This window comes from Cannabis sativa, chromosome 6 (genome assembly GCF_029168945.1).
Source record: "Cannabis sativa cultivar Pink pepper isolate KNU-18-1 chromosome 6, ASM2916894v1, whole genome shotgun sequence".
Lineage (NCBI taxonomy): Eukaryota > Viridiplantae > Streptophyta > Magnoliopsida > Rosales > Cannabaceae > Cannabis > Cannabis sativa.
Window position 1 is genome coordinate 73,220,029 of NC_083606.1, and position 114,812 is coordinate 73,334,840.

The 114,812-nt window shown below is 31.8% G+C and overlaps 6 protein-coding genes and 1 long non-coding RNA gene across 18 annotated transcripts; 4 read left to right on the forward strand and 3 right to left on the reverse strand.

Moving 5' to 3' along the window:
* Positions 1 to 6,960: 6,960 nt before the first annotated feature.
* LOC115725282 (uncharacterized) lies at positions 6,961 to 13,438 on the forward strand. 4 transcript variants are annotated; one of them, XM_030654738.2, is made up of 10 exons: positions 6,961 to 7,128; positions 8,041 to 8,542; positions 8,768 to 8,927; positions 9,010 to 9,071; positions 9,592 to 9,686; positions 10,209 to 10,322; positions 10,532 to 10,597; positions 10,688 to 10,785; positions 11,355 to 11,773; positions 11,890 to 13,438. In XM_030654738.2, exons 2-10 carry the CDS (start codon positions 8,131 to 8,133, stop codon positions 13,146 to 13,148), a joined length of 2,685 nt encoding a protein of 894 aa, XP_030510598.2. In that variant the 5' UTR covers positions 6,961 to 7,128; positions 8,041 to 8,130; the 3' UTR covers positions 13,149 to 13,438. The 4 variants fall into 4 exon arrangements, with proteins under 4 accessions (XP_030510598.2, XP_030510599.2, XP_060973620.1 ...); XM_030654739.2 differs by having other exon boundaries at positions 6,980 to 7,128; positions 8,025 to 8,542; XM_061117637.1 differs by having other exon boundaries at positions 6,988 to 7,128; positions 8,001 to 8,542.
* A 25,484-nt stretch (positions 13,439 to 38,922) lies between these two features.
* On the forward strand, positions 38,923 to 40,870 carry LOC133039010 (uncharacterized). The gene is made up of 2 exons (XR_009688559.1): positions 38,923 to 39,283; positions 40,207 to 40,870. It is a non-coding gene; the product is annotated as an uncharacterized LOC133039010 (long non-coding RNA).
* A 5,679-nt stretch (positions 40,871 to 46,549) lies between these two features.
* On the reverse strand, positions 46,550 to 48,515 carry LOC115695553 (uncharacterized). The gene is made up of 2 exons (XM_061118335.1): positions 47,540 to 48,515; positions 46,550 to 47,399 (listed from the first exon to the last, which is right to left on the reverse strand). Exons 1-2 carry the CDS (start codon positions 48,303 to 48,305, stop codon positions 46,897 to 46,899), a joined length of 1,269 nt encoding a protein of 422 aa, XP_060974318.1. The 5' UTR covers positions 48,306 to 48,515; the 3' UTR covers positions 46,550 to 46,896.
* Positions 48,516 to 53,679: 5,164 nt separating this feature from the next.
* On the forward strand, positions 53,680 to 65,750 carry LOC115725279 (mediator of RNA polymerase II transcription subunit 13). The gene is made up of 23 exons (XM_030654733.2): positions 53,680 to 53,927; positions 54,107 to 54,172; positions 54,574 to 54,647; positions 54,736 to 54,875; positions 54,992 to 55,078; positions 55,253 to 55,340; positions 55,426 to 55,506; positions 55,701 to 55,778; positions 55,864 to 55,943; positions 56,117 to 56,195; positions 56,292 to 56,621; positions 57,306 to 57,365; positions 57,570 to 57,813; positions 58,722 to 58,991; positions 59,510 to 60,880; positions 61,017 to 61,269; positions 61,383 to 61,515; positions 61,732 to 61,819; positions 61,913 to 61,991; positions 62,380 to 62,675; positions 63,037 to 64,099; positions 64,220 to 64,597; positions 64,816 to 65,750. Exons 2-23 carry the CDS (start codon positions 54,149 to 54,151, stop codon positions 65,433 to 65,435), a joined length of 5,916 nt encoding a protein of 1,971 aa, XP_030510593.2. The 5' UTR covers positions 53,680 to 53,927; positions 54,107 to 54,148; the 3' UTR covers positions 65,436 to 65,750.
* A 2,846-nt stretch (positions 65,751 to 68,596) lies between these two features.
* LOC115725281 (phosphatidate phosphatase PAH2) lies at positions 68,597 to 75,533 on the forward strand. 3 transcript variants are annotated; one of them, XM_030654735.2, is made up of 13 exons: positions 68,597 to 68,752; positions 69,451 to 70,600; positions 70,844 to 71,492; positions 72,087 to 72,490; positions 72,586 to 72,659; positions 72,740 to 72,824; positions 72,953 to 73,039; positions 73,127 to 73,199; positions 73,318 to 73,361; positions 73,613 to 73,741; positions 73,823 to 73,921; positions 74,007 to 74,134; positions 75,186 to 75,533. In XM_030654735.2, the coding sequence occupies exons 2-12, from the start codon at positions 69,461 to 69,463 to the stop codon at positions 74,061 to 74,063; spliced, it is 2,841 nt and encodes a 946-aa protein (XP_030510595.2). In that variant the 5' UTR covers positions 68,597 to 68,752; positions 69,451 to 69,460; the 3' UTR covers positions 74,064 to 74,134; positions 75,186 to 75,533. The 3 variants fall into 3 exon arrangements, with proteins under 3 accessions (XP_030510595.2, XP_030510596.2, XP_030510597.2); XM_030654736.2 differs by having other exon boundaries at positions 72,171 to 72,490; XM_030654737.2 differs by lacking the exons at positions 72,953 to 73,039; positions 73,127 to 73,199; positions 73,318 to 73,361; ... (2 more) ...; positions 74,007 to 74,134; positions 75,186 to 75,533 and having other exon boundaries at positions 72,745 to 72,824.
* A 24,429-nt stretch (positions 75,534 to 99,962) lies between these two features.
* Positions 99,963 to 108,209, reverse strand: LOC115724755 (flowering time control protein FCA). Of its 7 annotated transcripts, none has more exons than XM_030654092.2 (19): positions 108,004 to 108,209; positions 107,818 to 107,850; positions 107,169 to 107,532; positions 106,992 to 107,062; positions 106,735 to 106,813; positions 103,939 to 104,021; positions 103,809 to 103,860; positions 103,589 to 103,656; positions 103,285 to 103,351; positions 102,855 to 102,934; positions 102,701 to 102,765; positions 102,381 to 102,437; positions 102,149 to 102,299; positions 101,276 to 101,800; positions 100,925 to 101,110; positions 100,632 to 100,835; positions 100,497 to 100,535; positions 100,331 to 100,400; positions 99,963 to 100,249 (listed from the first exon to the last, which is right to left on the reverse strand). In XM_030654092.2, exons 3-19 carry the CDS (start codon positions 107,413 to 107,415, stop codon positions 100,236 to 100,238), a joined length of 2,058 nt encoding a protein of 685 aa, XP_030509952.2. In that variant the 5' UTR covers positions 107,416 to 107,532; positions 107,818 to 107,850; positions 108,004 to 108,209; the 3' UTR covers positions 99,963 to 100,235. The 7 variants fall into 7 exon arrangements, with proteins under 7 accessions (XP_030509952.2, XP_030509954.2, XP_030509950.2 ...); XM_030654094.2 differs by having other exon boundaries at positions 100,352 to 100,400; positions 107,169 to 107,670; positions 108,004 to 108,124; XM_030654090.2 differs by having other exon boundaries at positions 107,169 to 107,670; positions 108,004 to 108,124.
* Positions 108,210 to 109,561: 1,352 nt separating this feature from the next.
* On the reverse strand, positions 109,562 to 112,549 carry LOC115725533 (GPN-loop GTPase QQT2). The gene is made up of 7 exons (XM_030655093.2): positions 112,130 to 112,549; positions 111,776 to 111,892; positions 111,498 to 111,639; positions 110,834 to 111,060; positions 110,443 to 110,733; positions 110,153 to 110,358; positions 109,562 to 110,058 (listed from the first exon to the last, which is right to left on the reverse strand). Exons 2-7 carry the CDS (start codon positions 111,878 to 111,880, stop codon positions 109,782 to 109,784), a joined length of 1,248 nt encoding a protein of 415 aa, XP_030510953.2. The 5' UTR covers positions 111,881 to 111,892; positions 112,130 to 112,549; the 3' UTR covers positions 109,562 to 109,781.
* Positions 112,550 to 114,812: the final 2,263 nt, after the last annotated feature.

The following is a 114,812-nucleotide window of genomic DNA, read 5'->3' on the forward strand; positions in this document are numbered from 1 at the left end:
CCCCTTGAACTTTCATCCATTTTAGAATTTTTTTACTAAAATTAGACAAAAGTCCTTAAATTTAACAATCTCAATAGTTCGGGGGGAATTTTTAACGGCCAAAAAAGTTCAGGGGGCACGATTTAGTACATGTCAAAGTTCGGGGGAGGGAGAAATTACTAATTAGCCTTATCTAAAGTAGCTTTATTTTTTTGTAGAATTTACATGGAGTATGGGTTTTTTAAACCTTTTATGATAAATATGGCATAATTAACTATGGACACTTTATATGGCTTTTTTAAAGTTTGGCCATAATTTATGGGATTTTAAAGCCCATACGGCTGGAATTTATTTGTCAAAAGCCCATAGTGTGTGTATTGTAGTTTATTTAGGTTATTTTAGTAATTTTAGGTGTTTAGATTTTTTTTGGTTTAGTTTTTTTTCAACTGGTTCTTTTTAGAGGGTTTGCATGTAATCATCATGATTTGATGGTTGCTTCTACATTTTAGTTTATTTTTGCAGTTTCCAATTCAGACATATTTTCCCTAAACAACCTATACTATTATCTCTCTCCCTCCCTCTTTTTTTTTTTTTTTCATTTCACCATTTCTTCATTTTCCTCTTTTTCTTTTCCTCTTTCATTTTCGTCCTCTGTTTTTTTTTTTTTGCTCTCGATTTTTGGAGGACATTGCCGCCATTGTTCTTCAAGTAAGAGCTACGGGTAAGAGCTTCCATTGTTTGTGTGTTCTTCAAGGTAAGCATGAGTTTTTTATTTTTTTTTTCTCTCTAATTTTAGGGTTTTTTGTTCCTTTTCATTTTGTGGGTTTGTTGAAGTTGCATTTGTTCTTAATCGTTCTTACATTCTTATATTTTCGTTTTTATTTTTTTATTTTGCATTTTCTTGTTGAGTTATGCTTAATCCGAAGAGAGAGTGGGAAAAAAGAGAATAGAAGAGAGTAGTTCCTTGAGAGAACATTAGGAGGATTAAGAAAGAAACAAGGAGAATCATTGGAAAACAATCTCAACCCATTTTCTGTTTTAAGATTATTAGTGTGTTGTTGTTTTTCTTTTTTAAAAAAATGTTTAATCCGAAGTGATTATTGTGTTGTTGTATTTATTCATATTGGATTAGTTAAGTATTTTGTGTTTTGGGTTTTGTTTTATGCTTTAGAATTTTGTTGTTTAGTTTTTTTTTTTTAATTTTTGTTAATATTCGGTGTTGTTGTTGTGTTTATTTTTTTTTTTAAATTTGGTTGGTTTTTGGATATGATTTTTGTTAGTTTTAGTGATAAATTTTCTTTCATTTTTTAGAAACTGGTTTTCGGGTATGATTTTTTTTGATGATTTAGTAATTTCGGGTTTTAGAGTCAATGTGCTGTAATAAATTGTGGGTTTATTGTGTAATCTGAAAAGCCATGTAATTTCTGTTGAAAATATTGTATCAATTATAAACTTGTAGGGATTTTATTTTGCATGAAGAAATTATTGTTGTGTTTGAGCAGTTATAATCTTTGTTTTATTTATAGGAACTGGTTTTTGGTGTGTATGGGTGGTTTTTAGGTTTGAGGTTTCAAAATAATTCTCATATGAAAAACCAGTTTCTAGATCATGATTACAGTTTTAAAAATAGGTTAGAAATGATGCAGGTGTTGTTTCGGATCCTCGGATTCCTAATTTTGAAACATTTCAAAAACAAGTTTCTGGAGTTTGATTTATGTTATAGATATGTGTTATTTGTGCATTCTGTGATAATTTGGGTGTGTGGGTGGTTTTAAGGTTGATGTTGCAAAATGCTTGGATCTTTGAATGGGTTTCCTTTGGGCTGGATTATTAGTTTTATTGTTTAGTTAATTACTGTTGAGGAAATTGTCGTTATGTTTTTTTGTTTTTTTTTTTTTTGTTGTTGTTTTGTTTCGATTTTGTGTGAAACTAGTTTTCGTGTTAATTATCAGGATTAATTTGTTGTTTGTGTCTAATGTTTATTTTGTGTTTTGTTTTTTTATCAGATGGAGAGTGAATCAGTCTCAAAAGTCTCATCTATTGTTGAAAAGATTGAGTAGGCTACGAAGGCTAAAGGCCGACCAAAAAAATATTCACGTAAAGCTAAAGTATATTTTATGTTTGTATTGAAACCGGTTTTTAGTACTTATGTTTGTTTTTTTTTTTTGGTTAAGTTGAAACTGGTTTTATTTATTTATTTTTATTAGGATCCTTTTGTAGAAGAAGAGAAACCTGTTGAAGTTGAAACCGGTTTTTAGTATATATATATATATATTTTTTTTGGTTATTATGAAACTGGTTTTTATTTATTTTTATTTATTTTTATTATGAAACTGGTTTTATTTATTTATTTATTTATTTTTATGTTTGTTTGTTTTATTTTTATTATGTTTGTTTTTTATTTTTTTTTTGGTTGTAACCGGTTTTTATTTTTATTTTTATTTTTATTTATTTTTATTAGGATCCTGTTGAAGTTGAAACTGGTTTTTATTTTTATTTTTATGTTTGTTTTTTTTGGTTTTATTTTTATGGGTGGTTATCATGTTTTTGTTTATTTATTTTTTGGGATGAAGCTGATTTTTTGTTGTTTTGTTTAAGGTAGATAATGTTGTGGAAGATATTCCCTTGAAAGCTCCAACAAGAAGATCTCCTCGGAAACTTTAAGTATGTATTAAATTTTGCTGAATTCGGTTTAACATTTATTTTATGTTTCATTGTTGGTTTGTATTTTTATTGTGTTTAAATTTTCCAAGTATTTTTTCCTTGAAAATTGATTTTTATCCTTTATATGTTTGTTATTAGATTTGAGTATGTTATATAAAACTGGTTTTTTTTTTAATTTGTTCTGTTTTGTTTATGTTTATTTTTTCAGGTTGATAATCAACAACTCCTGTACCTTAAAATGTTAAAAAAAGAAAGAAAGTTCAGGGCTTTTATGGGGAGAAAGACTGACCCAGACTTCAAGTAACTAGTTACTGCAATTCGTCTTTGTACTATTGTATATACTATACATGTGGGATCTTGAACAGCTCAGTTGCATGTGAGTGGAGCCATGTTCAATTACTTACTGACCCACATAAAAAGTTTGCCAATAGCAGGCTCAGTATTCATATGGCTCTCTTATCTATTGAGCATTGTTCACCTGCTTTCCTAGTGTCACTACATGATTGGAACTTTGTGTTCAAACTTTGAATTTTTCTCTTTCATTGCCAATAGCAGGTCAGTTTTGTTTGAATCATATAAATAATTTGTGCATGGAGAAGAGAGGAATTGAATCGAAGAAGATGGAGAAGAGAATCGCAGGCCAGTCGATTTGTAGTAGAGAGAGAGAGAATCGCAGGAGAGAGAAAAGAGAATCGCAGTAGAGAGAGAGAATCAGTGTAGAGAGAGGATTTTGTTTATATATGGTTAAAAATAATAAATTTCATTCATTTAAAATTAGTTTCTGTTTTTAAGTTATTTTATGGTTTTTTTTTTAGAAAAAACAATATTTGTAGTTTGCTTGGTTAGTTAATGCCATATTTTGTGGCATTTAGTTTTCTTGCCATATTTATCATAAGATAGCTTATTTTTCCCATATTTTTGAAAATATCCCTATTAGAATATACATCTTGTGAGGGTAACATTAATTTTTATATATGGACTAATAATATTCAACTTTTCACTATCTAGAAAGTAGAAACAAATGGTAGTGTACTTAATAATTTGTGATTTGTGTTGTGAGGAAATTTGGGTATAATATTAATTATTCAACTAAAAGTTACTGTTAAAATTATATTATGTACTGATCAGTTACATATATTTTTAAAAATATATTTAATTTTTAAAAGAACATATATAATAGGTTACTAACAATCGTGTATTGAGTTACCTAGTAGTTACCATAACTTAATTTGACTCATTATTGTTACTAATGATTTATTCACTCAAATAATTGTTGTAATGGTTGATGGAGAAAGTGATATGACAGTTTATAGCTTTGTAACCTTTAAAAATATATCCTTTAGAGAAATAAGAATTAGGGGCCAACCAATAAATAACTTTATTTGCATATGGTTCAACAAAATATAAAAAAATATTACTAAGATTATTCAAAAAACTTGTAGTCATAAACTAACAAATCAAATTCTGAAGGCATGTGCAAATTATTCTCATTAGCTTGGATACAAACTAGGTTATCCATTATTAGTGAAACTAAATTATAATATGAAAATAAAATAATTCAAAAAATATATAAAAAAATATGTTTAGGCTGTTTTTAATCGTAAATGATGATTTAATGGTGAAAATAAACACCGGTGTTCATCAAATTATTCAAACCGCACAAACTGCTCGCACCGCACTACAGTGCAAAAAATATACAGTTCGAAATTCTTTACCGTGCAGTTACGGTTTGAATTTTTCCTAAACTGCGTCGTGCGATACAGTTTGTGATTTTGAATTGTTAATATGCGGTTTAAACCGCACCGCACTGCACATTATAAAAATATGAATTTTTATATTTATTTAGGTCCAATATGTGAATGTCCAGCCAAAGCCCACTAATTATGGTATTGTTGAAACTTAATTATTTTTTCATATTTATTTTTAAACTTTATGGTATTTTTGACAAGTGTTGCTCGAACTTTGTTGCATTTGTGATAGTTTGATTATTTAGTGATAGTTCAAATTGCAACCGCAACAATCGCACCAGACCGCACCATTTTTTTGCAGTTTTTTAGTTTTGCGGTGCGGGTGCGGTTTGAGAAATTAGAAAACCGCACGTGTAGGTTGGTTTAAAAAATTGTCAAAATCCACACCACCCGCACCGCGAACACCCCTATCGACAGGACCCGCTCCAGGTAAGTTATAGCTTAAATTCGCAACTCCCTTGGGGTGAAATTTAGAGTCGATAGCTTTAGAATTGCGATTAAAGTGTGAGACATGACTTGATAGGGCATTGAAATAGCTTCCAAATACAAGTTGAATCACGTCAATTAGATTAATATTGAGTGATGATGGTCGTTTTACTGAAGGTTTCTCTAGGCCCAACGCCCAAGTTGACATCCCAGCGCCCACATCTAGTGCCCAGGTTGAGCGTGTTGTTTCTGCAGAAGATTGGGTGGCTGTCTTAAAGGAAGACACTGATCCTCTAGAGAAAAGTATGGTCGGTCTCTGAGAAGTGGCTGAGAGTGCCAAAGCCTGAGAGAGTAGCTTGTAAAAAACCCGGCTGTTGCTCGGAAGAAAGCTTCAAAGGTTGAAAATTCTTCTTGTCTAGCACTTGATAAGAAAACTTTAGCTGCTGCTCATGCTTGAGGATCAAGTTAAACATCTGAGAGAGCAAGGGATTAAACGAGAGGACAAGGTTGTTGCTGATGTCACTTTTTATGATGGCTTATGTTTTGATGTTATCTACCGTGCTTGGTCATCTAATGGAGGAGCACAGTCGTTCAACTGGTCAACATTCCCTGACACAGAAGTCCCATTCTTTATAAAGTGCTGTGAGCAGCATTTTAATGAAGATGCTCTTTAGAGAATAGACTTTAATATGAATGGAGATGAGCTAGTAGTCAAAGAAGCTACAAGGGTCTCAAGTTATAATAAATCAAATTATCTAAGAGGCGATGGCAAGCGTGATTAGTGGAAACTATCCAATAGTAGCTGTCAGTGTTGAGGCTTCTCTAGCATGGCATGAGTATTAAGGAAATAGGTCGAGGGGAGTCACATTAGTACGCCCTACTCCTTCTATAATGGCATCAACAAGGGTTGTTCCTCCTCCAGAATTAGGAACAGCGATAGTGCCAACGTTGAAGGCACCATTGTTGTTGTATGTGTTTGTCTGATCTATATCCATTTCGATTCCCCTTCAAAATCTTAGAAATAAAAATGTTTCCCACAGACGACGCCAAATGTTGTCGGAGAAATTTAGACAACACCAAATAATACAAGTATTCAAAGAAAGTAAGAACACCCACTAGTAGTTATGCGAGTACTCACTTAAAATAGCGAGTACTCAAAGTATAAGCTACAAAATAGACAAAAAAAGAAAGCAGAAATATAGAAAACACAAGAGAATTATAGTAGTTCAATCGGTTTGCTTAGTCCACTTTAGGTAATATTTTCCAACTTAATTTATTTGATTTAGATCACCCCTTTATATAAAAAATAAGTATCCTTTAGGATTACATAACTGGTCAGTTTAGACCATTTTTTACAATAAATGATAGAATTAAAATCAAAAGAAACATTTAAAGAATAAGTGAAGAATAATTTTGTCCGCTCTTGACTTAATTACAGCAATGTATATGCGACTTTACCTTTAGGCCTATAGTGTTGTACTGGCATGATTTACCTTTAGGCCTATTTTGTTGAATGCATGCATTCTCCTTTGATCACATTAGTCATTCGGACCAAACCTACATAAAAAAATGATCTTTACTTATCGCAAGAGAGATATACTTGGTCATTACATATAATCGGTATATGCGCGACCAGTATTAGCTTCTCGCGATCCTGCTTATCTTTTGACTATGTTGGGCACAATATGCAACTAGACCCTCTCCCGATCGCATCTTCTCTCAAGTTCACATCATGTGAAATAAACCGACCATTCTCTCTGACCGCATTAGTTGTCGTGTCCACACTTCTTCTTTCTACGGGTAGCAACACTTTCTGCAGTTAAATACGAGAGTAGAGACAAGCACACACTTGCAGCAAATCATCTTTTCCTACGAAGACTGACTCCATGTAGCAACTTTACACAAGATTATGCTCGTATTTTTAGGCAAAAAATTAACACTATAACACTAGAATAATAAATTATCCAAACCAAATGAACAATTATTTTACAAAAAAAAAAATCCTAACAATAATCAATATATAATGAAAAAAAAAACTTTATTTCACAATAATAATAAAAAACATTTTTACATATAACCATAGTAAAAATATTTTAAATGTTTTTCATAAATACCATTTAAAATGTCTTCTTTTAAATATACAATAATTTAGGGCTATTTTCTTAGAAAAGGAGAAAAAAGTCACAATAAACTTCATTTGTTTTTCAACTCTCAAACCAATTCAGTCGCCGTCGCCGTCGCCACCGTCAGTGTCGACGTCGCTTTTTTTCTCATCAGAAAGTTTCGAGTGGTGGAAGGAAGGAGTGTTCTGGTAATGATAATCTCAAAACCATATTAATTTTTTCTATTCTCTGTATCGATACCACAAATGCCCAATCACCGATTTCAATTCAAGGTTTTGTTTCTTATATTTCTAAATTCTTAAATTTGAGAAGTAATTTATGAGAAAGATGTAGAATTGAGAGAATTTGTTTTATTTTTAGATCAATTTAGTGATGAATTAGGGGCTGGTGTATATGAAATTGTCAATGGAATTAGTAATGTGTAGAGATTAAATTGATTTGCTAATCATGTTATTTTGATTAGTAATATTTCTTTAGACTTATCAAATTGAGCTTCGTAATGTGGGACGAAGCTATTTGAAGATAGAACTCCATTGTTGAAACAGAGGGATAATCATCTAGTGTATTCTGAGGGATAATCAAATTGAGCTATTTGAAGATAGAACTCCACAAAATTTTGACTGCTTAATGCTTCAATTTATTTTTTAGTGTATTCTGAGTTTTGTGCTCTCTTCAATATGAATCATAAGTTCGACCTTAGAGGGTAACTCAAATGAGACATGTAGTTTGCTGCCATAAGGTCCGAAATTCGAATCCACAATGGTAATCTAGTTAGTATTTAACGGTAATGTCTAACTAACTCTTCAGTTTCGCAAAAAGTAAATAAATATAAAGAAGTTTTGCCACAAAGAAAATAAAAGAGTAAGAGTGAAGTGTATAAAATCAAAATATAAGGGGCGCCAATAAGCTCCAAAAAAATGTATATATGTATATGAATCATAAGTTTGTTTCTCATCTTTCTCACTAGCTGTCCCAATCATAGTTCTGATCTCTCACTCATAGTCTTTCTTAATTTCATTATTGCTATATCAATAATATGCTTGGAAACAATATTGGGCAGCAAATTTGTTAATACATTTTGAAGTTTGTGGTGATTTCAGGGTTTTTATTCTGTGACACTCCAAATTCCATTGAAGAAGCCTATTGAGTTTGGGGGTGTAAGAGCGGGACACCCAGATACAGATACGACCATGTCATATCGCTCTGCACAATCTCAGTCAGCTGGGAACAAGGGTTTCAGCAAAACTGAGAAGATCTTCGTGGCTAAAAATCAAGACCAAGAACAAAATCAAAATCGAAATCCAATATCAAAGAAACCAAGCCCAAGTTCGACATTGTCTAATTCTCTTAGGCAATCACTTTCACAGCCATCTAATGCTACAGCTTCGGGGAGTAAGGTTCAAATTGGTAACAATGGAGGCGCGAAATTGAGTGGAGATGGAAAGTTTGTTAATTACTTGCCCCAGGATGAGGCTGTGGCAGCTGGGTTTGGTGCTGATGAAGGTGGACTGGATCCAGTTGAGTCTCAAAGAGTTGTGGATCTTTTGAATCGAGAGCTTTCTCGTTTGCTTAAGTTGAATCCTAAAGAATTTTGGAGGGAAGGTAAATTCCACAGCTTTAAATTGTACAATAATTTGTACTTTAGGCTATGATATGGAAAGGGTAATTATCACCACTAAATAATATGAAAATGTTCTGTCACATTGTCAATTTTAGTTATTTAAGTAATTAGTAACTATCAGTAAGTTGTGTTACTATAAACTATCTGATGTTGAATGATAGGGAGGCGACTTAAATATGACTCGTTCTTGTTCTCCTTGTTTTCAGTGGCTCTGGACACTTCTTTGCGTGATTTCTTGGATAGCTTTTTACAGTTTAGGAGTAGATGGTATGATTTCCCTCATCATGGAGTCAAGGGAACTGTTGCAGGGGTCATTGTTGGAGAGTATGATCTAAGCCGCCGTGTATTTATGGTCTTCTATCGCATGTAAATTTCTCCTCCATGATGTGATTTTTCATTTTTATTTCATTAGTTTTTTCTTTAATCATGGGAATTCTTTCTTTTGCAGATCATCCAATAGGGATCCAGGGGCTCGTGCTGCTGACAGCCTCAGTGTAAAAGACCATGGAGGTGGGCTCTATTTCGCCCTGTAATTTGTTTTCAGTCTTTTATTTGAAATAATAGTTTATGTCGGGAGGTTGGTCCTATATCTTCTTTTCTCACAATTTCAATATAGCTACTTATGGATGGGATTTTTGAGGGTTAACGGATGTTGCATTTGATCATTCTATGCACATAGAAGGGGGCATAAGCAAAATTAATATGAAAGAGTTGAGGGCCAATTTTTATGCACCAGGATTTTTGGAGCTTGTTACCTTGATGTGTATAGTAAAAGAATTAAATTTATATCAACCGATATTCCAACCTAAATGTATTGCAGATTATTTTTAATGAAATAGTTACATTATATTAAGTAATAATTTTACTTTAAATTACTTCTTTTAACCACTGCTACTTTGAATTACTCTTATTTATTTAGAACAATATCCATGATGAATAATAAGTAGGAGATATGGTAGATGTTATTTTCTTTTCAGATAGTTTGAAATTCTAGTTTTCTTACACATTTGTTCACTAACTTTGTTTGTAGTTCTTTTGCAGGAAAAGAAGTTGCTTGACTTGCCTATGTTGTTAGATATATGTGCTCTATATGGTCATGAAAATGAAGAGTTGACCAGGGTTTTGGTAAGTAAATGTCATAGATGGCTGCGTGCTTTTGTCTTAGTAGTTTCATAATCTGATCCATTTCCCTCCCTTTTATTATTATTATTTTTGGCTGGAAGAGTTGTAGATTGGCTGTGTTGAGGGGTTGAGAGTAGGATTAGAAATGACCTGCCTAAAATTGTGTGACACAGAATTCTGATGAAAGCCAACATAAAGAGAATTTTTATTTTTATTTTTCTTTTTTGAAATGTTTGATCTTTCTTTTTATGTAGTTAAGTAGCAGTCATACTTGCACCTTTGGCTAATTGGTAATTTAACTGCACTATTGAATAGATAGTTATGTTTATAAGATTTGTTCAAGAATGCAACAGAGTATCTACACACTTAAGTAATTTGCACATTCATATATTACAATTTTTTTTCTTACCCATCAAACCAATACATCACTTGCTTTTGTGTGGTACTCGCTGTTTTGGCTAATTGATCATTTATGTTTTAAACTAATATTCTTACTCTTTCTTGTACTAACTCCTTCCTGCGTAGGTGAGGAATGCTTTAAATGCCCAACCTATAATTCATGAAAATTTGGCTTCAGTAGTGTCACAGTTTCTGAGCATTACTCACACAATGCATCAACGTTGCAGCACATCCCTGGAGGTATTTAAGTGATGTTTAAGTTTCTATAACAAGTACTATAATTGAGAGTTAGATTTATATTCTTGTTTTGATAGAACATGCTCAGTTGGTTTGATTGTTTTTTATATGGTACATAGCTTTATATACATATCAAATCCCCTCTTCTTCTCTTTAGTACCTATTCACTCTTTTTCATTTGAAGGAATATAATAATATGACACAATGTACAGGTTTTGTTCTCTTCGGGCAGTCATGGAGACCTTGGATCTAGTCGTCTTCATGTTGATATGCAGGAGGTGAGTTGCTTTCCGTACCTGGCTTAGTTTAATTTATGTCTGTTTAGATGCAGTGCTTTCAGTCTCTTAATTTTTATAAATATTAAATAGGTAATGGATTTCATCAATGATGCGATTGTATCAATGGACGCATTTGTTGGTGCATACAAACCTGCGGCTTTGTTCTTTTCAAACCCTGTTGAAATTAGGTATGCAATGAAGTAAATTATGCATTATCCATCTGTGTTACTGCTGCTATTTCTGGATGGAGTGTCACACGATGAGCGAGTGAAATTTATTATGAAGAAAAAGATGTATCTGTGTGTGTGTACAACTTGTAACATTTTGATATGAACTGAACTAACCAATGAATAGATCTAATAGGACAGTAGCAAAACAGAGAATTAGCAAGGACTAAATGTAGACAATATGTGAAACTTAAGTATGTTATGGCAGCAAGAGAATTGTAGAGACAGTTTCCCTAGGCATTCGAGAGGCCTTGGACTCTCCATGATGCAGAGAAATAACCTCTTAATTCTTGCATAAACGCTCTCCCTCCCTATACTCGCCTATTTATACTTTTCTATTCCCACTCTAAAACTATCCTCCACCACAATGACTTAACTACCCTTTTATTTAATCCCGTGGTCTAAACATTTTGAGCTATTAGTTTTCATTGTTTCGCTTGTGAGGACTAATGTTGTGCTGTTTTGCTCTCTTTGTCTTTTCTTTACAAGTTTTTGATTTATATTCTTTATTTGATTCTGTTATGTTGCAGTGATGGGAATGAAGAGCTACTGTGCACTCTTGCAAAGTTGCACGATTCCTTCCTTCCTTCTCTACAGCGTGGTTTCCATGTGCTTTTAACATCCAAAGAAGATCAAATGATGTCTAGTATTAACGTGGGCTTGAAACTGTTAGCAACGAGAATAATCAAGTTTGGATGGAAGTTATTGGACATCTGCTATTTGAGTGATGAGGTGTTCGAAGATAATCTTCCCGTACAAGCTGCAACAAAAATGTTCCCAGCCAATATTGAAGATCCTGTTATAAGGGCTGATATATTAATTCAAACGTTTAGAGAAATCGCTACAGTGTCAGTATCTAGTCCAGAGAACCAGAGCAGAGAAACATTTCTTCAACATATTGAAAAGAACTTCAATATAATGAGTAAATTGGAGAATCTACAAGAAACTGGTTAGTTTTTTTCTTCTTTTCTTAATGGTGAAAAATGCATGGCTTTTGTTATATATACTGCTTTCAAACAATTTGTGATTCGGTTTTCAACAATTACGCTTACTAATGTTTTGCAGGATGGATATTCGTTGATAATGAGCAACTCGAGTACTTGTCGGGGATATTCATGTCCTCTAAGAAGGCCACTGTGAAGGAACTCCCTACTATGCAAAACCCTGTTACAAGCACCAAAGTACAGATGGATGAGGATGCTGCAATTATGGAGTCTAAAATAAGTCAAATAAAAGATTTATTCCCCGATTATGGTAAGGGATTCTTGGCTGCCTGTCTTGAAGCTTACAACCAGAATCCTGAAGAGGTGATTCAGAGGGTTCTCGAGGGAACTCTTCATGAAGATCTTCGAAACATGGATACTTCATTGGAGACGATGCCTATACCCAAGGCGGCTGCTACAGTCGTTGGCAAGAACGATAAAGGGAAAGGAAAATTGGTTGAATCTGTACCAGTATCCTCTCCCAACTCAAATTTAATTCCTGGGGAAAGGGTGCAACAGAGGGAATCTTCTTCGGTTTCATCTTCATCTACTCATGGAAGGTTTGTTAGGAAGTCTAATGCTAATGTGCTTGATTCTAGTACTCTTGATGATAAAAACCAGATGGATTCATCGAGAACGGCTGCTCTTATTTCGCAATATGAATACGATGATGAGTACGATGACTCTTTCGATGACCTTGGCCTGAGCGTGGGAGATTCAGGGTTGGATGAAAATCAGAGTTTGAGTGACAAAATTAACTCCAACATGGGGAAAACTTGGCAGAAAGAGACTACTGAAGGTGGCTCTTCCCAGAATAATAATACTAATTCGAAATGGGGCTCGAAAAAGAAACCGCAGTATTATGTGAAGGACGGTAAGAATTACAGTTACAAAGTTGAAGGTTCGGTTGCAGTTGCAAACGCTGGCGAAGCATCGTTACTTACTCAGGCTCAGCAAGAACTTATCCATGGCCTCGGCCGTGGTGGCAACCTTCCACTTGGTGCTGTGAAGAAGTTGATAGAGGCCTCTAATGACCAAGATAAGCAGGAGCAACACAAACAACAACAACAACAACAACAAGATGTTACCGAGACTGAAGGAAACCGATTTGGGAATAATACTAGAGGATGGGGAAGGGGAAGGAGGGGAGGTGGCCGAGCCAACGGGGAGGAACAAGATAAGAGGTTTGGGGTTTCAGAAGGTGAAGAAGTGAGAGATAATGCCGGGAATTTCAGGGGAAGAGGAAGGCGAGGAGGAGGCGGTGGCGGCGGTGGAAGGAACAACCATTACCGAAAGGATCGTGCCAATGCAAAACACTTTTCTGGACTAAGTGGTTATTAGGGAGAGTAACCTTCAAGTTTCAACCATTTTGACCTTCACTCAGGTTTCTTTCACTTTCACAATCAGTTGTAAATTGAAACTTATTTTTTATGGTTTAAACTTTGGTAAGTTTTATAGTTGAAAAGCTTTGATAAAGTATGACCACAACTGCTTAAGAAGATGAGAACAACAGTAATTATTTTTGGTCAGTTCTCCAAACAAAATGGAAGTGTTTGTTTTAAAAGTGTCATGTGTAAAACAGAACTCTATTACATTGATGATGATACATGATAACTCTAATTTTACACCAACGTAATCTAACACTTCCCATAATTGCATACACCAATAAAAGGTAATTTTGTTTTTGAGAGACCTATAAAAAATATTGGGTAGTTTTACAGTGCACTATTTCGACATCCAAAAAAAAAATTTTAGTCTAAATTTTTTCATATTCATTTACGTTATAGTTATTTAAGATATTTTATAAAACTTTGAGAAATTCAGAATAATATACAATATAGAAATTAGTGTTCAAATAATCTATTTCACACGCGTATAAAATAAAATAGTCATGCTTGCAACAAGTAGTAATCTAGCTTTAAGTGTGACTCTAATTAAATTATGCACATGAGAAACTAAGAAAACATTTTGCTCAAAGATACAAGTATTAGGATTCCACCAAATAAAATAAACTGCTGCCACACAAGTAGCCGCAACAGGCCTATGAAGCAGATTGTGATCATGATTAGCATTCAACCACAAAAGCCAATTCAGGTAAGACTCAGGTCAAATAGCATTGCCAAGGCAAGAATGGATAGCACGCATGAAATGCTTGGAAAAGAACAATCAAAGAAAAGATGATTATGACAGTCAACACCAACTTCACAATCTGGACAACTAATAAAAATCATAGTAAAACCACTTGCCAAAGGTGATCTCTGGTTAATAAGTTATTATATGGGAGGCTTGCCAGCGAATAAATCTATATTTTGGTACGGGTAATCTACACCAAATCATTTTATAATTAACTTTGGCATAAGGGGTAAGAAAAGAGTTATAAAGCTTACTAACCCGAAATATTTCCTCTTTTCTAGCATCCAGAATTATTATTATTATTATTATTATTATTATTATTATTATTATTATTATTATTATTATTATTATATTAAACTGAAGGATAAAGCGGTTTTAATTATTTCAAATACTTTTATTTATTATCTCTTTGATGTTTGATTTTTTTTTTTAAATTATAACTTTCACATAAATAAGTAATAAAATTGATCATTGCTCGCTTTCAAAAATTATCAATTCATCGATAATTTAATTGGAATTTTTTTTTTTGAGTTCTATATATTCAAAGATTCTATTTTAAATTAGCAGTTCTTAGTGTTGTAAATATGTGTTAGACTCTTTGAACGAGCACGACTAGGTACACAAAAATATGGCACGACACGATACGATGCTACAAATTGGCACGACACGACACGTAAGTACAAATAGACTATATCCCGAAAAGCATAGCACGACATATTAAAAAATCTTATAATTTATTAATAATAATAATAATAATAGTAAAATATAAATTTATCAATTATAATTAAGTTAAAATAATAATAAAACTTAAATATAATACTTAGTATTATAATTCTATAATTAAAACTATTAAAACATGAAAAATTAAAATTATACATTAATTTATTTATAGTACGTGATATAAAAATTTGAGTATTTATAAGTAAATATTTAAATTTGAGTATTGTTCAAAAGTTATATAGCTACAACTAAAGCTTTGAAATATACATATAATTTAGTAATTGTAAAAAAATATATAAAAAAAAATAATAAAGCACGAATTTAAGCCCAGATATGAAAATAGGTTGGCCTGTTTAAGAAATACGAGCTGACACAAGAAAACCACGGCACGAGTCCGAGCACAGTACAAAAATATTGGGCCTATGGATCGTCCGGAGCCTACCCTTTAAAAATATTAGCACGACACGGTACGACCCATATTTTTTTGTGGCACAGCATAACACAATCTGTATTTTTTATAAAGCACGAATAAGTACAGACCAGGCCAGCATGACACGCACAAACTTAAAGCACTAACAATTCTATATATTCTATTTTAATTAAAATCAATTTTTTAAAAAATAGTATTTGTTAAAAGTTAAATGATGTGGCTGGACGACCAATAAAAATAAAGCTGAACTTTCAAGCAGAAATTTAACCACATTCTATTCAGATTTTAGAAAATTCAAAACATGAAAATTTAGAGCTCTTTTTCAGTTTTTAAACGCATCTTTAATCAACTCATTTGAAATTCGTATGCAAAAATTATGTGTATTTTATTGAGAGAGGTCGGAGCAAAAAAATGGCAAGCACTGCAGCGCCCAAAACTAACGTCACGATGCTAATTGCGCCTCCAAAGCGCCACGACGTGAACTTATGGTATCTACACATTATTTATCCATGACAATTTAATACCCTTTTGATACCCATAACATAATTGATCACTTAATTTTGTATCACACTTTATAATAACATATACATTATACATATGTACCCACAATAGGATTTTAATCTAACAATCTCCCACTTGGGCAACATATGTTACCTTATAAATGTATAACCTTATGAGCTCAAAATTTGCTATAATGTAAAGGTATTCACAACAATCTCGTCCATCAACTATACCCATATAGGATCAAAGCGATTTTCATCATATCAATCATGACTAAACCCATCAATGGTCACATATACAAATATAGTCAAATGACATAGATCAATCATGGATGTGTAGCATGAAAATTACATGCAATGTAAACCGAACATGCATATTTCCAACTGGTCCTCCTTAAACCATAGTGAGGTCAGACTTAAACATAATAAAATAAAACAGAGTGAATAAACTGAAAACTTTATACTTGATCAGAAAATAACCAAATATATAAATGTCTTAAACAAACATAAAGCAAAGAAAATATAAACTCTCACTAAATCATGATATCCTCAAGCAATACTACACCCATATGGGCAGTGTGCCCATGAAAGACCTTGGGTGGTAATCCTTTTGTGAGCGGATTCGCTATCATGGAGTTTTTCCCAATGTGCTCTATGGATATCTGTCCACTCTGCACTCTTTCTTTCACAACTAGAAACTTTATGTCAATATGCTTTGACTTGGATGAGCTCCTATTGTTATTGGAATACAACACTGCTGATTTATTGTCACAAAATATCTTAAGTGGTCTTTTTACATTCTCTAAAATACGCAGCCTAGTGACAAAGTTTCTTACCCATATTCCCGGATTTGATGCCTCATAACATGCTACAAATTCTGCTGCCATAATTTTTTATAATTAGGGAGTAGCCACAGCATCTTTAATTATATAAAATTATATATTAATTAAAATTCACCTTAATGGACAAAACTTGTAATTAATTATTTGGATATAATAATTTTACCCCACAGGGATTTTATTATATTTTTATAATTAATTAGGATAATATATTAAGTTAAATTCTCTTAATTTACCCCACAGGGAGTTATGAGGATTTGATTTAATAGTGTTATCACAAATTTTAATTAAAGATAGATTTCATTCCTCCATTAATCTAAATTAAATATTTCATTAAATCTATCATAAAGTTCATATAATTTTATTAGATTTAAAATTTAGCCCACAGGCAATTTTAGATTTAATAAAATTTACATCTTCATCATGTTTCTACATTGGTAAAACATGAATTCATTAAAGCCTCAATTCTTTTAACATCTAAATTTTTGTAATCCTATTCTTGCAGCTATTTCATCCACCTCTAAATACGCTGAAATCACTAGTGAAATCCCTGAGCTTAGGAGTGACAACTTCAAAATCTGGAAGGAACGAGTTCTTCTCCACCTAGCTTGCACTGACATGGATTATGCAATAAGGAAAGATGAACCAGCTGCTATCACTGATACTAGCACTGCTGTTGAGATTGCACTACGTGAAAAGTGGGAGCAATCTAATCGTCTTTGCATCATGTTCATTATGTCCAGAATTCCTATGGGAATGCGTGGATCGGTGGAGCCACCTGAGAAGGTGAAAGACTTTATCAAAGTTATGGATGAGCAGTTTGACACTTCAGATAAATCTTTGTTCATCAACCTCATCCAAGAGTTCTCGTCCACAAAACTCACCGGTGTTAAAGGAGTTCGAGAACACATTTCTAAAATGAGGGACATCACTGCTCATTTGAAGAAACTCGACGTTATCATTCCTGATACCTTCCTGGTTCATTACATCCTTCACAATCTTCCTCCACAGTATGGGCCTTTCAAAATTTCCTACAACACACATAAAGAAAAATGGACTATCAATGAATTGATGACCATGTGTGTTCAAGAGGAAGCTAGGCTCCTACAGGAGCAAGGAGAAAGTGTTCACCTGACCACTCAACCTAAGAAACGCAAGCCATTCAAGAAGAACAAAGGGAAAAAGCCCATGGCTCCCAAGGCTGCCATAAAGAAAGATTCCATCAAATGTTTCTTTTGTAAACAAAAGGGACATGCGAAAAAGGAGTGCAGCCAGTTCAAGAAATGGATGGATGACAAAGGTAATCCAATTTCCTTAGTATGTTATGAATCTAATATGGCTAATGTTAATCTTAACACATGGTGGATTGATTCCGGTTCAACAATTCACATAACAAATTCCTTGCAGGATATTCAAAATCTAAGGAAGCCAGTGGCAAGTGAGCAAAGCATCTTATCTGGAAACAAGATGGGCTCACATGTGGAAGCTATTGGAACATGCAATTTAGTTTTAAGTAATGGTTTTATTTTAAAGTTAGAAAAGACCTTTTATGTACCAAGTTTCTCTAGAAACTTGATTTCAGTTTCAAGACTTATACCCTTTGGTTTTTCCTTTACATTTTCGTACAAATATTTCAATTTATATTATAAATGCGAATGTGTTGGAAATGGTATTTTGTCTGATGGTCTTTACTGCCTTAATTTACAAAATAATACCACTAATAATGTTATGCATGTTCACGCTGGCACTAAAAGATGTGTTATGAAAGAGGATTCCTGTACATTGTGGCACCGGAGATTGGGACATATCTCCATTGATAGAATTAAAAGGTTGGTAAAAGATGGGGTACTCAATACCTTAGATTTTACTGACTTTGATACTTGTGTGGATTGCATTAAGGGAAAGCAAACCTCCAAGTCTGTCAAAAATGGTGTCCATAGGAGTTCTGAGATATTAGAAATCATACATACTGATATATGTAGTCCAGATATGGAGTCACATGGTCAGAAATACTTCATCTCATTCATAGATGATTACTCACGCTACATGTATATCTACTTACTTCATAATAAAAGTGAAGCATTAGATGTCTTTAAGATATTTAAAACTGAAGTAGAGAAACAATGCAACAAGCAAATTAAGATAGTGAGATCAGATAGAGGAGGTGAGTATTATGGTAGATACACAGAAGATGGACAAGCACCTGGTGCATTTGCGAAGTTTCTTGAAGAAAATGGGATTGTTGCCCATTACACCTTGCCCGGTACACCCGAGCAAAATGGTGTTGCAGAAAGAAGAGACCAAACATTAATGGACATGGTGCGGAGTATGCTTAGTAGCAACTCTAACCTTCCTAAATCCTTGTGGACTGAAGCATTAAAGACATCCGTGTACATATTAAACCGAGTTCCAACAAAGGCAGTCTCAAAAACTCCTTTTGAATTATGGAAAGGTTGGAAACCAAGTTTAAATCATGTACGCATTTGGGGATGTCCATCTGAAGTCAGAATATATAATCCACAAGAGAAGAAATTGGACCCAAGGACCATAAGCGGATTCTTTATAGGGTACGCTGAAAAGTCTAAAGGTTACAAGTTTTATTGTCCATCTCATAGCACAAGAATTGTGGAATCAAGGAATGCAAAATTTCTTGAGAATGCCTTGATCAGTGGGAGTGATCAATCAAAGGACTTAGGTCCTGAGAAAGATCCTTCAGAACCTTCCACTTCAAAAGCAAGATTGATAATGGTTAACACTCCTGTAGTTCAAACGAATGTTGAACAACCATTACCAATCACTGAAGATCCACAAGTTGGTAATGATAATCCAGTAGATCAAGATGTTCAAGAGTTGCCTGCAACTGTTGAACAACCTGTTGAACCTGCTGAACCAGCTGCTGCTCCCCAAGAGCCTGTTGGTGAAGCCTTAAGAAGATCTACTAGACCTATCAAACTAAAGATTTACAAAGACTATGTTGTGTATTTATTAGAATCTGATATTGGAATTGGAAATGATCCAGAAACGTTTTTACAAGCTATGAACAGTAGAGAATCAAAATTGTGGTACAATGCTATGGATGATGAAATGAATTCTATGAGGTGCAACAGAGTCTGGGAACTTGTAAAGTTGCCTAATGGGGCGAGAGCCATTGGCTGTAAATGGGTCTACAAAACTAAGAAAGACTCATTAGGCAACACTGAGAGGTACAAAGCGAGACTTGTTGCTAAAGGATTCACTCAAAAGGAAGGAATTGACTATACGGAGACTTTTTCTCCTGTATCAAAGAAAGATTCCCTTAGAGTCATCTTGGCATTAGTTGCTCATTTTGACTTAGAGCTGGAGCAGATGGATGTAAAAACTGCCTTTCTGAATGGTGATCTAGAGGAGGACGTATACATGAAACAACCAGAAGGATTCTCCTCTAGTGAAGGTCGGGATTTGGTATGCAAGCTTAAGAAGTCCATCTATGGATTAAAACAAGCATCCCGTTAATGGTATTTAAAATTTCATGATGTCATCTCTTCCTTTGGATTTGAAGAGAATGTCATGGATCAATGCATATACCTGAAGGAAAGTGGGAGTAAAATCTGTTTTCTTGTTTTATATGTGGACGATATTCTTCTTGCATCCAATGATAAAGGGTTGCTACGTGAAGTGAAACAATTTCTTTCAAAGAACTTTGAGATGAAAGACATGGGTGAAGCATCCTGTGTCATAGGCATTAAGATTCATAGAGATAGATACCGAGGTATCTTAGGTTTATCTCAAGAAGCCTACATCAACAGAGTTTTAGAAAGATTTCATATGAAAGATTGTTCACCGAGCGTTGCTCCAATTGTGAAGGGTGATAAATTAAATTTGAGCCAGTGCCCAAAGAATGATTTTGAAAGAGAACAAATGAAGAACATTCCTTATGCTTCTGCTGTCGGAAGCCTAATGTATGCTCAGGTGTGCACAAGACCCGACATTGCTTATTCTGTCGGAATGTTAGGAAGATTTCAGAGTAACCCGGGGATAGACCACTGGAAAGCTGCAAAGAAAGTAATGAGGTATCTTCAGGGTACTAAGGATTACAAACTGATGTTCAAACGAACTGACAATTTAGAAGTAGTTGGCTACTCAGACTCAGATTTATTTGGTTGCCTTTGATTCACGTAAATCTACATCTGGTTACGTGTTTATGTTTGCTGGTGGAGTTGTGTCCTGGAGGAGTAACAAACAAACTTTGACTGCTACTTCTACTATGGAGGCTGAGTTCGTTTCTTGTTTTGAGGCTACATCACATGGTGTATGGCTAAAGAGTTTCATTTCAGGCCTTAGAGTGGTTGATTCCATTGCAAGGCCGCTAAAGATGTTCTGTGACAATTCAGCTGCTGTTTTCATGGCTAAGAACAACAAAAGTGGAAGTCGAAGCAAGCACATTGACATTAAGTACTTAGCTATTAGAGAACGTGTTAAGGAAAATAAAGTGGTCATTCAACACATTAGCACTGAATTGATGATTGTCGATCCTATGACAAAAGGCTTGCCACCTCATAAATTCAAAGATCATGTAGAGAACATAGGACTTGGTTCCCTTATGTAATTTGTACAAATAAAGTTATTATCAATGAAACTCTTATTTTTATTTTTCTCATATTTATGCGCATCTTAATTTTACATTTGAGAAAAATTTCAGAGGACCTGAATAAACATAAGGTTTAAGGTTTATTCACTTAAGTACATTGCCACATAAAGTACATTGTTATATAATAAATGTATTGTAATACATGGAAGATAATACTCGATTCATAATGAGAACATGTCGCTATGATTCGTATGTTTATTATATAATGAGGAACGTTGGGTTTGAATATTTTAGTTTAAATGCTGACCAAGTGGGAGAATATTAGAATATTTTATATATGGAAGTTATTTTCTAATTAAGGAAATGATTTTTTATTTAAGGAAATAAATAAATAATTGATTTTCTGATAAATGAATATTTTATATTCATTGAATCTGGACAAAATCAATTATGTAATATTCTATATATAGTCAGATTTCTATATTCATTACCTGATTTGATTTCCTCAATTAATTGTCTTAATATTCTGACAATTAATGTGGCGTAGATACTGATGGAGTATCTCACCTATAAATATAGGGTCTCGGTCCCCGAGCTCCTCACTCAATCTGAATTCATTCAGCAAATTCCATCTAAAGAGAGTTGAGAGAGCGAGGAAGCCCGAACTCCAATACCAAAGCTATCGCAGGGATTGAAGCTCAAAGATCAATGGCTGGAGGTGCATCGATCCTTTCATTGCATATATTATTGATATGATTACAGTTTATTTTCCGCATTTCATATCATTTGTATATGCTATATTACATACACTACATTATAGTCTAACAGAGGACTCTACTAAACCAAATCTCCAAATAAGTTTTGTAGTCATGTTTCAGTACACGTTTCATAAGATATAGTTTCAATGTTTAATAGTTTTGTAGTCATGATAGAAGGCATCATAAGATGAGTGCTAAATTAAATTTTGATAATTTATAGATATATGTAGAGAGTATGTGTATGTGTGTGATATCAGGCGTTGCATACAACAGTTGTGAATTTTGGTGGTTTAATTTATTCCTAAGAAATTTTCATTCCCGATTGGTAATCTAGACAACCAAGATGGTGAGCTAGATAACCAAGATCGAAGAAAATCATTTTAGTACTGAAAGTGTAATTAAGATTTTATTATAATATAAATATTTTTCTATTCTTTTAAATTTTCTTAATATTATAAAGATTTTCTTAAAGTTGTAAGTTATTTGCCTTCAAATTTCTTTGTGTATCAAGTACAATAATATTATAAAGTATGATCAGATCAACTTTGAGATGGGAAAAAAAGAAAAAGAAAGAAGTTTAATTTAAAAGGTTAATGTGTTACAATCAAAATTCTTCAAATATTATACAACCCAATCACATGCATGTCACTTGAATTGCTTCAACTATCATATAATTTGTAGTTCTGTAATAGTCCATTAGATTTGGAACAAGTATTCTGAAATTAATAGAGGACACAACTAACAACAAATTTTTAAGATCTACAAATATGAGAAATTGAAACATGAGGACTCCACTAAACCACATCTCCAAATAAGAGGATCTGTGTAATAATCCAAAATCTCAATCCAGTCAAAGGAATGGAATCATTTGAAATACCCATTACTCCATTTGAAAAATACAAAAAAGATGAAAAGAAAATTGGGGATAAAGCTTCGTGAAATTGAGAGAGAGAGAGAGAGACCAATGCGATTTCCTTAGCCCGTTAAGTGTTTGGTGAAAGGAAAAATAGGGTAGAAAATGGACTGTGAAATGCTTCTAGGGTTTAGCGGGAAGTCTCCCTTTTGAAATTACTAAAAAACACCAATGCAAATTTTTAATTTGCTTCCGTTAAAATTAACGGCAAAAGCAACAAAGGGCTAACGTTGTTGTGTCTTGCACCATTAACATACAAAGGTTTTATTTTAATTACTGACATAAGATAAAACTACTGAAATGTCCAAAACCAAAAATAAATTGTAAACCAAAAAAATATAAATTCTAATATTCTTATGTCTCATTCTTCCCCCAGCAACTTTTTACACCTGTAACACTAATTCTGGTTCTGTTTTTACTTTTCCAAATGCTACTATAACTGTGAACACTAAGCATGGTACACCCATCATACCACCTCATCATGTAACCCAATTGCCAACCATACAGGTTTCCCAACCTCAACCTATACCACCAATACATGTTTTCCCATCTCAACATGTATCTACATTTGAACTACAACCTCAACCTGCATTTGTACTACCATCCCAACCTCCTCCAACCAACACACAACCACAGCCCCACTCACATATTGCAACAAACATTTCCTCAGCATCTCACAGTTCCCCCACACCAACCATACTCATAGATGCTTCCCCAAACACAAAAACTACCCTATCACCCATCCCACATACATCTCCATCACCCACAAACATACAAATAACAACCCATGCCATGATAACCAGATCACAAAGTGGCATAAAGAAACCAAAAGCCTACACTGCTACCAAACATCCTATGCATGAATCCTTATTACATTCTAAACCAAAATCAGTCAAAGCAGCTCTTAAAGACCCCAAGTGGCATGCTTCAATGGAAACAAAAAATAAGGCACTCAAAAAGGCAAAAACCTAGACATTATTTCCAAGAACAGATGACATGCAAATTATTAGCAATAAATGGATCATTAGAGTGAAATTGAATGTAGATGGGACATTAGTCAAGTGCAAATCAAGATTAGTTGCCAAAGGATACTTGCAAGTTCTAGGAATTAAATGTGAAGAAACTTTTTCTCCAGTAGTCAAAACTATTATAGTCATAACAGTTCTCTCTTTAGCTGTGTCTAACAATTGGAGAGTGACACAACTTGATGTGAACAATGCATTTCTAAATGGAACTTTAAATGAGGTGGTATCCATGCAACAAACACAAGGTTTTGAAGATGTTGAGTACCCAGATCATGTGTGCTTATTACACAAAGCCATATATGGAATAAAACAGGCTCCTTGAGCCTGAAATGAGAAGTTAAAATAGAGACTCATTCAGTGGGATTTCCAAGCATCTAGAGCTGATACGTCTATTTTCGTTCATGGTTCAAGAGCTAACCGATTTGTGCCACTTATTTATGTTGATGACAAATTACTCCCTGGTCCAAATCAAAGTCTCATTTCCAAGCTGGTAACAAATTTGAATCAGTCTTTTTCATTAAAAGATCTCGGGGAAGTTCACTACTTTCTAGGTGTTGAGATTGTAAGAAATGAGTCTGGTATGTATCTTCTCATTCAAAGTACATAACCGATTTATTAGTCAAACTCAATATGGAGGGAGTTAATGTTGGGTTTTATGCCCTAAATAAAACTCCATTTCAATGTAATCTATTTTATTCAACATTAATAAAGAAACAGAAGTATTTTTCATTCATTTGTGTATGTTTTGGTTCACTTTATCAATTGCTTGTCTATTTGATTTATAAATTCATCTTAAACCCTTTTCACATACTTGATCCTGTTTATTGTGTTGTCATCACATTGGAAAGTAAACATGACTATGTGAATAAAGTTTCCTAGATTTATCAGACACAGGGTTTTACTGATATGATAATCTACAACAAGGGTTTACTTGCATTTGGAGAAATGCTATGTTCTTTCCAGAACATTGGTTAAAGTAAAGCTCAGGTTGGATGCATGGAGTATGCATCGGAAGGGACCGATATTGAACTTTGACTTAGATTTAATTAAACTTACCGTAAAATCTATTCAAGTCAATATCGCCAAGTTGATCCTAGATCAAATGTTCTTAATCCTGTTATGATTAGGCTCAATCTTGAAAGGCTATTCGTGTTCTTTGATTTGTTAGTTAAGCCTACTTTTAGGTCAGGGTGATACGTACATTTTGGGAACACGGTAGTGCAATTGAGTGGGATAAACATGGAATCTATAGCTTCTATCTGGCGAATAGTAAGCAAAGGATGATCTCCTTCGAGCTTGACCAAACGAACATAAATGGTGGAGTACTCATTTCACATAAGCTGAAATATCATTTATACGGGGTCAAGTGTTTTAAGGATAAAATACATAGTAGGGTGTTACGGTAATCTAATCCATTTACAGTGTAGATCATTCATATAGAGGATCATTGATCACATTAGGATTATAACAATGGATAACTAATGATGTGTCTATATGGTGGAACATATAGAGCATTCTATATACTGAGAGTGCAACTATAAGTTCTATGTGTGGATTCAACGAAGAATTAATAAGTTAGTGAATTTTAGTGCTAAATTCTTGATCTACTTATTAGAAGCTCGGTTATATCGACCCATGGTCCCCGCACTAGTTGAGATAATATTGTTTGTAAGACTCATGTAATTGGTTTTGATTAATCAATTATAATTCACATATTAGACTATGTCTATTTGTGAAATTTTCACTAAGTAAGGGCGAAATTGTAAAGAAAGAGTTATTAGGGGCATATTTGTTAATTATGATACTTTGTATGGTTCAATTAATAAATATGATAAATGACAATATTATTTAATAGTTATTAATAGTTATTAAATAGTTAGAATTGCCATTTAAATGGTTGAATTAAGAAATTGGTATTTTTGAGAAAATCAGATACAAAAGTGTTAAAATTGCAAAATTGCAAAAAGCAAGGCCCAAATCCATCAAGCCATGGCCGGCCACTTTTATAGGCATTTTAAACTGATATTTTCATTATTTTAATGCCAAATAATTCAAACCTAACCCTAGTGGAATGCTATAAATAGATAGTGAAGGCTTCAGGAAAATTACACTTCTGAATCAGAAAAACTGAGCCTTTCTCTCTCTACCTTGGCCGCCACCCTCTCTCTCTCTTCTTCCTTAGAATTTCGAAATTACCTTAGTGATTAGAATAGTGCCCACACACAGCAAGCAATACCTCAATCATAGTGTGGAAGATCGTGAAGAAAGATCATCAGCAAAGGAGTTTCAGCATCAAGGATTCAGAGAAAGAGATCCAGGTTCAGATCTTGATAATACTCTGCGACAGAAAGGATACAAGGGTTAGAGATCTGAACGGAATGAGTCATTTAATTCCGCTACACCCAATGTAAGGTTTCTTAAACTTTATACGTGTTTATTTCATCGTTTTAGAAAGTTCATATTTAGGATGTTAATAAACATACTTGTGAGTAGATCTAAGATCCTGGTAAAATAAATTCCAACAGTTAAACCTTGTCCTAGTCCCAGTAGTTCCACCACCAAACTCAGTCTAATAGAGGGTGATCCTGTTGAAGATCCAACACTGTATAGAAGCACCATATAGGAGCTCTACAATGTCTAAGCTTAACTAGAGTACTTGATGTTGCATTCATAGTGAATAAGCTCAGTCAGTTTCTCAAAGCTCCTCCACCCTTCATTAAGAAGCATGCAAGATACTACTCATATATTTGAAAGGGACTGTTGCTTAAACCAGTACAAGGTGTTTCTATTGAATGCTACTCTGATGCAGACTAAGCAAGCTGCATTGATGACAAAAGAAGCACAAGAGGTTATGTAATGTTTTTATTAAGTGGCAATTTAATTTCCTGATTTACTAAGAAACAGCAAGTAGTGGTAAGGTCAGGCACAGAAAGTGAGTTTAGAGCATTAGCAAATGTTGCAGCATAGGTAAAATGGATTGGTTCTCTCTTAAATGAGCTCCATTTGCCACAATTTCATCCTCCAATCATTTGGATTGACAATCAAAGTGCTACAGCCCTTGCTGCAAATCTAGTCTTTCATACCAAATCAAAACATATTGAGCTTGATCTTCATTTTGTAGATCAAATCCTAGAAAAATAGCTCCAAGTCCGATATTGTAACGCCCTGTCCAACAGGGACGCCACGTGTGTGCACTTTATTTAAAATACCAATAATTATATAAGATGTAATTATACTAAAAGTGTGGGTAATTAAAATTTTGATAGTTAAAACTCAACCTTTAAATTGTTTAACAAAAGATAAGTAACATGATTTATGGGGTCCCCCTGTTTTCAAAATATTTACAAACTGATTTCAAAGTATTTTACAACATAAACTTTATTTTTTTTTTCCAAAATACAATCAAAATAGAGCATCCTGTAAACTGGGCTGCCTGTGGCTGGTATGTACATTGCTGCTGTGACCATAACTCATGGTTGTTCGACTTTAGCTTTTCCTTTACCTGCACCATAAAGCACCAGTGAGTCACAGAGACTCAGCAAGAAAGTGATCAAAACAATAATTGAAAGAAATTGATTATCCACTTAATCTCATGCCATTATGTTTACTCACTATTCGATAATAACAAGCATTTTCTTAAACATCATACATTCCTGGTACTTAATAAAGTACCACTTTTACCACTCGTTACATACGAGCTGAATATGTCACTATCGTTGCCCGATAACGCAAACGATAAGTAAGAAACCTAACCGCGGTTTCAAGAGTAATTACTCATAACGGTAATAACCGTTTCCAACCCTAGGTAATAACCTAGGCTTAATAAGCTTTAATCAATATCATGATAATAATCAAGATCACCTCCATTCATTCATTGATTTTTAACCACATATGGTGCTTACCACTTTTCTTACCTTAATTCAGAAGTCAAGAATATGGCCGACCTGGGTGGAAAAACAAGCTAGGCAATCCCGGTCCTATGTCACGACAATTGAGAAACACAAATAAATACCTTAACATAATATTCCGGATTAAAACCCTAATTCTAAACCGATTAGACTTAGCCTTCACCATCAATATAATAATTCAAATAACTCAAAATTATTCAAAGGCAGGTACTAGGTTCAACCCCGAGCTAAACACGGATCAGAGAAAAAAACCCGAGAATTGTTCCCCTGCTGTAACCGGTCGACCGGTTCTGATACAGCAGAACCAACCGGCCGAATAGGCTGTCGCTGCATTCGTAACAATTCTGGTTTTTCTCCTCCAGCTCGAACCAAAACCAAATCATACCTAATTTGCACTTCCAGAACAGTTCAACATACTAAATACAATGCATTCAACATATCATTTAATCACAATTCATCATGTTACTCAAAATCAACATCTCACTTGTCAATTTTCATTAAAAACATCACTTTCCACACCTATTTGTTGCACAGCCCTTAATCTCCCTCAATCTTCATTCACACAAGTTCCAAATCACCCTAAGAACCTACCCTAACTTCAGCTTATACCCCAGCTCTGAATTAAATGAAAACCCTCACCAAAACCTAATCTAAACTCATGGAAACCAACCAAGAAAAGAGTAGAAACCTTACCTCCACTTAGCTAGCTCCTAGGGTTAGGATTAGCTCAAGAATTTGAAGAAAAAGAAGTGAGTTTTTCCCTGGTTCCAGCTGCTACAGTGATCGGCAGAAGGAGAAGAAGAGAAAAGCTTGGAGTTGTTGTTTTTTTTTGAAAAAAAATGATTCCTTGCCTTGGAAGGCAACTTCTTTAAATAAGGGTTTCCTTTTTTTTTTTTTTTTGTTTTCCTTTGCAGCCACAAAATAAATAAGTAAAGAAAAGAGATTGCCAAAAATAAAATGACTAAACTATCCCTCAAAATAACCTAAACTTAAATTATAACCTAGGGGCATTTTGGTAATTTTACTAATTCCCCAATCCGACATTCTAATAAAATTCTAACTTAATCCGGGATATTCTCCAAAATAATTCTTTCATTTAATGTCGTGACATTGCTAACCACATAGCTAAAATTCCACAATTGCCGGGCCCAAAATAACGTATTTCATTAAATAATTTCTCAAAAATTCATCTAAGTAAGATCATAATCCTACTTCATTTTCCAAGTAATTACATATTTAATAAAATATGTCCATTTAAATATTATTTATTTTCTGGGATATTACAACTATCCCTCACTTATAGGAATTTCGTCCTCGAAATTTACCTGAAAAGCTCGGGATACAACTCCCGCATCTGCGACTCTAATTCCCAAGTCGCTTCTTCAACTTTGCTATTCCGCCACAACACTTTGACTAGTGGAATAGTCTTGTTTCGCAACACCTTTTCTTTCCTGTCTAAGATCTGTACTGGTTGTTCTTCATACGACAGGTCGGTTTGAAGCTCAATATCTTCATAACTTAAGATATGAGTTGTATCAGATACATATTTCCGAAGCATCGAGACATGAAACACATTATGAACCCCAGATAAGGCAGGAGGTAGAGCCAACCGATAAGCTACCTGACCTACTTTCTCAAGAATCTCAAATGGACCAATAAATCTGGGACTCAACTTTCCCTTCTTCCCGAACCTTCGAATTCCCTTCATTGGGGACACCCGAAGAAAAACAAAATCCCCAACTTGGAATTCAACATCTCTACGCTTTGGATCCGCGTAGCTTTTCTGTCTACTTTGGGAAGCAAGCATACGAGCTCGAATCTTCTCAATAGCCTCGCTCGTTCTTTGGACAGCTTCAGGTCCAAGATACCTACGTTCACCAGCCTCATCCCAGTGAATAGGTGATCGACATTTCCTTCCATAAAGCATCTCATACGGAGCCATGCCAATGGTACTCTGATAACTATTGTTATAAGAAAACTCAATCAGAGGTAGGTACTTGTTCCAAGAACCTTCAAAGTCCATTATACATGCCCTCAACATATCCTCAAGTATCTGGATAGTTCTTTCAGATTGTCCATCGGTTTGAGGATGAAAAGCTGTACTGAATTTCAACTTAGTACCCATTGCTTGCTGTAAACTTTCCCAGAATTTGGATGTAAATTTTGGATCTCGATCTGAAACTATCGACTTTGGGGCACCATGAAGTCGAACTATCTCTTTAATATACAAATCAGCATATTGATCCACTGTATACGTTGTCCTCACCGGGAGAAAGTGAGCAGACTTCGTATATCGATCCACTATCACCCAAATAGAATCATAATACCCTACTGTTCTGGGTAATCCCACCACAAAATCCATGGTGATGTCTTCCCATTTCCATTCAGGAATCTTTAGAGGTTGAAGCAAACCTGCCGGCCTTTGGTGTTCTGCTTTAATTTGTTGACAGGTTAAGCATTTTGACACATATTCAACAATATCCCTCTTCATACCCGGCCACCAATATAAAGCTTTCACATCATGATACATCTTGGTTGTTCCCGGGTGTAAGGAGTACGGTGTAGTATGAGATTCATCAAGAATCTCTTGTCTGATTTCTTTGTCAACCGGTACACAGATTCTGTTTTTGTATCGCAACAACCCATCAGATAAGCATGAAAAGTCTCTTGCCAATCCAGCCTCTAACTTCTCCTTATGTCCCTGTAGCTCAAGGTCACCTTGTTGGGCTACTCTAATTCTTTCCAATAGATTAGATTGTATGGTGATATTAGCAAGTTTTCCAATTATAAATTCAATTCCCGCTCTCGTCATATCCTCAGCCAACTTGGCTGAGATTTCCTTTAGTTCACAAACTTGCCCTGGTCCTTTCCGACTTAGAGCATCCGCTACCACATTTGCTTTACCAGGGTGGTAGAGAATCTCGCAGTCATAATCTTTGACCAGTTCTAACCATCGTCGTTGCCTCATATTTAAATCCTTCTGAGTGAAAAAGTACTTGAGGCTTTTGTGATCTGTATAAATTTCACACTTCTCACCGTACAGATAGTGACGCCAAACTTTTAGTGCAAAGACAACCGCTGCTAATTCAATATCATGGGTAGGATATCGTTGCTCATACTCCTTCAATTGCCTGGATGCATAAGCAATCACTTTCCCTGATTGCATAAGAACACAACCTAACCCTTGTTTGGATGCATCACAATAAATCACGAACTTTTCGTCACCTTTTGGTAAGGTTAGCACAGGAGCGGTAATCAACCTTTGTTTCAATTCCTGGAAACTACCTTCACACTTGTCGGTCAAACAAACTTACAATTCTTTCGGGTCAACTCAGTTAAAGGCGTAGAAATCTTTGCAAAGCCCTCAACAAATCTCCGGTAATACCCTGCTAACCCCAGAAACTTCTAACTTCAGTTGCTGACTTAGGTCGAGGCCAGTCACGCACTGCTTCAACCTTTACTGGATCCACTAAAATACCATCTTTACTCACCACATGCCCCAAGAAACTCACCTGAGGTAACCAAAATTCACATTTCTTAAATTTGGCATACAACTTATGCTCCCTGAGACGTTGTAATACCATTCGAAGATGTCTTTCGTGAGTCTCTTCCGAGTCTGAATAAATTAGAATATCATCGATAAAGACAATAACGAAATCATCCAGAAAATCTCTGAACACTCGGTTCATCAAGTCCATAAATGCTGCCGGGGCATTTGTCAATCCGAAGGACATTACCAAGAATTCATAATGACCATACCGGGTCCGAAAAGCTGTCTTGGGAATATCCTCCTCTCGAATCCTCAGTTGGTGATAACCAGATCGAAGATCAATCTTAGAAAAGACAGTTTTACCCTGCAACTGATCAAATAAATCATCTATTCTTGGCAGAGGGTACTTGTTCTTCACTGTTAATTTGTTTAACTCCCGATAATCTATACACATTCGTAATGTTCCATCTTTCTTTTTCACAAACAAAACTGGTGCACCCCAAGGTGAAGTGCTAGGTCTAGTGAATTTTAAATCCATCATCCCCTGTAATTGAACTTTTAGCTCTTTCAGCTCTGCAGGTGCCATCCTATAGGGAGCTTTCGATACAGGCTCAGCTCCTGGTATTAAATCAATCTCAAAATCAATTTCACGTTTTGGTGGCAACCCTGGTAACTCTTCTGGGAACACATCCAGAAATTCTCGAACCACTGGGACATGCTCCGGTCCCGCTAGTGGTTCCCTGGAAATATCCACAACACTTGCTAAGAAACCAATGCACCCCTCACACAACAAATCCCTTGCCTTAAGGGCTGAAATTAAGGGAATCCGAGATCCTTGCATCTTACCCACAAATACAAAAGGGTCCTCGCCCTCAGGCTGAAAAGTTACCATCTTTCTTTTACAATCAATGGTGGCGTTGTATTTAGCAAGCCAATCCATCCCCAAAATAACATCAAAATCCTCCAGATTTAATTCTATCAGATCAACTGATAACTCTCTTCCTTCCACAAACACTGGAAGGGATCGAACCCACCTGCTGGAGATAACCAACTCCCCAGTAGGCAACAAGGTTCCAAAACCTCTAGAAAGCACATCACTAGGTTTATTCAGCTGCTCAATTATTCTACTTGAAATATAAGAATGCGTCGCACCAGAATCAATTAATACAGTCAATAAAGTACCAGCAACAGAAAGCTGACCTGTCACAGTAGAAGGACCAGCATCAGCCTCAGCTTGAGTCAGGGCAAATACTCGAGCAGGAGCGGGTGTATCATCCTTCTTTTGCTCTAACCGTAGCAATTGTGGGCAATTTCTCTTCATATGACCCACCATTCCACAGTGGAAACAGGCCCTAGCCTGACACTCGCCCAGGTGATGCCTTTTACACCTCGGACATTCAGGAAAAGTCCGCCAGTTTTCATTCCCACTACGACGGAAACCTTGGTTACCCTGGAATCTTTTGTTTGGGCCTGCTGCTGATGTTTCACTAGGTCTTTTCCTGCGGTCACCAAGATCAGTACCCCTACCCGAACCAGCACCTGCTGTTTGTTTCCACGAATCTCTTCTGGCAATATTTTTCTTTCGTATCTGAGCCTCTGCACCCTCAGAAACTAAAGCCAACTCAACTATCTGAGCATAAGTTCGGGCAACCCCCGGTTGTTTAGAAGCAACAATCACATCCCGGGCGATGTGTTCATCTAGCCCCCGAATAAACTTTGCTTTTCTAGCAGCTTCAGTAGCCACCTCATCTGAGGCAAACTTTGCCAGTCGATCAAACTTAGTAGCATACTCTGTCACAGTCATACTACCCTGAGTTAACCGTATAAACTCTTCTGCCTTTGCTGCCTTAATAGACTCATTATAATACTTCTCAAAAAATAAGGCCCGAAAAGTTTCCCAGGTCATATTATTCAGATCATGGCCCTGAGATACAATCTCCCACCAAATACGGGCATCATCTCGTAGCATATAGGTAGCACACCTGACTCGGTCATTATCTTCAACTCGCATAAAATCAAAAATGGATGTTATCATACTCATCCATTGCTCTGCTTTGAGTGGATCAGCACCACCCTCAAACACTGGCGGGTTCTGCTTCCTGAACCGTTCATATAATGGTTCCAAACGATTTCCTGCATCCGGTGGCACTACTAGAGGTGCCGGAGGATCAGGATTCAGATTTAGAGCAGGCTGAGCTCGCTGCTCTCTCAATTCTCTGATTTGTTCACCCTGCTGCCGAATAGTTTCTTGCATAGCAGCATATAACTGTTCCCAATTAGGTGGTGGTAAAGGGTTCTCTCCCTCACCGGCAGCCCTGAGCCCAGCTAGCTCGCGGGCACCCCTACCAGTCCGCCTTGGGTGCATAACTATACACCTGCGATCACATTCCAAGTAATAACAATACTGATAAGTATTTCCATATATTATAATCCTTCCCACAACATTCTGATATCGACATAATTCAGATAATCAGGTAATCAGAAAATTAACAAGCTGTCTGTTAACTTAAAACTTACTAAACCATGAGTCGATCAGGTCCTTGCAGCCAATGTACATATCAAACCAGTCTTCAGGATCTAAAAACCTTGGCGCTCTGATACCATGTTGTAACGCCCTGTCCAACAGGGACGCCACGTGTGTGCACTTTATTTAAAATACCAATAATTATATAAGATGTAATTATACTAAAAGTGTGGGTAATTAAAATTTTGATAGTTAAAACTCAACCTTTAAATTGTTTAACAAAAGATAAGTAACATGATTTATGGGGTCCCCCTGTTTTCAAAATATTTACAAACTGATTTCAAAGTATTTTACAACATAAACTTTATTTTTTTTCCAAAATACAATCAAAATAGAGCATCCTGTAAACTGGGCTGCCTGTGGCTGGTATGTACATTGCTGCTGTGACCATAACTCATGGTTGTTCGACTTTAGCTTTTCCTTTACCTGCACCATAAAGCACCAGTGAGTCACAGAGACTCAGCAAGAAAGTGATCAAAACAATAATTGAAAGAAATTGATTATCCACTTAATCTCATGCCATTATGTTTACTCACTATTCGATAATAACAAGCATTTTCTTAAACATCATACATTCCTGGTACTTAATAAAGTACCACTTTTACCACTCGTTACATACGAGCTGAATATGTCACTATCGTTGCCCGATAACGCAAACGATAAGTAAGAAACCTAACCGCGGTTTCAAGAGTAATTACTCATAACGGTAATAACCGTTTCCAACCCTAGGTAATAACCTAGGCTTAATAAGCTTTAATCAATATCATGATAATAATCAAGATCACCTCCATTCATTCATTGATTTTTAACCACATATGGTGCTTACCACTTTTCTTACCTTAATTCAGAAGTCAAGAATATGGCCGACCTGGGTGGAAAAACAAGCTAGGCAATCCCGGTCCTATGTCACGACAATTGAGAAACACAAATAAATACCTTAACATAATATTCCGGATTAAAACCCTAATTCTAAACCGATTAGACTTAGCCTTCACCATCAATATAATAATTCAAATAACTCAAAATTATTCAAAGGCAGGTACTAGGTTCAACCCCGAGCTAAACACGGATCAGAGAAAAAAACCCGAGAATTGTTCCCTGCCGTAAGGTCGGCCAGGTTCGATACAACAGAACCAACCGATCGACCGATTCTTTGCCAGACCAGAACAATTCTGGTTTTTCTCCTCCAGCTCGAACCAAAACCAAATCATACCTAATTTGCACTTCCAGAACAGTTCAACATACTAAATACAATGCATTCAACATATCATTTAATCACAATTCATCATGTTACTCAAAATCAACATCTCACTTGTCAATTTTCATTAAAAACATCACTTTCCACACCTATTTGTTGCACAGCCCTTAATCTCCCTCAATCTTCATTCACACAAGTTCCAAATCACCCTAAGAACCTACCCTAACTTCAGCTTATACCCCAGCTCTGAATTAAATGAAAACCCTCACCAAAACCTAATCTAAACTCATGGAAACCAACCAAGAAAAGAGTAGAAACCTTACCTCCACTTAGCTAGCTCCTAGGGTTAGGATTAGCTCAAGAATTTGAAGAAAAAGAAGTGAGTTTTTCCCTGGTTCCATTTGCTACGGTGATCGGCGAAGGAGAAGAAGAGAAAAGCTTGGAGTTGTTGTTTTTTTTTGAAAAAATGATTCCTTGCCTTGGAAGGCAACTTCTTTAAATAAGGGTTTCCTTTTTTTTTTTTTTTTCCTTTGCAGCCACAAAATAAATAAGTAAAGAAAAGAGATTGCCAAAAATAAAATGACTAAACTATCCCTCAAAATAACCTAAACTTAAATTATAACCTAGGGGCATTTTAGTAATTTTACTAATTTCCCAATCCGACATTCTAATAAAATTCTAACTTAATCCGGGATATTCTCCAAAATAATTCTTTCATTTAATGTCGTGACATTGCTAACCACATAGCTAAAATTCCACAATTGCCGGGCCCAAAATAACGTATTTCATTAAATAATTTCTCAAAAATTCATCTAAGTAAGATCATAATCCTACTTCATTTTCCAAGTAATTACATATTTAATAAAATATGTCCATTTAAATATTATTTATTTTCTGGGATATTACAGATATGTTCCAACCTTTGATCAAGTAGAAAATGTTCTTACAAAATCCTTGTTCACTGACAGATTTCTTCATCTCAAGTCCGAACTTTAAATGACCACAACCTCTTTTTGTTTGAGGGGAGATGTTAACACTACAATTAGTTAGGAGTTAGTTACAAGTTAGTTGGTTTTAACTGTACATTGCCTTTTCAATTTATTTCACTGTTGCTTGTAAATGGTTTTTTGTGTTTATAAATGAAGCTCTTAACTAAAGTGAGAAGGTGCAACTGCATTATTACTTTCATTTTTTTTTCTCTTTGTTTGTGTTTTTGGTGCTCTACACTATTACTGTTGTTCATACAAGCTTATAGTGTGCACTAAACTATGTAGTATACACAAGTTGAAACAAAGGACAATAATATCATATCATATATAAAATGCACATATATATGTGCAAGGAGCCATGCACATGCATTATTTAATTATAATATTCAAGTTCATCACTAAGGGGCTGTTTGGTATGCGGTAATGAGAGAAGTGGGAATGAGAATCTGAAAGTTTCTTATGTTTGGTTAGGTTTTTAATATTTTAATGTTGGCTAAGTGAAAGTGGTGGGCTTTAGTTGACTGGCAAGGAAAACCCAATAAAAATGTGGTTTTCACTTTCCAATGCTATTGACAAACACAAACTTTTGCATTTTAAAATTATTTTTATATATATATGAATACTAATGTATATAAAAATATTTAATATATGAAGTATTTTCCTTATTTTTTTAAGCTAATTAGGATTTTTGCCCCTTGAACATTGACATGTACCAAATCATGCCCCCTGAACTTTTAAGATCGTTAAAAATGCCCCATGAACTATTGAAATTGTTGGATTTAAGAACTTTTGTCAAATTTCATTCAGTTTTACTATTTCAAAGATTGTTTATGTATTAAATTATGCTCCCAAACTTTGATATCTACCAAATCATGTCCCTTGAACTTTGACATGTACTAAATTATGCCCTCTGACTATCATCAATGTTAGACTTTTTTTACTAAAATTGGAAAAAAGTCCTTAAATCCAATAATCTCAATAGTTCATGGGGCATTTTTAACGACCTTAAAAGTTCAGGGGGCATGATTTGGTATATATCAAAGTTCAAGGGGCAAAAATCCTAATTAGCATTTTTTATATATATATATATTATCAATTTGTATATAAATTTACTCTTTATAATTATTTGTTATTGTTAATTTTTTTATAAAATTATATGAAAAATAATAAATAAAAATTATTTTGAACACTTAGAAAGAAAAAAAAAATATTGAATTATTATATAGTATTTTCTAAAAAAAAATAATTATTATGGTAAGAAAAAAAAAACTGTCACACCTCATTCCAATGTCAACCAAACACGGTAATGTTGCTTTCCTAGCTCACTTCATCACTCTCCAAACAATGTTAAACCTATTCTTATGAAATGAAACCTGCATACCAAACTGCCCCTAAATTATTACTATCTAATAAAAATAAATAAAAACATAAGTAAATTAATATACATGCGTAGGTCGACATAACATCAAGACTCGTAATTTTATTAATTACCTTGAAATTAAGAATTAATATAAGATTATTATTTCCAACAATATTTCATTATTGTGATTGTGTATACATATTCATTTTTTTGGTAAGAATTTCTTATATATATATAGAAGTTATGTTTCCAAATTAAAATGATGTAAAATGAAAAATAAATAAATGCTAGCTGTATCTTATAATATTAATTTGGTTGTGATCAGGCCGGCCCTGAGCATAGGCGGGCTAGGTCTGTGCCTAGGACCCACCTACCCCAAGGGCCAAAAAAAATATTTACCTTTTAAAATTATACCATTTTTTTTACTGATTTTGAAAAATACCATATTTTTTTCTAAATAAGGGCCCAAAATAATTTTTTTTTCTATGGCCCGCTAAAAGTCAAGACCGGCCCTGGTTGTGATTAGAGGAAATTACACGCTATACCCTTTTTATATTGTCCTCTTTCATTTTTACCCTCTTTTTTAAAGTTTATCATTTTTACCTCTTTTTTTAAACATTGTACTAATTTTGCCCCTGTCACTTCAAGATACTCTCCATGTGACTCTCTTATATTAGGGTATTTTGGGTACAATACATATAAAAAGAGGTATATTTCAAATAAATATAAAATTAGAGCATTAATTGATTAATAAAACTGGCATTTTTCAACTTACCCCTTGTGATTATTATACTTTTGGTAATTAACTATATATAACAAATATTCAATAGTAATAATCAATTAATTAAAGCAATAATTAATAAATAATTAAGCCTACATAATAATAATAATAATATTATATTATTATTATTATTATGATTTATTATATCAATTAATTGTCATATCAGTGTATGGTGGCGCACCCTAGCTATTGGTGTGCTAGTGCACATGTGAAAATTTGAATAATGATAAAAAAACTAGGTAGCCATGTGGAAATAATGCGACAAAACAAGTGGCAGAGATTGTTTTTTCAAAACAGAAAATAAAAAATAAGAGAAAATTATAAATTTTGTGGGCTTTTATACTTTTTGTGTAAAAATATAGATTTTTCTTTTTTTAAAAAAAAATTATTTCATGGGAAAATTGAAGAATAGTTAAAAAATATAAGAAAATCAAATAAGGGTAACCATGTACCTTTATGATAACTTGATGAGTAATTAATTACATTAGGGGCTCGTTTGGAACGCCGTATTAGATCGTATTGTATTGTATTGTATTTTATGCAATATTTTTATGTAAAAACTATATATGGTATTAACTTTTATGGACACCTAAATATATAATATTTTAGTATAAATTAAAGTTTAACATAGTATTATATAAAAATATGATACATAATCCAATTCAATATAATACAATACAATACGACCTAATACGGCGTTCCAAACGAACCCTAAAAGAATAATTAGGTACCTTATATACTATTTTTTTTATATTTTTTTTAATTTTTTTTTCTAAAAAAATTCCTTAAAATAATTTTTTTGCAAAAAAAATCATATTTTCACAAATTTATATTTTAAAACCATAAAATAAAATTATCAAAAAAAAAAATAATGAGATAATTAATGAAGATAGTGTGGATTATTTTTGTCTTTTAGGGAGTAAAAAAAACGTTTATTTATTTATCTATTTATTTATTTTTTGTGAGTGCAGCAAAAGAGATATTTTTTGAAAAAAATAAATACTTCTCATTTATTAACAATAAACATCCTCACCTACTTGGTGTGTAAATACTAAATACAACACTCAATTATATTAAATCCAAACAGTGTTTTCTTTCTTATTTTTATAAAAAATAATAAAATGTAAATTTACTTAATTAACCTCTAAACCATCTATATAAGCACCAAAGATTGGGAGAAAGAAAATAAAAAAAGTTAAATTGAGAAATATAATTTCTAGCTATATATTAATATTATGGAGAAAAAGAATATTAATGTTAATTTTGTGAAGTGTTTGGCTATGGCCATGATAGCATTGTGCCTTGTTCTTTCTTTTCTTCCATCCACTTTTGCAATTGAAGGTATCTTACTTTTTTTAATATTTCTCAATTTTTTATTTTGATGATTTTTTATTTTTTATTTTTTACATTTGGTATTTCCTATGATTATTTTTTATATTTTACAAAAAAATTACTAGTAGTAATTATACAGATTAGCAATAATTATGTACAATAATTAATTATTTTATAAAATTATAGTATAATTATTCTCAACTTTATACGAATTATAACAAAGAGTATAATTTAGAGTCTAATTAATCTATGAAAACAATAGAAAATTTTCGTACAAGAAAACTCGTAAAAAAAACTTTAGGTTCATAAAAATTTAAACTTTTTATTATTTTTGAGTATTTATAAGATAATTATCCCTATAAATTAAGTAATCTATTCTAAATTATATCAATTTCAATTACATATAAACTCGTTAATTTAGGTGCCGTTTGGTAACACATTTGTTTTTTAATTTTTTAATCACAAAATGAAAGTAAAATTTTTGTTTTTAAAAAATTTATTTTTGAAAAACAAAAATGCGTTCTGTAACCACTTTTGTTTTTCAATTTTAAAAACAGAAAACAAAAATGTGTTCTGTAAAATTTATTTTTATTTTTATTTTTTGATTTTATTTAAGTCGGGTCTATGTCCGGGGTCGGATTCGGGTTCAAGTCAAAAGTCGGGTTCAGCGCCAGGGCCGTGGAGAGGGGATTTGGGTCCGGGTCTGGTCGTAATCTAAAAGATTGATTAAGAAAAAAAAAAACTGTTTAAAAAAATATTGAAAGTGATTTTTTTTTTTAAAAAAAATTGATTTCTAATTATAAAATTGAAAAGTAAAAACAGTTTTATAGAACATGTTTTTGAAAAATATTTTTCACTTTTTTACTTTTAAAAACAGAAAACTAATTAAAAAAGTGTTAACATATAAACTCATTGGTTTTACATTTTTATAGGTTCTCGAAAAGTACTTTCTTCGAACGACGGCAACGATAGGGTTCCTCTATTGAGCATATTATCGATGGAAGGAAACAGTATTTGTGGTACATGCAATAATAGGGTGTGTCCTCGTGGATGTACTTGTTACGCAGCAGATTGGCCTATTGGATTTTATTGTGCTGGAAATTGTTGTTAAGGAGTACTAACTTGTTTTGTTTGGCAATGTAATATAGTAATTAGTAACATTATTTAGTATGTTACTTTGGAAAACAAATTAAAATGTTGTCAAACAATAATCATAAATGTAATATGTTATGTTAAGTGTGTGTTATTATATATTTATGAATAAGCAATATGCAATGCATGCATGCATGCCTATCATTGTGGTTGTAGTGTGTTTGGTTGTATGAATAAATGTATAAGAAGGAAATGATGACTACCTTTTGTAACCTTATAATACTTGTCATTATCAACAATTTAATAGAAGAATGTTGATAGATTAAGAAAAAACAATAATGAATAGTTACTACAAAGAAAAGTTTATCTTTAGTTGACGACTTTTTAATTATAATATAATTTTTTTGTGATTAAATGTAACTTTAGTCACAATAAAAAGTTACTTGTGACTAAAACATAGTATTTAGATACAATTGTCACTAATCTAGTTTTAGTCACAATAAATATTGTGACTAATAACACATTTAGTCGCAACAAATTATAATTTTTGTGAATAATACCTATATATAGGAATTATTATTTATAATTAGTGATAACTTTTTCACTTTTAGTCACAAGTTTTGTTGTGACTAAAAGTGATATTTTTTGTAGTGAGAAATCATGTTTTGCACGGGTATAGTGTAATTTTTTATTGAATAAATAGGATTTATCCTCCCTAAACTATGATTCTTGTAGAGTTCGTAAAAATTCATCCTGAACTATAAAAATTATTAGAAATACCCCATGTAGTTGCATTCTTATTGACAGTGACGAAGCCAGAAATTTAGCTGAGTGAGGGCTTGAATAAATATTAAGTCAAAACTAATAAAAATAATTGATAAATGTATCATTTCAAATTTTCATCTTCAACAAAATAAAATAAAATATTGTCAATAGTATTATTTTATTTTTTAATAAAGTGTTATTTTTTTATGAGGAAATTGCACTCTATACCCTTTTTATATTGTCCTCTTTTATTTTTACCTTCTTTTTTAAAATCTATCATTTTTACCTCTTTTGTTAAACATTGTACCAATTTTGCCCCTGTCACTTCAAGATACTCTCCATGTGATTCTATTATGTAAGGGTATTTTGGGTACAATACATATAAAAAGAGGTATGTTTCAAAAAAATATAAAATTAGAGGTAAATTTGATTAATTGATGAATAAAAGAGGCATTTTTCAACTTACCCATTTTTTTATTATTTGTATTGGACTACTTTTAAAATGGGCTTGATTAGAATGATGGTGGGCTCATGAATTATGATTAAGATATTGAGTGAGGGCTTTTGTGAATTGGACTTTAATAAATTGAGTGAAGTGAATTAATATATGTATATATCTACATGTGAAAAGTTTAATGTATATATTTAAGTGAGGGCTTAAGCCTACATATGGACTAAAGTCCATCTGTCCTTGCTTATTGATATAACACTATCACGTTAATCTAGTTTAGTTTAATTAAGAGTTCAGTCAAAAAATAAATATATAAATAACAGTCTAATAATAAATTATGAGCGTATGTATAATGTACATTCTTAAAACTACTATTTATATATTTAATGCTAATAAACAAAATTTTAGGTAGCTCAAATTGTACTGGTAACTCATACTCATATAAGCAAATTGTTTTGAAATATGAGCAACATATAACTAAAGGGGAATATTTAATTTGCAACAATTTGTATAATTCGAAAAGAATTTTCGCAATAAAAAAATTTAAAAACAAAACTTAACAAGAATCATAATTAAAGGGCAAAATCTTATTTATTGTTTTTTATTTTTATTTTTTAAAAAAAATAGTAATTATTTAATTTGTAACTTCAAAGTAGAAATAGTAGTTATTTGCATGGATTTGAAAGTGATGAATAGCATTATATAGTAAATATTTATCCTTGTGAGATTAGAGATGTGATCATAATTAATATGGTTGTTGGAATTAATGTATATACAGTTAGAAGAGTTGATGATGAGAGTCAATATTTGTAAAGTGAATTAATTTGCTAGGTGAGTGAGTTGTTGGGCTGATCACTATACAATTAAAGGCCTTCTGAATTTGAGAGTGATAGTAAGGGTAGAGTTGAATACATCAAATTAGCATTATTGTTATTGGACACTACTATTTAGGGTGACATTTTTTTTTTTGAAAGAAAGTATGTTATTAACTCAAATCAAATCAGCTGTTACAGGAGCACTAATCAAGCATCTGCCCACATATGACTCCCATTAAAACTAGTAACAGACTTAGCTAGTGCGTGGGCTACACCATTCGCATCACGCGAAATGGCACAACAAGAACCACCACCAACAGCAGCTAAAAGAGAAATAATCTCCTCAACAATTGGTTTAAACATAAGAATATTATCAGGAAAATTAATCCAAGAGCACACCACAGAGGAGTCCGTCTCCACACGCGTCAAAGAGAACCCCAAACGAGCCACCCGCATCAGCCCCTCACGTAAAGCCAGGAGTTCCGCCATTGCCACCTGAAAGTCCCCAATTGTACCCCCTGCCCATGCTGCCCACACAACCCCTTCACCATCCCGGACCACCCCCCCGAACCCCGCAAAGCCTCGGCCCGGAGTGACAGCCGCATTTAGGGTGATATTTTATAATAAAATTATTACATTAAATTATATGAACTTGATATTTAATTGCACTAATAATAATTATATGAGACCTGATTGTTATTTCGAGAATTATTGTTATGGTTTAGAGCATGATTGCGATTCTGATTCTTAAATTTTTTTCTAATGGGTTTTAGAATTGCATTGAATTTCTTAGTATTGTTGTTTGACACAACAAACATTTTTTCTTTTTGGTCTTATTTACGAGCCTTCTTCTCAATACGAAGGCGAGTGATTAAACTTTTCAAAGATAATTCTTTTGTTTTGTGCTTGAGAATATTTTTAAATTTTTTCGAACTAAGAAGTAATTTGTCAATAATAACAGCAATTTGAAATTGTTCATCTAAAGACATACTTTCAGAAATTATTTTGTGAGTAATTTTTTGAAGTTCATGAGACTGAGCCTCCACTGACTTATCGTCAGTCATCTAGAATTTGAAGTAACGGGTGACAGCGTACTTCTTAGTTCCACCCTACTCAGTGTCGTATTTCTTTTGAAGATCGTCCCTGATTTCCTTAGCATTTTTGTCAAAATTATAATAGTCATACAAATCATCAGATAAACTATTGAGAATATAATTTTTGCACTATTAATCATTCTCGACCCAGCTTGCTTCTGCTTTTCATCATCCTTAGAAGTATCACAAACAACAGATTTATCAGTCGTCAGAATATAAGTAACATTTTTTATAGTGAGGAAAAATAACATTTTTTGTTTCCATCTTTTAAAATAGTTTCCCTAGAAACGAAAAGGTTTGTTTATATCAACAACACCAGAATTCTCATCGGTAGCCATGGTAAAAACACAACGTTTTAAAATGATTGAAAATAGTTGCTGCAGAAAATAAAAAAAAAAGAATAAATTTATCGAATTAAAATCTGGGCTGAGTCGTGGACTAGGTCGCTCTCTTTAAGACATTTGTGGTATTGCCCAGAACTGTACAAGCAAACTATCAGCCTTGTCGTCCCCAAGCTAAAATAGCCTAGTCGAACACACTGTATCGGAGCTCTATTGCATGATAGAGAACCGTCAAAATACCACTCTTAAAAACTGTACTACTGCTCAGAATATATATGTAATATAATCATATGTATATGTCTTATATGTTTTTTAGTGAGAAAAAGAAATGTGTTTCTCCTGTTAGTTTTGATGCATTATATAGACAATGCACAAAAGGTAGTAACGAGAAAAAAGACGTTATTGAAGGGAACGTTAGAACGTGGGATAGTGTGGAATCGTGGAAACAATGCTAAAAATCAAGAAGTTTGTGTTTACCAATTAATTAAACACATTTAAAAACTGTTTTAATTAATTAAATAAATAAATAATAATTTAATAAATAAATTTTCTCCAAAAAATAAAGTGACACCACACTCGCCCGCCGCCAGCTCAGCTTGGTTCGGCACGATCGGTCAGATGGACGACGACAACGGCGCACACGCGTGTGGTGGTCCTCTATGTGAGTCCTCACCCATGCGCACAAAATTAGGTAATCCTTAGAGACTCCATTAACTCACTTCACTTTTTATTTTTATAAAATTTTATAAAGCTCCAACAATATATTAAATATATCTACTTTTATATAAAATGTGGTTATGTAACATAATTTTTAATTTAACAGTATTTTTTGGTTTTCTATGTTAACTTTAACATAATATACTATTACTTAACATAATATTAATTCTTTATTAATTTTATAATATTATTATATATATTTAAAAATAAAAATTATAGAAATATTTTATATTGTAGATATTTTTTACTTTGTTGGTTTAACCATGAATTAAAATAAGAGATAATTCTGCACAATCAGACACACAACGATTCACCGTGAAATCTCACCTGGATTTTATTGTACATATAAAATACGTATATATATATATAATTACATCCAAAGGCACACAGCCGCAATAACTAATTTTTTTTTTTAAGTATTAAAATCCCAAACTCCATTTCAAAAATTAAAAAGAAAAAATACATTACCCAATTAAAATTAAGAGATTAAGGGATTTTTTCAGTTTTAACCGAAAAAAGTAACAATATTACAAAATTACTTTCAGCTGGTCAAATAAACAAATATACAACCCAAATAAAAAAATTTACACAAATACCACTTACACACACTTTCAACCCAGGATTCATGGTTCCAACGCAACCGTAACAAAAAAATCAACTAGAAAGAGAACCACCATTAATTTTGACGACTTCACCTGAGAAGACGACCAAAATCAATCAAAATAGGAGTTATTTCGAATTCATGAAAAAAAAAAGTATTAAAAAACTACTACGAAACTAAAATTCAATCGGAAATCCAGTTTAATTTGCATAAATTAAACTAATGTCCTGACTTTAATTTTCAGATTCATGAAATGTAAATCTCAAAAAGTTGAACTAAAGTTTTCAAACAATCCAACTCAAGTATAATCCAAAAAAAAAAAAATTACATAAATGCTATAGTAAAATATTTATCCCTGTGTATTTTCATTATTTTCCTAATTTCTAATGATGAATTTGTTCATATTAAATCATGAAGAGACATGTAAATAGAATTACGTACGTGGAAACACTGTTTTGATTTTTAATGTTTCATAATAGTTACATAAATATTTTGCTAACAGTTATTTCATCTGATTGAAACTTTCATCTGATACAACCTTCAGCCGACCACCCAGTAACCTTCGTCTGATTGAAACCTTCGTTTGATGCAACCATCGCGCAACCACCCAACAACCACTCTGCAACCATCGTTTAATTGTGTAAGTGATAGTGTAAGAGATATTTTGGTAATTAAAATTACATAAAAGGTATAAATGTTGTCCACGCCTTATGGAGGTATTTTTGTAAATAAAGTGTGAATTTGTATTTTCCATGTAATAATTTAAAAATTAAACATACATGTATTATACTTAACATTACCTAATCAAAAAGAAAACTAATTATATGTGCATTGCACGTAATATCAATCGAGTATATATATAAATGATACTAAGCGGTATATAAATACAATTTATATATAAATGATATTGTTATCTGCGTTTTTACAAGATATGACATGTGGCATGAAATAGAGAAAACCACATTAATCCTCCCATAATTGAAATCCTCTAAAACTGCTCTATCGTTGAAAGGTCTCCCCAAATTAAGAATCATCCACGATGACGGGGCATGTGGAAGTCCACTCACGCCTGCTAAGATTACCCTTGATCTTCTTCGAAAAGAAACTAAGGGTAAAAAGTTAGAATTTCTTGTAAAATACTGTAAATTCATCAATACCGCCCTTAGAGACTAATAGACTGACTCGTGGACTAAGATTTATTAACACCTGAACCATGTGACAAATCTTCCTTCTAATTTTTGTAAATTATTATTTTTTGAGCTCTTAAATATTTAGTTTTCGAAAATCTTAGTAAACAGATATTATATAAAAATAATAATAATTAATTTTTTAAAAGATATATGTAATATTCATTTTTATTATATTTTTTCATATACATATTATATATAAAAAAAAATTGTATGATTAATGTTTAATTATTTTAATTGAAAATCAATTTAGTGTAACATTATCTTAAGTTAATTACAAATGTAATTTTTTTCTTAAAAAAAACAATAGTAAAACAATGTGAGCATAAAAAAATAAATTAAAAATATAAGAAATCAATTATTAAAAGATTAATGTACTTAAAATATACAATAAGTATTACAATGAAGTTTTTCTTAAAAAAAAAGCATTATGGGCTTGTTCATTAACTAAAATTAAAGTTTAAAATAAGTGATAGTAGAAATATTTTTTAAAAATAGAAGGAAAATCAGATTGTATAATTCCACCATTCTCAAGACTCAATATCAAATATTAATACTTCTAATGCTCAAACTTTAGCTTCTTTAATCTTCTCATCTTAGCTTCTCTCTCTCTTCTTTCTTCTTCCTCTATCAAAAGTTGCTCTTTTTTGTCTTTTCTTCTCCCCATTCTCTCACTTCTTTTCTCTTCTCTTTGAATATCGTCAAAGTTGGCCACCATGTTGCTATCATCATCATCACGACCAACGAATTTGTTAGGATTATACCTAAACATTTGTCTGATCATCATACTAATGGCTTGGTAATCCTCACCCTCATCACCCTCATCGTCAGAGTATTGCTTCATTGGCTTTTTCTTGGGGCAGTTGTCATTATATGATGTAAGGTGGGATGAACTTTGTTTTTGTGGCTTGTTGATCTGAGGTCTTGACAACAATTTAGCCTTAGCAACAACCTCTAACTGTTGCTGCCTAGAAATAGAGGGTTGCAACTTTGAAGAAAGGGATTTTTGCATACTTGGCATGGATGAGTTCTTGGGACAAGAAATTGAACTCTTAGTCCGTTCTTTGGGCCCAGGCGGCTAGGCCTAGTTCCATTCTTTACTCTTGGTGGCCGAGCCCGATTCTATTGTTCGTCGATACTAGGCCGGCCAAGCCCAGTTCCATTACTACTAATACTAGGTCGGCCAAGCCCAATTCTATTACTGGTACTAGGCCGACCAGACTCAATTCTATTATTGCTACTAGGTCGGCTAGGCCCAGTTCCATTACTCCTGATACTAGGTCGGCCAAGCTCAGTTCTATTACTGGTACTAGGCCGACCAGACTCAATTCTATTATTGCTACTAGGTCGGCTAGGCCCAGTTCCATTATTGCTACTAGGCCGACTAGGCCCAGTTCCGTTTTTGATACTAGGCCGACTAGGCCCAGTTCCATTATTGCTACTATGCTGTCTTGTAGAATCCATTGGTGGCCAAGTGAGCCTACTACTTGGTGAAGGTAATCTACTAGAGTGTCCACTCATAGGAGTTGATGATGTCTTTTTTGCATGACTAACATTATTTCCCAATGCTTGTTTAGTTTTCATTGACATTTGATCATCATCATCATCATCATTCATTAAAAAGGAATAGTCTCTTGAATCTTTTAGTTTCTGAACTTTAGTTTTAACATCATCATCATCATCAGTCACAACTTTGGGAGATGATAATAATGAAGTTATTGACTTACTCATCTCCTGAATTACTCTTGAAGCAATAATATTATTATTAACTGGTTTAGATGATGGTGATGGGCCAAAAAATGATCCATAATTATCATATTGAAGCTTTTTCCTAGAATTATTAATGTTATTGGGAGGAACAGTAGTTGATTTGTTCATCCTTTTCTTTCTGATTTCTTCTTTCAAACGTTCTCTGTACCCATGAAATAACTCCAACCTCTCTTCTTCCTTATATTTATTATCTTCCATTTTTGGATAAACGAAACAATCTCAGATCTCTCTGCAAAACGAATGACGACGAAAATGATCGAGACATATATATAGGAGGGAAAGCGAAGGTCCCAGAAGAAGTATGTACACGTTATTATACGATAACCTAATTCTACTATGACTATAACTACAACTAAATACTACTGTGTATAGATATTTATAGGAAATCATAAATATATCTTTTCTCCGTTATTGTTTATTTTACCTAAAATATATATATAGGACCAGGGCCGGCCCAAGCATTTTGGGGCCTTGTGCAAAATTTTAAAATTGGGCCTTTTTTAGAAAAAAAAAAAAAAAAAACCGTGTACATTAAAACTACAATTTTATTACTAGTTTTTTTTAAGATTTATTCATAAATTTTTAATTATAAATTTTTTATTTATGTGTATATAATAGAAAAAAAAAAAATAAGCCTTTTCTTAAAAAAAAAAAAAATAAATAAAAAATAAAAAATTGGGCCTTAAAAAGATGGGGGCCTTGTGCAATGGCCCAAGCTGCCCAATGCTTGGGCCGGCCCTGTATAGGACCATCGGCCATCGGACGGGACCAATTTTTTTTTTTTTTTTTTTTGCGACTTTCGGGGTGCAATTTTGGGCGGTCTGAGAGAGTGGGGCTAGGTCGGGGTGTTGGTGCGGGTGGTCGGAGGTGGCGGTGAGGGTCGGAGGTCGGAGAATGGAGGTGGTGGTGAGGGTGGCGGCAAGGATGTGAGATAGAGAGAGAGAGATGATGCAGAGAGAGAGAAGGGGGTATTTTTGGGGTTTTAAAAAAAAATGTATAATTTTTTTAGGGTTTAAGTTTTAGGTTTAATAATAAATTTTTTTTTTATTTTTTAAGTATATAAAATCAAAATTCCCTTTTGTTATCATATATTTTATAATATATATTATTTAAATTGATTGAAATCACACCCCAACCACAAAAATTAAAAAAAAAAAGAATTTTATAAAAAAATAAATAAAATGGAAACGTCACATAAGCCACCAGCCTACTAACTATATATATTTTTGTAGAAATTACATGAATTTTTTTTATTTTTTTTACATTTAAATAAGTTTTTTATGCTGTATTTTTGTAAAAAAATAAAAAATTTATATTTGTAAAACAATAATAAGTTTTGCCGAAAAAGTTACTAACGCCAGAAAAGTCGTCAGACTAGTCACTGAAAAAGTTATTATTGCCAGAATAGTCACCGAAAAAATTATTATCGCCAGAAAAGTCACCAAAAAAATCATCATCACTAGAAAAATCATTGTTGTCGAAAAAGTCATTAAAAAATTCAGATTTAAATAAAAGGGTAAATAGCGGCATAAATACTCAAAGTTTTATGTTTGTAAGCGGCATAAACCCGGCTAATGTTTATTTTTAGCGGCATGAGTACCCAATGTTTGTAAAACTGTAATTTTTCTCTAATTTTGTCAGTACAGACTCTGCAATTGTCTTAAACAGGGCACATATAAGGCTTAAATTCTTGATCATTGGGTCAAGATAGAAATATGTAGTATCAGTTACTTCTAAATGTTCTTTTAATAAATTCAAAACAGAGTTTGTACTGACGAAACTGGAAAATTACAATTTTACAAACATTGGGTATTTATACCGCTAAAAATAAACATTAGGTTTATGCCGCTATTTACCTTAAATAAAAAATAAGATCGATTCTACAACATAATGAATAAAAATAAATAATGTAAAATAACTTAAACCAGTTATAATTGAAATATAATCGATTATGTAACATAATTAACGAATAAAACTAAATAACACAAAATATTTTAAATTAATTTTAATTAAAATAGAACCGGTTCTATATAAGTATTATAATGAATAAAAAGAAATACCCGGAAGTAAGAAAAGGATTAGCAAAACCCTAATTAGATAATTATAAATAATTGAGGAATTATATTATTATATAGTTCAATATATGTGAAATTATATGAAATTTAACATGTTAAGACCCCGTTGGTGAGCTAGGGGCATTTTGGTAATTATGACCCGAGAGGGTTAAATTGATGAAACTAATTTAATTACGTGCTTAATAGAACTATATTATTATATAGTATGCCTGTGTGGTCTTTTCAGGTGTGTTCTGACAGGTTGGCGCGGTATAGTCACAATTGGAAATTTCGGACTGAATCGGGTTTGGGCCCGAAATGCAATTTGAATTGATTATTTGGCATTTTATTTGACATGTGATAATCTGAAATTTGTTTGGATATGATTGAATATGAAATGTCTAAATTACCCTCGAGTGGGAGAATATGTGTGTTTTGGGCCCTAAGGGTATTTTGGTCATTTGACCTCTTATTACTAAGTTTGGAAAAATGATTTTTGAGGGAATTGATATTTATTTTCTGGTTTGTTCATTCTCTCACCCTCTCCCTCTCTTACCCTCTTAGTTTTCAAAGTGTGATTTGTGAGATTTAGCTTGAATTAAGAGTGTTGGTTGGAAAATTTGTTGTGTTGGAGACTGGGTTAAAGCTTGTGCAAGGAATCAAGGTAGTTTCTTGCTGAATTAATTGAAACTGAATATTGAATTCTTGCTGAAATTGTAGAGTAAAAAGCATGTTCTTAAGTTTTGAATTTTCTTGTTGCATGATGATGTGAATTGATGTATCTTGTGGAATTGAGCTTTTTATTGTTGTATGCTTCTTTGATAAGTTTAAGCTGAGATTTTATGGTATGTTTTTAGCTTGGATTCATGTGTTTCTAGGGTGTTTAATTACTGGAAAACTGTTTGAATAGTTGAAGAGAAAGCTCTTGTTCTTGAGCTTGAGATTTGCTTAGTTTGAGCATGATATTGTTGTGTTTCTCAATCTGAAATTGTGGTATTTTTATGGGGATTTGGATGCATGAAGTATGTTATTTGAGCACCTTATAATTGCTAGTGATCCCAATTGTTAATTTGTATGCTTGGTTGAGAAATTGGAGTGAAAGGTTTGGTTGTTCTTGCTGAAATTCGAAGTTTGCTGCTGGTTTTCTGGGTTCTGCACCCAGATGCCGCGGCATGCTCTGTGGCCCGCTCCTTTGAGTGGACCTGGGAATTGGTCCCAGGTGCCGCGGCATGGTCTGGGCATGCCGCGGCCCGCCCTCGTGTTTTTGGGCAGATTTGAGTTGATTTTTCGAAAGTTCGTAACTTTTGATTCCGAACTCCGATTTGGGAGTTCTTTATATCGTTGGAAAGCTCGTTCCGAGCTCTGTATGATTATCTGAATTGTAAATGCCATGCTTGAATTTTATTGAGTTAAAAGTCAGGGGTTAACCCTAAGTGTTTATCCCAGATTTGTGTGACTAGGATTACCGGCACCTGATCAGGAGCACCCGGGGATTCGGAATCTCTTTCTATTTACTGGACAACAGGTAAGATAGTAGTTTGCACGTAGAGTATGCGTAGTGGCGCTTATGTTGAAGATGATATATGTGAGTTATTGTAACCGGGATTAGGGTTATTACCCTAAAAGGAACGGTTTGTTAGCCTAGGGTTATTACCCTAGTGAAATATGTGTATAAATGCCATGCCATGTTAATTGAAATGAAATTGAGGGATTATGCGCTCAAGGCATAATCAGGTTGGACTCGGTACACATAACCGAGATGAACCACTTCTAAGGCCTTAATGTATTTAGACGTGTGAGAGCAACACGTAGGTCTACGTCACGTAGATTTAATTAGATGTGTGAGCGCAACACATATGTCTATGCCACGTAGACATAAATGGGCATGTTGATATAGTGATCAGGTCTGTGCTACACAGACATATGTGAATGAGCATATTATATTTGTTATGATTTATACTGTCTTGCTGGGCTTGGCTCACAGGTGCTCTACTGTGCAGGAAAGGGTAAGGCTTTAGCCGATCAGCCATGAGTTTCAGGAGCAGGGCGAAGAATGTAGATGTTCATGCCACTTCAGACCAAGCGGGTTATGGGTCTAACAGTGTTGACTTTTGTATTCTGTTTTGCCGCTTAGGTCGGCTAGAAAGAAAGAACTTGTAATAAGTTTGTAAATATTTTTGGGATCCCAACTATTTTGAAAAGTTTAAATATATTACAAGTTTATTTTCAGTCTGTTTAATATAAAAGTTTAAATTCTGCGCTATTTTAATTAGTAACTTAAATCGCAACCAAAATCTGTATACCAGCCCACCTAGAAATTACTGGAGAAACCACTTTACAAACTCAAACTGTAAATTAAAAAAAAAAGTTAAAAAAAATAGTATATAGGGTTGTTAACGCAAATTTTCGTTAACCAAAAATTGAGCCTAATAGTGATAATCTCACATAGAAAAATAAAAACAGTAAATGAAAAGGTATGAACACAAATGATTTTTTACGTGGTTTTGCAGTTAAAATTTTGCATAATCCACAAGTCAATCTTATTAGATTTCTGATAGCTTCTCAGGACCTTTTTTGTATGATATTTTTTTCGTCCCTTTTTTGATCTTACTTGCCTCTATTTATAATCACATAGTAGGCCGTTAATTACATAGTTAGCTGTAATCTTTACAATGTTTATCCTCTGAAATTGTGGAGTTTGATTACATATCACGTAGTATACATGCGGTTATTATTTGAATATCACACATCTGTGATTTATCCGCTTTTACTGAGTCAAAATGATCGTGTGTTTAAACACTTCTTAAATCATAGCGTTCTGGGATGTCTCGACAAGAACTCAATTCTAATGACCTTGATAGCGAGCTGGAGCTTTTCCCCCTATATTTCCGAGGTTAACAATGTATGCCTCGTTGCTTCTTACGCTTCATTTTGACAATCGCAGTTCTTATTTACAAAGAGTACTTCGACAGTCATTTAAATATCAGCTTCTGACTCGCGAAGACTATAAGTCTTACTGAAAGATGTCTGAAGTTGATTGGTGAAAGTAACAGGAGTGCTCCTTCCTATAGCGAGATAGGCGCCTCGCTTATTAGGCCTTGAGTTTACTCAACTGATATACTTAGTTTGTATATTATATGCTAAGTGTCTCCTCAATCGATATGCATTGCTTTAGTCTACCCAGGTATAACGAAGTTGATATCTCGCTTTATGCATCCAATGACGTATGGTTTCTCGTTAATACGCGAGACAACAATTTGTATATTTTTATCTCGCATAAAACCTTATAGTCAACGAGTTGCAAGTATACTCTATTATTTACGCAATTAATAAGTTATTCCATCAAAAGATATTTCATCGATCCATATGCCCCTTGGCACGTGTCCTCTATTAAAATGGTACCCGAATTTCGAGTATAACAACGGTAATTTCCCTTAATTTATACTATTTTTATTTTGTTTTTTTTGGTATTTTTGAAATATTTTTTTTATTACATGTGATTTTCGTAGACACGCGCTCCACGCGCTGTCTGTCTTCCATTCTCAGATTCTATTTTCCTCTGATTATTTGTGTTTGGTTACTCGGAAAAATTGACAATCAAATTCCCAATCAAAACGAAACAACAAACTCGCAATTCGATCTCTCTTAAGATTTTGCCGCCTTCACTCGTCTTCCACCATTTTCAACCTCCTTCTCTCTTAAGATTCGAATTGAGTTTCACTCATGGTTTCCTAGGGTTTCTCTATTTCATTCCTCAACAATGGAAGTAAGTGTAATAATTATAATAATATGTTTATTAATTTTTTTTATTCAAGATTCGAACTTGTAATCTATACTTCTTCTGTCGAAGCTCAATTTAATTTTGTAATGAAAAAACAAATGTTGATTTTAATATTGAGGGAGCTTGTGGAAGCTTGAATTCATAATGAGTCGATGTTTTTGCAGGCTTATTAGCAGGTTTAAGGATTCACGGTCAATTTTGAAGAGATGTTGACTAATGTTTTCAAAATCGTATGTTTCTTTTTTTTTTTCTCTCTCTCAGTTTAAATTATTGATTCAATTCTACTATTTTATTAATGGCTTTGTGTAATTAACTTAAGTGATTGTTTTTGGGGTAACTATATATTGGTTTGAGGTTAGGTATGAATGCTTTCATGTTCTTAGTGAGACTAAATGATTAGTTTTTCAATTGAGAGATTGAGTTTACGAGAATGAGAACCTCACATGTTGATAGTGACAGTTTCGTCGAATGAATTTACTTTGGAAGATCTTAAGTTTAAGGATTTTAGACATGTTCATGTTATTGGTAGTCTTTGGAAAGCTGTTGGAAAACTTGTCACTGTTTTTTAAGGTTTGCTAGTTAGTTACCAGTCTTTTTTGGGGTTGAAATTTGAGAGTAATTATATGTACAGGGAGGTCTTCATCAAGTTTCATGGTTCCAGTTTCTTCCCCATGAATCAGATTGGATCTCTATACCCGATAAAAGGTTAGAATACAATCAAAGTAAAGATTTTTAATCCACTGATGATTATACTCTGGAAACATTTCTAAGTGTAGAATTATTTGATGAGCAGTTTGAAAGTGGAGCAGAAAGATGCTGCTACGATGCTTGTGCTTTCATCACATCTGCAGTTGCAGAAGGAAGGATTTCTCAGCACTTGGACCAATTCCTTTGTTGGACCCTGGGATCCATCTCAGGGTTTGCACAATCCTGGTGAGATAGCGAGGCATCGGTGGTATTACTGTTTGTGAGCTAGTATTCTTTGATAAGATAAGATGATATACTGGATAGTATTTGGTTATGTAACTTAATTTCATAAAAATTCACAGATGAGAAAATCAAGTTGTGGCTTTTTCTTCCTGGACATCATTCTTCTGTCATTGAGTCTGCTCAAGCTGCTGTATCTCGACTAAGAGGTAGCACTCATTCTTTCAGTTTTTGTTGTTCTTCTTGCGAGTTGTGTAATGAACGTCTGAGAATAAGGCTTTTTTCTGGCCCTTGTTATTATATTTTTTCGAAGATATGTAGGCAGTATATTCATTTTGTGCTTTGAAATGATTGATTTATTTGTTTTATTTATATCGAGGTAGTTGTTAAATCTGGGGTTTGGTTGGCTCCTGGAGACTCTGAAGAGGTTGCCACTGCTCTTTCACAGGCTTTAAGGAATTGTATAGAAAGGTTAGCAGGTTACAAATAAACCTTTATTTTGGATCGTATGAAACATGATCATGATTTGATGGTTTTTTTTTTCTCATATTGACAGAGCACTTTATGGACTCTCCTATATGAGGTACGGAGATGTGTTCTCAAAGTTCCGTCCATCTCAAAGCGAAGAAACATTCAGGTATGTTTATAATTGGACATTGATCACTCTTGTTTCATATAAAACTCCTCTGTTTATTTTCTTATAACACAATGAAAAATCAAACTTGTATTTTGTATCTAAAAGATAATTGGTTTAATTTGTTTGAAACTATTATTGCTTAATAAAATGTTATTTCTTATTATTATCACTAATCCGTCAGTGTGTTTTTGTAGAAGAGGGCAGCATACGGTTGAATTCATCTTTGCTGCAACGGAAGAGGGAATTTTTGTGCACGCTATTATATCCTCAAAGTACTTGAATTTCACACCTTGTATGTTTCCTTGGAATGAATTTTTCTGTCGATGTTAACATATATTTTTCTTCATTTGATTCTAGGCATGTCCGTGCTCTTTCAAGTGGTGACATAGAGAGAGTGTCGAAGCAATCTTCTAATAATTCTAGTTACAAACTTCCAGGTTGGTTTACCTCTTTAAAGGGATGAGAAAATTAAGGTTTTTCTGGTGTCTCTCCCCCCCTTTCCCTTCCCCGCTGAAAGAAAGAAATAAAAAAAAAATGCTCCCTTTCTTGTTCTACTTCTACATGAGCATTTTTATTGACTTATTTTTGTAACCTCAATTTATATTTGCAGTGATTGTTTCTCCTCATGGAATACGTGGCAGACTTACTGGATGTTGTTCTGATGATCTTGTAAAACAGTTATACTTAGGGTATGCTTTACCCATTTAATCGGAATATCACGAGCTGATTGACTATTGATCTGAAAAATAACCCCTACGTCATTTTTTTGTGCCTATTTTAAACAGTTCCAACAAGTTTAAAGCTTCAAATGGTTTAGTTGGTCTTCCAAATCATGTTTCTCAAGGTTCTGGTTGCCAACTTGGGGGACAAAATTGTTATTTAGAAGTAACCCTTGGTTGCCATAGATCAGAAGGTGACGGGCAAGGGAATTCAAACTCAAATTTCAACAAGAATACATCCCAGCATCATGTTGCTGAATCTTCTGCTTTGGGGAAAGTTGATCAAAAGGGAGTTGTAGATAATTTATCAGTGTACGAGAAAACATTTCTATATCCACCTGAAGCCGTGTTTGTTCCTGTATTGCAAAAATCATTTACAAGATCTTCTCTTAAAAGGTACATAAAGTTAATTTGTACTATCCATGGCCACTTTTTCTTTTTTGGAACAATAGGGAATCGACGTATTTGGTCTCTTGACTTTGGTCCTTATAAATTTGTGGAAATTGATTCTTGAAGAAAGTTATATTCTTCATTGATTTGGCTTAGAGAAAATGAAAAGAAAAAGTGATGTTAGAAATATTGAGGATAGAGAAAGTAAGGATAGTTATAATTTTATTTTTTCCAGGAAACACAAGTGACATTTCTTTGGCTATTATTTAATATAAAATTAAATACAAGTTTTGTTTGAGAATAAAAAAACACTATAAACTTCATTTTTGTTCTTATAGTTTCCTATTTTCCTTAGCTTTGTTTTTGAAAAAATATTCTCTGAGATGAATGCGAAGTACTCCTATTTGTTCTCATAGAACAAGTTCCAGAAAACAGTTATTAGTATCGATACCAAACATTCCTTAACTTTTTGTTGAGTTCCCTCATGTCTTGTTTTTCTGAATAGTGAATTCATTCAATAATTATATAAATCAATAACTTTCTTGAAGTATCAGGTCTCTTTTTAATCATGTAGCCTAATGATGTTGGTAGCCGAACATTTTCCTGTAGCACAAAAAAATAAGGAGAAACTCTGAAGTTGTAAATTCTTTTTGTCTGGTTTTTGAATTATGTCATGCTTTGAACTTGCAGATTTTGGCTGCAGAATTGGATAGGACCCTCATTATCTGGCTCAGCTTTTTTTGTGCAATGGTCAGTAAAATTGCTTTTTATTATATTTTTTTATATGTTTTGGGTTGGTTATTCTATTTCCATTCTGCTGCTCTTTTCATAAGAATACTCCTCACAACAATTGACTTTCCATTACATATTTCTTATTGTCTCCAAAATTTTGTATACATGCCCTGAATCTGATCACTATTATAATTTCTTAAATATCTATTCCTTTTCATGCAGTGCTGACGATGTAGATAGTTTAGAAGGATTGAATGAAATCAATAATAAACGCTCACAGCATGGTTATAAAAGTAGCAGCAACAGTAATAACAGCAGCATTAGTAGCTTAAGCAGCAGCTCCAGTGATAGTGATTATAAGATGATCACTGGCACAAGTGAACTTGAGGCTGATGCTGATTCATTGACCTGTGGACAATCTGGTTTATCATCTAATGATCAAATGGATATGGATTTCCCCAAATTGGTATGCGGTTTCTTAATTTACAAAGTAGCTTCTGTGTAAGACATGAAAGTTACTGTTATAACATTATGCTGATGAAATCATCGCTGGCTACAGAAATTTATAAGTATCAAATTGGAAATAATTGTAGGGACCCCTATTAAGACATGAAACTTACTGTTAAAATCATTTGCTGGCTACAGAAATGCATACAAACTTTTGTACCAAATTGGGACCTCTTTCTCTTGTTCGTTAGATTTTCTTTGGGAACAATATGCTTGGAACTTCTTATGCTTTATTGCTAGCTAATTGTGATACTTTCGTTTTTGTAATATTTTCTCTCTGGCTTTAAATGTATGACGTGTCGAAATTAGACATCCAAATTAAGCTAAGGTAAACTGTTTTGTACGTGTTTAGTATTAACTAATCCTGAAAATTGGGAAGACAATTTTCTGCAGGAGGAAGAGTTTTTCATATTACAGAGCCGAAAATGATTTGCAATCAACTAGGAAATTGTTCTAGTTATTTTATTTTATTTTTTAAAAAATAGTTGGATTTTGGTGTATTTGTGGTGGGGAAGGTAGGAATTGGGGAGTAAAATTTGAATGTTACCTTTGGGGTAGTAAAGATTTTCTTTTTTCCACGAAATATATTAATTGAATACGAAAAAAGAAAATTTGAATTTGTTTTTGTCTTTGTCTCTGTTTCTTTGTCTTTTTTGTGAATATATTTAATTTATTTGTTTTAATTAGCTTCAGTCCTGCTTCACTGTCAACAGCTGAGGTAACAATTTTAAAATCAATGTGTTTGTGTAAATCAATTTATCAATCCTAAAGAACATGGAATTTTGTGATGTTATATAAATTTAAGTTTGTTTAGTTAGATCAATCTATTAGTTTCAGAAGAATAAAGAAACTGTAACTTTTCAATAGGGTTCCAAGCGTTCACGACCAGGGATGACAGCTTCATACGGTCAAATGGGTGCAATTTCAAATTTTCCCATGCAAGATTCGTACAAGTCCGATCTTGGTCCTGGAGAAGTTAACAATTCAGTGGTTACAGGAGTTGGAAACGAGCAGATTGGATCTTATTGGGACTGGGATGATGACGATAGAGATGTGGGTACAGATATTCTAGCTCTTCTTCATGAGTTTGGAGATTTTGGCGACTTCTTCGAAAGTGATGCCTTACCTTTTGGAGAGGTATTTCTGTTTCTTTTACATATAATCCATAAAGTAGTCTATATTGTTGAACTGAATGTCTTTGGTTTCTAGTCTTCATTTTCTCCTCTTTCAAACATGATAATATCTTTACTTTTGAAGCTTCTTTCCTTAGCTCTATTTTTTATAATTTTATTAATGCTTTAACTCCCCTAATGATTTTATTATATTTTACTTATGATTTAAACCTTTTTGTTATGGCACATATACTTATCCCTGGTAGGGGAATATGTAGTGTTTTTAAACCACAAAATTAGGATAATTTTTTTTTAGTTCCCTCATAAGTAAAAAAAAAATTCCCAATTGTCGAAACAAATTAGAAAGTTATGCTTATAAATTATAATATATTATGGGTGATAAATAATGTGTACTTGAGGTTTTTTTTTTGTAGAAGTTAATTTTATCTTACGTCTGTTGCTAATAGGTAAGTAAAAACTAGAAAGAGATTGAAAATGAAATTTATGAAGTCTGAACATGTTTACTTTGTCCTTTCCCTGAAGCCCCCAGGAACTGCAGAATCGCAGGCTCTTATGTTCTCTGCACCAGATTGTGGTGATATACTCAGCAGCCCAGGTGGTATCATGGATGTTTCAGATCCATTGCTTTCCAATGAAGGTTTTACTTCCTTTGACAGCTTTAATCCACCTCAAGCAGTTAATGACGAGGTTCTCAGCAAAAATCAAGGGGTCATAAATAACTCCTCTTCATTTGGTTTAGTAAATCAATCCGCAGCATCTTCTACAATTTCCACCGAGTTTGATCATATTATAAAAGCTGAAGCTCTGATGACATTTGCCTCTGAATTTGGGGCAGTGGAAACTCCTTCAAGTGAGTTATCTTCATCCATCTTCAGAAGCCCATACTGTCCCAAATCTCGGAAAGTGGAAAGTTCAAGCTCAAGCTCAAACAATTATGTATATGGTGCAACACCGCCTAGTTCTCCTTGTTTTGATGGGGGTGATGAGAAGACTGGCACACTCATAAATCCAAAAATTTGCAACAATTTAAAGCAAAATTCAAGTACTAATGTCCAGTCAAAGAACTGTTACACTGTTGTGGAGAGTGTGAAAGACCAAAACAACAGAAGATCTTGTAATAACAGCATTGTTGCATCTGATGGCGTGGCTGCTTCATCTTCAAATACCAGTTCCATAACTGCCACTAACTCTGCCCAGAGGAAGCTTCATGATAGCACATTTGATTCAGATAATCTATTTCTCTCTAAGAAAACCACGCTTGCAACTGAAATCGAGTGCCTTATGTTCCAAGCTTCCATGTGTAGGATTCGACATACCCTATTATCTTCAAGTAGCTCTACGTCAGTAGGTTTAAACAGGTTAAATTCAAACACTATTCTAAATCAGCTTCCTAGTGAACCAAGTATGATGACAGACAACTTATCTGGCAAATATGAGGTGAAGAAGAAAGAATCTATACCAATTAGAATAGCTGGTGATATTGATGGTAGGATGCTAGATGGGCATCTCAATGCTCCTGTTGGTGTTTGGCGCTCCGTTGGTGTTCCTAGGGTATCGAAACCAACAAATTCACCAAGTATGGAAATTAGCCAATCTTTGCCTCATAAGACCTTCAATGAGGAAGGTATTCTTTCTTATGGGCAAAGACAACCACTTCAAGAGCTTCTCGATGGTATGACATTACTTGTCCAACAAGCAACTTCCTTTGTCGATCTGGCTCTTGATGCAGAGTGTGGTGATGGACCTTATGGTTTGCTTGCATTACAAGAACAGTGGAGGAAGGGTTTTTCCTGTGGGCCTTCTATGGTTCATGCAGGCTGTGGGGGGACTTTGGCATCTTGTCATTCCTTGGACATTGCTGGAGTGGAGTTAATCGATCCACTTACTGCTGATGTAAGATCTCTTTATTCATGATTCACAATTTATAGGATTATTTTTGATACACTCATTTGACCTGTTATGCAAGTATACTTATTTCAAGACATCACGGTGATAAAAAATAGAAGATTCAATATTTATTTCTTGTCAGGTATATGCTTCCTCGGTGGTTAGTCTGCTGCAGGCTGACATTAAATCAGCTTTAAAGTCTGCATTTGATGCTATGGATGGACCATTGTCTGTCACGGATTGGTGCAAAGGGCGAAACCAATCAGGTGAAGCAGGGAACACAGGTGATGGATATTCTGCTGAATCATCTCTTAATGAATCAAGTTCTGCAGTTGTTTCTATTGGGGAACCAATTAGCCCATCTCAGACTTCTAGTGGACAATCTAGCCTCAAAGGTATAATTAGACCTTTGCAAATATGCGTGTTATCACGCTGATCTGATCCGTGATTTGTTTAGTTTCATCATAACAATCAGTTTGACCATTTGGCTCAATGCCTAGTGCTGCAGACGGTGTGAAAATGGATGAGACATGCCAAAGGAGATTGAACCAAGAGAACTCTGGTTCTGAGGCAGATCTGTCAATTGGCTCTCGTCTTAGACCAACACTTTATATTGTTCCTTTGCCTTCTATACTTCTTGGGTACACCTTCTGCTCAAACTTTTGCAACAACAAGTTATATTAGATATCAATTTTCATTAGCAACATTTCTAATATGCATAAGACATCTATGAGAAAGATACACTGAATTTCTGGATAAATGTGTGAATATTCTCGCACCTTGACCTTACAATCATATTCATTTTTGTTTTAATCATATTCTTGTGCTAGTCTATTAAATAGTGACTTTTGTAACAGGTATCAGGATGATTGGCTCAAAACATCGGCGAGTTCTCTACAGCTATGGGAAAAGGCTCCTTTCGAACCGTATGCCCTGCCCAAACCTGTAAGTTCATTGATCTTTTTATAAAACTGCAATCTTCTGTGAAGAGTATATTCAATCACTTGCATCTTCTGAACATCCTATTACTTGTTGCAGATTAATTACTGTGTAGTATGCCCAAACATTGATCCCCTTACTTCTGCTGCTTCTGATTTTTTCCAACAATTGGCTACTGGTGAGTGATAATAAATTTGCTAGAAAACATGAACATACAATGGAGTTTGGAACTTAAATGTCTGCATAAATATTCCCTTTAAAGTGAAGGAAGATCTTTAATTTGCTTTTACTTCCTGGCATTTATGTTTAATTGATATAAATTAGTGGGGGACATAACTGCTAGGTTATTAATTGTGCTTTTTTCCTTCAAATAAAGTGATTGCACAATTTTTGTTTAAAGAAACAAATTTTATAAGTTAATGCAACTAATAGTTGCATTGAAGTCCTCAGAGACGTCGATTGACATTTGCACCTTTAAGTTTTATGGTGGCGTTTCCTCTAACTTTGGTTTTGCACTTTGTAATTGTGTAACACTCTTTGTTTCCTCTCATTATTTTCTCTTCCAGTTTATGAGACATGCAAACTAGGAACTCATTTACCTCAGAGTTTTGGGAATCAAATGGATGTAGATTATGGGAAATCTTCAAATTCTGGGTTTGTTTTACTCGATTGCCCTCAAGCAATGAGGATAGAAAGTGGTAATGCTTCTCTTGTTGGCTCAATAAGTGATTATTTTCTCTCTCTTTCCAATGGTTGGGACTTAACAAGTTATCTCAAGTCTCTCTCAAAGGCTCTTAAAGCTTTGAAGCTTGGTCCTTGCATATCCACAAATGCGAAAGAAGGAAGTAGTACTTCATGTATGGTAAGTTACACACTTGGTTGGCATACCTTGTCCTTTTTCTTCTTTTATTGGTTCTTGTATTTGGGGTTACATTGAATTATCAATTCTCCGAAACAGAAACATCTTTCATAGGATTTTCTTAGCCGTTTTTCTCATTATTACTAGATGCATGTGTGGGACAACGTTGCTTTTCTTGATCGATCAAACTCAACAAATACACAGACTCATTTAGTTGTTGAAGCATGTGACATGTCACATTAGGGAGGATATCCACTTCAAATTGTTAAAGTTTCTTTATTCAGCTTTCTCAGCATAGTATGGCATGTGCAAATTTAATTTATCATGTAGATTCACGTAACATATATTGACTCTCACTGTCCAGGTAATATATGTGGTATGCCCATTCCCCGAGCCTACAGCCGTTCTACAAACTGTTGTTGAATCTGCTGTTGCTCTTGGTTCGGTTGTTTTCCAGTCAGACCGAGAAAGGAGATCTATGCTGCACAGTCAGGTTGCCAAGGCATTAAGCGGTTCTGCAGCTGTTGATGAGGCGTCAATATCAAATGTATTAGTGCTTTCAGGCTTTAGTATTCCCAAATTGGTACTGCAGATTGTTACGGTTGATGCCATTTTCAGAGTTACAAGTCCATCACTTAGTGAACTTGCAACTCTCAAGGAGATTGCTTTCACTGTTTACAACAAGGCTCGTCGAATGTCACGAGGATCCTCTAATGATGTCATCCAGTCATCATCATTCTCCACTAGGCCTCATTCGGTCTTATCACAAATGACTTCCCACACTCCTGGAATGTGGAAGGATTGCATAGGTCCTCGAATGACAGGGCATTCCCTGCCAAGAGAGGGTGAAATTGATTCTAGCTTGAGGTCGGGTGCCTGGGATAATTCATGGCAAACAAGAGGTGGATCAATAGCCTGCGATCCAAACAGAATGGGTGATTACTTTCCTCATGATGAAATCCGTTACATGTTTGAGCCACTTTTCATCCTCGCCGAAGCCGGCTCCTTAGAAAATGGGTATACACCTTTTAGTTCCAGTAATTCAGCCTCGGAATCTTCAAAATCTTTGTTGGACGATAGCAGCGGAAGCTATATGCAGGGTGATACTGCCTCGAACTCTCACATCGATGGATCTGATATGGGTAAGACTTCTCCAAGCTTGCACTGTTGCTATGGTTGGACCGAGGATTGGCGTTGGCTGGTATGCATTTGGACTGATGCTAGAGGTGAATTGCTTGATAGCCAGATATTCCCCTTCGGTGGAATTAGCAGTAGGCAAGACACAAAAGGTCTAGAGTGTCTTTTTGTTCAAGTTTTACAACAAGGCTGTCATATACTTCAAGCTTGCTCTTCTGATTCCGGTGTTGTGAGACCCAGAGATTTTGTGATTGCCCGCATCGGAAGTTTCTACGAGCTTGAATATCAAGGTAATCCAAGTTTTCCACTTATTGCTTTCTATTTTAAATATTTGCTTGTTTATATGTTTAAATATTTTACATAATGGGTTTGATCTCATAATGTTGTGTTTTCCATCTGACTATAAACAGAGTGGCAGAAAGCCATCAATTCGGTTGGGGGTTCTGAGGTGAAAAAATGGCCTTTGCAATTGCGTCGATCTGTGTCAGATGGGATCCCTGCAAACAGTAATGGAACTTCCTTGCAGCAGCAGGAGATGGGTTTGATTCAAGAGAGAAATCTACCTTCTTCACCAAGCCCACTATACGGTAGCCCTCACCCAAAAGCTTCGAGCTTTATGAAAGGCGGTTTAGGAGGTCAAACTGCAGCAAGAAAGCACATTATGAGTGGACACACAGTGATTGACAATTCAAAGGGTCTGCTTCAGTGGGTGCAAAGCATAACCTTTGTTACTATTTCGATCGATCATTCTTTACATCTTGTTTCACAAGCAGATTCACCATCTCCTGGTAAACTACCTCTCGCTTTCTTACTTGTTAGAAAAAGTGACACTGTTCATTTACAAATTAGGGGATTCTATTGTGTGTGTTTTGTTTTGGCATAGAACATTATTTGAAAAGTTAACTTGTGCTTCTTATTCGGTAGCCAGTCAAATGCTTTGATTCAGTTTTAATTGTATTCAAATATTTCATGTAAGTCGTATGTGTTAATTTTGAGCTTTGTCCAGGAGCAACACAAGGCAGTGGTCTACATACGGGGTCCTCGGGATATCTGGAAGGATTCACCCCAGTGAAATCTCTCGGCTCTACATCCGCATCTTACATTTTAATCCCATCACCGAGCATGCGTTTCCTCTCTCCAACACCACTTCAGCTTCCCACATGCCTCACAGCCGAATCCCCTCCACTCGCTCATTTACTTCACAGTAAAGGTTCTGCGATCCCTCTCTCGACTGGTTTCGTTGTTTCAAAAGCCGTACCATCTATGAGAAAAGATAGTAAGCACAACTTAAAAGAGGAATGGCCTTCAGCTCTCTCAATCAGTCTCATTGATCATTACGGCGGAAACAGCTTTAATCAAGATAAAATCACCAGAGCTCCTATAAAACAAGGGAGAAGGAGTTCAAATTCAGATCCAAAAGAATTTGAAACCGAAACACACTTAATTCTCGAGTCTGTTGCTGCAGAATTACAAGCACTTTCATGGATGACTGTAAGCCCGTCTTACTTAGAACGACGAACAGCTTTGCCTTTTCATTGTGATATGGTTTTGAGACTTAGAAGACTTCTTCATTTCGCCGATAAGGAGCTTTCTCGACATTTAGAGAAGTCACAAACTGGAGGGTAGAAGTTTAGCGGCTTACCGATCGGCCATTATCTTTCGGTGGAAATTTTACTGAAGAAAAAATGATTATGGGAATGAGATTATCACAGTTTTTCTTATGGAAAATTTGTACATGGGAGTCTAGCTTGGTGATGATCTTTAGTAATTTTATTTTTCTTTTTGAATTTGTAGAGTAAAAAAATGAAAATAGCTTGAGTAGTTATTATTACTATAGATTTTGAGATATGTATATTAACCTTGATAGAACTTATTTAGTGAATTTGTTGGTGGGGTTGATATTTTTCTCCCCAGGGTAGTACAAGTAAATTATCTTTTTTATTTTTTAGTTTTTCTTTTAAGAAAAAGAAAGTAAATTATCTATTATAACCTAATTTTGACACTATGATTTTTTTTTTTTTTATGTGATAAATTTATTTCTTCACTTGTGTTTAATCTTATACTTCATAAAAGCTCTGTACAATTCACTATTTATATAAATATAAATATTTTTTTTTCTAATAGAAAATAAAGTTGCAAATTAATCATTAGGGTAGATATTTTTCGAAAAAGCTAGGTTGTTAGAGGGTTTCTGTTTCTATGAATTGTTTGTGGGTTGTATGGATGTTCTTTCGAAGTAGAATATAGAAGAATTTCTTGTGTTATGTTAGAGGATTTGATATCGTCGCAACACTTTTGTTCATAAGAATAATCTACTCTCTGATGAAGTTGGCGACGATTGTGGTTGAATTTTCTAATGGCTTGATTGAGACTTTGAAGTTGGGTAATTTTAATCTATTTGTGGATACCAGTATCAATGAGGACCACAGCTGTGTGGGTCTCAGGGCAGTGGTGATAGACTGTGATGAGGTGGTTTCGTTTTGTGTTCTTCAGGTGATCCAACGGCGACCTCCTTTCATTCTCATGTAGTGGAGGTTGTTGTTCCGTTTGGGGTACAACTCCATTATTGTTTTATTAGATTGTCTTCTTCTTGTCCAACCTATTATGACAAGGATAAATATCACGTCGAGTTTGGTATTATAGTTCATGATATTTTACATATTTAGTCTTCTTTATCTTTTATTTCTCTTATTGTAAAAGGGCTCAAAACGCTATGGTTCCTTCTCTTGTACGTTTGGCTTTATCTCTGAAATTTTCTCGAATATAGTGGTCTGATTTACCGTCTTGTCTCTAATCTTTGACTATTTTGTATTGAACATACTTTTTTTTTTTTTTTGCCTTTCAATAGAATTTTCCTTCTGTTCAAATAAAAAATCATTGGGATGGATATAAAATACAAAGAAATAGGATCATGTTTTCTCAAAGAGAAATAAAACATGAAAAGTTGAAAGGAACAAACATTAGAAGAAAAAGGTTCAATATTAATAATCCCACTGAATATATGATAATAATAATAAAAGGGTCCTATTATGATTGTAACTTGAGCATAATTTTTTGGAATTTTTAGGTTCTTCAGAATATTCTTAGATTTCTATAGCATATTCTCATACTTTAGTTTATAATAAAACAAATCTATGAGAATCAAAATAACATAAGACTAAACTTCTAATGTTCTTCTTAACTTTATATTTGACCATTTCCACTAAAATGTAACATTTTGAGAAAGTAGAGATTTGTGAGTAAAAACACAAAAATGAACCAAAATGTCATGTGATTGGACTGTTACCAATAATTTTGTTGAATTTATGGATAGTTTATTTATTTTTATTTGATTTTGTTGCTTTATGTTTTCAATGGCTTAAATGGTTATAGCTTATATGTGTGCCAAGTAGGTTTGAGTCTCATTTACCGTTGGCTTATTTAATGTCCCTATTTTTTTAATGTAAAATATCTACAACCAAAATATACACTTTAATATAAGGTTATCCTTAAAAATATAATATATAATATAATTAGCTTTTGAAAAATTATATAATGTTTTTTTTCAAACAATACAAATTATGTAATGTTTATGTGCATTTTTTGTTAGAGAAGTTTAGATATAAATTTAAAGAACACATTGTTTGGTATGAGATATTATTTTAAGTTTGGAAAAATAATTACTATGCAAATGAAGTAATATTATACCATATTAATCTATATCCTTCCAAAATATAGATTATTTTCTTTGATCATAATGCAATGAATTTAGTATATTAATATTTTTTTTAAAATTGATTTTTTACATTAATTTATCGAATTCATATAATCAACTAATATTAATTTAATATTTAAATGATATATTTAGTGTGATTTTATCAAAAACTAATATTAATTTAATTAGTATTAAATCCCACTAAATAGTTTCTAGCACACCCAAATATAATTACAAATTTTGAGACAATCATAATATTTGTTTTAAAATTTTAATTAACTAAATTAAACTTCTCCTAGGAAACCGAAAACATTTCCTTTTTACATAAAACAAAGTTATAATATATCTTTGAAAAGAGAACTAATAACATTGCAACACAATTCACAATATCTCTATTAAGATGTTCTTGGTAAAAATCATTTGACAAGTAAGCAATTTATAATATTTTTTCAAAAAAAGAAAGAAAAAAATAAACATTATTTCTTATTGTGAAAAAAAAAAATAGTTACAAAATAGTTACACTACAATGAATTGAGTGTTTGACATTTTAACTTGGGTTGTTCAACCCATTGAGAACTAAATAATTTATTGATTTTTTCTTTTGAAAAAAGTATAAATTTGTCACTAAGTTTGGTAGCAAGTTTCCCCTATGTTCATGATGAAGTTACTAAAATAATAATAGAATTAAAACTTTTTATTATATTAGAAAATTAATTTCAAATTAATAATTATAAATAATTAATAATGCTTATACAATAGTCCAACATTAAAATAATATTTTTGTCACACCTAAATATAGATCATGGAGACACTTTTATCAAAATAGATTTTGGTTTTAAAATTAGTGTCATTTTCACCTAAAAAAACCAATAAAAACATTATATTTGATTGAATTAAAAAAAAAAAACAGTTGAAGAAAAACAATTAATATTTGAGACAAAGGTTTGATCAACCATTTTGGCACAAATCTTGTCTAAGAAATTTAAAATAGTATTTAATAAATGCATGTTTATCCAAATACTACTTATTAAATAATTAATAATAATAAATATTTAAAAAAAATTAAATTAAAAATTAAAAAAAAAAGTATTAAGAAAATTAATAAAAAAGACATTTTTGAGAATTTCTTGATCTCTTCTTCTCAACTTTTTTTCTTCTTCTTCTTCTCAACTTTTCTCCATTTCCTATCAGCCACCGTGATTCTCTTTCCGGTCACCGCCTCTCTCGCCGGTTTGCTGAAGTTATTCAGGTTCTGCCCTTTTGATTTTTCAGAGAATTATATATATTTATATATATTATTGGGATTGATTATTTTTTGTTAGTGGGTATGTTTTAGTTTTGTTTGATTTTGGAAAATTTGTTTCTATTTTGGGTTTGATTCATCTAAGTTTGATTTTCATTTTCTGTAAAGTTTTGTTCTTTTGTGTTTTATGAGTGTTTTTCAGCTTTGGTCTGAAATTAAGTCATTGCAGATTTGATGATGAATCAGTGTTGCTAAATTAGGCATTATACAAAATATGTGTATAGCAATGATATAGATTATACATATATATGTATATATAGATATAGTTATACATGCAAACATAAAGGGTCAATTATTAGCTTAGAAAGATTGAAGCTTTATTAAGCATATCTGACATTTAAATTTGATTTCAAATAATTGATGAAGTTGATGACTTTGAATAACAAAACCTTAAAGCTTACATTTTCACCATACCCTGAAATCTCCATAACTTAGTTTGTGGTCAAAGTTTGAATTTTTAAAATTGGTTTCCCATAAAGCAGTAAACTTTAAACCTTGTGATAGTAAAAGTTACAAGCTTGAAGTTTTGAGGTATTCCCATTATCCAAATTTGGTTCTTTGTGTGTTTATTTGATAGTTCAATGCAATCAATGTTTTAAAGGCTATCATTGTTGAAAGAGTTCAATTTGTTTTAATTGATCTAGATTTTAGAGGATGAATGCGGTTGGGAGGCTAGGGAGTTACATCTCTCGAGGTGTATACACAGTCTCTGGGCCCTTTCATCCATTCGGTGGTGCTGTTGATATTATTGTAGTTGAACAACAAGATGGGAGCTATAAATCGTCCCCTTGGTATGTTCGGTTTGGGAAGTTTCAAGGGGTGTTGAAAACGAGAGAGAAGATTGTTAAGATATGGGTTAATGGAATCGAAACTAGTTTTCACATGTATTTGGATCACAAAGGGGAAGCTTACTTTCTTCGGGAGGTAGATGATGATGTGGAAGAAGGCGAATCTGTGTTGAATCGCTCTTCATCTTCTGGTGATGATACAGAAGGGAAATCCTCAGATAATCAAACACCGTTGAAGTCTGAAACCGGAAGTTTTGATGGTTCTAAGGAAGTTGATCAAATCGAAAAGAGCAATGGGAAGGTTACAATAAGGACTAATTCGCGTAGATCAAAGCTCCTTGGCTTTTTCGGGAGGACTTCAATGAAAATGAATGATGATGGAGAAGTGAATGATATACAAAGGGCTGATTCATTGCAGCGTGCAGAGTTTGCAGCTAATCTTTTAGAAGTGAAATGGTCCACCAATCTTGCTACCGAAATACCTGTGAACGATGATCCTTTTCCAAGTTTGGCTACCGATGTTTTGGATGAGCAGGCTCATCAAGAGGTGGATGATAATAGTAAAGAACGAGATGTGAGCTCGTCTATACATGATAGCCAAGAACATAGTCTAGAAGAAGAGACTTGTCCCGACAATGAGAAAGTGATCCTTGATTCTCTGTCTAGTTTTGATAGTGTTCAGGAAACTACAGCGAATGAAAGTTCTGTTGTCAGTAATGGTGAGGTAGTAGCATCAAATGGAGTTCTTTCTGGGATTAGTGATGCTGATTTGCTAGTTGCACAAGAGCTTGAGTTTTATTCCGGCAAACAATTCAATGAGGAAGAGGTTGTTACTAGAAGAGATGTTGTATCACCAAGTTATCAATTTTCTCGGGATGGTGAATCGTCAGAGAGCTTAATAGCCAAGTGGGATGCTTCAAGCAAACAAACTCATGAGGCTGCTGACATTGATAGTGGTAAAAGTGGGGAATTTCAAGTTCATGCTGGAACCGAATCATCGTCTCAGGTAAGCTTCTATCAATATCTTGTACTTTTGTTCCAGTTCAGTTCTTAAATGAATTAGTGAATATGTATTTAATTGATATCAATGAAGGAATTACAAAGTTCTAAACTTTTCGAGACAGTTTGATATCTCCCCTGAAAGCATTTTACTTTATTTACACATAAAGTATTCTAACTAACTAACTTATTATACAATGACAATTCGGTAAGAATGTTCTCACTTATTGTTCAATCTATATGTTATCAGGATACGGCTTCTCATCAGCTCGTGGAGGATTTTGAATCACAGGCTGAGAGACCTAACGACCAATCAGAACTAACAAAACCCTCTCACTCATCCACACCGAACAACAATGTGGCCTTTGATGAGCCATTCATACTGCCATTAGAGGAAGACTCATTGTTTTTTGGTGATATTGATGAATTCAAAACCTTCGAGGATCAGAAAATCGAGGATTTTCCTTGTTCACAAGGCGTTGAAGAGCTAAATGACTCAATTAGCAAAGATAATCAATCACATTCATTGGAAGTTAAAATTAATAAACGAAATCAACCATCTCCTTTTGAAAATTCAATAGGGAATCCGAGGGTGTCATCGAGCCCCATAGGTATTATTAGAACTCCTAAGGTGATTGAAGAAGTTGGGTGGCTAACTGAATCATTGCCAACAATTCGTTCTCATATTGACAGTTTCGACGATCACGATATTCAATGTCTAAGCCATTCACTGGATTCGAAGTCCAAATTGCTGAATTGGACACTGCACAGTGAAGATGACCTGAGCCTTATGAAATCAGATGGAGACAAAGAGGAGAACCAATTAGAACCAGAAGTGGCGGATATCGAAGATCCGTCGGAAACAGGGGAGGTTAATAATGACTCTTCCAATACAGTTGGTAAGATTTTCTATAATTTTTTTCGATGCTTCTTCGTAAAAGTTGTTATTTTTGTGTTTTATTTTCGTCATATAGTGAAAAATCGTCGATAGTTTCATCCATATAGGATAAATATCTTACCTTTTTCTTTAGATTTGTTCTCATTTTCTACTTTAAATGCCTTTTTTGTTCAAAATAGTAAGCAAATTAGGATTTCTTTTATGGATTTGAAGTTTTTTTTTTTTTAACAAAAATACGAACTTTTGTTGTTTCTATTATACTATATTGTGTTTTCATGTTGTTTCTATGGAGCTCGGTAATAATATAATGAAAAAAACTCGTAAAAATGTAAATCATAGTCCGTACAAATGTAAAAAATTCCTTCTCCTTAAGCAGAACACTTCAAAAATCACACTAAATTGTGTTCTATGCAGAGATTTTTCTTCATAAAACTTGTTCTTTTATGGTGCTGCTTCTCAAACATTTGATATCGAAAAACTAGATCTTCAGAAACTTCACTTCTCTAAAACCCTGTGACTCTGCAAGATGATAGGCTTGTTATAAAAATTATCGGTAGTTATTTTTCATGGGCTATGGCTACTCCTGTTGTTTTAGGGACGGTTTCACTTGGGACGAGTTCACAAATATTTGAACCAGAAGGCGCAATAGCTGTTGACACAGTTGAAAAAACTATTACAGGAGGAGATCGAGATCCATCTATACAAAATCTTTCTCCTAGCGGGAGTTGGAGACTCTGGCCTTTCTCCTTCAGAAGATCAAGATCTTGGAAGGGTGTGAAGACACCTTTGGACGACGTTAGAATTTCTGAGGCTGAAAATGATTCTGAGATCAAAAGTAGTAGCATTGTTGAAGAAAAAAGTATGCTTGAACCCAAGATGGGGAAGAAAATGGTTAGAACACTTTGTCCAACATCCGAGCAACTCGCATCCTTAAATCTAAATGATGGGACGAATACAATAACATTCACGTTTATGACTCCAATGCTCGGGAGGCAACAGGTAAAAATGAAAATTCTACTAATATCGGTCTTGACCAAGTTTTCTCATTTAGATTTTGATTCTTATTGTTTTCATATAACTATAATTCATCATAGGTTGATGCTAGAATTTATAAATGGAAATGGAACACTCGAATTGTAATCTCCGATGTGGATGGGACTATTACAAGGTAATTCGAATACATTTGAATACATAAACCGATTACTTCTTGATGTGAATTCAAATATATAATCTGTGCTGTTATTTCAGATCAGATGTTCTTGGTCAGTTCATGCCCATGGTTGGAGTAGATTGGTCACAAACAGGTGTTGCACATTTATTTTCAGCTATTAAGGTTTGTGAATTCCGTCTTATGCATTCGAATTCTTTGCATATTTCAGTCAAAATATGCTTCAATGGCTCCACATGTTGAAATTCGCTATTGAAGACCGAAAGACTAATATTTGTTGTTCTGTATTTCAGGAAAATGGGTATCAGTTGCTTTTTCTAAGCGCCCGAGCAATCTCACAGGCGTATCTTACTAGACAATTTCTTGTCAATCTTAAGCAGGTGACATATTAAGAACTAATGAGTATGAAATTTCAAACACTTTTATATATGTTTTCTTCATTATTGATCCTATTTCCTTTAATACAGGATGGAAAAGCTTTACCAGAGGGGCCTGTGGTGATTTCGCCTGATGGGCTTTTCCCCTCGCTTTACCGAGAAGGTATATAAGATTATTTTCTTTGTATTGTCATCTTTAAGATTATTTAAGGTCAGATTGAATTGAAGCATTTTAATGAACTCTCTATTTTAATCTCATTTTCTTTCGTTTTTTCGCTCAGTTATTAGAAGGGCTCCTCATGAATTCAAGATTTCATGCTTGGAGGTTTGGCTTCTATTTAGACCTATAATTTCTTATTTAGTTATTTGTATGCACTTCTTTTATCGGCAGCGAGTCTGAGTTTTGAATGTTTGGCCGTCATTCCATGTTGATTAAGTTCTCGGTTTTGTAAACAGCGCTTCGAGGGAGTCATCAAATTTTCCTTTTAGGACCCGAAAAATCCAGAGTTTTAAGGAGTCATATGTGAAAGTCTCATATATCTTTGTATTAACTTGGTTTTTCTGATTTTTTCCCAGGAAATCAAATCATTGTTTCCCGCCGATTGCAGTCCATTCTATGCTGGTTTCGGAAATAGAGATACAGATGAAGTTAGCTACCTTAAGGTTGGAATTCCACTAGGGAAAATCTTCATTATCAATCCAAAGGTAATAACACAAAAGGTCTATAGATATCTCTAAATTCAGAATCTCAAACACTCTTTCTAATGTTGTAATCTTTTTTCATAGGGAGAGGTTGCTGTTAACCGGCGAGTTGACACGAAATCATACAAATCCATTCATGCTCTTGTTAACGGCATGTTTCCATCCACGAGTTCCTCCGAGCAGGTTCAGTCCTATTCGATTCTGCTGTTTTGTATACACCAAACTATTTTTTGTGTCATGGGAATGACTTAGATTCCAATTATTGCAGGAGGATTACAATTCATGGAATTTTTGGAGGTTGCCACCTCCCAACATGGATATCTGAACATCATAATACATTTCTTAACCCTCTTCAAATGGAGTGTGCCTTTCACAACCTTGTACAAAACTGTGAAGGTATAATATTTCTATATACATACACATACATATATATAAACTGATTTTATCTTTGCTATTTACTATTTATTCACAAATTTCAATTCTAGAGTATTAATGGAGTATTTCTTACTTAGACCATCATCTCCAATGCAATCCCAAATTGTTGTGGTGATGCTAATACTTTTGAAGAGAAATAATAAAGAGCATCAGTGGTGTCCAACACCATCTCGAAATGTTCTATCACTAGTAGGTGTAATTAAATCTCGGGTTCTGTTAACTTTTCGTAAAGCCTCACCTCGTAGTAGTATTGGACACCACTGATCCTTTTAACATTTCTCTATGTTCTATTTTCAAATAGCATTGCAATACCAAATTTTCGTGGTGATGTTAATATTTTTGGAGAGAAATGCTATAGAGCATCAGTTATGTTTAGTACCACCACGAGATGTTATCTCACTATTAGTGTAATTATACTATTAACAAATTCTCACCTCGTGGTAGTATTAAGCAACACTGATTCCTTTAGCATTTTTTTAATAGACTTTTATATGTTTTGTTTTCAAATAACATAACATATAATATACTAGAGTAAATAGCGGCACAAGTACTTAAAGTTTTAAGTTTGTAAGCGGCATAAGTACCCAATATTTGTTTTTAGCAGCATAAATTCAGTTTCGTCAGTACTAACCCCGCTTTGAATTTATTAAAAGAGCATTTAGAAGTAACTGATACTATATGTTTTCGTCTAGACCCAATGATCTAGAATATGAGCTTTATATGTGTCCTGTTTAAAACAATAACAGTTTGTACTGAGAAAATTAGAAAAAAATTACAGTTTTACAAACCTTTAGTACTTATGCCGCTAAATATAAACATTGAGTTATGCCACTTACAAACTTGAAATTTAGGATACTTATACCGCTATTTACCCAATATACTATAATATTTAGTCAATTTTGTTAAAAATTTGGCATTGGAAATAGTCATAGGAAAAATCATTATTGTCTTGATTGTGAAATTTGTGTGTATAATATTGTAATAAGAGCTATTTTTTCCTGGAAAATCACAGGTGAGAATTGGTCAATGCTATTAGGAAATGGTTCCAACATAATTAGGCAGGTGATGAGGAGGACAGGTGGCCAGCTATTATTGGCCACTGACAAACAGCTCACATTCAAAGGAAAGAGCTGAGGTCCAATCCAAACTTGTGTGTTTCTCTTTGTATTTTTCAATTTTGTATGAATTGAATGCTTCAAAATCTGTTGATCAATCAAAACACATTAATTTCAATTTTGTATAGTTAAATGGGCATTTGATCCAATCAACAGATTTTTTTGTATGTTTAGTCATCTATAGGGTATTGTTTTCATGTACATATAAACCTTAAAAATGTATACAAAAATTTTTCTCATATTAATTATAATAATTGCACTTACCACCAACTCATAATTGTTTACATAATAAAAAGGGTTAAATTTTGATATTTAGGGCTAATCTACTTAATTGGGATGAGTTCTTTTGTTGAATTTGACACAGATTTTAAAGAAAAAGTACTAAAATTTAGAATTAAATTACTAATTTAACTTACAATTGGAGATGTTCTTAGTCAACATTTTAAAATCTTGTGCAATTTTTTTTTCTTGATTGATATGTTTTGGGAAATATAAATGCAATGATCTTTCATTTGGAATTTATTTTTTTCTTGGAAATTAATTTTACTTCTCTAGGAATTAACAGGTATTGGTGAGAAATTGGAACTTGGAATTTGATCAATGACAGTTGATTAATTATGTATATTTTACATTGGATAACTTGTAAAGATGAAAGGTTAACTATTATCTTGCTATTGGTGTAAATGAATATTAGATCTCGTATTTTACTAAATTGTACCGGTAATAAAATGACATATCTTATTGTTGTAATTGCGGAATTGGATTGGTCTTTTGCATTTAATCTATTTATTAGTTCTTTTAAATTTGAGTCTCTAACAGTGATTTACGTGTCTCTAATTTTTTTTTTTTAATAAATTAGGATTATTATTAGAGAATAGTTCTAATTTTTCTCAAATATTTTTTATTTATATTCGTTGTACAACTAATATGGTTATTCATCAATAAACAGTTCATGCATTTAGGATAGTTGAAAGTAAAAATTAAAACTAACTAGACTGTAATTGAATTTTCGATTCTACATCATCATTGAGTTTCGTAATCGGTTTGAGTTACGATTTTTTTGATATGGCGTTCGGTTTCGATTTTTGAAAAAAAAAATGGTTAAACTTTAAAACCACCAAAAACTTTCAAAATTGAAAAACGAAAAAATTACTAAAAATTGCCAAAAATTATACATTTAATTTTAGATGATTATAATTCCTCAACAGTTCATAAAATAAAAAAAGTAACCGACCAATCAATTATAAAATTGGTAAATACCGATCATAATAGACCGAATTTCAGCCATAGATGATTTTTTAATTTATCAAAAACAATATGACATGACCTAGTGTGCTTTATAGCATTGCCATGTAATAATGTAAACAATATATATGTAATCAATATATTATTGTACTTTGTACAATGGTTGTTTAAATTTTTAGGAACTAAAAAAACTAATTTAATTAATTATATTGTAAGAGTTGGTCGGTTAACTTTAGCCTAACCTATAGAACTTTTGTTCCTCTTTAACCAATCAAATATATGAAATTTAAGAATACATTTACAACTTGTCAAAAAAGAATACATAAACAAAAATAGAGAGTGAGACATAATACTATAATTAAGATAATACAAAAGAAGCTATCTAATTATGATTTTTTAGTGCAAATTAAATTAATCTTTTTTTATTAAGATAATACAAAATAGCAAACAATAGCTGTAGATTAGTACTATTATATACCAAAGGCACAAACTTTCCAACCAAAAAGTAGTGGCAAGAACAATATAACATAGTAAAGAATAGTCTCAAAAGATATTATTTTTCATTTATATCTTATTCTATATTTATTATTAATAAAATTAATTTCAATATACATATATATGGTTTTGATTGAGTTGGGTTCCACTAATATTGACAATATCTTATTTTTAGTTCTCCAAATTAATAATATCAACTAATAATAATAAAGGATTTTGTTTTTTTTTTTATTTTTATACTTCGAAATAGTTTTTTTTTTTTACATTTTTATGGAAATCTACATAAATTTTTATATAGCAATTAACAGAGCAACTTAAATTACAATCAAAATCTACACAGCAACTCACATAAAAACCATCAAAACAATCCAAATCGTAAATTATTTTTAAAAAATAAAAAATAATATATGAAATAATTCTCCAAATAATAACTTGTTAGTTTATATATAATCAATCATACATTGAATATGGAAAGATATTTATTTATTTATTTAAAAAATCAAAATTAATTAATTAGACCATTTCAATGCCAACCAATCCTTTAAGGGCAACAACCCTTGAAACTCTCTCTATCTTTCTTTTTTATTCCTATACAAATTATTATAAATAGAAGCCATAATCTCATTCCCAAAACATCATCACAACACAATCAATTACAACAATCCCAAATCCTTTTCTCTCTCAAACACATTTTCTCTTTAGAGTTTTTTCTTCAACAAGAGAGAAAATGGAGTCAAAGTCAACAATGGTATTTTTGATGGTTGTGATGATGATGGTGTTCACAGCCATTCCTATGGCCTCAGCAGCAGATTCACCAGCCCCAAGCCCAACTTCAGATGCGGCCCAATTCATGCCGGCCTTCTTTGCCTCTTTTCTTGCTTTGGCTTTGGGCTTGGTCTTCTAAGCTCATATCATACCATTTTTCAATTATATTATTATTATTTTGCTTAGATATTTATCTATCTATGCATGTATTATTGTTCAATATTTGGGTTGATTTGTTTTTCAATGGAGAGTGGAAAAGAAATGGGGTGTAATTAGTTTCAATTTTTGTTAATAATATGGGATTGTTATTGTAATTAGATTATTATTCTTTTGTTGTGGATATGATTCATTATCATATCTTGTGTAATATTAATTTTAATAAAAAATTGAAATATACTTCTTGTGTTATTACAAATTTTTTATTTTTGTGATTTTATTTCTATGTGGGTTTCATATGTGCATATTCAATGTATTACTTATTAATTATATGGACAAGGAAAACATGCAAGTGGTCTTATTATTAATTTCTTTTATTGTGTATAGAATATGATATGTTGTTCATCATAAATTTGATGATTCATTATTATATAAAACATCATATTAAGATGGACGATTCTTATTATATAAAACATGATATGATGTTCATAAGATCAAAGATTTCTTATTATATATGTATAAAACATCATATGATATTCATAAGATTGACAATTTCTTTACACAAACTATACTAATTTTCGGGCCGGTCCTATGTTAATTTGGGCCTTAGGCAAAAATAAAATTTGGGGCCAGTAAAAAAATGATGTCATTAGGGTTTGAGCTCTCAACGTCTTAGTTGTTAAACTAATCAAATTACCACTAAGCTACAACACATATTTAGCAATAAAAGTATTATTATTTGTTTTATTATTAACTATATTTTATTTTTTTTTCGAAATGGGCCCCTGAGCGGTGGAGGGCCTAAGGCGGCCGCCTCCCTCGTCTTACTCAGAGTCAGCCCTGCTAATTTTGTAAATATCAAAACACATGTTGTGATTGGAAAAGCAAGGTGCCCTAGACACGTTAATAGTGCTAAATATATGGTAATACTATTTTGAACCTTGTGTTTTGTAAAAGTTGCCAATTAGATTTTCTGTTTTGTTAAATGACAAAATGGACCCTATATTTTCCAAAATAGTAAAAATAGGACCATGAGCTCAATTTTCAACAATTTTATTTTTTAATATAACTAACTTTAAGACAATTTTAAACACGAAAAGATACAAAAAATGTAACCAGTTTTGTCATAGCATCTCTAGATCAGATTATTATTAAGTTTATTTTGACAAAAAATCAGTTCAGAGTCTTATTTGTACAATTTTAGAAAATACATGATCTATTTTGTCATTTAACAAAATAGATGGTCCAATTGATAACTTTTGCAAAATACATGGTCCAAAATAGTATTTACTCCAAATATATATATGATGGAGTCTCTTTTTTTTTTTTTTTTTTGAAGAAAAGCATCACATTTCATTAAAGAAAATCAACATTATAGGAGAACTTAAAAATCGAGGACAAGTATCTGTTCAAACACACTTCCCAACACTACCGTAATAGAAGTAGTTAATGCCTAGGCAACATCACCAACAACTGCGATCAAAAAAATTGCAACCAAAATAATAGACTGAAAAACAATATTAGAATGAGGATTATTCTCCCAGCTAGTCAAGTTCAATAGTCGAAATGGAAAACCCAAGTTGCAATGATAAAAGTAGCCCCAACCTGATAGCAAGTAACTTTGCCACACCCACCTAAAAGTCTCCCACCACCCCTGAAGCCCAGCAAGCCCACGCCACCCCCGCACCGTCACGAGCCACGCTCCCAATCCCACAAACCGAAGCGTCAATGGACAAAGAGAAACTCCCCATCAGCAATGGAGACCATTGGCAGTGAAGTCTCGTTTTTGAAAATGTAGGTTTTATTGTAAATTGTAGAAGGTATGTAAAAGTGGGGGTTGAAGCTGGAGTAACCTTGTAAAGATTTGATTACAAAAATTACAGTATGTTGTGACTAAATATATCTTTAGTAATACACTTAAGTGTGGCTAAAACTAAATTAGTGAGAATGTATAATTTTTAAAATTAAAGTAGTAATGTTACTAAAAGGTAGGTTTTTTTTTTAAGTGTGCATTTATTAGTAATATAGGGGTTGTAATACATGTGTTAATTTAGTGTAAAATATTATGAATGACACTCTATAAATAGTTAATGATTTTTTATAATTATTATTAAATTAAAATATATAATACTCGATAATTGATTCATGAACTGATATTTGAGGCTACAAGATCGTATCAGTTAAAAGTCGATGAGATGCGTCAATGCTAACATAATGTATGAAATGCACAAAATAATATATCAATATAGACACAAAATATATTTCGTAAGACATTATAATTATGTATTAATTCGTAATTATGTTACTATGAAACATCGATTCTAGTCATTAATCATAAAATTAATGTTATACATTTGATACAATAATTATAGTCCATGATTATAGTTAATTAACTACACAATATTCTTGTTCTATGTATAATTAAGTTGTTTCTCAAAACTAAACCAACAAAGTTAAGAGTAAGGACAAGGAATTAAGATTTTGTAGGAACAAAATCAAATTCCATAATTAAGATATTACAAAATATAAAAGACAACAGCAAATAAATACTAAATATTCTTGATTGAGTTGGCTTTAATTATTGACATTTTGTTGTATTAATTTTTTAGTTTGAAAATAATGTCAAATAATAATATATAATAAACTCTAATATATATATATGGCTAAACAGTGACATAAGTACCTAAAGTTTTAAGTTTATAAGTGGTACAAACTCAATATTTATTTTTAGCGGTATAAGTACCTAATGTTTATAAAATTATAATTTTTCTCTAATTTTATCTGCACAGACTCTGTTATTGCCTTAAACATGACACATAATATATAAGGCTCAAATTCTAGATCATTGGGTCTATACAGAAATATGTAGTTACAGTTACTTTTAAATATTATTTTACAAACATTTAGTACTTATGCCGCTAAAAATAAATATTAAGTTTATACCGCTTACAAACTTAAAAGTTTGGGTACTTATACCGTTATTTACTCTATATATAATAATTAAATTTATTATTATTAATATTAATTATTATGCATTGAATATACAGAGAAATCTTGTCTAAAAAAACCACACAAATAATTGGAATGAATAAAATATCTAAAAATAAATTAGGCAACCAATTATTTTGGGCATCTTCCCCTTGAAACTCTCTCTGTCACACTTTTAAAATATTCCTCTAAATTTCAAATTATTATAAATAGAAGCCATAATCCCATTCCCAAACATCATCACAACCCAATCAATTACAACAATCCCAAATCTTTTTCTCTCTCAAAACACATTTTCTCTTTAAAGTTTTTTCTTCACCAAGAGAGAAAATGGAGTCAAAGTCAACAATGGTATTTTTGATGGTTGTGATGATGATGGTGTTCACAGCCATTCCTATGGCCTCAGCAGCAGATTCACCAGCCCCAAGCCCAACTTCAGATGCGGCCCAATTCATTCCGGCCTTCTTTGCATCTTTTCTAGCTTTGGCTTTGGGCTTAGTCTTCTAAGCTCATATCATATCAATTTTCATTCATATTATTTTTTGATTAATATTGTCAATTATTTCATGGTGGGTTTGGTTTGTTTTTAATTAGTTTCAATTTTTGTTAATTAATAATGGGATTTTCATTGTAATTAGATATTATTCTTTGTTGTGGATGTGATTCATCATGTCTAGTGTATCCTATAAATAAAATTAATTAATAATTCTTGTGTTATTACAAATTTTGATTTTATGGGTTGGCTTAAAATTCATATAAAACGATTTATATATATTATATTCAAGGTATTACAAATTTCATATATCTTTAAATTAATTCAATATGTTTTTTTTATTCTTCAAAAAAAAAAATCTTTATGTTTTTTTTTTGTTAAATCTTTTTTAAGCAGAGATTATATATAGACAAATTTATATAATAGATCAAAAATTTGAAAAATTTACAAAAATACATTATTATGGAAAAAAGTTTCGTTTTTACTTTGTAAACTTTTTTATTTACAAAAATGCATCTTCAATAAAACACATACCAATGATATAAAATGTGTTGGGCCAATTGATAGACCTTATAAAATATGAAATTTTCATTTAAAAAGTATTAAAATAAAACACACAAAAATAACATTAACAAAATATTAGTACAATATAATAACAATGATATAAAATGTGTTGTTATGTAAAAATTACAAACTATAAGATTACATTTTAAAATATTATTAAATATAACATTTAAATAATATTATTTTAATGTTAATAACATTAAAAAAAATGTTTTTTTTTATCTTGTAATGCATTACTTCAATTTCTATTTACACATACCAAAATAACTTGATTATGTTTTTAGGCATTGTCGCTATGACTCGATATTTAACATTGGCTTTAATTTCTTTTATAATTATATCTATAGTTTTTACTCTTTAGCACTAAAAAAATATTTATAATAGACTAATATAACATGTAAAAAGTTTAATCGGTAAACTTTCCATAAGTTCAGTGTTACTATTAATGTTTCGATTTAAAATAAAATAACCCTCTAAACATTTAATTTTTTATTTACTTTGAAAAAATATGTGTATATGGATGTATAAAATTAAGTAGATGTTTAAAATCTATCAAACCCATAAAATAACACTATCATTTCTATGTGGGAGTATAGAAACAAATAAAAAAATCACAAGTTATAATTCTTATTTTAATTAATTTTGTACACAAAACATACAGTAATAGTTCCATTAAAATTAGATTGATTATAAAACTAAATTCATTATATATATATAGAAAAATCATAGTATTAATTATTTATGTTAGAGAAAAAATTCAACGATGTTCATTGTAGTCAAAACGAATGTAATTGAATATATTTTTTGAAAAATTCTAATTAGTTGAGAGAATTAAGAACAAGGTCCAATAAAATCAATAATTAGTAACATAATAGAAATGATTTTATTTCAAAGAAAGAAAAAATCAAATTAGTTAATTTAGTTAATTATGTTCCAACAGATCCATGTGTTTGTGTTGGTAGTTCCATATATAATTAAGCATCTAACAAAAGATTCTTAATCAAAAATTTTAAATTGCCAAAACCTTTATCTTTATTATAATTTTTATTATTTTGTAAAATTTTAATTCAATAAAGTATATCCCTTCAAGTGAGAGTCATCATGATCATATTAATTAATTAATTTTCACTTTCTTCTTTTTCAATAATAAAGAAAATTTAATTATGATTATATTTTTTCATTAATAATATTTGATCAAAATTAAACTTTCAATAAACTATCACTTAACATTTTTAATTCATATAAATAAATATAGGGTCTTTTTCATAACCACTAAAGAACCTAACAATCCAAATTTGAAAATTAAAAAAAAGTTAAAAAATAATATATGAGTATTTTCTATAAATATATTAATGAGTTATGCTCTGTCTTTCTCCTTATCATTAACTTGATATTCTAGTTAATCTAGTGCGGTTGGTTACATGTGAAATTATTTATGGTGTGAAAAAAAAAAATATAGGTCTCCATTCATAGTAACCACACCATAAAAAATAATCAAATAACTAAATAAATAAATAATAAAAAAAAGAATATAAGAGGTGAAGTGTCTTCTTTGTGTGGTGCATGTGGTGGTTGAATTCACAATATAAATTAAACAAGTAAAAAAAGTGATTAATTATTTTTAATCAATTAACCACTTTTGGATTTAGTAAAACCTAAACAAGAATGGCATGAAACAATAAGAGTATTATTATATATAATATATTACAACAATAATCTAAAATTAGTTGTGATTTTAGTAAGAGTTTGGTCATGTGGGTCCAATCTAGGGTTTCTTAGAACAAACCAATTAAGCAAAGCACATGTGATCTTTGTCCACTACTTCACATCACCCATATGTATCCAACTAGGTTTTGGCCCTACCTAATATATACCTACCAATATATATATATATATAGCTTTCAATGATTTTATGACTAAACAAAACTATATTATATGCTTCTTTTCATATCACAAATTACCTTTGTCTAGTTCAAATATAAAGCCAAATTTTGGTACTAAAACAATATCTTTGTAGTAAAAGTATGGCCATGAAAGTTTGTGCACTAAAACTCTCAAGTAGTTTGTGGTTTAAAAATGTTATCTTTTTACACTTTTTTTTTTTGAGTCATTTTACACTTTTTTTATGTACTATTATTCTCTAAACATTGAAAAAGAAAAATGCATGTATAATGCCATATACTTTAAATGGTTTTTGTGCATGAAATTACCCTTACTAACTAGTATGTCAAAATTTGTATTAAAGACATGACCCAAAAAAATGGCATTTAACTATTCTTGAGTGCTTTCTTGATATATTTTTAATAATAAAAAGTAGTGAAAACACTATTAAAGCGAGTTCTGAAAGTAATGGTGTAATTAGATTTGTGTATAATTTGAGCAATTACACAATTTTGCACTTTTATTTGATTATATAATTACTGTAATTGAAGGCAATTGGGAGTTTCAATTACAGTTTTCAATACTCATATCTCTTATAAAAATTGAATGTAATTATACTGTATAATTATTAAAAAAATTATTTTAAATATTAATTATTAAAAAAATATTATTTTCTTGTGTAATCACTAACTATTTTATCAAACATGATACTACCAGTAACAATTCATATTAATACTACCTTAATAATTACACAATTAATTCCAAATATACCCTTAATAATTTTTATTTTCTTATAAATCATCTTGATTTTCCTTGTGTTAAAGGCACACATAACATGATAATTTTATTATTGTTAAGCACATGTCATGTGACAATGTCACAACATATACATGTCTAGTTGGCTTTGTATTATTATTATTATTATTATTATTATTATTATTATTATTATTATTAAGATAATTATATATTTTTTTTATTTTTACTTTTCGACTTAATTTAGTGGTTTTTATATAGATTTGGGTTACGAATTAGATTGTTAAATTTATCAATTTATTATGTGAGTTGCTATATACATTTATGTAAATATTAAAAAAATTACTTTAAAATATAAAAATAAAAAAACTCCACTTTATTATAGAGAAATGACATGGAAAGACTCTCTATTGATATTGCAGCAAGAAGTGTTAGTTTTGAACCTACTCAATTAGTGTATTATGTTTTTAACATTAGAGAAATTATAATTTATTTTTTATATTACATAAAAACTTTTAAATAATTTATAATACTACAAATATATACCGCTAAATATTTAATTCTATTTTAAAGACTATAACTCATTCTAAATTTTTTAAAAACAAATAATATATCTACTATAATTATAGTAAACACAATAATATAACAAAAAAATATTGAATTATTTTGATGAAAGATAAAATGTCACCCTTCTTTAGAACTTTCTTGGCAAAAGGTGGCTAAAAATATATTACAAAATTCTACAATTCACTTCTTTAAAAGCGATCCATCGATGCACTTCTATCTGTTTTGGTATTCGATGATCATGTATGTTATAGTTATTTATGACATTTTATAAAATTTTAAGAAATTTAAAAATATTTAACATGTTGAAAACAAAGTTCAAATAATGTGTTGCACGCCGTGACTATTTTATTTCATACGCGTGTGAAATAAACTGTTTGAGTACTGTTTTTTATATTGTAAATTATTCTGAATTTTTTAAAATTTTATAAAATATCTAAATATAACATACACATATATAAAAAATAATTAAACTAAAAAAAATCTATTTGTATTAAAATATTCATACAAAGACTTCCTCAAAATGAAAAGCCCTACATTCACTGCAATTTTATGACTAGAAATCACATGACATTGGCTTCTTATATTAGAATCTTCCAACCAATAATACCAGCTGTTCTTCTCCTCATCATAACATATTTTCACAATCCCATTTTTCATTTATGTTAATTTTTTCTAAATATAGCAATAGATTGCAGAAACAAATTGACATGAATTAATTTGTGTTATATGAGAAAAGAAAGAACAAAAATTAATAAGAATAATGGAATTTTTATTTAATATAATAATGGGAGAAATAAGAACATAAATATATTACAAACAAAAAAGAGAAGATTACATAAAATTATATAGAAAATTAATATACAAGAATATCTTATACATTACATAATTAAATCACACCTCAAAAATAAAATAAAAAAAAAATCCCATTTCATCATCTCCCTCTTTTTCACTCACAAACAAATCTCCATAATCCAATTCAAAATTCCCCATTTATAAAAATGGCTAATTTAAAAAGAGAAAGGTAGAAATGAGTCATATAATACATATATATAAACTATATATATGTAATTAATTAAATAAATGGTGATATTTAATAAATTAGAAGACCAAGCCCAAAGCCAAAGCTAGAAAAGATGCAAAGAAGGCCGGAATGAATTGGGCCGCATCTGAAGTTGGGCTTGGGGCTGGTGAATCTGCTGCAGAGGCCATAGGAATGGCTGTGAACACCATCATCATCACAACCATCAAAAATACCATTGTTGACTTTGACTCCATCTTCTCTCTTGGTGATTGGGAAAAAGAAATAAAGTTTGGAACTTTGAAAATTTTGAAATGGGAGAAAAAAATGAAGAAGAGAGATTGGGAATTTTTGTGATGTTTTTGGAGAATGAGAGAATGAATGTATATATAAGGTGAATAGGGAGAGAGAGAGAATGAAGGTTAGGTGCCCAAATAATGGAAACTTTGGAAAAAGGGTTTACGCGTATGTGTGATGGAGAGTTCACATTAATATTATTTATTTATTATTAGGTTAATTTTGACTATTTTAGGGTATTTTCTTTCAATATTGCTACTCGGTATTAGTGGAGCAGAATCTCTTATAAATAGTTAGCGATAATTTATAATAGTTATTAAATTAAATTATGTAAGATTCAATACTACTAATATCTTTTAACATTTCTCTTTTATTAGTGTTTAATATTGAGAAAGAAGTGTGAAACTCTTTTACTAGAACACCATCATTTTAAGGGACCGTTCTTACTATTATAGAGGATAAATACTTATAGGGGTAAATAGTGGTATAAGTACTTAAAGTTTTGAGTTTGTAAGTTGTATATTTAATAGTTTTTTTTACTGGCATAAATATTTAATATTTGTAAAATTATAATTTTTGTAATTACATCTTTAAGGAAGTTAGGAGAATTAGAGAGCACAATTAAAAAACATCAATTACCTTTAATTAATTATATCATTATTATTATTGGGTAATTACTTAAATGTTCCTCAAACTTATAATTAGATATTCATAATTATACTCAATTCTAATTAGAGAATAACTTTCCAAATTATAGCCTAAACATATTCATTTTGGCTAATTAAGGGAGTACCTTGTATAGTCACATTCACAACTCTTCACAATAAAAATAAAAACATTTATTATGAATTAAATTTCCAAATAGACAACTTTTATTTTAATAATTTATCATTAAAATGTTATAAATAGACAACTTTCACAATTTTGTATGAGATGTGAATTTTCACAACGTGGGTGGAGTGGGTGGCTATGCCTTGCCTCTATATATTTTGGATATTTTTTTAGCTCATTATAATTTTTGTACCTAAATTTTGATATTTATTAAATTATGCTTTATATATTTAATTTTTATTGACCATTAAAAGTTTATATTTAAGAATTTTTTATCTAATTTTATTCAATTTCACTAATTCAGTGATTGTCCATATACTAAATCATGTTCTCCAAATTTTAATATCTACCAAATCATGTCCTTAAACTTTAACATATACTAAATTATACTCTCTGAAGTTTCATCCATATTAGATTTTTTTTATTAAAATTAAACAAAAATCTTTAAATCTATTAATCTCAATAGTTTATGAAGAATTTTTAACGGTCTTAAAAATTTTTAAGGCATATTTGATACATATCAAAGTCTTATTTTTTTTTTTTTACTAAATTAACTAATTAATTTTTTTTGTAAAGTACAAATTTAATTAATTAAATATGCAGCTAATAAAGTTAACGTATGAGCCTGGAATTATTCCCATTTAATTAATAACAATTTAATTTCAATATTTTATATTTAGAGTGGTCCATGCAAGGATTATTTATTTATTTATTTAAATGAGTTTTAATTATACAGGTTTAAACAGAAACAAATAAATAAAATATATTAAAAAGAACACATCAAACCGACATAAAGACTTATTACATACGTTTGAAACTTCTGCCATACTTTTCATATTTAAAATCTCTCTTAAAATATTTTATTAAGGCTTTGCTTGGTTTAAAATAATAAAAAAAAATAGAAATATTTGTAGCGAAACCTCTCAATATTTATAATTATTACATATATAATTCTAATAAAAAAAATGACAATAAAAATACTTTATCTTACGATTTGATTGCAATTGTACTATTTTTTAGTTGTTAAGTGTTAATTAAGCCTGTTAAGTAGTGTCAGCTCAAAAACATGTAGTGACATATTTTCTTAGCTTATTTAATATATAGTCTGATAATATATCATCACGTGTTTTTGAGTTGATAAAAAAAAAGTACGATTATAACAAAATCGTAAGATAAAATACTTCTATCGCTCCAAATATCACAACAAATAACTCATATAGAATATTTCCATTTTCCACCCATTGATGAAAATATAAAATGAAAAGTGATGTATAATAAGTATTAATTCATGAACCTATTAATTATATAAATTAATACCAATTTTCATAAATTTTTTAAGTTAAACCAAACATCACCTTACTATAAAATTCCAACATATCTCAGTCCACAATAATATATAAATAATATATATTTTTTTTCTATTATATATATATATTTATATATATATATTCACATGGGTATGTATGTGTGTATATATGGCCAAAAACAAGTCATGTCATTATTTATGATTAGAAAATCACATGATCATCTCTGCCAAGAAATATAACAGCTCATCACAAAATATTTCATGCCCACAACTACAACTAATTTGCCTTTATTTTCTTCTTTCTTTATTTTTATTATTTATTTGATTTTTAAATTTGTTTAATATCAAAGGTCCTAATGTAAATTTCTTTTTTATAAATTGAAATAATGCCTAAAAAAATGAATGAAATTTGCAACAACAAAAAAATAAACTCTTTTTTCATATTTTTATTTTTAAAAGTGAAAATAAGCATAATATAAAGTGCATTTAAATAATTGTCAAATAGAAAAGTTTCTTATTATTATACAAAAGAATAATCTGATATATTACAATACACAAACAACAAAAGAAATTAAGTACAAATAAATTCCACCATATCAAGAAATATTTATCACAAAAGATAAAAAATTATCTAATTGCAAGAAAATAATATAATTGAAAAATGGTGATAATTAATTAATAATTTCATAATGGGCTTAGAAGACGAAGCCCAAAGCCAAAGCTAGAAAAGATGCAAAGAAGGCTGGAATGAATTGGGCCGCATCTGAAGTTGGGCTTGGGGCTGGTGAATCTGCTGCTGAGGCCATAGGAATGGCTGTGAACACCATCATCATCACAACCATCAAAAATACCATTGTTGACTTTGACTCCATTTTCTCTCTTGATGAAGAAAAAACTCTAAAGAGAAAATGTGTGAATTGAGAGAGAAAAAAATTTGGTAGTTGTGTTTGTGATGATGTTTTGAGAATGAGATTGTGTGGTTCTATTTATAAGCATTTTGGAAAATTTGAAAGGAATATAAAAATGAGAGAGAAAGAGAGTTTCAAGGGACAGCCTTGCCCTAAAGGATTGGTTGGCATAGAATATGGGGCCTAACTTAGTTAATTATTTTAGGTGTTTTTTAATCACTATTCTCAAATATAATAAATGATATATTATTATTTATTAGGATTGAGAAATATTAATTTGGTTTGTTTTTGTCCTAATAAGTTATTGGTTTTTGTGTTTCAAAATGTAATAATATGTGCGCATAGACAAATCACACACAAATTTAAACTTTGACATGTACTAAATTATGTTTTCTGAACTTTTATTCATGTTAAACTTTCTTTACTGAAATTAGAAATAAGTCTTTAAATCCAAAAGTGTCAATAGTTCTAAGAAATTTATAACAACTTCAAAAATTCAAGGGTATGATTTTGTATATATCAAAATTCAGAATGACAAAAAATAAAATTAGCCTTTAAATAAATAAGGCTCTTCTTAAATAAGATAATTTGTTGAAATTACTTGTCTATGAGTGTGTATTAATTTTATGTGTAATAATGATTAAATAGTATTTGTTTTGTAAAATAAATTAAATTAATTTTAAATCTAAATTCGATGAAATATATATAAAATACTTCTCAATTAGTATTATTTATTGATGATTATTAAATAAATTTAACTATAAATATTAATTATAAAAATATTAAACCATTAAATTTTGATCTAATAACAAATAATAAAAGAGAAATTTGAATTTTTATATTTAATTTAACTACTTAATTAAAAAAAATGTCAAAAAATATTTTTTTTACACCATATCAAAAATATATTTATATACAAAATACTTAAGTCAAACTCGACTTTTTTTAATTTCATTTTTTGCTAGATTTGTTTTTTCTTATTTTTTTTTTCAGCTAATAGAACAACCCTAAACCCAAATAATGTAAAAGTAGGAGATTTTTTTTTTCATTAGATAGACAAAATTAAATATAAAAACTCAACTTTTTTTAATACTACCCATTCATTAGTAATACTTATTAAAAGTGTACCCACGTATATATTTCAACATAACTAAAATATATTTGTACTTATTTTATAGATAGAAATGGGCCAACCACATATTGGATATTTATTATTATAATTTTTTTTCTTTTACCTACACTAAAAATAAATATTATATATGAGAGCTCTAGAGTGATGAAGTGTTTACAGCTTATATTAATTAGTTAATTGGAAAAATGTTAGAGGGTGGTATTGATTGATTCTATGAGCTGTGATTTGTTTGCTGTAGGATTTTATTCTCTTCTCAACTTTATTATTATTATTATTATTATTATTATTATTATTATTATTATTATTATTATTATTATTTGATAATTTATGAAGAATAAATTAGTATTATTTCTTTGTGTTCTCTTTCTCTTTTTTCCCCTTAATCTTGTAATAAAGTGTAATTATGATAGTTATCAAACTAAAATAAAATTTATACTTATTTTATACTTTTTAGCTATAAGTAAAAGTAAAAATTTAATCAAATAAAGTCATTATATAAGTTACTAGGACTATATAACTATAGCTTATAACAAACAGAGAAAGGTATATCTATCTATCTCTCTCTATATAATTAGTTACTTTCTCATCTTTCTTTAATTTCACCTAGATTAACTTATTTTAACCATGATTTATATATAGATTATTTTTCACTTATTAATTCTTCTTTTGTACAATTTTTTTTTTTGTTTTGTTTTTGGGTTTGTGTTCTTTTTGTCACAAAATTTCTATGAGAGAACACATCATTATATATTTTTACATTTTCTTCTTTTTACTTCAGTTACATCTGTATAGGTAAAATTATATATTTGTTCTTTTTAATTTGATTGAAAAAAAAAAGATTTAAAGTAATATTTTTTTTGTTTAAAACCTTTGCTTGGTTGATATATAGATTCTTCTTTTTCTTTTCTTAACAAAATATAAGAGTGTTCATAGAAACCGAAACTAATTATCAAACCAACCATACTATAATCAAATTTTCAGTTCCACGTTATTACTCAATTTGATTGTCAGTTTCGGTTACAATTTTTTGACATGATGATCAATTTCGGTTTTTAAAATAAAAAAATAGTTAAACTAAAAAATTGCTAAAAATATAAAAAACCGTACAAATGTAAAATTCTGTATTTTTTCTAGAGAATCTTCTAATTATTCGCGAGCAACTAAAAACAAGCTTTTTTAACTAGAAAGAATTCAATTCAAATGTAACATACCTATCTAGAAGTTTTGGCATTGGATTCGGGACAAACTCAATAAAAATGTTCATTAATGGCATAAACTTGATTTTAGAGAATAATAATCATTAATGAAAAACAAAATTAGAGTTGGATATACGAACACAAGAATTAATAAATAGAAGTTTTTATTAATAAATATCAACCAAAACATAAAAAATTACACAAAAATTAATTCATTAATAAATAAAAAACATAATAATATACATAAATTCAAAATCCCACAATCACATATCAACAATAATAATTCATAATAAAATCTAAAAAAAAAAAAAAACTCTCTCTCTTCACAAACACAATTCTCCTTTTCCACTTAAAAACTCCATACAAAAATGGCTTTAAAAAGAGAAAAGAAGAAATGTGTCAAAGAGAAAGAAAAAGATTGAACAATATTATGCATAGATAAATATAGTAATAATGTATACATATCTAAGCAAAAAATGTTGATAATAATAATAATTAATTAATTAATTAATTAGATAATTAATTAATTAAAAGACCAAGCCAAAAGCCAAAGCTAGAAGAGATGCAAAAAAGGCCGGAATGAATTGGGCCGCATCTGAAGTTGGGCTTGGGGCTGGTGAATCTGCTGCAGAGGCCATAGGAATGGCTGAGAACACCATCATCATCACAACCATCAAAAATACCATTGTTGACTTTGACTCCATTTTCTCTCTTGTTGATTGGGAAAAAGAAATAAAGTTTGGAACTTTGAAATTGAAAATGGTGAATTGAGAGAAAAGAAGAGAGAATTGGAATTTGTTTATATGTAAAGATGTGATATTTTGGAGAATGGGGTTGTATGTAGCTATATATATATATAGGTGTATATATGTGTTGTATATAACATGTAATTTTGAGATGAGATTTTTGTGAGGAGAGAGTGGACATAGGACATTTGTTGCCAAACAGCTGTCTTGTTTGGCTTTGTGGGTCCCCACCTTTTGCTGTCTTTCTTTCTTAACTACTGTTTTTTGTCATTTATTTGTTTAGTTCTTACTTTTTTTTCTTTTATTTATTTTAGAGTTTTTGGCCACTAAAAATCCTTTTAATTGTCCTTTTATTTTTATGTAATTTTTTAAATTTAAATTTTGAAAGTAAATTTTTTAAATTATTGAATTAATAGTAAATTTAAAGTATTATTCAATTCACTGGCACTATAAACTGTTTATGTGTACTACATATATTATTATGAATTTAAAAGAATTTTTATATTTTTTAAATAATAATATCATTTTACATTTATTTCGTATTGATAAAAAAAGAAGGGGATACCCTATAGACTTATAAAATCTTAGTAAGAACTCCCACACATATCTCTAAATTACATTATTTTCTTTTAAAAGAATGGGTAAAGTTTTGATTTTCCTTTTAATTAATTACATTTTGAGATTTTGTGTTCATGTTGATTAGGTGTTTTGCTAAAATGGGTTTGAAAATTTTGGTAATGATTGTTTTCATTCATTACTATTTTGCTTAATTTTTTATAACATTGTATTTATGAGAGTTCTACAATGTATTTAAAACACTATTATATAATAAAGTCTTGTATGGTCCAACTCCCTTCTTTATTTTTAAATTAAGTGAACAAATAATAATATTCACATGAATAAAAGGGAATTTATGACCAATATATATAAATATTAGAGTCAATTTTAAGATAGGCAGAGTAGATTCGTGCATAGAACTCACATCTTATAGGGCCCCAAAATTAAAAAAAAATAATAATAAATATATATATCGTTATCCTTTCACAAATCAAAATATTATATTGGTATAGTGACATAAGTCTGTCTAAGTATTTATATATTATATAATTACAATGTATATTAAGAGGTCTCATACATAATTTTACGTTATTTTGGCCCTATTTACCTAACCGTGACCCTGATATATATATAGTTATAAATTTAATAGTTTGAAATAATTGAATGAATCATTGCTTTTTTCTCTACCACAATTTTGATATGGGACAATATTTAAATAGACAAAATTAATTAGTTTGAAATTAAATAGTATTTATATAAGTCAAACAAATTTAGAGGTAGAAAACTTAGAGCTTTTTTGTTTTAATTTTTTGAAATTGAGAAGAAAACTTAAGCTTGAAATCTAAATGAAAATGAAATTGTAACCGTTTGATGTGTGGTTGTAAAGTAATATATAAGATCACCTAATTTGAATATTTGGTGCCTTGTCCAAATCACCTTTATTTTTCCATATAATTTCCCACACGGTTTTGAATGGAAATATAAATAATAATAATAATTTTTAAAAAATAAAGTCTTTCATGGAAATCTCAATTTTGGATTCAAACAAAGAAAGTTATATAAGGACTATTCTAATTAATGTTTTAAAAAAAAAGGTTTATTTTTCTCACAATGCATTTTGTAGTATAGCTTATAATAGTATATTTATATAATTATATAAAGACATTCTAAATTTCTATATATATGTTTATTGTAATATGTACATGACAAATGATATCACATGAATATGTATATGTTTTGTTTTTGCATAAAATGTGTTTGATAATTATTGAACAATGTTTACAATACATTTTAGAAATATACTCATAAATTTATTTTTATCTAATTGTTGCTTAAGGAGTTCTTTTGTTTTTTAAGGTGTGCATGAAGATTACCTAAAGTTAATTATGTTAGCTTTTTATTATTATTATTATTATTATTGTAAAAATAAATAAATAGTTGCCCACTATGATGATGATCATCATCATCAACTTTATGTAAAGAATTACTTTTGAAAGTTAATAAAAAGAAAAAGATGGATGAAACTTTCTTCTTGCTTCCATCACTAAGTATTATAAGCATGATTAATGCAATTAATTTTGATGAAGTAACTCAATGAGTTCAATTACCCTAGAAATTGAACAAGAACCGGACAACTTGCATAAGTCATCAAATTAATTACTTTCAATTGTAAGATTATTAATTCAATAATTATAATAAGTGAAATGTTAAAAAGTACCACGGTGATATGACACCAAAACCAATATTACACTGGTGGAAGTGTGACAGTCAGTAGTCCCGTGATCCGTAAAGGAAAATACCGGGTAAGCTGTGCAATCCCACATCGCCTGGGGAAGGTCAAGTGGGATGATTCTGAGACTGTGTAGGTATGGGACTGCACAGTTGAAGAGAGCTTAAATGGATTGATTGGTACTACCTATATCAACAAGGTGCATCTTGTTGTTTGGTAGCCCATCACGAAAGAACTCCACAGTTAAGTGCTTGACCTGGAGCAATTTTAGGATGGGTGACCTGCTGGAAAGTTTTCCCAGGAAGCGTGTGAGTGAGGACAAAGCACGCTGGAAACACTTGTGCTGGTCTGTAGGGTCAGTCATCAGTCCATGAAGCAGCCAGGGTGACTTACTCGTGTATAAGAGCTATTCATTCCGTGAGTGTAAAGACCCAACGGAGGCTTGAAGCGAGGACGTTACAGGAAGCTACTTTCATTTATCAGTGACATAGTGGTTGCACAGCAAAAGTAGTTTTAGCGACTAAATATTATCGATAATCTTTGTTGGTGATAAAATGTGTCGGTAAAAAGTTTCGCCGCTAGCACAACAAGTAGACTTTTACGAGTGCAAAGTCAAATTTTTTGTAATGCCAGTAGTGTATTAGTAGTATCACGAGATGTCTAACTAGTGTAATTTTTATTATAGTTACTATTAGTATAATTAAATATTTAAGATTTTTACTTATTTTAATTTAATAATTATTATGCAATCAAAATGCTAATTATTTAAAAAATGCTTATTATTTGTGAAACATAAATGGTACGTGCTAATTAAGCACCATTAGTGCTTAATAACAATGCTGAGGAAACACAATTTTGAGTTTTTTTATAAGTAGAAGAATGAAAAGTAGTTAATAAGTCATGAGTCATGATGATCACAAAAGAATGGGAATGCATATTGGCCTTAAATTAAACCAATGGTGTACTTTACTTTTAAAAACCCTTTGCTTTCAAACTAAGTTAGTACTTAACCTAACATCATATCATCATAACATGCATAAATATCTTTAATTAATTATTCATTTAAAAAGTTAAATTTGATTGTTCAAACTTCAAAGGGGCATTCCTAGACTCCATCTCCATGCATTGTGCATTCATATCTTATTATATGTTAATATAAGAGAATGTTCTCATTCTTTATTATCGAAAGTGATTAAACAGAAATTAGGTAACTTGTGTCATTTTATAATTATAAAGAAAATATTATTTTAAAATTTACTATTATAAAGAGAATGTTTTCATTTTTTACTATCTAGAATGATCATAAAAAAAATTAATAAATTTGCATTATTTTAGAATTTAATTAAAACAAAAATAAGTAAACTTGTATTATTTTAGAATTTACTATCGAGAGTGACTAAAAAACTTAAAAACTTGTATAAGTACCAAGATATCAAAAAATAAGTTTCTCTGATCATAATAATAATAAAAAAATCCCAATAAAGAAATTAAAACTAGTTTGTTTCTTCCCTCTAAAAATGAAAAGAATAACTAATTTGTTGTTTTGTAGTGATTAACTTTAGGGTTTCATTTTTTATTTTTACATTCCAAGTTTTTTTTTTATATATATATATTTTTACAGAAATTCACATAACTTAAATCGCAACCTAAATCTATATAAAATAGGGTAAATACCATTTTGGACCCTCTGTTTTACAAAAGTTACCAATTGGACCCTGTGTTTTGTTAAATGACAAAATGGACCCTGTATTTTCTAAAATAGTACAAATAGGACTCTGAATTGATTTTTTGTCAAAATAAAGTTTAATTATAATCCGATCAAAAAGTGCTATGACAAAACTGTTTACATTTTTTGTATCTGTTCGTATTAAGCATTGTATTCAAGTTGGTTGTATTAAAAAAAAATTGTCAAAAATTAAGCTCATGGTCCTATTTTTACTATTTTAGAAAATACAGGGTCCATTTTGTCATTTAACAAAATGCAGGGTTCAATCTGCAACTTTTGCAAAACACAGGGTCCAAAATGGTATTTACCCTATAAAATATGATATATGAGGTAATTTCTCTTAACTTTAATTAGTTTCAACGCCGGCCCGGCGGGCTAGGCCCACTCATTTTAGTTGGCCAAATAAAAAATATATATTTTTAATAATTTTTAAAAATACTATATAAGCTAAAAAAATTTTTTTACCTATAGTCTATTTGAATTCAGGGTTAGACCTTATTAGTTTTTATAAATTTTTGTGATGACACGTATTTAATTGGAAAAAAAGTAAATAATTTATTTATTTTAAATATAAATATGATAATCAATTGGTAAGTTTTCTTAAAATTCTTCTTCCTTGGCAAGAAGCAATCTATGTTATAGCCATTATTAATAATATTAAATTATCAATTATGTAGCCATTTTTATACTTCCAAAAGTTATGTACAAGAGAAAGCAAAAACGTATAAAATTGTTCAACTAACCAACATATAAACATAATTATATATATATATAATCTTATATTTGTTATATATATATACATATATATTATATAGTGAATGTGTAGATCCAGGATGTCAAATTGAGAATGAGATGTCTTCTGTAAAACATTGATTGGTTTTAGAATTTTTGTCTACCTACTAATTACTAGAACCTTCTTTACAAGAAAATTAGGGTTTAATAAGCACCGGTCCTGAGTTGAAATGGATTATAGGCAAAAAAAAATTTTTGAGCCTTTACTATAAGAAAATAAACGGTATTTATAAAAATTATTTAAAAAAACATTTTTTTTTATTTGAGCCCCTAAAATGAGTAAGCCTTAAGTGCAGATCTAGCCCGCCTATATCTAAGACCGGCCTTGATGAACACTACAAATGTCATCAGTAAAGAGTTTTTTTTTTCATAAGCAATGACTATTAATAATAACACGTCGTCGCTATAAAGTCGTCAAGAGATAACTCGTTAGTAAAAGTATTTATAATAATTAATTATAAATAATCAACATATACATGTCTATATAAATAAATGAAAATGAGTTTAATTATTTTGTGTGGTTAATATGTTATATATATATATATATATATTTATATATATATAAATCAAAACTACAGCCACGATCTTATTCTAAATTTGTTATTTGATTTTGTCAAATTGGTTGAATTTGACAAATTTATTACAGATTTCAAAACACATTAAATAAGCTTTTTTTTTAAAAAAAAAAAAAAAAAGAAAAAAAGGAGAGAAAAAATTCAAAACTTGGATTTTATATTGTATTTAAAACTGATATTTCAAAAATATCATTCTTTTAAAAATTATTTATTTCTCTATTGAATTTCCAATATTAATCACGTTGATTAACTGATAATGTGTGTGTTGTATTTAGCTATAATCAATAAAGAAAATTAATATTAATTTTTTTAGAAAATATGCAAGATTTTATGTCTCTCTTCTACTTATTCTTTTTTTAAAATTATATATTTATGTTTGTTATAAATAGAATAATTAATTAGAGGGGATTGTTTTTGTTAAAATGATAATTATTGAATGCATGGTTTAATATTTTTAATTCTAATGATATGAATATTAAAAAGAGAGCAACATGAACACAAATGATTATCATGTTTGCAATCATTTATATCAAATATAATATACATTTATATATATATGCTGTAAAGTGAAATAAAATAAAATAAAATAATTAAAAACATATATTCATGACTTTTATACAGTTATACTGACCCCAATTATATAAATATATATGACTTATTCCTCAAATATTATTATAATATACAAAATAATATATATACTCTTAAAATCACATGGTGCTTTATTAATTTATAATAATCTGCTGTATAATTTCACTAATTTGTTTTATTGACTGATTAATTAAATTTTTTTATAGGACAAGACTGATACATTTTATTGAATGGATCAAGTCTCTTCTGTTATTAACTAGTATTTTAGTTTAATTTTGTATATTTTATAAACAAATTTTATATGCATATAGGTTTGACAATTGTTGACAAATATTTATAATTATTATTAACTAATAACTACAATGCACCATAATAAAATAGTATTATATGTTACACTTGATATCAGCTCAAGTTGGGTGTATCTAATTGTAATTATATAAATTAAGCCTATATTAATTAATCATATTTCTAAAGCATAAAATCCCTTTATTCATATTCATACATGTTCTCTGATTTTTTTTAATTTCAAATGTGTGATAAACTTCCATAAAAAAAATAAAATAATAATAATAATAATAATTATTATGTGATAAACAATAGGATACCATATATGTGGGCCATCTATGATTGTAATATACTTTTGTTCGGACATTTTTTATTTTTGGTATATCAAACAATTATAAAGTATTTTTGTTATATGATGGTATATATTATAATTATTTTAAGTATTTTGTCAATTTAAAAAAAATAATGAATAATTAGTTTCATGTGTAGTTATTTTATTTTATACGCGTAATAAATTATTTTAAATTTTATTTTCGAAATCGTAATTTTTTTTTAAAAACAAGCATTATGTCTATTACAATTACAATATACAACGTAATATAAAAAAAAAAAATTAAAATACAGAAAATAAAAAACACCCATACGATAAGAACAAAAGTATATTATTTTAAGACATTAAAGTCTTATATCTCTTTCATAGAGATGTATTGTAATTTTATCCCAATAATTCTATATAGTTGTTACTTGTTACCACTCTAGAATCCAAACCTAAGAACTCACTATAATTATTAATGTTGTTACTCTTTAGTAGAATCAATATGTAAAAAATAAAAATGTTCATCCATATTTTTTTTTCTTTTTTGATTGAATGTCCACCTCTAATTTTTGAAAAGTAATTTCCCAATTTTATTTTATCTTTTTCATTGATTTTGTTTTTGGTATGAAAATTATTAAAAGAAATAAAAACTAAATAAATTTGAATATTATCTTTTAAATAGGTGAAAATCAAAGACATTTCATAGTTCAATGTTGTTGGAGCTAAATTGCTTGAAAAATAAAAAATAAATAAATAAAAATATGTTGGAACTAAATAACTATCTAATATTTATGACCAAATTATTTTTATGTTACAAAGTGAATTGGAAAAGATATAACTTGTATTTTCTATTACCTAATGTTACTACAAATGGCACTACTAAGGGGTAGGGGTTAATTTTTGCACTGTAAAAAGCTCAACAATAATGAGAAGAACTAAGTAACATTATCGTTACATGTCGAATTTCAAGAGCTAAAAGAGCTCAAAACTTTATGCCCGCCATGCCATTTTCGCTCTCGTGCCACCTCAAACTCTCTTCAAGCTCCTGAACCTGAGGATTTAAATGTTAGATAGAGAACTCGGGAAAAAAATAGATATATAGTTGAGAATACTGAAAGTGCAATCAGAATACCGGTGGGGAATCGATAAGAACCTGCCGGTTTGTTCTTCCACATCCACTCCTGAGCATGCTGCTGATGCCCCTGAAATCACACACATTAAGAATTAATTTGTGGTATCGAATTCTAAACACTAAAAAAACCGAAAAATGGAATGAAAGATTTGGGGGCTCTTTTTACCTGCATATTTTGATGACCCATCATTCCCGAAGCCTGATACTGGAATATTACGTTTAATGGTCAGTAATCGGTAATAATGACAATTCTATTAAATCTCTTATGCTACTTAAAAAACAAAAGAGAAAAAGAACTGACAGTCGAAGATAAAGAAGGCCGTGGCAGCTGCTGTTGAGGCTGCATTTGGAACTGTGTTTGATGCTGTATCTGCGGTGTTTGTGAAATTTGTTGGGAAGTTTGAAGTTGAGGAAGTGACTGGGAATGAGGCTGCACAGCTAATGGCTTTTGCTGCTGCTGCTGTTGCTGTTGCTCGAACAATATCAGCTCCTCGGGTTTCTCCCACTAAAGGTTTAGTAACAAAGAAAAAGAAAAACAAGTCAAGCCACATAACCTGGTAATAAGAAGCCCACTAACCGATGCTAGTTTCTCACCTTGCTTTCACCAGTGACACTACTGTAATAGTATTTGTATCCATCTGGAGAGGTGTGCTCTGTCCAGGAACATTTTACAGGGTTCGTCGGAGGAATAGGAGTAGCAGCAGATGTGGATGAAGGCACATCTACAGATATTGTAGCTGGAACCATGCTGGTCGCTGCCTGCGGAACATTCCCAGGCCACTGGAACCACAAGAAACACAGAACATTTGGCAGAATGTAAATAAGTTGGTATTGAATTGAACCAAAGATCAGAGTACTAACAACCCGTGAAAGCGAAGAAAGTAAGAAAATGAAACGTCATTGTATAAAGCTATTACTAGATAAACACAAGGCTCATTAATTTACCTGCTGCTGCTGCTGCTGCTTGATATCCTGAGTAGTCTGCTGCAAGATCGAACCTTGATTTGGTGGTTGCATCAGCTGTTGCAGCTGAGAGACTACCTGCCGAGAAGACTGAAAGCTTGCTTGAAGAGCTTGCTTTTGTTGTGACATCATCTGAGCTAAATGCGAAGAAGAAGATTGTTGAAGAGGTTGAGGAAGTTGTTGTTGTTGTTGCTGTACAGTGCCGGGGTTGGCACTCTGCTGGATCTGAGGTTGAGGAATAGATTGCAGACCATTTGAACCGTGCAACTGCTGGGATGGCAGTGGTTGACTCATGGGCATTTGAACAGAAGAATAAGGTGCACGTGGCTGACCAACGTGCTGCTGCTGCAGTGATGCAACGGTGGTTTGTGCTTGTGAATAAGGAGCTGGTATCTGCGAATGGAGTTGAAAGGAAGGAGGCAATTGCTGAGGTGATTGAAGAGGTTTTTGTGATGGAGATATTTGTTGACTAACTGGAGCTACTTGTGGCATAGACTGGTTAAAATTCTGCAAGAAAAAATAAAGCATTGTCAAGTAATTATTAAGCCATCGTTAAACAATGACTGAAACATTTGAGTTACAGATATCCACTGTACCACCATGGATAATTAGTAAATTGGAGTTTCTTATCAGAAGTATATATGTTAATTTTACTGGTTTACTATTTTGTATCTTAGAATTTAGAAGAGAAATAAATGAAATCCAAAAGAATTACAATTTGAGAAATCTCTCTTAGAAAAAATAAATTAAATGAAGTATAATTTCTTTATTCCTAAATCCATGAACATGCCGCACTGTAAAAAAAACGAGTATTAGCAGAAAGTGAAATTACAAATAGCACCATATGATTCTTACCGTCACAGGCAAAGCCATGTCAGCAGACCTTGGATGCACCTGGCCTCCAAAGCCATAATTATTAGCATTAGATGATGGACCCATGTTTGTGGGACTCATTGGGTCCCAAGCATTTCGATCCCTCATAGGGTCACCAAAATTTGGTACTGGTCTGTAAAAGTGAGTATGTAAGCAAACAAAAAAGAATAAATAACGGTAAGCTCAGCTGAAAAAGTTAAAGGCAGACAAATACCTGGGCCCCGGACCTTGAAATCGAGGCCCTGAACCTGGGCCTCCAAATGCAGGAACCCTAATAAGTGTAAAAGAATTAGACATACAGAAATTACTTGGCAACATGCAGAAGAAGTATCAATTTAAAAATTATGCCAGATCAATCATATTTTAAGAAAACCAAGGTGTAAAAAGCACAAGGTTCTTATAAGGTTCAGATGATGATAAAAGTCCTTGTTAGAATGAGAAAAACGGAAAAGCTTCCAGATCCATCCAAGAGTTTAAAGTGTCTGACAAAGGAATTTAACAGCTAAAGAAAATAAAGAAGTGAAGATAAGAAACCTTGAATCTCCAGGCCTGGGCCTTTTAGGATCAGCAAACCGAACAGTCAATGGTTGATCGCAACCCTGGGATGAACACAATTTTTACACATCACTTACTTTCAATCATAATTTGTAAACAGGATATGATTAAAGTTTTTCCAGTGAATACTTACTCTCATTGTATAGGTACCATTAAGAGCATTTATAGCTGCCAATGCCATCTCCCTCTGAGAGTACTTAACAAATCCACATCCTTCAATGTTAAAAAAGATGTTACATAATATTGAGTGAAAAAAAATACAAACACAAGGATCTGAGCAGCTAAAACCTTGTCAAAGGACAAATGAAAATGGACTCTTAAGTCAATTCAGAATCATTATTCATAGAGGAAACACCAAACAATGAATAGAGCATCCGAATATGATGTCAAATGCACACACTTGTTATAGAAACGATTATTTCCAATTATGATTAACAATTAAATTAGTTATCACCATAAAAAGAATAAGGAGACACGGCAAATCGAAATCCCTTTGTGAGATTGTAACACAGCAAAAAAGAAACCAGAATAAAATTAAATTCAGCAAGAGAAAGAGCACATACCGCGACTTTGCTTCAACTCATCACGCATGAGATAAACATCTTCAACTCGACCATATTGTGTGAATATCTGCAAAAGGAAACAGTATTGGCTGTGCATAATTCAAGACTTCAAACCATATAATCTTGGGCATAAGGAAAAATAACTTCATAAATAAAATTTATAAAATATAACATATTTTATTTAAGAAAAAGTGCATTTAGCCTAGTGTACATTTCACAGAGATATGTCACAGGAACAATATCTTTGCCAAGAAAACAAAAATCTCAAGTTTTAACTATACTAAAAAAAATGTAAATGACCTACTTCCTCAACATCCTTTTTTGTCGCTTGCTTGTCCAAAGATCCCACGAACAATTTGTATTCTACCGCGCCTAGCATAAAAAAGGGATTAACATCAGCTATTTGTGTATAAGAGTTAAATAAAAATTTCCCGACCATTAGTAAAAGACCTTGGTTTTTAAATTTTATATGTAATATAGATAACAAAATGTCAAAGGATATAAAGAATAGAAAAAGTCACTACCAAGGCGCTCTCGTTCGCCATCAGCATATCGAACTTGAATAGGACCCACTCCCTAGGAAACATAAAACATGGGAAAACAAGTTAATATAGTACAGGAAAATGAATTAAAAGAATTACTAAGATCACTTACCCCAGGAAGAGTATGTTGATTATGTAAGGCTCTAATAGCCCTGTCAGCTTCTTCTGATGTTCCAAATTTTATAAAGCAGCAACCTGCATACAAAGAGAAATACTATTCTTAAGTGTACTTTAAGTAGACAGCAAAATAATGGATACGGGCAGGTACATCATTAGACCATAGCGAGCAAAATAAAATAACTTAAAAAGTCTGGCTCTCAAACAAAGTCAGTAAACAAGAAGATGCTGCCACATTAAACAGAAACAAGGGGAATAAAATACACAATGGCCTCAGTTTGCTTCATCTTACAGGGAATAGGTACTTGTAAGATGATTTTGAGGACAGTTATAACAAGAAAGCATACACCTTAACCTTATGAAATGATGTTTATGCTAAAAAGAGTATAATAGAAGCACAAATAGTTGGCTTTTTGGCACCTTAAGATGAAAGTGTTGTGACTCGCATAAATGCACCATTGATTTGGGAAACGTGATTCTTATTCTACAGGATGAAGTTCACATATTTCTTACACATTCTAATAACATCTATTTTTGTAGGACCAGAAAGTTCATTATTTTTATCTCACAAGCAACCCTAACAAGTGAAATCCAACATATATAGGATTGCCAAACAGCTATTTCCAACATCTACTCTGCTATGCAATATCAAGTACTAGAGTGTAGTACTTATAATAATTATATTAGAGGCTCGAGGATGAAACACCAAAACATCAAGACAAAATGCAAGACAGCCTAACCAACATTTCCTCCATTTCAACCAAATTCAAATAAATTCATACATATATAACCAATAGGGGCATTCAACAGGACTCGAGACACCAGCAATTACCTCTTGCCATATATCAGTGAGCTAAACATTTCCAACAACAAAAGAACCCCTAATGGACTTGACATTAAAAAACGTATCTACAGCATAATATATGTACTAAATTCCTAGACATCTATCTCTTGTAAATACGATTAGATCGGCAACTAAATTAAGGGCGCGGGTAACCTTCAATCTTGTAGATAAGCAAAACAACAAACTCAAGAGAGCACAACTAAAATCTGTGCAATTTCATCAATGCTTGTGTATGAATGTGTCAAGAGAGCCCATGCATAATTTCACGACAAGGTGGTGTAGGTACAACCACATATTCATACACAAGCGCAAAAGGAACTCCCATACAATGGACCCTAAGTTAACAATTCTATTAAATGTACAAGTAAACAGGACCCAATCAAAGGCATCTCTGAACTAACAAAACTATCAACTGGAACTTCAAGTATGAACAAACACATCTTTCTCGCACTTGAATGAAGACTCTCAGATCTTGAATCTACCATGTAACATGGTCACAATTTCAAAACATAAACACATTTGATGCAATTCAATTCCAACCATGTATGGAGAAAGAACACAATACTAGCTATGAGAAACACAACCACATACTGTAGTCAACCTACCATACATCTAGTAGATATATTCACATCCCTTTTAAAAGCAAAAACAATCATTATGTAGTCAGCCTACCATACATCTAGTACATATATTCGCATCTCATTTAAAAGCAAAACAACTAAACTCATTCACTAAGAACTAATCATTAAAATATAAAGACAATATAAAAATTATCCAACCCATGATAAGAGTGCTTTGGGAGGGTAAAAGCAAACTAAAAATCACTCAATGTAGTCAACCTATCATACACCTAGTAGATAATTTAAAGTTCAGCATTAGATCAACATCAATATATAATATCCAAATCATTCAAAGAAGTCCCAGGTTCACTGAGATATCTTGCACTTGAAGAAAAATGCTCCAAACTTTACAATTTTGTTGCATCAACACATATCTTAGGTTCATTGAGACATCTTGCACTTGAGGGAAGTTGTGCCATACATATCATGCAACATGGTAACAATTTCCAACAAATCAACACTTTGATGCTATCCAACCATAAGGCATCATAAACTATGAGAAACAACCATCCCAAGACCATTGCAACTACAAAGAGTGATATTATCCACATTTCATTCAAAAGCAAAACTACCACATCCATTCGCACATAATAGTAACACTAAAAGGTATCCCCCACGAAAAGCACGATTTTAGAAGGATACAATTAAACTAACATCAGTCGATGTAATTAACCTAACATACATCTAGTAGACCATTCAACTTCACATCCATAAAGTATCCCCAACGAAAAGCGCAATTTTAGAAGGATCCGATCGAACTAACATCATTTGATGCAGTTAACCTAACATACATCTAGTAGACAATTCAACTTCACATCCATAACATTGCATCAGCATCAATATGTGACATCCAAGTCAATTAAAGATGTCCCAGGTTCACTGACATAATAAACCAAAGGAATTCTGCCAAATTACATTTCAACTACTCAAAAATAGATTTACTATGTAATTGGTTGAGTCAGGTTTTGTACAACAGTTGCACTACTAAACTTCTTAAAAATGTAAGCACACTCCCATTACAAAAAACAAATTTGGGAGGCGCCCCAATTCCTGCAGTCACTTCTACAAGGACTGAATCTAATTCTCTTCAGAAATCCAATGTCTACACAGAAACTAGTTTTTCCTAGGTCTAAATGTCTTGCCTTCTTCATGTTTGAGAGAATGGGCATGAAAAAAGGTTGCAAGCAAAATCAACAAGCCTGAAACTTGTTGCAAAAAGAAACTGAGACGAAAGATGAGCTTTCAGATGCTCCCATCAGCCTCTCAGAGGACCTGAAATAAGATAGTATTGTCACCAATACATCAAAAAAATTAAGAATCTGCATACCTTGTTGTTGTCCTGTTTTTTTATCTTTAATCAAAGCAACCTCTACCACATTTCCGTGTTCTTCAAACAAAGGGCGAATCTGACAGAAATAAGCACACATTGTAAGAAGGTGAAAAAACCCACATCAGTGATATCACCAAACAAACTCTTCAACAATATATAACAAAAAAAAAATATTTCAAGCTAGTCTTGCTTTGAACAAGCATAACTTATTCAAACAAAATAAAATCATTCAAATCTGGATAACCTTTACTTACATCTTCCTCGGTGGCGGTCCTCGGAACTGACCCAACAAAGAGTTTAGCATAATTGCCTTTATCAGATCCTTCTGAGAAAATAAATAGCAGGATTAATCATAACTATAATGTTTAGGATCATTACATGAAAATATTTCAAAAATATTCAAACTTGTTGAACTAGACATCAAACATTACCAGGAGAACCTTCACGGACAGAAAAAGGAAACCCTCTTTTCTGTCCAGAAAGAGGCGGCGGACCCTGGTAACTCGAAGAAAACCCTCCACCACCACCCCCAAATCCTCCATCCCCTCCCACCGGGCGGAACCCTCCACCGGCGCCAGGAAAAGAACGGTGCGGAGGGCTATCAAAATTACGGTGTGTGGGACCCCGAAAATTGTTGGGGCTACGGCGAGGATTATGGTTATGATTATAATGATTCATAGGACCGTCTGAGAAGCGAGAAGGAGCTCTTGAGTTACGAACACCACCATAGTAAGAGTGAGATTCTTGGTCATCGATGTCGTTATCTCCATAACGGTCTCCCCTGTGCCTCTCCAGCTTTACAAATAGTTACAAAAAACCCTAAATTCAACGTTTCAATTCCTCTCCACCACAAAAGACAAAGAACACTCCAACAGTGTGTCTCTAAATTTTTCCAGAAACTCAGAAGCTTAATTGTTTGGTTTCATAACTACGCTAAAAACGAAAAATAAAAATTCTCAGAATTACAAAAAAAACAAGACCATAATGAGCTTAATCCAAAGCTATCACATTCACAAACCAAAAACAATAATAATCCATAGAGAATTAACTTGAAAAGTAATGAATTCGAATTGAACTAACCTTGTCAATCAAATTATCGAACTCAAATCCCAACTAAGCTCATTGCAATTCAAAACCAAAAAAAAAAAAAATTCAATGATTGGTTTGCAAATAGAACAATTGGAAATCTACCGAGTAACAACATCAACATAATGTAGAATTTCTGTATTACATACTGGTTTTTAGGGCACAGAAGAAGAAGAATACCTTGATTATGAATTTCTGGAGAGGAGAATCGCTTGCAGAAGAAGATGAATTCCAAGGTTCGACCTTTGTGATTAGGTTTTTTCTATTTCTATTTATTAATTTATAAATAAATTGAAAATATTTACTTATATTATTAAAAAGAAATATCTTAAAAATGTATGGGCTGGACAAATCTATTCGTCGAGCTTTGGGCCCAAGAAACAAAGGATTATTTCAAAAATATATAAAAATAACAAAAAAAAAAATACGAAATATACGGTTGTACGGAATTTTAAATATTTTTATGATTTATATAATTTTATTTACAGAAAATACGATTTTTTTTTATGTATTTTTATGTTATACTTTTATTATTTTGTTGTTAGTTTTTTTTTAATGGTATGTTATTTTTTATTTTATTTTGATATTATTTTTATGTAATTTTCTTGTTTTTTTAGTGTTATTTTTATAAAATACCCTAAAATTGTAAAAAAAAATCATAAAAAATTTACAAAGAATTATATATTATGTAACTATCCCATAAATAAATGAAGACAATCAAAGGGATTATTTCGAATATTGAATACCAAAATAACACAAAGTTTACATTTTCATGAATTCACAGTTTTTGTTTTTTACATTTTTAAGGATTTAATTATTTTTTTACGAAAATACCGAGTGTTATTTTCACAATTAGAGATAGAAATAGGGCGTGTAATAGGCAGAGAGTACTGTTCTGTCTCCATCCCCATTAACTATTTTAGTACACATTCCTACTGCATACTCAATTTTAGGGTGGGTAATCATTGTATTATATACTCAATTTTAGGGTTAGGTTTCTACTATTTTTATTGGAAGAAGTTGAAAAATACATTTATTTTATACATTAATTAAATTTATCTCTAAATAAAATTTAATTTAAATTGTACCCAAATTATTCTCACACCCTCACATAATAGATTGTGCTATTTGGAGATTGACGTGTATGTTTGTGAAAAAATTTGGTTAGAGAAGAATAGGAATTATCGTGAAATGATAAGGGTAAAATTAGTAGAATAATTGAAGAAAAAAAAAAATAAACATAATAGATTTTAAAATACAGCAATCAAAAATGAACACAAAAGTATTTTAAATGCTACAGAACAATTAAAAGTCAACAATGGAACAACTAAAAAATAACCTTGAAACAATGAAAACTTAACATAATACACAGTAAATATCCGCCTCAGAGTAAAAAAGTTATAAATTTTAATAGGTGTTGCAAAATTATTACTTATAAAAATATTATAAATATTAAAATGTAAGTGGATCATTGACATTGTCTCCCGAACTCATAATCACACTTGAAATTTGTCGATTGACTTTTATGTTAAACTTAACTATGTTTTTATATAACTTTTTTATTTTGAAAGAAAAAATGAACATAGTAATCAATGCCAAGTTGCATGTATTTTTGTAAGTATCAATTTAACATAGTACTCAAAAATGTCATTTACTAAATTATTTTTAAAAAACACATGAACAAAATTGGAGAACATCTGTATAACAAAAACTAACATTGTAATAATGCAAATGGCACTTTGGTAATGTTGAAAAATTAATAGAAAAACTGTGCCAATTAAAGCTTTGACAGAAGAGTGAGCAGACCACTATTATCATCATCATCATCATCTTCTTAAGTTAGTTGTTCTATACACAGTTTTTTTTTGTTCCAAATAAAGTCTTATACACAGTTTTTGCTCCAAACAAATCATGCCCCTTTATCCCTCCCCTCGATCGAGGCTCGAAGATAATCAACACTAAAATGAGTATCGAGAAACCTCTTCTTCATCTTCATCCTCATCGATAGCATCCTCGTCTTCAGAAAATAACTCAATATCCTCATCTTCTTCTTCGCCTTCTTCATCCATCATGCCTTTACTGATGCTGTTCTCTTCTTTGTTCTTCAAACCGGTGCTTAAAACAACAGTTTCACCGTTCGATTTCTCCATATCTTTCCTCAGTTTATCCATATTCTCCTTTCTTCGCTCTTCCTCCAACCGTTGCTTCTCTGCACGTCTCTTGTCAAGATCAGCCCTATAAAAACAACAACATAACAATTCAAATCAATTGTTTGATAATCTCGGTAGCCATGTCAAATTAGAACAAGTGAAAGGGTTCGAGGGAGTACTTATAAGTTTCCATATACTCTTCAGAACTTGCTTCGATTGCCTTAAAGAAGTCATCCATTCCAGCACCAGAAACCGCAGATACACCAACAGAACGTAAGTTCTTATAAAACTCGTCCAGTACAAGGGAGAGGCTTTGGGTTAAAGTCGAGGAGTAAGAGTCGTCTGCATTTATCGCAGCTTGAAATGCTTCGAAATCTTCCATCCACTGCATGAAAACAATTTATTTTATCAGTTATGCAGATTATGATATCATATTTATTAACATAACTAAGGTATCAATCAAATGCACCTCTAAAGCGAATTGATGTTGAGCCACATCGGTCTTGTTAAACGCGAGCACAAGGGGTAACCGTGTCTTGTAAAGTATACTACAGGCATAAAGCATATTACTCATAAAAGTTACTGGGCTAGACGAACGGGGCGTGTCAACTACATAAGTGACCACAGTAGGAAATGTAGAAGCAAAAGCTTCGGTGATAATTGCACCAGAAGCAGACCAAGTAAATATCTCAATCTGACCAGGAGTATCAACAAGTACATAATCGAGCTCATCAGCCCGTCTCTCAATAACCGAAACCACCTAAAATACAGCCAAAAAGTTCATCATAAGAATTAAAATCCCAAGCAAAGTAGAATCCGAAAAAAGGTTTAGAACAGAAATTCAACTAAGTATGCTTTACCTCATCAAACTTAGTAGCAAACAAATTAAGTGAAGTAAGAATTCCACCATTAGGTCCAAGATTAAATTGCTTCATGACTTCCTTGTATCGAACGGTATCTCTAATATCAATGTTTGCACCAAATGGGAGTGTCATCACAGCAGGGTCGAGGTTAATAACATAACCCCTATAGTTAGATACATGTGTGTGGTAGACCAACCGATTAAGGAAGGTTGTTTTTCCACTCCCTAATCAAAAATTCAAACTCATAAGATTTCAGTTATTTATTCCCTTCACTTCACTTCACTTCATTCATAAAAAATAGGTATGTTACCCCTTGATCTTTGGCCGAGAAAATATCATGCTCGTTGAATTATTACTAAAGGTTAAATATTTTCCTTCAATAAATAATTAGCAAATTCACCAACCGAACTATGACCACTGTCATATTTTGCCCTCCAAACTTTTAGCATTGCGAAATCGGAGGCATAATGTGGCAGTGGTCATATTCCAGGAGGTAAAATTGCTAGCTACTTAACCAAAGTCCTACAAATTACTTCTGTTTTCAAAGTTGAGGAACAATACTTCGCATTGCTAATAATTCGAGAGGACAAAGTTCAAGGGGCAAAATTCTTATTGATTCTATGATTTATAAATCAATACACCAACCAAATTGTATTCTTACCTGCCATCCCAACAACAATAATGATGACTGGTTTTTTCTTAAAGGTACTTGAAGAAGCTCCTCCCAGAGAAGATGATGAATCCTCATCAATGTTTAGTTTCCCCATTGAGTCACTAAGTTCTTCCTTTTCTTTACCTTTTACCTTCATACCAAACAATAAATGAAACCCCAAATCAGTCATATGACACTCTCCAAACACAAAAAAATCTAGTCAATTTTGAACAAGTTCAATAATGGGGTTTAGCTTCAAACTCAAAAAACACATAAAAGGACCAAACCTGATTACTAGAATCGTCTTGGGAGTCCATTGGAATTGAAGTATCAACACCAGTATCTTCAGTTGATTTTATATTCATCTTGCTAACTTCATTATCAATATCCATATTAACACAAAGCTACAAAAATTACAGTAAAGAAGTTATCAAACACACAGGTCATTTCCAATGCTACGTTGTTTGGTGGCCGAGAAAATGAAAGAAAATCAAGAACAACAAATTTGAAGAAGTTAGGGTTAAAGGCTTAAAGCCCTTCCCACAAACAAACAACCAAAACATATATAGATATATAGATATTCATTTACATTCCAAACATTTAAAACAAAAAATGGAAAGGAAGGAGAGAAATGATCTTACCAAGCTTCTTCAATGGAGGGAAAAGGAGAGAGAGAGAAAGAGAGAGAGCCAGTCAAAGCTTAGTTTGGAGAAGAAAGCAACTGTCTTTATATACGAGTCTTAAACCCTTTCCTTAAAAATGGAGTCTTTTGATAGAAACGGGCTTCATGGCCCATTTAATTTGGTTAATGGGCCGAGCTGAGCCCAATACAAAAAATGGGTTTTCCCTTTCTCAATGGCTGAAAGTCAAAGACACAATCTTTCTCTCTCATCTTCATCTGGGTTTCCTTCATTTTCCCGGAAAATTCGTCTGAAGAGAGAAAGTTTGCTCCTTTTTCTTTCTATGATAGTTTTTGTTTGTTCTGGGTTTGCTTTGCTTTTGGTGTTTGTTTCCTGGGAAAATGAAAAGTTGAGAGAAAATTGAATAGTTTTCAGTTTTGGATCTTCAAATAAATAAATAATAATAATTTTAAGGTTTTAATGGTTGAATAGTGTTATTAATATTTATTCAAACTTGTATTTTGACCAATGTGCATTTATTATTATCATTAATGACCATTTGGTCATGGAAAAAATGTTTGGAAAAACTATGAAACCTCAATTTGGAACCATTTAAGACAATCACCCAGATATTAATAATAATCGATTAATGGTGTTTTAATGGTTATCTATTTTAGAAAAAAACTAAAATGTGTTTATCTAATTAGTATATTAGTTCGAAATGTGGTACATATAAGAGAATTTGTATAATATACTAGATGACAATTTGTGTTAGTATTCATATCGTGTTGTTTAAAATTTACTCAAAATTTGTCAACAATAAACTCACTTATGATATAAAAAATTATAAAACTCGAATATGAACACAACTCGAATAAATTTTATATCTTGTCAAACTTACGAAATCGGATGACACGAACATGAGTCGTGATACAAAAAATTGATAAATTACGAACACAACTTACATAATTTTCGTATCGTGTCGAACTTCTAAATTTTCGAATCATGTTCGTGTCGAACTTACATATAGTTACATGAATTGTCACTCTACACTATCAAACACTAAAATATTAAGATAATATGTAGATAGATATTAACTTTAATAACGTGTATAACTATGGATATAAGTAAAATTGTATGTTTATCGAGATTTTCAATAATTAAATATTTAAGAGCTAAAAAAATAATAACTTGCAAAAGTAAAGAGGAAGATTTTTTACGTAGTTCAGGTATTAACAAATCTTAGTCTACGAGTCAGTCTATTAGCTTCTAAAGGCAATACTGATGTGTTTATAATATTTTTGCATGAAACCCTAACTCTTTACTCTAAGCTTTTCTTGGGGAAGAAGAAGACCTACAGTAATATTGTCAGAGTTTTAGCTATGTCAATCCTAATGCCCCCTTCGCATGACAAGAGAGGGGTATATATAGGCTAAGTGGTGGGTATGGAGAGGCCCATGATTTGCCTAAGGTATCTACTCAAATTCTACTATTAGGGTAAATTACATGCAATGTTTAGAGCTGACTGGATGATCTCGTAGGTAGTATTATGCATGTGCATACAACAACTAGATAATAGGGACCATTTTGTACCACTAGAACACGTGTCACGCAAAGGTTCAACCTTTAAAAGTAGAGGCCATGTGTCGCTCAAAGCTCATTCCTTTACGAGCATAACTCTGTAATACTCATTTGGCAAAAAAGTGGTGGTTGTATGCGCATTACCATGCTCGGATGTGGGAGACAAGATTGATCTTCGTCAGAAAAAGCATAATTGTCACTTTGGTGACCTGGCATGCATAAAAGGTCGACGTCTGCGACACTTCATGAATGTCGAGATCCACTTTAGATCTTTCAAATGTATGTCCGGATATCATCTGAGTGAGCTTCCCTGTTAGACCCTTCCGGGTCCATGAGAGATATTTTGCCTTCTGCGTCTGGGGATTTAAGGTAGGTATGGGCAGTCTTCCTCACACCTTTCCATACTGAATGATTCCCAGTTCTAAGAAGCCTCTTCGTGACAGAACAACATTAAAGGGCCTGTTTTTGTATTTTCAACACGCAAGTATACGTATCGTTAACAAGTAATAGACTCACAAGAGTGATGTCGATCCCATAAGAATTGTAGTTAAGTACGTTAAAATTAAACTTTTACTTCTATATGGATATTTCGAAATTAAGAAAAAATTAAAACTAGAAAACAATAAAAATAGAAAGCAAGTAAATTAATGTGTAAACTAACAATGATTAGAACTAGGGTTTTTTATTTTAATTGTATCAATCTATTATGGCCTAATATAATTCAATTCTTATTACCAATTTCTATGCATTAGAAGGTTTACTCAAGTAATTTATAGTCTTCTTAGATATATAAATCTTAATTACATGCAAATTTTCTACTTTCGTGATAAATTAGAACATGTAAAGACATTAAATACAAAATCCCTATAAGCTATCCAAACCACATAGGACTCCCGTCTTATATCGAAATTTGTTCTTATTTCACTATAGCATAATTGACATTCACTTCTCAGATTTCGTATACAAATCATAAATAATTAATTGATGGTCACACAACTAAAAAAAATAAGTACGAATAAAATAAAACACATAGAAAATTGGGAAAGAATTAAATGATACCATAAACAGATGTCAAACAATCTCCATCAATACCCTAATAATTGTTTAGCTACTCTTGTTCATC

Bases quoted from the DNA above. Each gene is read 5' to 3' on its own strand.
- LOC115725281 (XM_030654735.2), top strand. From the start codon at position 69,461: ATGAATGCGGTTGGGAGGCTAGGGAGTTACATCTCTCGAGGTGTATAC. The intron at 72,825-72,952 runs GTTTGTGAATTC...TCTGTATTTCAG, and splicing joins ATTTATTTTCAGCTATTAAG to GAAAATGGGTATCAGTTGCT. The intron at 73,040-73,126 runs GTGACATATTAA...CCTTTAATACAG, and splicing joins TTCTTGTCAATCTTAAGCAG to GATGGAAAAGCTTTACCAGA.
- LOC115725282 (XM_030654738.2), top strand. From the start codon at position 8,131: ATGTCATATCGCTCTGCACAATCTCAGTCAGCTGGGAACAAGGGTTTC. The intron at 10,323-10,531 runs GTATTTAAGTGA...CACAATGTACAG, and splicing joins GTTGCAGCACATCCCTGGAG to GTTTTGTTCTCTTCGGGCAG. The intron at 11,774-11,889 runs GTTAGTTTTTTT...AATGTTTTGCAG, and splicing joins GGAGAATCTACAAGAAACTG to GATGGATATTCGTTGATAAT.
- LOC115725533 (XM_030655093.2), bottom strand. From the start codon at position 111,880: ATGGATATTGATAATGAAGTTAGCAAGATGAATATAAAATCAACTGAA. The intron at 111,640-111,775 runs GTTTGGTCCTTT...TTTGGTATGAAG, and splicing joins AAGACGATTCTAGTAATCAG to GTAAAAGGTAAAGAAAAGGA. The intron at 110,059-110,152 runs GTACTCCCTCGA...TTGTTTTTATAG, and splicing joins GAGTATATGGAAACTTATAA to GGCTGATCTTGACAAGAGAC.
- LOC115725279 (XM_030654733.2), top strand. From the start codon at position 54,149: ATGTTGACTAATGTTTTCAAAATC. The intron at 55,341-55,425 runs GTTAGCAGGTTA...TCATATTGACAG, and splicing joins TTAAGGAATTGTATAGAAAG to AGCACTTTATGGACTCTCCT. The intron at 61,992-62,379 runs GTGAGTGATAAT...TTTCTCTTCCAG, and splicing joins TTTCCAACAATTGGCTACTG to TTTATGAGACATGCAAACTA.
- LOC115724755 (XM_030654092.2), bottom strand. From the start codon at position 107,415: ATGAATCATTATAATCATAACCATAATCCTCGCCGTAGCCCCAACAAT. The intron at 103,352-103,588 runs GTAGGTCATTTA...TTCCTTTTGCAG, and splicing joins CAAAAAAGGATGTTGAGGAA to ATATTCACACAATATGGTCG. The intron at 100,536-100,631 runs GTCAGTTCTTTT...GTAATATTCCAG, and splicing joins GGCCTTCTTTATCTTCGACT to TATCAGGCTTCGGGAATGAT.
- LOC115695553 (XM_061118335.1), bottom strand. From the start codon at position 48,305: ATGGAAGATAATAAATATAAGGAAGAAGAGAGGTTGGAGTTATTTCAT. The intron at 47,400-47,539 runs GTAATAGAATTG...CTGGGCCCAAAG, and splicing joins GTCTGGTCGGCCTAGTACCA to AACGGACTAAGAGTTCAATT.